At 46.2% G+C, this 120808-nt stretch overlaps 3 protein-coding genes across 4 annotated transcripts; all 3 read right to left on the bottom strand.

Annotated features, from left to right (window-relative positions):
* Nucleotides 1–1467: 1467 nt before the first annotated feature.
* Nucleotides 1468–15920, bottom strand: TBKBP1 (TBK1 binding protein 1). The gene is made up of 11 exons (XM_086864443.1): nt 15836–15920; nt 14457–14748; nt 12912–13136; nt 12712–12834; nt 12517–12621; nt 12008–12149; nt 11766–11926; nt 10839–10888; nt 6237–6355; nt 2461–3203; nt 1468–2251 (listed from the first exon to the last, which is right to left on the bottom strand). Exons 3-11 carry the CDS (start codon nt 13131–13133, stop codon nt 2123–2125), a joined length of 1794 nt encoding a protein of 597 aa, XP_086720569.1. The 5' UTR covers nt 13134–13136; nt 14457–14748; nt 15836–15920; the 3' UTR covers nt 1468–2122.
* Nucleotides 15921–24278: 8358 nt separating this feature from the next.
* KPNB1 (karyopherin subunit beta 1) lies at nt 24279–62487 on the bottom strand. Of its 2 annotated transcripts, XM_086864434.1 has the most exons (22): nt 62057–62487; nt 61744–61802; nt 58319–58501; nt 53624–53824; nt 48039–48191; nt 46291–46350; nt 46099–46188; nt 44347–44457; nt 42654–42755; nt 39318–39542; nt 38036–38227; nt 36134–36264; nt 34465–34612; nt 34123–34194; nt 31902–32046; nt 31207–31289; nt 30274–30381; nt 29443–29586; nt 28882–28987; nt 27890–28004; nt 26948–27109; nt 24279–25977 (listed from the first exon to the last, which is right to left on the bottom strand). In XM_086864434.1, coding segments are annotated over exons 1-22 (2631 nt in total). In that variant the 5' UTR covers nt 62097–62487; the 3' UTR covers nt 24279–25976. The 2 variants fall into 2 exon arrangements, with proteins under 2 accessions (XP_086720560.1, XP_086720559.1); XM_086864433.1 differs by lacking the exon at nt 24279–25977 and having other exon boundaries at nt 26944–27109; nt 62057–62417.
* A 4310-nt stretch (nt 62488–66797) lies between these two features.
* NPEPPS (aminopeptidase puromycin sensitive) lies at nt 66798–118978 on the bottom strand. The gene is made up of 23 exons (XM_086864435.1): nt 118399–118978; nt 105548–105632; nt 92753–92830; nt 90580–90701; nt 89196–89303; nt 87395–87595; nt 85275–85371; nt 85103–85136; nt 83770–83884; nt 82342–82506; nt 81064–81168; nt 80690–80750; nt 79858–79967; nt 78819–78882; nt 77842–77981; nt 76113–76247; nt 74516–74735; nt 73041–73183; nt 72680–72736; nt 71962–72069; nt 70705–70860; nt 70562–70609; nt 66798–67954 (listed from the first exon to the last, which is right to left on the bottom strand). The coding sequence occupies exons 1-23, from the start codon at nt 118519–118521 to the stop codon at nt 67811–67813; spliced, it is 2619 nt and encodes an 872-aa protein (XP_086720561.1). The 5' UTR covers nt 118522–118978; the 3' UTR covers nt 66798–67810.
* Nucleotides 118979–120808: the final 1830 nt, after the last annotated feature.

Here is a 120808-nt window from a genome sequence, read left to right as displayed (position 1 = left end):
GCCCGAAATTGGAGGGGTTTTTGCTGGGAAAAAAAAAAAGATATCCCCGGAGTTGGGAGGGGACAGTTCCCCCCGGGGATCCTCCCGCTGCTCTGGGGACAGGCGGGAGGTGACAGACCCCACCCCTGTCACCGCTGCCCACCCCTCTTGTGTCCCTCGTCACTTTGTCACCCTCCCAAGAGCCACCAAACGCCACCGTGGGGACAGCGGGGCCACCACCGCCACCCCCCAGGAGCAGGGACAGCCCCCAGGCAGAGGATTTGGGGTGCTGGGACCCCCCGAGCCCCCGCGAGCAAGGTGGGGACACGGCTGGGCCAGGTGACACATCCTCCGGCCCGAAGGGGACAGTGGTTTTGGGGGGCCCTGGGGGGGTCCCGGGGGGAGGTGCTGAGTCAGCTGCAGCCGCCCCCGGGGGGAAGCTGTACCGGGAGGGTACCGGGATGAGTAACGGCGGCCGCCGGTTGGCATTTACCAGGTGATTTCACCAAAAAAAATAAAGAGAATAAAAAACGGGGGGGAAAGGTGGGGGAAGGTGGGGGCCGGGCACCCCCTGACTGCAGCCAGACCCTGCTGCCTTCATCCGAGGAGGAGGAGGAGGAGGAGGAGGAGGAGGAGGAGGGGGAGGAGGAGGAGGAGGAGGAGGAGGAGGAGGAGGAGGAGGAGGAGGAGGAGGAGGAGGAGGAGGAGGAGGGGGAGGAGGAGGAGGAGGAGGAGGAGGAGGAGGAGGAGGAGGAGGAGGAGGAGGAGGAGGAGGAGGAGGAGGAGGAGGGGGAGGAGGAGGGGGAGGAGGAGGAGGAGCAGCGGCTCCCAGTCGGTGCCGCCCCACCCTGGGCTCGGTTCAGGCGGGGGTCCCGTCCCTGCAGCATCACGGGGGGGTCGCTGTGCCCACCGCCGTGCCCGGGCGGGGGGCGGGCGGTGCCCGGGGGTCGCTCTCCCCTCCCCGCGCCCCGGCAGAGGCGGAGATGAAGCTGCGATAAGGCCGCGGCACCGAGCTTTATCTCCCCTTATCTGCCCAGCCCCAAACTCCTTCCCGACCCCAACCCATCCCGGGGGGGCACCCACAGCTGGACCCCCTCTCCCTCCCCAGGACCCCCAAGAGAGGAGACGCCTTTTGGCCTTTGGAGACGCATTTTGGGCGCTGGAAAGGTTTTATTGGAGTCGGTGGCGTCGCAGCGAGGGCGGGTCCCTCCTCGCGGGGGTCCCGGCGTGGGACGGGCGGGGGTCGCGCCCGGCCGAGCCCCCGGCGTTGCGTGGGGGTGTGCGCTGTGACACGGGGGGGGACATGCAGCGCGGAGCGGCTCGGTGAGGGGTGGGCGGTGCTGTGGACCCCCCCCTCTGCCGGCGGCTTTGAGGTAGATCGAACGTGGGGGGACGGGGGGTGACAGGGTGGGGGGCTCAGGGTGAGCAGCCGCCTGCAGCCCCCGGCTGAAGCGGGGTTTTGGGGGGTGGGGGGGCTGGGGATGGGGAGGGGGCTGCTGGGGGGGCTGCGCTGTCCCCACGCCGAGCGGGGGAGGGGGTCAGGGGGAGCCCCAGGGAGCCCAGTGCAATGTTGGGGGGCTTGGGGAGGGGTCCGTGCTGCTCCTCGGGGTTGGTTTCTCTGCAGCATCGTTGTGGGGAGGGGGCAGAGTTCGGGGGGTGCTTTTAATGTAAAAGAGTGGAAAGACGCTTGAACCGGCGGGACAAGGCAAAGGGGACCGAGAACAAGCAGCTGCCGCCCCCCCAGTCCCGACCCCGACCCCAAGTGTGACCCCACGGGCCGGGGGAGGGGCGGCCCCTTCCCCTCACCTGCTCACAGGGGGCCGGATCCGGGACCCGGCCCCTCGGATCCTCCCTGAGATCAAGCGGCGACACTCGAGGGTGCAGGGGACAGCCAGGGACACACGGGGGTCCCCTCCGGCCACCACCCGGTACCGGCTGGAGCGTCCCAACCTGGCCCGGGGGGCGAGGCGGGCGGGCATGAACGCACTCGGGGGGTGAGGCTGGGGGCTCCGGGGGGCTCTGGGGTGAGGAGGGGGCTCAGTCTTTCCGTAGCTACTGAAGACTTGGAGGTATTTTGGGAGGCGGGCGCTCCCGGTGTGTTTCCATGCAGCATCCAGAGGTCGGGAAAGGTGCGGGGCGAGGCTCAGATCTTGCTGTTCTCCAGGTGAGAATCGATGTGTTTGACCAGGGCATCGTCCGGGTAGCCGATGGGGAAGGCCAGCTGGCACAGCGGGCAGCTCCGCACCTCCGAGTCCACCGTCTCCAGCAGCAGCTGCGGGGGGGGGGGCACAGCGCCACGCTGAGACCCCCCCCAAAAAAAACCCCACCCCTCAAAACCCTCCCCTCACCCCCAGCCAGCAGCGACAAACGGGGAAACTGAGGCACGCCGAGAAGCGCCACCTCTCTTGGTGGGGGGGGGTTTCACCTCGATTCTCCCCAACTTAAAACCCCGAGGGGAGATTTTGGGGAGGGGGTCCTTACGTTGATGGAAGGCCAGGACTGGGCGTGCTCGGCCCGGGCGTAGGCGGCCGCCGTCCGCTGCAGGGCGTCGGTGTCGGGCACCGGGAAACCGGCGCAGAAGGAGGCGCAGCGGATGGCCCCGGCCTCGGGGCTGGGCGGGCTGGGCAGCGCCCACTCCTCCTCGTCCGAAGACTGCTTCTCGAAGCGGACGTGCTCCTCGAAGGGCTCGTGGGCGCTCAGCGGGGCCCCCGCGCCCCCCAGGTAAAGCTCGCCGTAGGGCCGGTGCTTGGGCAGCGTGGAGGCTTCGGGCTGCAGCCAGAGCGAGCGGCTCTGCTGGTACAGGGCCACGTTGGTCACCTCCGAGTAGCTGCGGCGGCCCTGGAAGCCGGCCTTGATGTGGCGGCTGGAGGGTTTGGCGTAGGCCAGCTCCATCCTCTCGCCGGGCAGGCGGTGCGGGGATGCCGAGCTTGGAGAAGGGCAGGGCGGAGGCGGCGGGGCTGGCGAGCGGCGCTGCTGGGCTGGCGACTGGCTGGGGGGTGGCACCGGGGAGCGGCGCTGCTGGGCCGGGGACTGGCAAGGGCCGGGGGCTGGCGAGCGGCGCTGCTGGGCCGGAGATTGGCTTGGGGGTCCCGGCGAGCGGCGCTGGAGGGCGGGAGATTGGCACTGGGAGCGTCCCGGAGGAACGGGCGAGGGGCACTGAGGGGCTGGCGAGCGGCGCTGCTGAGCCGGGGAGTGGCACTGGGACAGCGGGGAGTGGCGCTGGCCTGGCGGGGGACAAGGGGGGACACACGGGAAATGCTCCGGGTTAGCTCGGCGGCTTGGGAAATGTGGAAATAAATGTGGAAATAAATGTGGAAATAAATGTGGAAATAAGTGTGGAAATAAATGTGGAAATAAGTGTGGAAATAAGTGTGGAAATAAGTGTGGAAATAAGTGTGGAAAATGTGCCTCGGCATCCAGGAGCAGCCCGGAGCGACTGGGGGATGCAACTGTGGGGACCCCCGGAGGGAGGGGGGATTCTGGATCCTCCCAGGGATAGATTGTCCCAGGGATAGATCGTCCCAGGGATGGAGGAGATTCCCCAGGGATGGATCATCCCAGGGATGGATTCCCCAGGGATGGATTCCCCAGGGATGGAGATTCCCCAGGGATGGATTCCCCAGGGATGGAGATTCCCCAGGGATGGATTCCCCAGGGATGGATTCCCCAGGGATGGAGATTCCCCAGGGATGGATTCCCCAGGGATGGATTCCCCAGGGATGGATTCCCCAGGGATGGATTCCCCAGGGATGGAGGTTCCCCAGGGATGGATTCCCCAGGGATGGATTCCCCAGGGATGGATTCCCCAGGGATGGAGATTCCCCAGGGATGGAGATTCCCCAGGGATGGAGATTCCCCAGGGATGGATTCCCCAGGGATGGAGATTCCCCAGGGATGGAGATTCCCCAGGGATGGATTCCCCAGGGATGGATTCCCCAGGGATGGATTCCCCAGGGATGGAGATTCCCCAGGGATGGATTCCCCAGGGATGGATTCCCCAGGGATGGAGATTCCCCAGGGATGGATTCCCCAGGGATGGATTCCCCAGGGATGGAGATTCCCCAGGGATGGATTCCCCAGGGATGGATTCCCCAGGGATGGAGATTCCCCAGGGATGGATTCCCCAGGGATGGATTCCCCAGGGATGGAGATTCCCCAGGGATGGATTCCCCAGGGATGGATTCCCCAGGGATGGAGATTCCCCAGGGATGGATTCCCCAGGGATGGAGATTCCCCAGGGATGGATTCCCCAGGGATGGATTCCCCAGGGATGGAGATTCCCCAGGGATGGATTCCCCAGGGATGGATTCCCCAGGGATGGAGATTCCCCAGGGATGGATTCCCCAGGGATGGAGATTCCCCAGGGATGGATTCCCCAGGGATGGAGATTCCCCAGGGATGGAGATTCCCCAGGGATGGAGATTCCCCAGGGATGGATTCCCCAGGGATGGAGATTCCCCAGGGATGGATGTTCCCCAGGGATGGATTCCCCAGGGATGGAGATTCCCCAGGGATGGAGATTCCCCAGGGATGGATTCCCCAGGGATGGATTCCCCAGGGATGGATTCCCCAGGGATCGATGCTCTTGGGGTTGGATAGCCCAAGGTATGGAAGCTCTTGGGATGGGATGCTCCCAGATATGGGTGCCCCCAGGTGTGGGATACTCCTAGGGGTGAATATTCTTGGGATGGGCTGTTCCCAGGCATGGATACTCCCAGGGCTGGACATTTTGGGATGGATATTCCCAGGTATGGACATTTTGGGATGGATATTCCCAGGTAGGGACATTTTGGGATGGATATTCCCAGGGCTGGACATTTTGGGATGGATATTCCCAGGTATGGACATTTTGGGATGGATACTCCCAGGGCTGGACATTTTGGGATGGATATTCCCAGGGCTGGACATTTTGGGATGGATATTCCCAGGGCTGGACATTTTGGGATGGATACTCCCAGGTATGGACATTTTGGGATGGATATTCCCAGGTATGGATATTTTGGGATGGATATTCCCAGGGCTGGACATTTTGGGATGGATACTCCCAGGTAGGGATGATCCCACACGTGGATACTCCCAGGGCTGGACACCCTTGGGGACCGACACCCTCAGGAGCGCATCCCCACCCACAGCACGAGGTCCCCCATCCCCAATTCCCGGTGTTTGTACCCCAAATTCCCAGGGTTTTTCCCCCTTTCCCCAGTGCTTTTGCCCCATTTTCCCGGTGTTTTTTTCCCCAATTCCCGGTGTTTTTTGCCCCCTTTTCCCAGTGTTTTCCCCCCCTTTTCCTGGTGTTTTTCCCCCCTTTTCCCAGTGTTTTTCCCCCCTTTTCCCAGTGTTTTTCCCCCCAAATTCCCGGTGTTTTTTCCCCAATTCCCGGTGGTTTTTTCCCCCAATTCCCCGTGTTTGTGCCCCCTTTTCCTGGTGTTTTACCCCCTTTTCCCGATGTTTTTCTCCCCAATTCCCGGTGGTTTTTCCCCAGTTCCCGGTGTTCTTACCTCCTTTTCCTGGTGTTTTTCCCCCTTTCCCCAGTGTTTTTACCCCCTTTTCCCGGTGTTTTTCTCCCCAATTCCCGGTGTTTTTTGCCCCCTTTTCCCGGTGTTTTTTCCTCCTTTTCCCGGTGTTTTTTCCCCCAATTCTCGGTGGTTTTCCCCCCTTTTCCCGGTGTTTTTTCCCCAATTCCCCGTGTTTTTGCCCCAATTCCCGGTGTTTTTTCCCCTTTTCCCGGTGTTTGTGCCCCCTTTTCCCGGTGTTTTTCCCCCAAATTCCCGGTGTTTTCCCCCCCTTTTCCCGGTGTTTTCCCCCCCAATTCCCGGTGTTTTTCCCCCTTTTCCCAGTGTTTTCCCCCCTTTTCCCAGTGTTTTTCCCCCCTTTTCCCGGTGTTTCCCCCCTTTTCCCGGTGTTTCCCCCCTTTTCCCAGTGTTTCCCCCCTTTTCCCGGTGTTTTCCCCCCTTTTCCCGGTGTTTTCCCCCCCTTTTCCCGGTGTTTTTTCCCCCAATTCCTGGTGGTTTTCCCCCCTTTTCCTGGTGTTTTACCCCCTTTTCCCGGTGTTCTTTCCTCAATTCCCAGTGTTTTTTCCCCAATTCCCGGTGTTTGTGCCCCCTTTTCCCGGTGGTTTTCCCCCCAAATTCCCGGTGTTTTTTCCCCTTTTCCCGGTGTTTTTCCCCCCAATTCCCGGTGTTTTTCTCCCCAATTCCCGGTGTTTTTTCCCCAATTCCCGGTGTTTGTGCCCCCATCCCCTCCCGCTGCCTCCTCACCGCCGTTGAGGCTCTTTTCCTGCAGCAGCGCCCGCAGGATTTGGCTCTGCAGGGAGCTGAGGTTCCGCAGCCGGCACAGCTCCTCCGTCAGCTCCGTGTAGGCCAGCGCCAGGTTCACCCTGCCGAGCAAAGGAAAACCGGGATTCAGCCGGGAAAAATCCTTCAGCGGGGATTAAATCCCGCTAAATCCCTCGGCAGGGGTTAAATCCTTCAGCGGGGATTAAATCCTCCAGCGGGGCTTAACCCTGGAATTTTGGTTGTTTTGTTTTGGGTTGTTTTTTTTTTTAATAAATACAAGGAAAAAAGGGTTTGGTGTTATCGCCTGGATGGTGCTTCCAGCATTCCTGCAGGGAATTCCTAAGGAAATTATGAGCCAGGGGAAATAAAAAAGCCACCTCAAGGTGTTTGAATTTCCCTCTCTCCACCCCTGGCGACACCACCAGATCCAGAGGACAATTCCCAAAGGGGCCGCGGTGGCTCTGAGGGTGACACAACCCCGCTGTCACCCCCAGAACCGACTCCAAACCAACCCAAATCCAATTTTCTAACTCAAAAAGGGAAAAGCGGCCGCGGATTCGGCACCGGGAGCAGCCGGGATGGGGCGGGCGCTGCTCCCCTCCTCCCTCCCCGCTCTCGGAATCGCTGCCAAAATCATCAATTGTGCCCCAAGCTGGTGTCGCTTTCCGAGCCGGGATTCTCGGCGGGGATGCGGAGGGAGAAGAGCCCCGCGGGGACCGGAGCTCGGCGCGGTCCCGCTGAGCCGTTGTGACACCGCCGGGACCCGGAGCCGCCGCTCGTAACCGCAGCTGACAGCGGCGGGCCCGGACCGAGACCCCCGGGGCACAGAGACCCACCGAGAGGTGGGAAAGGAGGAGGAGAAAGTGAGGAAAAAAATGAGGGAAAGGAGGGGAAAGAGTGTGGGGGGAAGGAGGAAAAGGATAGAGAGAGAGGGGGGAAAAAAAATGGGAAATGTGAAGGGAGGGAATATGGAGAGGTGAAGGGGAGAAGGAAAAGGAGGGAAAGGGAAAGAGTGAAAGGGAGGGAAGGGAGGAAAAAGAGGAAAAAGGGAAAAGAAAGGAAAGGAAAGAAGGAAAAGAAAGAGAAGGAGGGAAAGGAGGAAAAGGAAAAGAAGGAAAAGAAAAGAAAGAAAAGAAAGAGAAGGAGGGAAAGGAGGAAAAGGAAAAGAAGGAAAAGAAAGAAAGAGGAAAAGAAAGAAAATACAAAGGAGGAAAAGAAGGGAGAATAAAAAAAAGATGGAAAAGGATGAAAAGAAGGAAAAGGAGGGAAAGGGAAAGAGTGAAAGGGAAGAAAGGGAGGAAAAAGAGGAAAAAAGAAAAAGAAGGAAAAGAAAAGAAGGAAAAGAAAGAGAAGGAGGAAAAGAAAGAGAAGGAGGAAAAGGGAAAGAAGGGAGGATAAAAAAGAAAAAACGGAAAAGGAGGAAAAGAAAGAAAGGAAGAAGGAAAAGGAGGAAAAGAAGGAAAGGAAGAAGGAAAAGAAGGAAAAACCAAAAACCCCGGGGGACACACACAGAATGTCACCTTTGTGTCCCCCACACCCCTTTTTGCTGCAGAGCTGGAGGAGCCAGGGCTGGGGACGTGCACCCATGGGTGCAAGAATCATTAAAAGCCCCAGAATCCCCCCAAAAACGCCGGGCGGGGAAGGGGAAGGGCTGGACAGACCCCCCCAAATCCTCACCCTGCTCTTCCCAGCGCTTCCCTCAAGATTTGGCTCCCGGTTTTTCGCGGGAGGGAGAGCAAGAGGGAACAACCGCGAGCTCAGAAAGCCGAAATAAAAATCTAAACCTCAGCAAAGAAAGCAAAAAAAAAAAAAAAGAAAAATAAAGAGAGGAAGATCGGGACGCGGGGGGACCCGCGCCCCACGCAGACCGCGGCAGAAACACCAGAAAATCACCCGGAGATGGAAAATGCCGATAAGGCGCTTTTCACACCCAAAAAAAACGGTGGCAGAGAGAAGCAGGTGACAAAAAAAGAGCTGAATCGACAAGAAAAGAGCGCGGAGGGAAAAGCTGTGCCCGGGGAGGGGGGAAGGCGCCCCCGGGGTGAGGAGACAGCCCTGCCTCAGTTTCCCCATCCCGGCGTGGTGGATTTGGGCTTAAAAAAATAAAGATTTTGGGGGTTCGGGGAAAGTGAGTGGAGATGTTTGGGAGTTTTAATTTCCGTGGGTGTTGTGGGAAAGCGGAGGGACAATCCGGGGGTGAGCTCGGGAGAGGGAAATGTGGAAATAAAGAGAATTAAGGAGGGGAAGGGAGAGATGGGAGCCCCCCAGGGAAGGATCCAGCCCCCCCCGGATCCCCTCGCTCTGATCTGCACCAGGACGACAGGAAACGGCGGCAGCATCCAACACCTCTGGAAAAGGAGGGGATGGATCCAGCCCCCCACAACAACACCCCGGCACCTTCCCGGCCCCGCGTGTCACCTTTTATCTGTCCACAGCTCGGGGCCGCTGTCACCGCCCGGGCTGGGGACAGCGGGGGAACGGGGACAGCGCCGAGTTAAAGCGGGGACATCGCCCCCGCCTCGGTGTCACCGTCAGCCCCCGGGGGTTCCGGGGGTCCGGGGACATCGCCCCCGCCTCGGTGTCACCGTCAGCCCCCGGGGGTTCCGGGGGTCCGGGGACATCGCCCCCGCCTCGGTGTCACCGTCAGCCCCCGGGGGTTCCGGGGGTCCGGGGACATCGCCCCCGCCTCGGTGTCACCGTCAGCCCCCGGGGGTTCCGGGGGTCCGGGGACATCGCCCCCGCCTCGGTGACACCGTCAGCCCCCGGGGGTTCCGGGGGTCCGGGGACATCGCCCCCGCCTCGGTGTCACCGTCAGCCCCCGGGGGTTCCGGGGGTTCCGGGGGTCTGGCCACGGCCCCGTTTTCCCTCGGCTCTCCCCGGATTTGGGGTTGTTTTGACTCAAAGCCCCAAATCTGTGGGTTCAAAGTGTCCGTCCCGGCACCCCACAGTGCTCGGGAGCCCCCAGAACTGGTGGCAATGGGGACACCGGGAGGGGACAATGAGGGACGGAGGAGAAGCCTGGCACCCAAACCCGGCTGCGGTGGGGTTTGGAACAGGGACGGAACAGCGGCTCCGAGGGGCCGGGAAATGCTCCCGGGACTGCCCAGGCGGGAACGTGGCTGGGATTGAACCGAGCCCGGTGCTTGGGACTGAACCGAGCCCGGTGCTTGGGATTGAACCGAGCCCGGTGCTTGGGATGGATCCGAGCCCGGTGCTTGGGACTGAACCGAGCCCGGTGTTTGGGATTGATCCGAGCCCGGTGTTTGGGATTGAACCGAGCCCGGTGTTTGGGATTGAACCGAGCCCGGTGTTTGGGATTGAACCGAGCCCGGTGTTTGGGATGGATCCGAGCCCGGTGTTTGGGATTGATCCGAGCCCGGTGTTTGGGATTGAACCGAGCCCGGTGTTTGGGATTGAACCGAGCCCGGTGTTTGGGATTGAACCGAGCCCGGTGTTTGGGATTGATCCGAGCCCGGTGTTTGGGATTGAACCGAGCCCGGTGTTTGGGATGGATCCGAGCCCGGTGTTTGGGATTGAACCGAGCCCGGTGCTTGGGATGATTTGCTTTGGCACGACTTTGGTGCCACAGGGTTGGCGCGGGTCGGTGCCGCTCGGTGCCGCTCGGTGCCGCCCGGTGCCCCCCGGTGCCGCTCGGTGCCGCCCGGTGCCCCCCGGTGCCGCTCGGTGCCCCCCGGTGCCGCCCGGTGCCGCTCGGTGCCGCCCGGTGCCGCTCGCTCGGTGCCCCCCGGTGCAGCCCGGTACCGCCCGGAGCCGCCCGGTGCAGCCCGGTGCCGCCCGGTGCCCCCCGGTGCCCCCCGGTGCCGCTCGGTGCCGCCCGGTGCCGCTCGGTGCCGCTCGGTGCCGCCCGGTGCCGCTCGCTCGGTGCCGCTCGGTGCCGCCCGGTGCCGCTCGCTCGGTGCCACTCGGTGCAGCCCGATGCCGCCCGGTGCCGCTCGGTGCCGCCCGGTGCCGCTCGGTGCCGCTCGGTGCCGCTCGGTGCCGCTCTCTCGGCAGCCGCGAACCGTCAGTGCCCTCTGGAGGCAGCTCCGAGCCGACACCGGGCACCGGAACAACGCAGGGACACCGGGAACCGGGTCCCGGGACAACGCGGGGACACCGGGAACCGAGCACCGGGACAACGCGGGGACACCGGGAACCGGGACAACGCGGGGACACCGGGAACCGGGCACCGGAACAACGCAGGGACACCGGGAACCGGGACAACGCGGGGACACCGGGAACCGGGCACCGGGACAACGCGGGGACACCGGGAACCGAGCACCGGGACAACGCGGGGACACCGGGAACCGGGACAACGCGGGGACACCGGGAACCGGGCACCGGGACAACGCGGGGACACCGGGAACCGAGCACCGGGACAACGCGGGGACACCGGGAACCGGGACAACACTCGGCACCAGGCACCGCTCAGCCCCAAACCCCCGGGGGGCAGCGGGTGATTTTGGGGTGCGGGATCCCCCCCGCTGCAGCATCTCAATGCGGGAACCCCCCCGGAGCCGTGGGTGCCCCGCAGCCGGTCCCGTGTGTCCCCAGCGCTCGGGCCGGTCCCCTCCCGGCACTTACTGCTCATCGCCCACCTTCTTCACCCAGGCCATGTCCCGCTCCGACTGCTCCTGGGGACAGAGAGCCGCGGTCAGCACCGGGACCCCCCCGGGGCATGGGGGGTCCTGTGGGGTCACACCCTGCCCCAATCCAGCACCGGGACCCCCCCGGGGCATGGGGGGTCCTGTGGGGTCAGACCCTGCCCCATTTCTGCTCTGGGACCCCCGCCCGGGGCATGGGGGGTCCTGTGGGGTCAGACCCTGCCCCAATCCAGCACCGGGACCCACCCGGGGCATGGGGGGTCCTGTGGGGTCACACCCTGCCCCAATCCTGCTCCGGGACCCCCACCCGGGGCATGGGGGGTCCTGTGGGGTCACACCCTGCCCCAATCCAGCACCGGGACCCCCACCCGGGGCATGGGGGGTCCTGTGCGGTCAGACCCTGCCCCATTTCTGCTCTGGGACCCCCACCCGGGGCATGGGGGGTCCTGTGGGGTCAGACTCTGCCCCAATCCAGCACCGGGACCCCCCCGGGGCATGGGGAGTCCTGTGGGGTCAGACCGAGCCCCGTTCCTGCTCTGGGACCCCCGCCCGGGCATGGGGGGTCCTGTGGGGTCACACCCTGCCCCAATCCAGCACCGGGACCCCCCCCCGGGGCATGGGGGGTCCTGTGGGGTCAGACCCTGCCCCATTTCTGCTCTGGGACCCCCGCCCGGGGCATGGGGGGTCCTGTGGGGTCAGACCGAGCCCAAATCCTGCTCTGGGACCCCCGCCCGGGGCATGGGGGGGTCCTGTGGGGTCAGACCGAGCCCCGTTCTTGCTCCCGGACACCCCCCGGCACCAGGACCCCCACCCGGGGAATAGGACCCCCTGCCCCATTCCTGCTCCCAGAGGGGTCAGATCCCGGACCCCCACCCAGCCGTGACCCCAGCTCCGGCCCTGCCCTCACCTGCTCCCGCGTGTCCTGCAGGTGTTTGAGCTCCGCCTGCAGCCTCTCGCACTCCGCCTTGAGATGCTCCTCGCGGTGCTGGGCGCGCTGGTTCTCCTGCCGCGCCGCCTCCAGCTCAGCCTCCAGCCCGCGGCTCTGCCAGCCCCCGGCGCGCTCCAGCACTGCGGGCACCGCTCGGCTCAGCCCCCGGCCCCGCCGCGGGCTCCCGGGGGGCGCGGCGGGGCGGGGAGGGGGCGGCTCACCGTGGCTCAGCCCGGGGTTGGGGTGCAGGGCGATGAAAGGCACGTCCTGGGTGCCCAGCCCGGGGAAGGCGCCGCCGTCGCGCTGCCGCAGCTGCTGCTCCAAGCTCCGGATGCGGCTCAGGTGAGTCTCCACCAGCGCCCGCTGCACGGGGAGGGGACGGGGCTGAGCCCCGGCCGAGCTGCGCTCCCTCCCCGGGGCTCATCCCGCACCCCCAGCCCCGCACAGCCGGATTTTGGGGTCGCTTTTGGGAGTGATGTGGCAGGAGTGGCTCCCTGGCTGGGAAAGGGGAGCCGGGGATGCCCGGCTGGCCCTGGCACACATCCCTGGAGCCGGGATCATCCCCTGGCGGCGCGGGAGAGGGAAGGTGGATAAATCTGAGCATCCCTAAAAGCCCCAGCGTGGCCGAAACGCTTCCCTGCATCCCCAGGGATGCTGCCGTGGAGAGGGGAAGGGAACCCCGCTGTCCCCCGCTGTCCCCCGCTGTCCCCCGCTGGTGGCTGTCACCCACCATCTCTCCCAGCTCGGTCTCCAGATCCGCCTTCTCCACGCACAGCTTCTCGTACGCCTGGATCATCTCCTCCAGCTGCTCCTCCCGCTCTTTGCTCTTCTGGAGCTGCCGGGGGGAAGGCGGAGGGGATTTGGGAATGGGCGGGTGGCTCGGGGACCCCCCCAAAGCCCCCCCAGACCCGGTGTCGGCGCTCACCTCGTGCTGGAACTGGTTGAGCTGCTGCTGCAGCGACGCCTTCTCGCTCTTGAGCAGCGAATTCTCCTTGGCCTCGTAGAGGGAGAAGATGTGCTCCTCTCCGAACTCGCCGATCAGGGGGTACTGCGGCCGCGGGGCAGGCGGTCAGCGGGGTCCCCCCGGCCCCACGCGCCCCCCCGGGGCTCCCCCTGACCCCTCACCTTGACCTCGTACATCTTGAGGCGGCGCTTGAGCGTGGAGTTCTCCCTCTCCAGCCCCGTGAGCCGGTTCTTGATGTCGTCGTAGGCGGTGATGAGGGCGAAGTGCGAGGCCGAGCACATCTCGCCCGACAGGTCGGTGTTGGGGCTGTCCAGCCAGTCCTCGTCGGGCCCCAGCGCCTCCTGGGTCAGGATGCTGATGTCGTCCTCGAACATGGAGTCCATGTCCTGCCTGCGGGGACACTCGGCTGGCACCGCACGGACCCGCCCGGGGCAGCGCTGGGGCCGCGGGGAGGCTGCGCTGGGGCAGGGGGAGCCCGGCTGGGTCACAGCGGGGTCTGCGGGAGCTCAGCCGCTCCCGGGGGCAGCGGGGGACAGTCCCGGGAGCTGCCACCGGCAGCGGGGGACAGTCCCGGGAGCTGCCACCGGCCCCACGCTGTCCCCGGCGGTGACAAGGGGACCCCGGCCATGCGATCCCCGGGGAAAGGGGGGCACGGAGATCCTGACACCCCCCCAGCCTCCATCAGGACGTGGATGCGAGCAGAGAGCACCCCCGGCAGAGCCCCCCGGAGGAGGTGAGGGGGACACGGTGACTTTCCTGGCGTCCCCTCCCGGGAACGAGCACCAGAAATAGCGTCCGGTGCCGCTGCCTCCCGCCCTGCGCCGCACGGGAGCCGCTTCCCGGCCTCCCACGCCTCGCTCAGCCGTGCCCTAAATACCGGCGCTGCCGCTCGTGGCCCCCGGCGCTGTCCCCAACCCCTCCCGGGGGACCCCACCCCGCCCGTCCCGCTCTGCCGCAGCGCTGGCCCCAGCACGGGGCGAGCGAGGCTCCCGAAAACGCCTCCCCCGGTGGCTCCCGGGGTGTTTCCCGCTGGGAAAAGCGTCGGAGAGCGGCGCGGCCCCGCTCCGGAGCTGTCCCCCTGTCCCGGGCGGGGACGCCGTGGGCAGCGGGAGGCGGCCGGGCAGGCGCAGCCTGGGAGACTTGGCAGACATCTGGGAGCCACCGCCGCACGAATAATTCATGGCACAAAGCTGGCGGAGGGAGGAGAGAGCTGCAGGGTGACGGGAGGGGGGACAGCGCGGTCCCCTGGAGCCGCTGGTGGAGCCTGGGGACAGCCCCGGGGCAGCCCCAGGCCGGGGGTCCCGGGGGTCCCGGGGGCAGCCGGGGGGCTCCGCTGGGACACGGAGAATAAATCACGGACAGAGCCCCCTGCGACCCCTCCAGGGGTCTGAAATGCACCCCCGGGGCGGTGACAGAGGGGACGCAGCTCTGCTCGGGCAGGGAGGGCACTGCCATCACCCCCTGGGGAAACTGAGGCACCCCCAAAGCGAGAATGAGACTCCCCAAGCTCCTGTGGCCCCCCCAAAATGAAGATCCCCGGAACCCTGGGGGGTTCCCAGGCCCTGCCAGCGGAGGCACCACGGTGACAGAGCCCTCGTTGTCCCCAACGCTCAGGGCCTGGAGGAGTCCCCACGCCGGCCCAGAGCACCCCGGGCCGTCCCTGCTGCTGCCCAGCTTGCCGTGCCTCAGTTTCCCCGCCCGGACACCTGCCTTGCAGCGGGCCCCAGGCGCGGGGCGAAGCGGCGCGGGCTGGGCAGGGCTGCGGCGCGGGCACGGGCGTGTCACAGGCGTGTCACAGGCGTGTCACAGGCGTGTCACAGGCGCGTCACGGGGGTGGCACGGGGGTGGCACAGGTGAGCCTCAGGTGTGGGAGCTCCGGGCATCGGTCACGGCAGGATCGGCGGGAGCCGGAGCTGCTCTCAGCGGCTTCCAGGCAGGGTCCCCACGGCGCCGCCGCTCCCTCCGCGCTCCCGGCCCCTCCTCGAGGCCTGCAAATGCCTTGGGAAAAAAAACCCAAAATTTGGGGCTGCGGCTCCCCGGGACTGGGAGGGTTCGGCCGGCGGCTGGGAATGGGGACGGGACTGGGAATGGGACTGGGAATGGGGACGGGACCGGGAATGGGACCGGGAATGGGACTGGGAATGGGGATGAGGATGAGGATGGGATGTGCCAGGCTGTGGATGCTGCCGGGCCGCTGGGCTGGGGACAGGATTTGGCCGCCCCAAAAAACCTTTTGGGGGTCGGGAGGACGCACTGGGTAGGACCCGGCCTAGGGCAGCCCCCCCTGTCCCGACCCTCCTCGAGGTCCCCTCCTCATTGCTGGGACCCCCCGGGCTCTGTCCCGCTTCTCAGGGGCTGGGGGCACCGCCACGGCCACGAGCGAGAGCGGCGGGCGTGGAACCGGCGCGGAACCGGGGGAGAACCGGCGCGGAAAGGGGGACGGGTCGGGCTCGCCCCCGACCCCGGGAGCCGGGCCCGGTGCGCGGGTGAGCGAGAACGGGGGTCGCAATAGGGTGAGCGGGGGGGGGTCCGGCCTGCGGCGGCCTCGGAGCCTCCGGGAAACCGTCCCCGAACGCCCCCGGCCCGGCCCGGTACCGCCCGGCCCCCCGCCCCCAGCCCGGGGCCGCACCGCGCCGGGGGTCGCAGGGCGGGGGACGGGGACGGAAACGCAGGAGGGTCCGGGGCGGAGCCGGGACGGGATGAGGATGAGGATGAGGATGAGGAGGCAGCCGGGAATGGGGATGAGGATGGAGCAGGAGATGGGGACGGAAGCGGGATGGAAGCAGGGCTGGAGATGGGCACGGAAGCGGGGATGGGGATGAGGATGAGGATGGGGATGGGGATGAGGATGAGGATGGGGATGCGGATCCAGCCGGGGATGGAGAAGGGGATGAGGATGGGGATGAGGATGGAGCCGCGGATGAGGATGGAGCGGGGATGTTGAAGGCGGCGGGGCGGAGATGGGGCCGGGGCCGGGGCTGGGGTCGCGCTGTGGCGGGAGAGGACAGGCCCGGTGGGGCGGGGGCTGCTCGCTCCGGCCCCCCCGGCCCCTCCCGCTGTCCCCCGGCCCAGGCCCCGCACTCACCGGCGCTGCTGCTGCGCTGCGGCGGCGCCCGCCGGGATGCGGCTCCGTCCCCGCCCCGCCGGCTCCCGCTGCCGCTCCCGTTCCCGGTCCCCGCCGCAGCCCCGGCCCCGCCGCCGTTTCTTCCGCTCCGGAGACACCGACAAACCACGTGGGCACCGGGCGGCCGCCAGCCCCTCCCCCGCCACGCGCCGGGGCCGCCCCCGGGGCTGTGACCCCCCCCCCCCCCCCCGCTCCGGGGCACGGCCGGTCCCGGGGATGCTCCGGTGGGGAGCGGGGGGACACCCCCCGGACCCTGACACCCCCACCGTGACCTGCCCCGGGACGGGCACCACCGACCCCCGGCCCCCTCCCGCGGCCGGCGGAGCCCCCCAAGGGTGGTCGCGGGGTCGGGGGGGGCTTCTCCCTTCATCCCCGGGGGGCACCGGCATCGCGGAGCCGCAGCCCCGCGCGGTGGGGGCTGGGCTCTCCCCTGCCCCCGCCCCCCAACGCCCCCAACCCCCCCCCGCCTCCCTTTTCCACGAACATTTTATTCCCTGAATTGTTCTCGCAGCCGCTTCCATGATGGAATTACATCTTTTCCCTCTGCTGGGTTATTTATAGCTGCTCTCCTTTCGCAGCGGCTGCCGGGGGCTCCGGGGGACAGACCCCCGGGAGGGGACACTGCCAGCCCGGGGACAGGGACAGACCCCCGGGAGGGGGACACTGCCAGCCCGGGGACAGGGACAGACCCCCGGGAGGGGACACTGCCAGCCCGGGGACAGGGACAGACCCCGGACAGGGACAGGCCCCGGACAGGGACAGGGACAGACCCTGGACAGGGGACAGACCCTGGGACAGGAACAGATCCCCGAGGGGTGTCACAGCCAGCCCGGGGACAGGGACAGACCCCCGGACAGGGACAGGGACAGACCCCGGACAGGGACAGAACCCCGGGAGGGGGACACTGCCAGCCCGGGGACAGGGACAGACCCCGGACAGGGACAGGGACAGACCCCGGACAGGGGACAGACCCCGGACAGGGACAGACCCTGGACAGGGGACAGACCCTGGGACAGGAACAGACCCCCGAGGGGTGTCACAGCCAGCCCGGGGACAGGGACAGACCCCGGGAGAGCACGGACGGACCCACAGCCACACGGACAGAGCCCTGCGGCCCCCCGGGGGGGAGGGGTCAGGGCCATCCCGGGGCCCGCTGACCCCCGGGACACACCCTGGAATGACCCACGGCCGGGACAGACACACATCCCCGGCTCTGAGTGACCCCCGCGGCTCAGAATTCCTGCCAGGGCCTCATCCCACCCCAGCGGAGGGGCCGGGATCGGGAAACAGGGATTGGGACTGGGATTGGGATTGGGATTGGGATTGGGATTGGGATTGGGATTGGGGCCAGGGGGGACCCGCGGGACCCCGACATTCCCAACATCCCTGCCAAGGCCTCTGCAGGAGCCGGGAGCAGCCCCAGGGGTGGGAACCGAGCGGGATCCTGAGCTGGGAGGTGTCAGCACGGAGAAATCCCGGTCGTGACCACGGCTCCTGTCACGACAGGGGAGAAGGAATGGCTGGAAAATCCATCTCGGGATTTTGGGTCCCAGCGGGAGACTCAAAGGCAGCAAAGCTTCAAAGTTGGAGCAGCCACGGGATTCCAAACCCGGATTCCCGGAGCCTCGGATATCCTGGAGATCCTGGAGGGGATCCAGACCCCCGGCCTTGGGGGGATGCCGAGATTCCGGGGGGTTCCCGTGGGAGCTGAAAACGCACCCCGAGACCCGGAATATTTTGGGAAGCCAATGCCAGGAGGGCACAGGGGCTGCTCCGACGCTTCCCGTTGGAATTGCCGTGGCCTAGGGAAGGAGAAGAGCTCCTGGAATGTCACCTTTGGGTGGGAAGCAGCGGGGAAGGGCAGGAGGGATCCGCAGGGACGGGATCTGCCGCAAACCCGGCAAAAAATAAAAACCCCCGAGCGGCCGCTCCAGGCTCCTGCGGAGGATTTGCTGGGAAGAGCTTTGAAGTGCAAATGAAGGATTTCCGCCAGGTCGGCAGTTAATTTGGGAGTTAATTTGGGAGCGAAGGGAACATCCCGGGATGGATTGGGACCCCCGAGGGGCGCGGGAGGTCCCCGGGCGCTGGGGACAAAGCTCGGAGCCCCCCCGGGAGCTGGCGGAGGGGTCGGGTGTGGAGAGGAGGAGCAGGACGGATCCAAAATGCGGGAATTGTCTCTCACCTGAGACATTCCCTGGGATTTGGGGTCCCCGCAGCCCCTGTGGAACCCAACCCGGGCATCCCAAGGCTGAGTTTTCCCACGGAGCCCCATCGGGACAAGCAGGGAGGAAAGGGAAACCCCCCCTGTCCCCCGCGGCCTTTTTTTCCCCTCTTCCCAACAGTTTCTGGGAATTCCGAGCCAAGGAAATTCGAGCCAAGGGAATTCAAGGAAATTCGAGCCAAGGGCAGCCTCGGGATCCTTTGGGCACCCTCTGGAATGTTTGGGATTGGTAAATCCCGAGAAGAGCCCCCAGGGACATCGGGGCTGCAGGAGGCCCCCAGGGACAGGAACGCGGCCGGATTCCATGGGAATTGTTGGGAAAAACAGGCGAAATCCTCCTTTTCCAGCAGCGGGAATTCGGGCAGGGGTTCAGGCAGGGATGAAGGCAGGGGTGAGGACAGGGGTGAGGACAGGGATGAATCCGGGGATGAATCTGGGGATGAATCCGGGGATGAATCCAGGGATGAAGGCAGGGGTGAGGACAGGGATGAAACCGGGGATGAGTCCAGGGATGAATCCAGGGATGAATCCAGGGATGAATCCAGGGATGAAGACAGAGATTTGGGAAGGGATTCGGGTAAGGATTCAGGCAGGAATGAAGACAGGGATGAATCCAGGGATGAAGACAGAGATTTGGGAAGGGATTTGGACAGGGATAAATCCAGGGATTCAGGCAGGGATTCAGGCAGGGATTCGGGAAGGGATTCAGGCAGGAATGAAGACAGGGATTTGGACAAGGATTCAGGCAGGAATACAGACAGGGATGAGGACAGGGATGAATCCAGGGATAAATCCAGGGATGAAGACAGGGATTCAGGCAGGGATTCGGGAAGGGATTCGGGAAGGGATTCAGGCAGGAATGAAGACAGGGATTTGGAAAAGGATTCAGGCAGGAATACAGACAGGGATGAGGACAGGGATGAAGACAGGGATGAAGGCAGGGGTGAGGACAGGGATGAAACCGGGGATGAATCCAGGGATGAAGACAGAGATTTGGGAAGGGATTTGGACAGGGACGAATCCAGGGATTCAGGCAGGGATTCGGGAAGGGATTCGGGTAAGGATTCAGGCAGGAATGAAGACAGGGATTTGGACAAGGATTCAGGCAGGGATACAGGCAGGGATGAGGACAGGGATGAAGACAGGGATGAATCTGGGGATGAAGACAGGGATTCAGGCAGGGGTGAGGACAGGGATTTGGACAAGGATTCAGGCAGGGATACAGGCAGGGATGAGGACAGGGATGAATCCAGGGATGAGGACAGGGATTTGGGAAGGGATTTGGACAAGGGTACAGGCAGGGATGAGGACAGGGATGAATCCAGGGATGAGGACAGGGATGAATCCAAGGATTCAGACAGGGATGAATCCAAGGATTCAGGCAGGAATACAGGCAGGGATGAGGACAGGGACGAATCCAAGGATTCAGGCAGGAATGGGGGCAGCAATCCCCTCACCCCTTCCCCTCCCGCAGCAAAGGACACCCAACCCCCTCCCCTGCCCGGGAGCTCCATTTCCTTCACTCCCAAATCCACCCGAATCCACCCAAATCCACCTTTTCCCACCCCGCAGCTCCAAGGACGGTCCCTGTGCTCCCCGCCCGGGGCTGTTCCCGGCGCTCATCCCAGGCTCCTCCCGCATTCCCAGCTCCCGGAGTGAATTATTTAACTCCCATCCATGTCGGGAGAGCGGCCTCGGCTCCTGCTGCGCTCCCAGGGAATGATGGAGAGCCGGGATCTCTTCCCAAATCCAAGCCCGGGTTACTTGGAGAGCCCAAAATGCCCTGGGAACATCAACTGAGCCCCCCTTCATCATCCTCGGTGACAATCCTGGGTTTGTTCGGTCCCCGAGCCCGCTGGATCCCTCAATCCGAGGATTTCCAAGCACAAATTTCCGTCCCCAGCAGCTGCAGAGGGGTCAGAGGGCTCTGAATGGAGAATTCCTCACGTGGGAAATCTGGGATCATTTTCCACTGGGTCCTGCAGTGCTGGGGAACAACCCCGGCCTGGAAGAACATCCTTGGATTGGGAAAAGATCCCTGGGTTGGGAAAAGAATCCTGGAATGGAAAAAGATCTCTGGGTTGGGAAAAGATCTCTGGGTTGGGAAAAACATCCCTGGGTTGGAAAAAGATCTCTGGAATGGGAAAAGATCCCTGGAATGGGAAAAGGTCCCTGGAATGGGAAAAGATCCCTGGGTTGGGAAAAGATCCCTGGAATGGGAAAAGATCCCTGGGTTGGGAAAAGATCTCTGGGTTGGGAAAAGGTCTCTGGAATGGGAAAAGATCTCTGGAATGGGAAAAGATCCCTGGGTTGGGAAAAGATCCCTGGGTTGGGAAAAGATCCCTGGGTTGGGAAAAGGTCCCTGGGTTGGGAAAAGATCCCTGGGTTGGGAAAAGATCTCTGGGTTGGGCAAAGATCCCTGGGTTGGGAAAAGATCCCTGGGTTGGGAAAAGATCCCTGAAATGGGAAAAGATCTCTGGGTTGGGAAAAGATCTCTGGGTTGGGAAAAACATCCCTGGGTTGGGAAAAGATCCCTGAAATGGGAAAAGGTCCCTGGGTTGGGAAAAGATCCCTGGGTTGGGAAAAGATCCCTGGAATGGGAAAAGATCCCTGGGTTGGGAAAAGATCTCTGGAATGGGAAAAGATCTCTGGGTTGGGAAAAGATCTCTGGAATGGGAAAAGATCTCTGGGTTGGGAAAAGATCTCTGGAATGGGAAAAGATCCCTGGAATGGGAAAATCCAGGTAGGGGATCGCTCAGCTCATCAACATCGGGAAGTGCAGATCCCGGGAATAATCACAGGAACATTCCCGGGAATAATCGCGGTGTCCCTGGGCCAGGGTGGTGGCACCGGTGGCTGATGTAACCTCCAGGGTTCCAAAATCCATTCTTGGCTCATTTTCCACCACATTTTCCAAGGAAAATCAGCTTTTTTCCTTCTTCTAAGGCTCAGCACCATGAACATTGGGAAGTGCAGATCCCGGGAATAATCACGGGAATAATCACGGTGTCCCTGGGCCAGGGTGGTGGCACCGATGGCACCGGTGACACAGCGCTGTCACCTCCAGGGTTCCAAAATCCATTTGTGGCTCATTTTTCACCACCTTTTCCAAGGAAAATCAGCTTTTTTTCCTCTTTTAGGGGAACCACTCAGCACATCAACATTGGGAAGTGCAGATCCCGGGAATAATCGTGGGAATAACTCCGGGAATAATCGTGGGAACAATCCTGGGAATAATCCCGGTATCGGTGGCGGTGTCCCCGGCCCGGGGTGGTGGCACAGATGGCACCGGTGACACAGCGCTGTCACCTCCGTCTCCCCCGGAGAGGAAACGGCGGCTCCCGGCGCCTTCCCCTCCCACGGCGTCTCCGAGCGGGGGCAGGAGCCTGGCAGAGGCTCCCGGGAAACGAAACAGCAGGAAAAGAAAAATATATAAAAATCAGGGAAAATAAAAAATAAAATGTTTTTTTAATGGTGGAGCGAGGAGGTGAAGAAACGGATCCCGGCCGGGGTTTTCCCGAGGTTTTTATGGAGCTGGAGGAGCGCAGGGGTGGCTCTTTGATTGATTGATTGATTAATTAATTGATTGATTGATGGATTGATTCATCCCGAGGGAATGGGATCGAGGTCCTCGTGCTGCTGGCGGCGCCGAATCTTCGGGAATTTGGGAATCTCCAGGGGTTTGGGATCTCTGGGGATGTGGGAATTCCCAGGAAATTTGGAATTCCCAGGAATGTGGAATTCCCAGGAAATTTGGAATTCCCAGCGGGGTTTGGAATTTCTGGGAGTGTGGAAGTTCCAGCGCTGTCCACGGTTCCTTGTGATGCTGCTCAAAAAAACCCCAAAACTCTCCCAAAAATCCTAAAAAACCCCCAAAAATCCCAAAACGCCCCCAAAACTCCCCCAAAAATCACCCAAAATCCCAAAACTCTCCCAAAAATCCCCCCCAAAATCCCAAAACTCTCCTAAAATCCCAAAGAAAACCCCCAAAATCCCAAAACTCTCCCAAAAATCCCAAAGAAAACCCCCAAAATGCCCCCAAAAATCCCAAAAAACTCCCCAAAATCCCAAAACTCTCCTAAAAATCCCCCCAAAAAGATGCTGGAAGAGTTTGAGTGGATTTGAGGAATGAATTTCTTGCAATACAGCCCCCCCAAAAAACCCCAAAAGGCCAAAAAAAGGCGCAAAGGCCCCAATCCGCCCCAAAACAAACCCCAAAAAACCTTCCAAAGCCAAAACCCACCCCAAAAAAAGCCCAGAATTCACCAAAAAAACCCCAAGAAAGCAAAAAAAAAACCCCCAAAAAATTCCAACCAAAAAAATTAAAATCCCCCCAGAAGGCCCAAGAAAAACCCAATAAAAAATGAAAAAATTTTGATTATTTAACCCCCCCAAAAGCCCCAAAAACCCTTTAAAAAGCCCCAAAAAAACCCCAAAATAAGAGTGCAGAGCCGGTTTTTGGTTTTTTTTTTTGTTTTTTGCACTACTCTCAGTGTTTATTCTGCGCTGCCTCAGCCGGGAGCGGAACCGGAAACAACCGGAACCGGAAACAACCGGAACCGGAAATACAACCGGAACCGGAACTGCAAACCGGAACCGGAAACACAAACCGGAACCGGAAACAACCAGAACCGGAAATCGGCTCCTCCCGACCGGAAACGACTTTTTTTTTTTAATTATTAATTTTTAGATTTTTAAATTTTTTTGTTTTTCTCAAATTTTCTTTTTTTTTTTTTGTTTTCTTCCACCTTTGGGAATCGCCGCCCCCCGCCCCGAAATCAAAAGAAAAAAGGCAACGCTGGGAACGGGATCCTCGGGGGGGTTTTTTTTGTGTTTTACCTGGGATTTTTGGGTTTTTTTGGGTGGATTTTGGGTTTTTCTGGGCGGATTTTGGGTTGTTTTTGTCGGTTCTGCGCGTTGGGCAGAGCACTGAAGGCACATTCATGTCTGATACCCTGTACGAGCTGGGGCAGCGCTGGGAGGGAGCGAAAAGGGAATTAAAAGGGATGAGGAGGAGGAAAAATGGAATTTTTTAGCAAAAAAAAAAATGTTGGAGGAGAAAAATAAAAATAATTTGGAAGTGGGGGAAATGGGGGGAGAAAAGGGGGAAAAAATAAGGGGTGAAATTAGAAATGGGAAGGGATGGGGGATTGAAATTAACAATTAAAATAAATGGGAAAAAAGAAAAATTGGAAAAAGGGAAAAAATTAAAAGAAATGGAAAAAAGAAGGGAAAAAAAAACAACTGGAAAAATGGAAAATATTAAAAGAAAAATAAAGGGGAAAAAAAGAAACATTGGAAAAAAGGAAATATATTAAAGAAAATGGGATAAAAATTGAAGAAAAATGGATGAATGAAGAAAAATGGGGGAGTTAAAATAAATAAAAATGAGAAAAATTAAAAGAAGTGGTGATAAAATGAAGAAAATGGGAAAAAATAAAGAAAAAAGGTAAATAAAAATAGAAAAGGAAAAATAAATAAGGAAAAATGAAAGGAATAAAGAAAAATGAAAATGGAGAAAAGAAAAATGGGAACAGGAAAAAAATTAAAAGAAAAAGGAAAAAATCAAGAAAAAAATTAAGAGAAAAATCAATGAAAATTTAAGAAAAAAATGAAAAAAAATTAAAAAATGAAAAGAAAAAAGTGGAAAAAATTAAAGAAAAATGGATAAATAAAAGAAAAATAAAGGGAAAAAAAGGGGAAAAATTGAAAAAAAGAGAAAAAATAAAATTAATGAACAAAAAATAAAACCTCCAAGAATTGAGGAGCAAATCCTGCCCAATTTTCCTGCTCCCCCTCCCAGGAGCTTTCCCGACACCTCCACAGAGCTGCGAAGTGAAAATTCCAAATCTCCAAACCCTGAACCTCCTAAAACAAAAAAAAGTTTTGTTGTTGTTGGTTTTTTTCTTTTTTCCCCCCTTTTCTTTTTTTTTTTTTCCTTTTTCCAGAGGAAAAAAAAAAATTTCCGCTCCCAACGCAGCGAGAAATTCGGGAAGCGGAAAAGACAAAAAAAGAAAAAATAAAAATTTTCCTTGTGTGGATTAGTGGGAAAAAAAAAAAAATAAAATACCCTCAAAATCCATAATAATAAAAAAAAAAATCCCAATTTTTTTTTCTGGGTTTCCCTCTGGAAAAGAGCAAAGAATATCCCAAAAAAAAAAAAAAAAAAAGGAAAATATTGGGGAATGTTTGACACCATTTTATTCATCTTCAACTGCAGTGGAAAAATAGAAACCTTTTACAAGCGCCGGCGTTGTCAGCTCAACTCAAGTTATATATTTATATATTTTATATAAATTTCTTTTTTTTTTTTTTTCCTTTTTTTTTTCCTGTTTTTTATTTTTTTCCTCGTGTTTTTTGTTTTTTTTTTTTTTCCAAGTGCAGCAAGAGACCAAAAACCACATCGAGCCTGATCCGAATCGAGCCCCGAAAAAGCAAAATAAAAAATAAAAATAAATCCCAAATAATTCCAAATAAACGGCTTTTAATCCCATTTTTTGTGATTTTTTTTTTTTCACATCCAATTTCCTTCTCCAAACATCATCTGAATTTTTAAATAATTTTTTTTTTCTTCTTTTTGTATGTATTTTTATTTTTTTCTTTTTTTTTTTTTTTTTTATTTCAACGCTTTTTTGAACTCTTTGGCACAATTTTGATTCTGCTACAGTCCGAGTCAGGAGATCTCTTTTCCCAAATTGCAGCACTTTTTTTTTAAAAAAAAAAGAAAAAAAATTCCAATTCTTAATTTTTTTTTCCTGACTTTTTTTTTTTATGGAATTTTTTAAGCCTGAAACTCGCTGGACAAATGGATTTTTCTATTCCCTGCAACCCAAAAATTGTGTTTTTTTCCCCCATTTCTACATTCACAGTTGAATATTTAAGGAAGGAAAGGCGCTTTTGTTGCTGAGCAGGACAAGCCAAGAGCTCCGAACATTCAGCATTCCCTAAAAATAAAATCCCTAAAAAAGCGACTTTCCTTAATTTTTTTTTTAATTTTTTTAATTTTTTTTTTCCTCTTTTCTACTATTTTTTCCCCATCTCTTACTGCCTGAACCTCAGTTATGAAATGCAACAGCTGAACCCTTAAATTTTGTATATTTTAGATATTTTTTTGTCTTTTTTTTTTGAATTTTTTTGTCTTTTTTTTTTTCCCGGATTTTTTTTTTTTTGTGATTTTTGGGAAAAAAAAAAAAATAAGAGAGAAACTGCAATGAATTCTTTTTTTTTTTTCTTTTTTTTTCTTTTTTTTTTTGGGAAGTTGAGAATGTGGATATGACCTCACTCACACACACTCACTCCTCTTGAAATTCCTTCTCTCTCCTTTGGGATTTGCCTCATCCCGGAGATTCCCAAATCCCTGGGACATTCCCAAATCCCTGGGAAATTCCCAAATCCCTGGGACATTCCCAAATCCCTGGGAATTCCCAATTTTCCACCTCTCTCTCTCTCTCTCTCTCCAGCAGCCAAAACCTCACAGAGCACCACTTGAATCCCAATTTTCCCCGTTTTTCCCTCATTTTCACCTCTGAGCCGCTCCTGGGAATTTTCAGGTTTGGTTTTTCTTTCCCCCTGCTATTTTTTTTTTTTGTTGTTGTTTTTGGTGTTTTCCTTGGAATTTTTGGGGCACAGAATTCCCTCCTGGATGCCGGGGTTCTCACCAAACGTTGGGATTTTTGTTCCGAGCCTCACTCACTCATCCTCAGCATCCTCTCATTCCCAAACATTCCGCACACGTCCTCACTCCCGGGGTTTTTTTTGGGGGGTTTTGTAGGAGATTGGAGATTTTTTCCTTTTTTTTTTTTTTTCTTTCTCTTGGTGGTGTTGGTGGTGGTGTTGTTTTTTCCAGTGGGGGTCCTCAGGTGTCGTCCCAATGGTAACAGATCTGGAAAAGGAGAGGGGGAAAGAAAAATGGGATTTAAGGGGAAAAATGGGATTTAGGGGGGAAAAAGGGATTTGGGGAATTGAGGGGAAAAAAAAGGGATTTAAGGGGAAAAATGGGATTTAGGGGGGAAAAAGGGATTTGGGGAATTGAGGGGAAAAAAAAGGGATTTAAGGGGAAAAATGGGATTTAGGGGGGAAAAAGGGATTCAGGGAATCGAGGGGAAAAAAAAAGGGATTTAAGGGGAAAAATGGGATTTAGGGGGGAAAAAGGGATTTGGGGAATTGAGGGGAAAAAAAAGGGATTTAAGGGGAAAAATGGGATTTAGGGGGGAAAAAGGGATTCAGGGAATCAAGGGGAAAAAAGGAAATTTAGAGGGAAAAAGGGAATTAAAAAGGGGGATTCAAGGGAAAAGGGGATTAAGGGAATTCAGGGACAAAAAGGGGATTCAGGGATAAAATGGGAATTCAGAGAATTTAAAGGAAGAAAGGGAATTCAGGGATTAAGATGAAAAAAGGGAATTCAGAGGAAAAAATGGGAATTCAGGGGGGTAAAAAGGGTATTCAGGTGATTAAGGGGAAAAAAAAACGGAATTTGGGGGGAAAAAAAGGGAATTCAGGGGGAAAAAGGGACTTAAAAGCCCTAAAAGTGGTTAAAAATGTGAGGATGTGGCTCTTGGGTTGGGCTCCATCCTAGAGATTTTTCCAACCTTAATAATTCCAAGATTACACAAAAAAAAAAAAAAGACCTCAACACCCCAAATCCCAGAAGAAAAAAATGGGGGGGAAAAAAAATCGACTTTGTAGGATTAAAAGAGAAATAAAAACCTCCAAATGGGGCTTTTTTTTCCACCAAAAACAAGGAAAGCAACCCTGTGAAAAACAGAATTTTGGGATTGGGATTCTTCCCAGGCTCTGCTGAGCCAATTCCCTGATTTTTTTGGGTGGGAAAAAAATCCGGGATGAGCCCTCACCAAGCTTGGTTCTTGAGTTTTCTCAGCTCTTTTGTGGCCCAGGTGGCGAGGGTTTTCGTTTTGTTCGTCTTGGATCTCCTCCCTTCCGTTAGCAGTTCATGGATCATGGGTCTGGCTTCTACTAATTTCAGGACATCCTTCCCAAAAGCTGTACACAAATCCCTGGAAGCAGAAAAATGAGGGGAAAAAAATGAGGTGAGTGGTAAAAAATGCTGGTCTGGGGCGTTGATTTTGGGGAAATTGTGATTAATGAATTGATTTCTTGCCCAAAGGTTGATTTCTCTATAATTTTCTTTAAATTCATCAGGAAAAATTGCTTTCTCTGTTCCCTAAGGATGAGGGTTTTGTGGTTTTTTTTTGGTTCTAAACTCATGGAAAAATCCTAAATCTGGGGTTTTTGTGGTGATTTTCTCAGCTGTGGAATCGTTTCACACCTGGAGCCCAACACCAAACTCCAACCCCAAAACTGACACTAAAAACTTCAGGAAAAAAGGGCAGATTCCAGGATTTCAACCTGGATTTCTCTGTTCCCTAAGGATGAGGAGGTTTTTTTTTGCTTCTAAACTCCTGGAAAAATCCTAAACCTGTGATTTTTGCGATAACTTTTTCACCTCATCCCTTACCTGCAGAATCGCTTCCAAACACCAAACTCCAACCCCAAAACTGACACTAAAAACTGCAGACAGGCAGGAAAAAAGGGCAGATTCCAGGATTTCAACCTGGATTTCTCTGTTCCCTAAGGATGAGAGGCTTTTTTTTGGTTTTGAACTCCTGGAAAAATCCTAAATCTGGGGTTTTTGTGGTGATTTTCTCAGCTGTGGAATCGCTTCACACCTGAAGCCCAACACCAAACTCCAACCCCAAAACTGACACTAAAAACTTCAGGAAAAAAGGGCAGATTCCAGGATTTTTCCTAGGAAAAGGGGGAAGGGGAGGCCTCACCCTATGAGTCCTGCGGCGCAGGCCACCACCCCGTCCGTGTGATCCTCGTCCCCTGCGATGTGGTCGATGTAGGAGAGGATAAATTCCACCCTGGGCTGCACCAGCATCACGTCAGCTGCAGGGGAAAGGCTTGGTCAGAGCTGGGAATTTTTGGGATGGATGTTTTGTGTTCCCAAAACAACCTGGATCCCACCTGGAACGGCTCCTCTGGGAGGGAAGGGGAATTGGGTCCTGGATTATTTGGGATTTTTGCTGTTCCTTGCTCTCAGGGTTTGTTGTCACAATCCCAAAAGGAGGCTCAGGGGGAAATCCTGGATCCCTGGAAATGTTCCAGGAATGTGGGGATGTGGCACTGGGAGTTAAGGGGGTGAAAGGGGATTAAGGGGGAAAAAAGGGAATTCAGATTAAAAAATGGGGAAAAAAAAAGGGAATTCAGGGGGAAAAATGAATTCAGGGAAATAAAGGGAAAAAGGAGATGCAGTTTGGACGTGCCACTGGATGATTTTAAAGGAAGGGAAGGAGCAGGTGACAAGGATGTGCCAACCTCAAAAGGAGGCTTAGGGAGGTTTGTATTTATTAATTTTAGGGATATTTGGGAATATTTCTCCACTAGATGGGTTTTAATGCCCCAAAAAAAACAGTGGATGTTGAACTGAGGGATGTGGCTGATCTTAAGGGAAGGAGCAGGGATGTGCCCAAGGACGTGCCAACCCCACAAGGAGCTTTGTATGGGATATTTGGGAATAATTCTCCGCTAGAAAGGTTCTAAATGCCCCAAAAAACCCAAGTGGATGTGGCACTGGGGGAGGTGGCACCGACTGGCTGATTTGAAGGGAAGGGACAGAGCCAAAAGGAGGCTTAGGGAGGTTTGTATGGGATATTTGGGAATATTTCTCCGCTAGAAAGGTTCTAAATGCCCCCAAAAAAAACCAGGTGGATGTGGCACTGGGGTCTGATTTTTCAGGATCTTTCCCAAGCTGGATGGCACTCACGGTGCACGTTCTCCTGGTCTCCCTTCAGCCCCTGGATGATCCCGGTGTAGGCCTCCAGGCAGCCCTCCCGCAGCTCGTTCAGGTAATCCACCATGTCGTAGTCGGACTGGGGACAGGGACAAAATGATGCCTCAAGTTTGAATTTTGATGTTTTTCCAGGTTCTCTGCTGCATTCATTACGTGGGACTCTGAATGTCAGCAAGTTCTCCTCACAGTTCACACACAACAATCCAGCCCCAGGAACAAGGGCACAGTTAGACCCAAAAAGTGCAAAAAGCAGAGGATTGATGGAGCAATCTGGGATTTCAAAACCTGGAGCTGCACTTGGACAATTAATCCCAACATGGAAATGGAGCAAAACTTTTAATGGAAGTGTGAAAACTCGTGACCAGTTGGGTGTTGGCTCTTGTGCTGCTCAAGGTGTATCCCTTAATAAATCCCATAATAAATTTTAATAAATCCTAAAGGAATAAAGTTATTCCTTTAACTCTGCTCCTGGCAGCCTCTTGAGGCATCAGGGTGAGACCCTGGGAATGTCCCCAGGGATTGGGGACAGCTCACCTTGTCCACCTGGGCCTGGGATGCCTGCTGGAGGGTGTTGAGCACCACGTCCAGGTACTTCTTGAACTCGCCCCCGATGGCCAGGGCGATGTCCCCGAACACCGAGAGGATCTGAGGCTTCACCGACCTGTGCACGTTCTCGTTCTGCAAGGAAAACACCCCCAGAGGGTCCTGGATCAGCGTGGGAATGGGGAAAGGAAAAGAGGGAACGGCCTCCAGCTGTGCCAGTTTTGGGGTTTTGTGCGGGATGCTTCGGAATGCTTCTCCAGTGGAAGGGTTGTGAAGTGTTGGAGCAAAGCACAGCCAGGGGTTGGAAAATGCCTGGAAATGTCCCAGGAATGTGGGAGAGGGAGGGGGGGAAAGGCAGGGAAAGGCAGGAAGAAAGGATTTTGGGAGGGAAGAAGAAAGGATTTTGGAAGGGAGGAATTCAGAATCTGGAAGAAATTCAAGACGAAGAAAGGACGGAAGGGAGGGAGTAATTAGGAAGGAAGGAAGGAAATCAGGAAGGAAGGAATCCAGGAATCCACAAAATTAGGAAGGAATTCAGGAAGGAAGGGAGGCAGAGGGAGTGGGAGAGATGAAGAGGGGGAGAGAGGAAGGAATTTAGGAGGAATTCAGGAAGGAATTTATTCAGGAATTCAGGAAGCTGCTAAAGGAGACGTTCCCTCAGAACCCAAATCCCTTGCCCCCAACACCCCCTGGCCGCTGTTCAAACGGCGTTGCCAAACACGAGACATTCCCGGAGGATTCCTCCCACTTCTCCCACCTCCCACTCCCCGGGGAAGAGTGTGCATCCAACTGTTACTCGGGAGCCGGGAATCTCCCACTCACCCCCAGGTTCTCCAGGAGCAGCTGCATCACCTCGTCGCAGAAGGGGAGGATGTTGGACTGCAGGGCTCGGCACAGGTCCCCCACCAACCCCACTGCCGACAGGCAGACCTGCAACGGAGCAGGGATCAGCCCTGGGGATTTGGGATCAGCCCCGGGGATTTGGGATCAGCCCCGGGGATTTGGGATCAGCCCCGGGGATTTGGGATCTGGAGACACGGGAGGGTGATTTGATCCTGGGAATAACGAGCTGGCTGACAGCACGGAGGGGTGGCACAAGGGCAGCACATGCAGGAGTGGCAGGGGTTTGGGTTGGAAAAACACATCCAAATTCCACAGTTTTCCAAGGGGAAGTCCCAGACAGGATTTGGGCTGGAAAAACAGCTCCAAAATCCCCATGGAGGCCACCAGGATTTGATATTCCAAGGGGAAACCCCAGCCATGATCTGATATTCCAAGGTAAAATCCCAGCCAGGATTTGGGCTGGAAAAAAAACAACTCCCAATTCCATAGATTTGCTCCAAGGGCAAATCCCAGCCAGGATTTGGGGAAAAACACCTCCAAATTCCAGTTTCACCCCATGGAGGCCACCAGGATTTGATATTTCAAAGGGAAATCCCAGCCAGGATTTGGTCTGGGAAAAAACCCTCCAGATTCCCCTGGAGGGCATCAGGATTTGAGACATTCCAAGGGGAATTTGCTGCCTTATCCACACTTTTCCTTGGAAGTAACTAAGAAAACGTAAGAAACCAAAATTCCACGCTCCAAGGTGGTTTGAATTTTAGAATCCCAGGATTGTTTGGGTTGGAAGTGACCCCACTGGATGGGCAGGGAACACCTTTCACTATCCCAACACTCATCCAACCTGGCCCTGGAAAATTCCAGGGATGGGGCAGCCACAATTTCCCTGGATAAAGGGAGAGATTGGATCCATACCTGGTACTCAGCATAGTTTTTCAGCCCAATCCCAAGGAAAGGTTTGAAGGCATCCATGTATTTCAGGAATTCTCCACCCAGGACTGTGCAGGGAAAACAATCCAGTGAGAAGGAAAATCCCAGTTTGTGGCGTTAGCCATAAAAAACAGATCAGATATCCCTGAAATTCCACGCGAAACAGTGAAAACCAACTCTCCACATGACAATTGAGTAACTGAAATGGACTGGAAAAATTCCCAAATTCTTACTGTAAGTAAGAAGAAAATATGCCAGACCACAATTCCATGCTCCAAGGTGGTCTAGATTTTAGAATCCCAGGACTTCTTGGGATGAAAGGGACTTTTAAGTGACACCATCCACTATACCAAGTTGCTCCAAGCCCTGTCCAACCTGGCCTTGGATATTTCAGGCATGTCAACACCCCCAGCTCTTGTTCACTGCCTTATCCACATTTTCCCTTGGAAATAATAAGAAAGTACAAGAAATCAAAATTCCACGCTCTAAGGTGGATTTGATTTCAGAATCCCAGGATTTCTTGATTTCAAGAGGAGCTTGAAGTGCCACCTTGGACACTTCCAGGGATGGAGCACCCCCACCTTCCCTGCACCACCCAGCCACAAATGACATTTTTCACCACGTTGCCCAAAATTACTGGATCTAACCCCATCCCAGGCTGTTCCCAGCCCATTCCTGACCTTCCACCAGGGTGCTGACGGCCATCAGGGCGTCCTCCTGCACCCCCCCGGAGCCGGCTGTGCTCTGGAACATTCTGAGCAGTGACGCCATCACCACGTCCGAGATCTGCAGCGCGTCCTGGTGCTGCACCTTCCGCAGCACGTTCTGAGGGAAAAATCATGGAAAATGGGCAAAAATCACTGCTCATTTCATTGGTAAGGCATTCCCGCACCCCTGGGTGTTGCAACTTCTGAGGGAAAAATCATGGAAAATGGACAAAAATCATTGCTCATCCCACTGCTAAGGCATTCCCGCACCCCTGGGTGCTGCACCTTCCGCAGCATGTTCTGAGGGAAAAATCATGGAAAACAGGCAAAAATCACTGCTCATCACACAGGTAAAGCATTCCCACACCCCTGGGAGTTGAAATTTCTGAGGGAAAAATCATGGAAAACAGGCAAAAATCACTGCTCATCACACAGGTAAAGCATTCCCACACCCCTGGGAGTTGAAATTTCTGAGGGAAAAATCATGGAAAATGGGAAAAAATCACTGCTCATCCCACAGGTAAAGCATTCCCACACCCCTAGGAGCTGCATTTTCTGAGGGAAAAATCATGGAAAACAGGCAAAAATCACTGCTCATCACACAGGTAAAGCATTCCCACACCCCTAGGAGCTGCATTTTCTGAGGGAAAAATCATGGAAAATAGGCAAAACCCACTGCTCATCCCAGCATTCCCACACCCCTGGGAGCTGTGATAAGGATGAAAGAGCTGCTGTTTGAACCCTTTTGCTGCCAAAAAAATCTGCTTTTGTGGCTGCAAAGTCCCGTTCATTTGGCTGCATTCAGATTTTCCAGCTGAATTTCCCTTTCCTGCTGCATGGGCTGTTCTCAAAGCTTTGCTACTTGTAAGCTGGAATTAAATATGACCAGCCCAAATTTAGCCTATTAAAAAAAGAAAAAAAAAAGAAAATACTTTTTTTTTTCACTGTTGCAGCTGAGCTTGTAGGGGTTGAACCCGAGTTTGGTTTCTGAATTAGTTTAGAAATGCTTGAAGTGGTTACAATTCAACAATTCCCAGGAAAACAAAAAAAATCCTTAACTTCCAGAGGAAAGTAATTATTTGAAGTTTAACTTTTCACTCCACAGAGACAGACTTTGGCTGTTTATGTAATTAAGACTTGATTTATGGAATTACAGGATGGTTTATATGGGAAGGAAGTTTAAAAATCCCCAAATTCCACAGACAAGAACATATTCCACTGAACCAAGTTGTTCCTTCCCATCCTTCCAGGGATGGGATTTTCTCACTTAACTTTAAATATTAACAAATGTTTTTCCTCTGCTGGATGTTCACAATTGTATCTCCAGCAAAACAACAAAAAAATTAGGTAAAAGACCAATAGATTTGATTTTTTTTTAATATGCTGAATTTTACTCAGTTGTTTTTAAGTATTTGCTGCAACTGAGTAAAAAATTCAGGTTCAGGTTTTGGGATAATAAAACCCCCAAGTTTAGAAATTAAAACTGGCAGCTTAATTCCACCTGGACTACACTCCCCTGACATAGATTAGTGCCCATCCTGTGAGTGAAAATTCCCCATTAGAACTCTTTCTAAGAACAGATTATTCCCATTTCCCATTATTTTCAAAAATTGGAGAGTGAAAACAACCACAAAGCTACTGAAGACGAAATTAAGGATTTCTTAAATCAACCTCGAGACCACCTGGGTTGCTCTGAGCTGATTTTTGAGGGAAAACGCCCTTTTTGGAGTGGCGTTTGCAGCAGCAAGCACTGCACTGGTGGCTCCTGCTCATTAGCAGATGTTTAATTGGGAATTCTGAGGACACTCAGAACATTTTAATTGGTGCCATTTGGATCAGGAGCACCAAGCACGAGAGGCAGATGAAGGAATCAAAGCCATGAGGGAATTTTTTTGTTGTTGACTGTGGGATTGTTGAGGCTGTAGCCAACCCAAGAACCAATCTGACAGCACAGACAATTCTTTTATAAAATCCCCAACAGCGTTGAGTCATATTGCCCTGGATTTTGTCACTAGAGCACAACTTAGAGACTTCTGAACCTTGCAGCACCTCCCACGTGTCAGCTGGGACCCAAATTCCACTTTTTTCATTCAATTCTCAGCACCAGGAGCTGAGGTTGGATCTTCAGGGGGCACAGAAACGCCTCAAAAATCACTTTATTCCCACAAAAAATAAACAGGAGAGAGGAATTTACCTGGAGAGTAGCACAGAGAAGGGACTGGAGATCGTTGAACTGAATTCTGTCAGAGGTGCTCTGGATGTGAGACTGAAACAAGAACAAAACCCCGCGTGTGAAGAGGCTGCCTGGGATCCTGGCAGCTCCAGAGAGAGCCAGGTTGTACTTTAAATATTTGTTCTTTTCAGATTTCAGAGCAGAGGGGCTGTGAAGAAGCTGAATATAGAATCCCTGAGTGGTTTGGGACCTTAAATCCCATCCATTCCCATGGGCAGGGACACCTCCCACCATCCCTGCATTTGGAGACTCCCAGGGACAGAGCAGCCACAATTTCCCTGTTTTAAATCAGGATTTACCCACCTCCATCTGCAGCACTTGCTGGAGCCTCTCCATGATGACCAGGGTGGTTTTTTGGACAGCAGGATAACAGTCCTTGGCACTGTTTTTCACTATTTCCATCAGGGATTCATAGGCAGAACTCCTCAAGTTATTCTGGTGTCCATCAGGTCTGCAACAGAAGGAGGAAGATTTGCAGCTCCCAGTGCTTGGAAACAGATTTTTTTTTAATTTTAGTAAACCAGCAACAGCTCCATTTGAGTGCTGTGACAAGCAGGAGCCACTTGAAAAGCCTTGAAATAAAAGGAATTTGTGAAGCCACTTCTGGCACATTTCATTTTAATGATTTTCAGTTTTTAAAATGATTTTCAGTAGCTCTCACAACAAGGAGAGGGACAGAAGGAGCCTCGGAGCTGGTGTCAGGTAAGCAGCACTTCAAAGCCCCTCCCCAGACACCTCTGAGAGTGTGAAATTTGAAATTAAGGCACCTGAGATGATTGATGGGCTCCAGAGCCTTGAGCCAGACACTCCAGTCCCAGCTGGATGCAAATGAAGACAGGGAAAGAGTTTAAATTTTCAACTGGGACAAGGTTTTTAAGAAGAATCAGCAGCAAAAAGGCTCAGTCAGTCTATGGAGCTGATATAGGGATTGAACCTCGAGCTGTCAAGATTTATGTGACCTCCAAGCCACCATAAAATTTGAGTTTTAGCCTTTTTTCCCCCTGCACCTCGTAGCGAAATATTTTGCCTTATCTATTTTCTGTTTCAGCTGGGATGGGAATGGGAGATTAAGTAGGTCCCTGACTCTTCTGGGAGCACCTGGAGCTGATGGGAAAAACAATCAGGAAAAGGAACAAACACAAATCCCTGTTACATCCTGCTGCAATTCCTGATTATCCTGGGGTCCTGCAGGCAACTGGGTTGCACAAAAAGGGCAGAGTCTTAAAACTGTGGCGTTAAACTTGGAGATTTAAGGGGAAATAAGGGAGATGTGAGGAGAAACAGGAGACATGTGAGGGGAAAATGGGGGAGATGTGAGGGGAAAATGGGGGGGAGATGTGAGGGGAAAATGGGGGGGAGATGTGAGGGGAAAATGGGGGGGAGATGTGAGGGGAAAATGGGGGGGAGATGTGAGGGGAAAATGGGGGGGAGATGTGAGGGGAAAATGAGGGGGAAGTGTGAGGGGAAAATAGGAGAGAGGTGAGGGGAAAATAGGAGAGACGTGAGGGGAAAATGAGGGGGAAGTGTGAGGGGAAAATGAGGGGGAAATGTGAGGGGAAAATGAGGGAGAGATGTGAGGGGAAAATAGGAGAGATGTGAGGGGAAAATAGGAGAGAGGTAAGGGGAAAACAGGGGGGAGATGTGAGGGAAAATGACGAGAGATGTGAGGGGAAATGGGGGAGATATGAGGGGAAATGAAAGGGAGATGTGAGGGGAAAACGGGGCAGATTCAAAGGAAAATGGGAAAGGGACACTCCTAGACTTCCTAAAACCAGATATGAACAAAATTATGAGAAATTATTCAGCGTGAAGAGCTGTTTCCCTGGGATTTGCATCCTCTATTCCTCTAGGTTTTTTATACCAAATAAAGCCACATTTTTAATCCAACACCAGATCTCAGCTGCCAAGAAGAGCCCGAGAGCATGGAGTGGGAAATAATTGAAAAAAAGGCTTTTTGGAGAGGTTGTTTTACCTGTCTGCAGTCTCCAGCAGTTTCTGCACTATCAGCTCAAAGGAGGAGGATAAGCAGTAGGTTGCTGGCTCTTCCTGATCATCAGCCACATCTGCAGCTTCATAGGCAGCTTCAGCAAGGCTGGAGAAGGCCTGGAACACAAAATATCCTTTGGTTTTCCACCCTCACAGCTCCAGAAATTCAGATTCCATAGGTTTTGATTCCAAAATACAACAAAAAAAGGTAACAAACCCAAACTAAAATGTGTGCAGGATGAACAATTCCAGAGCAGTTTAACTGTGATATAAGTGGGTGAGAGGAGCTAAAAGCTTCCTGGTTTTTTATTTTACTCTACAAACACTCAGGAATCATCATCAGGAGACAAAAGCCACCTGGATTTTTGCCAGGATAACAGAGCAGGGAAAACCCCTTTGTGCTGATGAATCTTGGAACCTCTGGAATTCTAAAAAGAAGAGATTCTGTCACTTCTAGAAGTTGTTTTGACAGGAAAATCCTCCTCCCCAGCTCAGTCTGAAGGAGCAGCTCCTGGGTGGCAGTGGGGACATGAGAGACCACAAAGCATCAGCAAAAAAAAATTCCTGCTTCCCAAATTATTTCTGGGATCGCTCCAGGAACAGGTTTGGGTTTGGGCCTTGAGGCAATCCAATAAAAAGTTTAATCCAAAAATCCCTTTTCCCAACCCCATGACAGCAGGGACAGTTCTAGCATTCCCAGACTAGAGGCAACTTCTACACTCAGTTGAGTATCAACATTTTTTTCCCTAAAATTCAACCTTTTTCCTTTATTTTTTCCTGCCAGAGCCACAAAATAGAGTTGGGATAATGAAAGTGTCAACCAGTGTTTGCTGAGGGAGCAAACCATGGATTAACTGTGAAATTCACTAAAGTGTGTGCAGATAAATATATAAATCAACATTAAAAATTATATAAATATGTTCAATTATAGAAATATATAAACCCATATAAATATATATAAAGTATAAACCCACATAAATATATTTATGTATAAATATATAAAATAATATATATAAAATAATATAAATATATAAAATATATAAAATAATATAAAAATATATAAAATTACATAAACATAGGAAACAATATAAAGATACAAATGTGTCTATTTTTATATATTAATTTGCATTTATAGATTTTAATTTATATTTAATAAAGCCCTTGACAGAAGCGTGAAGCCGGATGGGAACCAGGCTCTGCCTGAGGGAAAATGGGAGAGATGTGAGGGAAAAAGGGAGATTTGGGGGAAAATAGGGGAGATTTGAGGGAAAACGGGAAGAGACATGAGGGAAAGTGGGAAGAGACTCGAGGGAAAGCGGGAAGAGACGTGAGGGAAGGCGGGAAGAGACGTGAGGGAAGGCGGGAAGAGACGTGAGGGAAGGCGGGAAGAGACGTGAGGGAAGGCGGGAAGAGACGTGAGGGAAGAGACATGAGGGAAAAAGGGAGATTTGAGGGAAAAGGGGAAGAGACGTGAGGGAAGGTGGGAAAAGATGCGAGGGAAGGCGGGAAGAGACGCAAGGGAACAAGGGAGATTTGAGGGAAAACGGGAGATTTGAGGGAAAGGGGGTAGAGACGTGAGGGAAAGCGGGAAGAGACATGAGGGAAAGTGGGGGAGATTTGGTCAGACAAGACCAAACAACCTCAAGGGACACCCAGGCTGGATATTAAGGAAATTTCCTTCATGGAAAAAATCCCAGGCATCTGAACAAGCTGCCTGGAGCAGGGCTGAGCTCCCAATCCCTTCAAATTCACCAATGAGCACAGAAGAGCCAACACAATTTAGCGGCGGTACTGGGGAAACACTCGGACAAAAACCCTTCCAGATCCCACCAGGAGCTGTTTTTCCCAGTGGATCCGGATTCATGGCGGAGTTTGGGGGGTTCCTCACCCAGCAGACGTTGGTGGCCACCCTGGGCTCGGCACTCAGCCCCTCCATCAGGCACTGCAGCAGTGGGGCCAGGTAGATGTCGTTGATGGCGGCCTCGGGCAGCATCTCGCAGATCCTGCCCACAGTCCAGGCCGTCGTGTCCCTGACCACCACACTGGGATCCTTCATCAGCTCTATCAACGTTGGCATGGCCTGGGAAAGAACAGTGAGAAACCAGGTAAGGGGGGAAAAAAATAATCCTGCATTTATCCCAATCCTCTAGTTTATTTAGGAGGTATTTAATTTTGTATTAATGTGATCACTTTTCCAAACACCTTCACCAAGGTTGGTTTTACTCAGCATGTCCAAAGAAGTTTATACATTCAGTAAATATTATCGTTTTCACTTCTTCAAATGCATTTCTTCCCATATTTCTACCTACCAGAGTCCCAAAGCAGATCTGAGATAACTTAATGTGAGTGCTGGGTTATGGATCAAATGCAGGATTTGGATTTGAGATGCTCTCCTCCAATTAACCTACAAATTTTGGGCTTTAAAAGCCTCCAAAACAGGTGATGTTCTTCTGATTTTCCTTAAATTAAGGGCATGTGCAAATCAGACATTCTCCTTCAATTAACCCAGAGATTTTGGGCTCTAAAAGCTTCCACAAAGGGGTTATAACCTTCTCATTTTCCTTAAATTAAGAGCACAAGCAAATCAAACATTCTCCTCCAATTAACCCAGTGATTTTTAGCTCCAAAAATCTCTAAAACCAGATAATATCCTTTTGATTTTCTTTAAATTAAGAGCACATGCAGATCAGGCATTCTCCCCCAGATAACCCAGGGATTTTGAGCTCTAAAAGCCTCCAAAAACTCAGAAAACTCAGGCTCTCCAAAACAGGTTGTGTTTCCTCTGAAACAAATGATAATGAAACAAATGATGAAAATTATATGCTCTCATTTTCCTTAAATTAAGAGGATATGCAAATCAGACATTCTTCCTCAATTAACCCAGCGATTTTGGGCTCTAAAACTCTCCAAAACCCCACAAAACTCAGGCTGCACAAGCCCCCAAAACAGCTGATATCCTTCTGATTTTCCTTAAAATAAGAGCAAAACAGACATTCTCCTCCACAGAACCATGCAATTTTTAGCTCTGAAAGCCTCTAAATATGAGACTTTTACCTCCAAAAAACAGATTATATCCCTCTTGATCCTCCTTACGCGAAAACCTCACGCAAACCCGACGCCCTCCTCTGAAAAACCACAACATTTTAACCTCTTTTTCCTAAAAACCTCACCTGTATTACTAAAGGTTTGAGTTGGTTGGGCTCGGGCCCTTCCAGGATGCACCCGAAGGCCATGACGGCCGCATCCCGGTACCTCCAGTCGGGGTTTTTGATGTGCTCCTTGATGAAGGGCAGCACGTGGGGGACGATGTCGTCCTCGCAGCACGTGGCCAGCAGCATCAGGCACACCCCTGCCGCCTTGCAGGGGTTCCAGTCGTCATCGTCGTCGTTCTCATCCTGGAAAAAAATGTCCCCTGAGGTGTTACACGGTGATAAAACCTCAGCAAAAATAAAATAGCTTTTAAAAAATGTAATTCAGGGTTTATTATTCTGGTTGTAGACTAATAAATTCCTGATAAAGGGATTTTATATTAATTATAAATATATATTATATACATAAATATATATTACATATATATAAACATATAATATAAACAGCCTAATAAATTCCTGATAAAGGAATTTTTATTAATTCTAATATATATAATATAAATATATTATATATAAAAAAATAATATAAATAGCCTAATAAATTCCTGATAAAGGAATTTTATATTAAAAATATATACTATATATATTATATATAAATAGCCTAATAAATTCCTAATAAAGGGATTTCATATTAATTATGTATAATATATATATTATATATATAAATAGCCTAATAAATTCCTAATAAAGGGATCTTATATTAATTATAAGATATATAATACAAATATATTACATATATAAAAATATATAATATAAATAGCCCAATAAATTCCTGATAAAGGATTTTAATATAAATTTTAATATATATAAATATATTATATATATAAATATATAATATAAATAGCCTAATAAGTTCCTGGTAAAGGAATTTTATATTAATTATATACAATATAAACATATTTTATATATATAAAAATATATTATATAAATAGCCTAATAAATTCCTGGTAAAGGAATTTTATATTAATTATAATATATATAATATAAATAAATATTATATAGATAAATATATCATATAAATAGCCTAATAAATTCCTAATAAATTCATGAGAATAGAATCCTGTAACGGGGAAAATTTGGTTGTTCTTGTAAGAAGGAATTTGGAGATTGTGACAATTAACTGACACCTGCAACAGCTATCCTAAATCATTAAAAGAAAAAAATGCATGGCCAGCACATAACCACCTCTGGTAAATGAAGTAATTAAGGTAACAACTGGTTACCAAGCAATTATAGTTTATTGTTTTATAATTACCAACAATATTATTAATATTATAAACTATAATATATGCTATATATTACATTAGATACTGTAATATAACTATTACTTAGAATTATGTTATAGTTCAGCACAACATTTCTAGGAAAATTATATATTTAGGAAAACTTTCTATTTATTATATATATATTAAATTATATATTCAGAGCTGCAGTTAATAAAAGATATCTTCCCCAAGTGGACCCAGCACCATTTAAAACCTCCTTTCCCAACCAAACTCAGTCTATTAAACTTTCAATTCCTTTCTGACTTTGAATGGCCTCATCCACCTCCCCAAAAAGAGCTTTTCCAGGTGGAATTTTGTCCCTTTGATCCCTCCCAGGTCCCTGCACCATTAAAAATCTCCTTTCCCAACTCCCAAAGCCTCCAGAGCTGCCCCTTTTTCATCCCCTGGGATCCTCCTGCAATTCCACTCTGCTCATCCAAGACCAAAAAGAAACCAGGAAAACAATTCCCTGGATTCACTCGGAGCACTTTCCCAGCCAAATGAAGCCTGTTCTGTTAATTAACAGTTTTATTTTATAATTAGGCAAGTGATTCCATTAATTTTGATTAGCCTGATTGCCCCAACAAATCCCTGGAAATGTTTTAAAGGGCCTAAACAAACCTAGGCCTCAAAAATCCCAGGGATTTGAGCCCACATGAGACAGAGGCTGTGGAATATTTGGTTTAATATCCCAAATATTCCCAGTAGGAATACAGGGAATCACCAAACCTCTCCAGAAATCACAAATCCTGGGAAAGAACAGCTCCAACAAATCCCTGGAAGTGTTTTACAGGGCCTAAAAAAAACCTAGGCCTCAAAAATCCCAGGGATTTGATCCCACATGAGGCAGGGGCTGTGGAATATTTGGTTTATTATCCCAAATATTCCCAGTAGGAATACAGGGAATCACCAAACCTCACCAGAAATCACAAATCCTGGGAAAGAACAACTCCAACAAATCCCTGGAAGTGTTTTACAGGGCCTAAACAAAACCTAGGCCTCAAAAATCACAGAGATTGGATCCCACATGAGGCAGGGGCTGTGGAATATTTGGTTTAATATCCCAAATATTCCCAGCAGGAATACAGGGAATCACCAAACCTCTCCAGAAATCACAAATCCTGGGAAAGAACAGCTCCAATAAATCCCTGGAAGTGTTTAACAGGGCCTAAACAAAACCAGGCCTCAAAAATCACAGGGATTTGAGCTCACATGAGGCAGAGGCTGTGGAATATTTGGTTTAATATCCCAAATATTCTCAGTAGGAATACAGGGAATCACCAAACCTCTCCAGAAATCACAAATCCTGGGAAAGAACAGCTCCAACAAATCCCTGGAAGTGTTTTACAGGGCCTAAAAAAAACCCTAGGCCTCAAAAATCCCAGGGATTTGATCCCACATGAGGCAGGGGCTGTGGAATATTTGGTTTATTATCCCAAATATTCCCAGTAGGAATACAGGGAATCACCAAACCTCTCTGGAAACCTCCTCTCCCAAATCCTGGGAAGCACAGCTCAAATAAATCCCTGGAGAGTTTAACAGGGCCTAAACAAAACCTAGGCCTCAAAAATCACAGAGATTGGATCCCACATGAGGCAGAAGCTGTGGAGTATTTGGTTTAATATCCCAAATATTCTCAGTAGGAATACAGGGTATCACCAAACCTCTCCAGAAATCACAAATCCTGGGAAAGAACAGCTCCAACAAATCCCTGGAAGTGTTTTAAAGGGCCTAAAAAAACCCTAGGCCTCAAAAATCCCAGGGATTTGATCCCACATGAGGCAGGGGCTGTGGAATATTTGGTTTAATATCCCAAATATTCCCAGTAGGAATACAGGGAATCACCAAACCTCTCCAGAAATCACAAATCCAGGGATGTGATCAGGGAAAAAGGAGGAAAGTCCCAGTCTCAGCCCAAAAATTGCTGCATCACTGGCTCAGAGTGGTGCATGAAACCTCATCACAGACCAGGGACCGCCACCTCCTGAGGCATTTTTGGGATCAGAGGAATCCAAAACCCAATTCCCAAAGGAGCCAGGGGGGACAGGAAGAGCTCCTGGGCTGCAATTCCCACTGGGAATGTGGCCCTCACCTGTTTTGTTAAGGTCTGGGTTAGAATAGGGACCAAATATTGCAGTGCCCCCTTGGCATAGAACTTGCTGGTGTGCTCTGGGGGCCGTCCTTGTTCTGCTGCCTGGAGGGAAGAAAAAGAGGTGAAAAGTTTATTTTCATCGATATATTTATCTGTTTTTATATAATTTTATTTTTTCTCAGCGTTACGAGGCTGAATGAGCAACTCCAAGAGGCACAAAATTCCCTTTTTTTAACCACCTTCCTTTCCAACAGGAATTCTGAGTTGCCTCAAGGGCACTTTGCAACGAGTTAAATATTTCAAAATCCACTTTAAATATTCCAAAATCCACTTTCATTCCTCATTCCTCCTCACAGGGCACAATTATCCCCATTTTCACTTGGCTGTCAGGTGTAATTACCAAGTGACCCCGAGGTGAAGGAGCAAAAGGTTTGGAGCAAATAAATCCCACCCCACTCTGCTGCCTGTCCTTTTATCCTTGATTTTTTTTTATTTTTTGGGAATCCAAGCACAGAGATTTAGCTGCTTTTAAAAAAATAGATGTGATTCATGCACAGCCCTTCAAATTTTCAGCTGTTATTGATCTCCACAGATAATTTCTGCAAACAGCATCTGCAAATTCCCCAAATTCCTTTCCAGCCTCAGCCATTCCACAGGATAATTATTTTTATTTCATCCAGAACCTCAGATTTGACTCATAAATCATGGATTTTTAGGGAATGTGAGACATCTTTTGGCACAAAGTTCTTCATGGTTGTGACAGCCCCCAAAATTTTGGATATTATTTCATTAATGCCATGGATTATTTCCAGGAAAAAGAAGGGAGAGCCCTGTGATAGGAGCTGCACGTGGATTTAGGTGGAAATAGGGAATAAGAATGGTAAAATTGAGTTATTTGAACAAAAACCACCAGGTTGGAGAGGGATGGGAGCAAGATGGGATGGTGGGAGGTGTCCCTGCCCATGGGAATGGGATTTAAGGTCCTTCCAACCCAAACTATTCCAGGATTTTGGGATTAACAGGAATTCCAAATGCAAAGTCAGCTAAAAATCCCCAATTTACCTGGGGGAGCAGAACCTGGGCCAGCACCAAGGAAGGAGCTAAAAACACCCAAAGGAGGAGCCAAAAGTATCCCAAATGAGGAGTTAAAAAATCCCAGATAAGGAGCTGAAAACCCTCAAATGAGGAGCTAAAAAATCCCAAATAAGAAGCTGAAAACCCCCAAAGGAGGAGGGAAAAACTCAACTCCCAAATGAGCTAGAAACTCCCAAAGGAGGAGCTAAAAATTCCAAAAGGAAGAATTAACAACTCCAAAATGAAGAATTAAAAAGTCCCAAAGAAGGAACCGAAAAGTTCCAAATAAAGAATTAAAAATTCCAAAGGGAAGAACTAAAAATTTCAAAATGAAGAATTAAAAACTCCAAAAGGATGAATTAAAAACTCCCAAAAGAGGAACCAAAAACTCTCAAGAAAGAAACCAAAAACTCCCAAAAAAAGGAACCAAAACCCCTCCAAAAGAAGAACCAAAATCTCTTTGGGGAATTTTTATTTGCTGGTTTTTTTTAAATTTATGACCCCAAAACCAACTGGGGGATTTTCCCCATCCCCACCCTGGCACAGCAGGAGGAACTCCCAGGATTTCAGCATTCCCAAAGGGATTATCCAGGGAATTCCAGCTTTTCCCAAGCCCCACCTCTGAGGCCTCGATGGCCAGGTCCATCTCCTCGTCGCAGACGTTGGACCAGAACTCGATGCCCTGCAGAGCCACCTCGTCTATGTCGCTTTTCATCGCCTCGATTGTGATCTGCAGGGTCAAAAAATGGGGGAAAAAAATGAGTTTTTAGGGGTTTATCCCTCCTGGAATTCATCCCAGTGTGTGGAAGTCAGGAAGAGTTGCTGGGTTGTGGGGAATTTGAGTTATGGAGTTTTAAAATTCAAAATAATCTGATTTTTTTCTGTTTTATCAACTCAAAGCTTCAGGGGGTTTGAGGTTTTTTTGTCCCATCTGGAATCTCAAAGCTGATGGGGTTTTTAGGGATTTTGCTGGGATTGAGATTTATTACTATTACTATTATTATTATTATTATCATCATCATCATCATTATTATTATCATCATCATCATCATTATCATCATCATCATCATCATCATTATCATCATCATCATCATTATCATCATTATCATTATTTCCCAGGGAAATTAAGGAAAATCAGGAATGGAGGTTTTTAAAAGAGATGGACAGATAAATAAAAATGGAAAATAGAGATAGAAATTGAAAGAGATTAGAGAAATAAATATCAGAAATATCAATATAAATATGGGGAAATCAGAGAGATAAATATGAGAGATATAAATACAAATGTGGGAAATCAGAAAAATAAATATCAATATAAGCACAAGGAGATCAGCCAAAAATATGAGAAATATAAATACAAATGGGGGGAAATCAGAAATAAACCTGAGAAACAGGAAAACAAATGGGGAGAAATAAATGTGAGAGCTATAAATACAAACAGAGGAAAATCAGATAAATAAATATCAATGTAAACAGAGGGAGATCAGAGAAATACATTTCAATAAAAACACAGGGAGATAAACCAAAAATATGAGAAATATAAATATAAATGGGGGGAAATCAGAGAAATAAATGTGAGAAATATAAATACAAATAAATATGAGAAATACAAACAAAAATGGGAAGAAATCAGAGAAATAAACCTGAGAAATAGGAATAAAAAATAGAAATAAAAAGAGATGGAACTCAGAAAAAATTAATATTAATAAAAAGATAAAAGATAATAAAATATTTATATCATATTTATATATTCTACTTATATTTGTATTATATATAATATTAATATTATATTATATTACATTATACTATATTATACTATATATTACATAATACCATATTATACCATATTATTATATTATATTACATTATATTACATTATATTACATTATATTACATTACATTATATTACATTATATTACATTATATTACATTATATTATATTACATTATATTACATTATATTACATTATATTATATTACATTATATTACATTAATTATATTATAGTATATTATATATTATATTATATTATATTATATTATATTATATTATATTATATTATATTATATTACATTATATTACATTACATTATATTATATTATATTACATTATATTACATTATATTATATTACATTATATTATGTTACATTATATTACATTACATTATATTATGTTACATTATATACTTACATTTATATTATATTCATATAATATATATTTATTATATCTAAAAACATAAAATTTAAAAAAATAATAGAAAGATAAAAAATATTAATAAAAAGAATAAAAATATGAGAAATATAAACCCAAATGGGAGGAAATCATCGAAATAGAAGTGAGAATGAATAGAAGAATGAAATAAAAAGCACTCACAGCAAAGAGGGCAGGCCCCATGTACGTCTCCATGTATTGGTAATAAAGGGACATTATCTTCACCAGGTTCTGTAAGGCAGCCACTCGTACCTGGGACAGAGAAAAATGCCAAATTTCACCCCATTTCCTCATTTTTCATGGCTTTTTTGGGAGGAAGAGATTCCCCAGGAAGGGAATTTTGAATTTACTCACCCTCGTGTCTGGACACTGTGTGGCTTCACAGACTACTTGCATAATAAAGTGCCTTTCAGACTGAAAAAAAAGAGAAATAAACATTGAAAGGGGTTTAAAAAAGAATTGAAGCTTTTGAAGTCTTCCCAGGGAGGGGGAATTTAGGGATATAAAAGTTAAAATGTAAATAAAAATATAAATAAACAGATAAAATATAAATTAAAACATAAAGTTAAATAAAAATATAAATAAACAGATAAAATATAAATAAAAATTAGGGTTAAATAAAAATTAGGGATTAAATAAAAATTTAGGGTAAAAACCCTAAAAATTTAATTTGAAAATTAAAAAACATGAAACATAAATATAAAATAAGTTTAAATTAAAAATATATAATATAAATTAAATTAATTTTAAAAATAAAAGGAAAATACATAAATATTGAAATTAGAATGCAATTTAAAAATAATAAAATAAAATAGAAAAAAATAGAATGGAATAAAATAGAATAAAATAGAATAGAATAAAATAGAATAAAAAATAAAATAGAATAAAAAATTAAAATAAAAAAATTTAGAAATTAAAATAAAATAAAGTAAAATGAAGGAAAAATGAAGTAAAAATGAAGTAAAAATAAAATAAAGTAAAAATAAAGTAAAAATAAAATAAATAAAATAAAATAAAATAAAATAAAATAAAATAAAATAAAATAAAATAAAATAAAATAAAATAAAATAAAATAAAATTCCATGAATTTGGCTGTTGCCTCACCCAGGGGCCTCCTGTTGGGAAGATTTTTGCTCCCCCAGGGATTTTCAGAGGCAAAGTTTGAATTTGGGTTGGGGCCAGGGTGGCTGAATGGGAAGTGCTGATCCCAGCTGAGATCCTGTCCCTGTCCCAGGAGCATCCAATGGGATCAGGGGTCACTTACAGGGAAAAGGGGGAGGAAAAAAAGGGGAGAGGAAAAAAAAAGGAGAGGAAAAAAAAAGGAGAGGAAAAAAAAAGGAGAGGAAAAAAAAAGGAGAGGAAAAAAAAGGAGAGGAAAAAAAAACGAGGGAATTAAAAAAGGGGGAGGGAAAAAAAGGGGAGAGGAAATAAAAGGAGAGGAAAAAAAAGGGGGAAGAAAAAAAGGGGAGAGGAAATAAAAGGGAGAGGAAATAAAAGGAGAGGAAAAAAAGAGAGGAAAAAAAAGGAGAGGAAAAAAAAGTGAGAGAAAAAGGAGAGAAAGAAAAGGGAGAGGAAAAAAAAGGGGAGAGGAAAAAAAAGGGGGAGAAAAAAAAAGGGGGAGAAGCAGAGGGAAAAAGAGGAAAAAAGAAGAAAATGGGGAGAAAAGGGAGGAAAAAAGAAGAAAAAATGTGGGGGAAAAGGGGGAGGGAAAAAAAAAATCAGGAAAGGAGGGAAAAGAAGGGGAAAAGAGGAAAAAAGAGGTGGAGAAAAAGGGGGGGAAAATTTGGGTGCTGAGAAAGCCCCCCCAAGATCATAAAAATCTTCTGGAAATCAGGGAATTTTCAAGGTCAGGAAAGGCCTTGGAGACAATAAAAAGGAAATAAAAAGGGAAAAAAAAAAAAAAGTCACTGCTCCCCCCCTGCCCTGAAGATCCCAAAATGCTGAATCCCAGTCTCAGTTTCCACAGGATTTATCCATCAAAACTCAGCGTGGTGCATGAATCCTCATCACTGACCGTGGATTCAGCAGAAATCCCATTTTTTGGGGGGATTTTGGGAATTTTTTCCCCCCAGTTTTCTCCCCCCCCCCGTCCCCTCTCTCACCTCTTTGTCAAAGTTTGCTTTGGTGAATTCCAAAGAATTCAGGAGTGCGTTGGTAGCTGCAAGCTTCACATTGTTGCTGGGCTCCTCCTTTCTCATTCCCTGGATTATGGCAGTCAGGATTTCATTGGATTTGTCCTGGAGCTGCTCTGGATCCTGGGAATAATAAAAAAAAATATATATATATTAAAAAAAAATAAAATTTGGATAAAGTTATTTATGATTTCAACAGATTTTTCCGTGTTTTCAAGCAGCAGTTACAGATAAAAGGGATTTATTTTTATTTTTTTTTTGGTCAGAATCTAGAAATAAAAGTTTTAGGATAAAGCAGGAAATCCAAGGAATTCCTGCAGCTCCTGGGATGGGAAGGAGAAGCCTGAATTGAGCACAAATCCCCTCAGAAATTCAAGTGAAATAAATCCCACTGGATCAAACATGAACCAACAAATGCCAGGGTTTGAATTTATTCATAAAAAGTTAAAAAAAAAATGCTGATTTCCAAATAATTCATGGATTGGGCAGAGAATGTGAAATATTCCCTCAAAGAGCAAAATATCCCCTCAAAGAGCAAAATATTCCCTTAAAAAGTGAAACATCCCCTTAAAAATGAAATATTTTACTCAAAAAGTGAAATGTTCCCACAAAAAGTAAAAAATTTTACTCAAAAAGTGAAATATTCCCTCAAAAAGTGAAATATTTTACTCAAAAAGTGAAATATTCCCACAAGAAGTGAAACATTCCCATAAAAAGGGGAATATTCCTTCAAAAAGTGAAATATTCCCTCAAAAAGCGAAATATTCCCACAAAAAGTGAATTTTTATTCCCTTAAAAAGGGGAATATCCCCTCAAAAAATGAAATATTCCCTCAAAAAGCGAAATATTCCCACAAGAAGTGAAACATTCCCATAAAAAGTGAAATATTTTACTCAAAAAGTGAAATATTCCCTCAAAAAGCTAAATATTCCCACAAAAAGTGAAACATTTTACTCAAAAAGTGAAATATTTTACTCAAAAAGTGAAACATTTTAAACAAAATGTGAAATATTCCCACAAAAAGTGAAATATTCCCTCAAAAAGTGAAATACTCCCTCAAAAAGTGAAACATTTTACTCAAAATGTGAAATATTCCCTCAAAAAATGAAATATTCCCTCAAAAAGTGAAATATTTCCACAAAAAGTGAAATATTCCCTCAAAAAGTGAAATATTCCAACAAAAAGTGAAATATCCCCTCAAAAAGTGAAATATTCCCTCAAAAAGTGAAACATTTTAATGAAAAAGTGAAATATTCCCTCAAAAAGTGAAATATTCCCTCAAAAAGTGAAATATTCCCGCATCCCAAATTCCCGATCCAGGCACGGAAGGGCTCCCCCGGCCAGGGAGGGACCCCAGGCCGATTCCAGCTTTATCTGGGATGTGGAATCCGAGCTGAGCTTTTCCTTTTCCTCCAAATTCCCTTTGGAATGGTGACCTGGATTTGTGGTGGGAAAGGAGGTCAGGACTTCCAGGAACCGGCCTGGAGCCGCAGGCAGGATGGAAAAGCGGGAAACACCGGGAGGGATCCAACAGGAGTGAGGTCAGGAATCCCCTCCAGAAATCCTGGGAATCGGGGAATTCCCTCCAGAAATCCTGGGAATCAGGGAATTCCCTCCAGAAATCCTGGGAATCAGGGAATTCCCTCCAGAAATCCTGGGAATCAATCAGGGAATCCCCTCCAGAAATCCTGGGAATCTGGGAATTCCCTCCAGAAATCCTGGGAATCAGGGAATTCCCTCCAGAAATCCTGGGAATCAGGGAATCCCCTCCAGAAATCCAGAAAATCTGGGAATCCCCTCCAGAAATCCAGAAAATCTGGGAATCCCCTCCAGAAATCCTGGGAATCCCCTCCAGAAATCCTGGGAATCAGGAAATCCCCTCCAGAAAATCTGGGAATTGGGGAATTCCCTCCAGAAATCCTGGGAATCAGGGAATCCCCTCCAGAAATCCTGGGAATTCCTTCCAGAAATCCTGGGAATCAGGGAATCCCCTCCAGAAATCCTGGGAATCAGGGAATCCCCTCCAGAAATCCTGGAAATCAGGGAATTCCCTCCAGGGGCACAGAAATCCTGGAAATCAGAGATTCCTTAAGGTCAGGAAAGCCCTCCAGGATCATTAAAGTCTCCTGGAAATCAGGGAATTCCCTCCAGGAGCACAGAAATCCTGGAAATCAGGAATTCCTTAAGGTCAGGAATTCCCTCCAGAAATCCTGGAAATCAGGGAATTCCCTCCAGGAGCATAAAAGACTCCTGGAAATCTGGGAATCCTCTCCAGGATCAAAAAGTCTCCTGGAAATCAGGGAATTCCCTCCAGGATAATAAAAGACTCCTGGAAATCAGGAATTAAGGTCAGGAAAGCCCTCCAGGATCATTAAAAGTCTCCTGGAAATGAGGGAATCTCCTCCAGGATCATAAAAGCCTCAGTGAAATCAGGGAATCCTCAAGGTCACGAAAACCCTCCAGGATCATCAAAGTTTCCAGGGAATCCTTCAGGTCAGGAAAAGCCTTCCAGGATCATAAAAGTCTCTCAGAAATCAAGGAATTCCCTCCAGGATCGTAAAAAACCATTTCCTTATGGAAATCAGGGAAAAACCCCAAATCCAACCCCAAAATCCAGCCTCAAAATCCAACCCCAAAAAACTCAACGCAAAGAATCCATGATAAAAATCCAACCCTGAAGATGCAACCCCAAAAATCCAACCAAAACCCCGACCCAATAAACCCAACCCCAAAAAAATCAACTTAAAATCCCCAATCCAAAATCCAACCCAAAGAACTCAACTCAAAACCCAACTCAACAAGCCAAATCCAACCCTAAACCAAACAAATCCAAAAAAACTCCAACCTACAACCCCCAACCCAAAATCCAACCCAAAATCCAACCAACAGACCCAAAATCCAATGCCAAGAAGTTCAGCTGAAAGAAATCAACTCTAAACCCAGCCCAACAAATCCAAAAATTTCAACCCAAAAAACCTTGACTCAAGGAATCCAAGCCAAAACCCAACCCTAAAAACCCTACCCAACAAATCTAAAACCCAAAAACCTCAAAAGAACCCAAAAAGGACCCGAAGAACCCAAACCCAACCCAACAAACCCAAAATTGACCCAAAAGTCCAACCCAAAGAATTCAACCCTAAACCCAACCCAACAATTCCAAAAAACTTCAGCTCAAAAACCTCAAAAGAACCCAAAAAGGACCAAAAAAGGACCCAAAGAATCCAAGCCAAAACTCAACCCTAAAAACCCAACAAACCCAAAATTGAACCAGAAGTCCAACCCAAAGAACTCAACCCTAAACCCAACCCAACAAATCCAGAAGATTTCAACCCTAAAAAGGACCCAAAGAATCCAAGCCAAAACCCAACAAACCTAAAAACCCAGCCCAACAAATCTAAAAAACTTCAACCCAAAAACCTCAAAAGAACCCAAAAAGGACCCCAAGAACTCAAACCCAACCCAACAAACCCAAAATTGAACCAAAGTCAAACCCAAAGAACTCAACCCTAAACCAAACCAAACAATTCCAAAAAACTTCAACCCAAAAACCTCAAAAGAACCCAAAAAGGACACAAAGAATCCAAACCCAACCCAACAAACCCAAAGTCGAACCAAAACTCCAACCCAAAGAATTCAATGCTAAACCCAAGCCAACAAACCAAAAAACTTCAACTCAAAAACCTCAAAAGAACCCAAAGAATCCAAGGCAAAACCCAACCCTAAAAACCCTAAAAATCCAACCCAACAGATCCAAAGAAGTTCAACCCACAAACCTCAAAAGAACCCAAAAAGGACCCAAAAAAGACCCAAAGAATCCAAGCCAAAACCCAACCCTAAAAACTCAGCCCAACAAATCTAAAAAACTTTAACCCAAAAACCTTAAAAGAAGCCAAAAAGGACCCCAAGAACCCAAACCCAACCCAACAAACCCAAAATTGACCCAAAAGTCCACCCCAAAGAATTCAATGCTAAACCCAACCTAATGAATCCAAAGAACCCAAGCCAAAACCCAACAAACCCAAAGTCGAACCAAAACTCCAACCCAAAGAATTCAATGCTAAACCCAAGCCAACAAACCAAAAAACTTCAACCCAAAAACCTCAAAAGAACCCAAAGAATCCAAGGCAAAACCCAACCCAATAGATCCAAAGAAGTTCAACTCAGAAACCTCAAAAGAACCCAAAAAGGACCCAAAAAAGACCCAAAGAATCCAAGCCAAAACCCAACCCTAAAAACTCAGCCCAACAAATCTAAAAAACTTTAACCCCAAAGCCTCAAAAGAAGCCAAAAAGGACCCCAAGAACCCAAACCCAACCCAACAAACCCAAAATTGACCCAAAAGTCCACCCCAAAGAATTCAATGCTAAACCCAACCTAATGAATCCAAAAAACTTCAGCTCAAAAACCTCAAAAGAACCCAAAAAGGACCTAAAGAACCCAAGCCAAAACCCAACAAACCCAAAGTCGAACCAAGACTCCAACCCAAAGAATTCAATGCTAAACCCAAGCCAACAAACCAAAAAACTTCAACCCAAAAACCTCAAAAGAACCCAAAGAATCCAAGGCAAAACCCAACCCAATAGATTCAAAGAAGTTCAACCCAGAAACCTCAAAAGAACCCAAAAAGGACCCAAAAAAGACCCAAAGAATCCAAGCCAAAACCCAACCCTAAAAACTCAGCCCAACAAATCTAAAAAACTTTAACCCCAAAACCTCAAAAGAAGCCAAAAAGGACCCCAAGAACCTAAACCCAACCCAACAAACCCAAAATTGACCCAAAAGTCCACCCCAAAGAATTCAATGCTAAACCCAACCTAATGAATCCAAAGAACCCAAGCCAAAACCCAACAAACCCAAAATCAAACCAAAACTCCAACCCAAAGAATTCAATGCTAAACCCAAGCCAACAAACCAAAAAACTTCAACTCAAAAACCTCAAAAGAACCCAAAGAATCCAAGGCAAAACCCAACCCAATAGATCCAAAGAAGTTCAACCCAGAAACCTCAAAAGAACCCAAAAAGGACCCAAAAAAGACCCAAAGAATCCAAGGCAAAACCCAACCCTAAAAACTCAGCCCAACAAATCTAAAAAACTTTAACCCAAAAACCTCAAAAGAAGCCAAAAAGGACCCCAAGAACCCAAACCCAACCCAACAAACCCAAAATTGAACCAAAACTCCAACCCAAAGAATTCAATGCTAAACCCAACCTAATGAATCCAAAGAACCCAAGCCAAAACCCAACAAACCCAAAATCAAACCAAAACTCCAACCCAAATAATTCAATGCTAAACCCAAACCAACAAGCCAAAAAACTTCAACTCAAAAACCTCAAAAGAACCCAAAGAATGCAAGGCAAAACCCAACCCTAAAAACTCAGCCCAACAAATTAAAAAAACTTTAACCCAAAAACCTCAAAAGAAGCCAAAAAGGACCCCAAGAACCCAAACCCAACCCAACCCTCCCCAGCACAGCCCCCAGCCCATCCCAAGCCGTTCCACCCTACGGGAAGCCCGGGAACCCTCCCCGAGCGGCCCCAGAGCCCGAAGCACTCACGATGTCCTGGCAGATGTAACCGATGGCCTCGAGCGTGGACTCCTTCATGTGCTCGGTGCTGTGCTGGTTGGTGACGTTGGCCACCAGCTGCGGGATCAGCTCCGGCCACTGGTTCATGGGGATCTCGGCGCAGGCGATGCCGGCCACGCACTGCGACGCCGAGCTGGGCCGGTACGTCTCCGTGCCCAGGGTCTGCAGCACCTGTGGTTCCACCAGGGAATGGGGTCAGGGAGTGCAGGAATGCCCCTCAAACCCAAAATCCCTCATTTTTTCCCTGAAATCTCTCGGTTTGTTCTGGAGAAATGGTGGTGGGGATGGGCGGAGTCCGGATTGGTTGAGATTGAATCTAAAGTCTGACTCAAAGGACTCGACCCTAAACCAAACAAATCCAAAAAACTCCAAAAGCTTCCACCCAAAGAATCCAAACCAAAAGCCAACAAACCCAAAATTTAACCAAAATTCCAACTCCAAGAACTCAACCCTAAACCAAACAAATCCAACAGATCCTCAACCCAAAGAATCCAAACCAAAAGCCAACAAACCCAAAAATGGAACCAAAATTTGAACTCAAAAAAGTCAACTCTAAACCAAACAAATCCAAAAAACTTCAAAATCCTCAACCCAAAGAATCCAAACCAAAACCAAACAAACCCAAAATTTAACCAAAATTCCAACTCCAAGAACTCGACCCTAAACCAAACAAATCCAAAAAATCTTCAACCCAAAGAATCCAAACCAAAACCCAAAAAATCCAAAATTTAACCAAAATTCCAACTCAAAGAACTTGACCCTAAACCAAACAAATCCAAGAAATCTTCAAGCCAAAAAATCCAAGCCAAAACCCAAAAAATCCAAAATTTAACCAAAATTCCAACTCAAAGAACTTGACCCTAAACCAAACAAATCCAAGAAATTTTCAAGCCAAAAAATCCAAGCCAAAACCCAAAAAATCCAAAATTTAATCAAAATTTCAACTCAAAGAACTCGACCCTAAACCAAACAAATCCAAAAATTTCAACCCAAAAAAATCCAAGCCAAAACCCAACCCTAAAACCCCAAAAATTAACCAAAATTCCAACTCCAAAAACTCGACCCTAAACCAAACAAATCCAAAAAACTCCAAAATCTTCCACCCAAAGAATCCAAACCAAAACCAAACAAACCCAAAAATGGAACCAAAATTCGAACTCAAAGAACTCGACCCTAAACCAAACAAATCCAAAAAATCCTCAACCCAAAGAATCCAAACAAAAACCCAACAAACCCAATATTTAACCAAAATTCCAACTCAAAGAACTTGACCCTAAACCAAACAAATCCAAAAAACTCCAAAAGCTTCCACCCAAAGAATCCAAACCAAAAGCCAACAAACCCAAAATTTAACCAAAATTCCAACTCCAAGAACTCAACCCTAAACCAAACAAATCCAACAGTTCCTCAACCCAAAGAATCCAAACCAAAAGCCAACAAACCCAAAAATGGAACCAAAATTTGAACTCAAAAAATCAACTCTAAACCAAACAAATCCAAAAAACTTCAAAATCCTCAACCCAAAGAATCCAAACCAAAACCAAACAAACCCAAAATGGAACCAAAATTCCAACTCCAAGAACTCGACCCTAAACCAAACAAATCCAAAAAATCTTCAACCCAAAGAATCCAAACCAAAACCCAAACAATCCAAAATTTAACCAAAATTCCAACTCAAAGAACTTGACCCTAAACCAAACAAATCCAAAAAATCTTCAAGCCAAAAAATCCAAGCCAAAACCCAAAAAATCCAAAATTTAACCAAAATTCCAACTCAAAGAACTTGACCCTAAACCAAACAAATCCAAAAAATCTTCAAGCCAAAAAATCCAAGCCAAAACCCAAAAAATCCAAAATTTAATCAAAATTTCAACTCAAAGAACTTGACCCTAAACCAAACAAATCCAAAAAACTCCAAAATCTTCCACCCAAAGAATCCAAACCAAAACCAAAAAAACCCAAAATGGAACCAAAATTCCAACTCCAAGAACTCGACCCTAAACCAAACAAATCCAAAAAATCTTCAACCCAAAGAATCCAAACCAAAACCCAAACAATCCAAAATTTAACCAAAATTCCAACTCAAAGAACTTGACCCTAAACCAAACAAATCCAAGAAATCTTCAAGCCAAAAAATCCAAGCCAAAACCCAAAAAATCCAAAATTTAACCAAAATTCCAACTCAAAGAACTTGACCCTAAACCAAACAAATCCAAAAAATCTTCAAGCCAAAAAATCCAAGCCAAAACCCAAAAAATCCAAAATTTAATCAAAATTTCAACTCAAAGAACTCGACCCTAAACCAAACAAATCCAAAAATTTCAACCCAAAAAAATCCAAGCCAAAACCCAACCCTAAAACCCCAAAAATTAACCAAAATTCCAACTCCAAAAACTCGACCCTAAACCAAATAAATCCAAAAAACTTCAAAATCCTCAACCCAAAGAATCCAAACCAAAACCCAGCCCTAAAATCCTGAAATCGCTCGGTTTGTTCAGGAAAAACAGTGGTGGGGTAAAGGGAAATGGCAAAAGTTGAATAAATTTGGGTTAAATTCACCCCAAAAAGTGGATTTTTTATGCCAAAATCATCTGGGTAATTTTGTTGTGAGTTAGGGATGGATCAGGAGGAATTTTGCTGGTGGATTTTGGGAATTTTCCCTTAAAAAATAGAGGGAGGAGGGACGGATTTTTCAGCTTTTCCTGTTATGCACCAATAAAATTTCCTTTTAAAAATAAAGTGATTTCCATTTTTCCATCATTTTTAGTTATGCACCAATAACTCTAAAAAATGGAGGTGCATGGGATGATTTTTTTTCAGCATTCCCAATTAAACACCAATAATTTCTTTTAAAAAAATAAAGTGAGGTTTTTTTTTTGATCATTTCCACTTGAACAAAAATATTTTCTGTAAAAAATACAGGCAGGGATTCGCATTTTTCCAGAATTTTTGATTATACAATAAAACTTTCTTTAAAAAACTAAATATTTTTCATTTTTGCAGCATTTCCAGTTACACACCTTCATTTTCTATTTTTTTTCCACCTAAATGTTGTATTTTTGATGTTGAAAACAGCAAAAAATTGTTCAATTTCAGTACAAAAAGTGCCTGAAATGTCCAAATCCTGCTTGGATTGAACTTGGAGCACCCAGAAAAGGTGGGAAAAAATGGAATTTAAGGTTCTCCCAACCCAAATAATTCTGGGATTATAAAGAGAGATTCTATTAACACCCAAAAAATAAATATAAAGCTCTCAGCCCGGCTGAATCGGGCACTGAATCGCTGCACAAATCCCAGCATCATTTTTTTGCTCCCATCAGCCAAAAAACAACAACAACAAAAAAAAAGCAACAAAAAAACCACTGAGCTACCACTTCTGTCCCTGCAGGATCTGAACTCCAACAGGCACAGGGCATAAAAACCCAATTTTTTCCTGATTTTCTATCTGGGATTTGCAATTTTTACCCCCCATTTCCCACTCTTAAAATTTCCTGGGCCTCGTGTGAACGTTGTTCGGACTCAGAGCGTCTCAAAGGTGTTGATGAGGGTTGGAGAGCACTTGGGGAAGCTCTTCTGAAGAAAGGGAAGAGAAATCTTCCTAAAAAAGCATTTCCCGCAGAAAAATCAACGCCCAGCCCGGCTGCAGGGGAAGCCAGGGAATCCTGGAGTGCTTTGGGTGGGAATTCACCCCAAATCCCATCCAGTGCCACGGGCAGGAACATTTCCCTCCATCCCAGGCTGGCCTTGGACACTTCCAGGGATCCTGGGACTTCCCTGGGAAATCCCTGCAGCGTTTTTAGAACCTCCTGCTGAAAACTTCTTCCTTTTAGCTCATCTAAATCAATTCTCTCCCGCTTTGAAACCACCCTCCCCTGTGCTGCCGCAACCTTCCGGCAATCCCGGAATATCCTGAGCTGGAAGGGACCCTCAGGGATCATCCGGCCCTGCAGGACACCCCAAACCCCACCCTGGCCATCCCTGGCCAAACATTCCTTCAGCTCTGGAAAGGTTGGGATCACCACCCTTCCATGGGGAGCTGTCCCAGAGCTCCACCACCCTCTGAGGAAAAACCCCCAAATCCAACTCAAAACCCAACCCAACCCATAACATCAACAAACCCAACCCAAAACCCCTGGAGTTCCAAGAGTTTTGGGATCACCACCATTCCATGGGGAATCAGCTCCAGTGCCTGATCACCCTCTGGGGAAAAAACCCAAAATCAACCCAAAATCAACCCAAAATCCACCCAAAATCAACCCAAAATCCACCCAAAATCCACCCAAAATCCACCCAAAGTCAACCCAAAATCTCCATCCCAAAACTCCTGGAGCTCTGAGAGCTCTGGGACCATGAGTCCTCCACAGGGAGCTGCTCCAGCGCCCAAAAACCCAACCCAACAAACCCAACCCGAAACTCCCGGAGCTCCAAGAGTTTGGGGATCACCACCATCGCACAGGGAGCTCTCCCAGCACTCAACCAACCCCTGGGGGAAGATCTTTGTCCGAATTCCACCTCAAAACCCCTCCAGATGGAACCAACTCCCAGAACCCAGCCCCCAGAGCCCGGGAACAGCCACGGGAAAACTTTTTAGGTGGAAAACCACGGACGACGTTCTTCAGCAGAGGCGGAAACGAGGGGAAAACGAGGCAAAACCCGAGGACTTACGAAGTTCTTGACCTCCCTGCGGGCGTTGGCGTCGATGGCGAGCCATCTCTGCTGGTACTGGGCCTTGATGTCGGGATCCTTGGAGGTCAGCGAGTTCTTGATCTGCAGCCCAGCGGCCACGCGCGCGACCTGGCTGTTGCCGGGGTTTGCCAGCACTTTGGACAGTTCCACCAGGAAGGTCGGCTGGGGAGACAGCGGGGTCAGCCCCCAGACACCCCACAAACCTCCCCCAGCCCCCCTGAAGCCACCCCCAGCCCGGATCTATCCCCAGATTACGGGTTAAGCTCCTCACGGGAAGTGCCGGAAGCTCCGGTGGCTCTGCCGGGCTGGGATTTTTTTAGAGCTGACACTGGAGCCCAGTTCCTGCTCCTGCCTGGCCTGAGAATTCCTTTAAATAAATGGATTTATGGGGCAAAAAAGATAAAAAAATGGATTTTCTGGCTGGGAATTCAGCCTGGAAATGAGGAACTCCCTGTTTGTTGTTTTGGTGATTCCACAGCTGAATTGGGATCGGTAAAATGTGGAATCTCTGATCTGTGACATTCCAAACTCTCTGCTGATCAAAATGATGATTAACCCCCCCCCAAAATGATAATTAACCCCCCAAAATTATGATTAACCCCCCAAAATTATGATTAACCCCCCAAAATGATAATTAACCCCCCCAAAATGATAATTAACCCCCCCAAAATGATAATTAACCCCCCCAAAATGATGGTTGACTCCCCCCAAAAAAACCATCTGAGTGCACACACAACCCCCTGATGTTGCTGCCACTTCCTTGTGAAAATCTTTTGTTTTTAAGTCTTTTCTTCTTTGAAATATTTTCTTAATTTCTTTACATTTCAGAGGCTCCCCTGAAGTCTCAGCAGAGAGGTTTTATTTTTTTCCTGAATATTTTTCCTCAAAAGCTTTTTGCCTTTCTAGGGAGTTGTGGGAGCAGATGCCTCGCTTTCCAAACCTTTTTACACCAACTAAAAATGTGATTTTTCAAAAAATCTTCAACCTTTTTACAATAAACCCATTCCTAGATTCTCCTGAGAAATCTTAAAATACATTGAAAAAAAAAACAAACTTAATCTTAAATTACAAAGATTTTTTTGGGCACTGAACATCCATTTTTAAAACTAACCCAACATTAAAAAGTTCAACAAACAATTCCAGTGCTTTGATCTCCATGTTTTCAATGCCCAAACCCAACTCTTGAGATAAAATTCATTTTAGTTGTTCCATCCCCAGCTCTTCAAGGTTTAAACTGCAAAATTTGAGGTCAAAAAATGGGGGAAAAGCTGAAGGGATGGGTGTAAGGCATTAAAAATATTCTAAATGTAATGGAATAGAATAAACCCTACAAACAGACTCCACTAAACCACTTCAACCCAAATTTTAAACTCTGATTTTACTACGAGTGAGGAACAGAATTAGTTCACAGGAGATCCCAGAAGTGCTGCTGCCACCTTGGACAAGAAAATTCACAGGTGGAGGAGCATCCTTGGGTTCCTCACCCATAAATTAGCAGGAAAAATTCTCTTTTCGTGAGGTTTTCGGGCTAAATTCAGTTAAAATAAAATGAGCAGCATCACTTGAAACCTCGCAGGCTTGAGAAAGCGAAGGCAGATGTGCCTGACCTGGCTCCCACCTGCAGAGGTGTCAGTGAACAGCTCAGGAAAAAAGAGATAAACCAGGTTAAAGGGGATAAATTAGCTAAAAGGGGCAAATTGAGGAGTGGAAAGGAGGAGGAAGGGGGATGAGGAAGATCAGGAGGCTCCATCAGGGAACTGGGAGATGCTCCCAGCCCCTCTGGGGCTCTCCTGTCCCTTCCCTCTCCTGTGAAAGGCTCTTCCCACATCCTGTGGTGGGGACAGGCCTGGATTCCACATCCTCATCCTCCTGCTTCATCCTCCTGGTTCTCCTGCTTCATCCTCCTCACCCTCACCCTACAGGACTCAGCTCCCTCCCAGCCTGGACCATTCCATGTCCCCATCCCACACAAATCCTTGGTGCCAGCCCAAGCTCTGATCTCACCCAGTCCTGCCTCTCACAAAGCAAAGTAAAAACGAAAGCTTGGAGTAAATCCCACAAGGCAGAGAGGAGAAATGAAACCTTGGAAAATCCACATCTCCCCCAGCTCTTCCCAACACCTGGAAATCAGGACCATGAGCAGCTCCTGCCCATCACCCCAAAATCCTTCAAGCCACACAGCCCTGGAGCTCCAGGCTCAACTGGGGGGTCCTGACACTCCACCAGCACCAATCCAGGGGATTTTCCCTCAAAACTGAGGTGCAGCACAAAGGCTGCATCAATCCTGCTTCGGAGGGGGCCTCACGCTCCTTCCAACAGCACCAGAATCCCAGAACCTCTGTGCCTTTCCCACTTCACAGCAGGCCAGGGGAGGGAATGGCTGCTGGGGTGACAGGTGACAGTTCTGGGGGTGATAACGGGGTTGTGATGAGGACAGCACCGAGACAGCGGGACCCAGCACCCCCCAGCGCTCCCCATCCCTGCAAGGACCAGCCAGAGCTGCAGCCCCACACCTTGACTAAGCAAAAACCCTTCCCAACCACCACCAGCCTCAAACCCCCCGCTCCAGCACAGCCGTTACACCCGGCAGTTTGGGGTTTTTTTTTAATCCCTTTCTTTTCTTTTTTTCAGATTTCTTTCCCTCCTCAAATTTAAGGTCACCGGGGGTGCAACTGCCCCTGCCCAGCCGAGCCTCCCTCCCCCACCAGCCGCCCCTGAGCTCCTCCCCAGAGTCCCGGAGCTCCGATCCCGCCCGGGCGGGGGTCTCGGGGGGATGCGGCGGTCCCGGTGGCCCGAGCAGAAGGACCGGACAGGGGTCCCGAGGGCACCAGAACTGGGCAGCAGGACTGGGCGGAGGTCCCGCGGGCAGTAGGACCGGACACCAGAACCGGGCAGCGGGACTGGGCAGGGATCCCGCGGACAGCGGGGCTGCGAGAGGATCCCGTAGGACCGGACGCTAGAACCGGCCGGGGGTCCCGCGGCCACTAGGAGCGGGCGGAGGGACTGGGCGGGGGTGCGGCGGGCACTAGGACGGAACAGGGGTCCCGCGGGCGCTGGAAGCGGCCGGTGGGGCCGCTCGGGGTCCCCACGGGCGGCCGGGCTTTAGGACCGGGCGGCGCCCGGGGCCGCGATGGCCGCGGTGGCCGCACATGGCCCGCGGCCGCTCCCGCACCGGCCCCGCCCCCCGGCCCGGCGCCGCGCGCTGATTGGCTGCCGGGCCCGCAGGGCGCGCTCTGATTGGCCCGCGCGGCCGCCGGGCGCGGGCAGGGGCGGCAGCGGCCATGGCGGCCGGGCCGGGCCGGGCCGAGCCGGGCGGGGCGGGGGGGCCGCGGAGCGCTCGGGGCAGCGCCGGCCCCGCCACCGCCGCCGGCCCCGCCACCCCCGGGGCCGCCCCGAGCGCTCACCAGGTTCTCGATGGCCGCCTGCTCCAGGAACTTCTGCGCCGCCTCGAGCTCCGAGCAGTCTGCGGAGGGGAAACCGGCGTCAGCCGCGGCCCAACCGCCGGGGCCCTCAGGCTCCGCGCGCGCTCCTCACCGTGCCCGGGAGGCTCACCGCCGCCTCGGTTCCCGCCCGCCCCACGGCCTCCCCCGCCGCCCACGCCCTCCCCGGGGCTGCGGGAGCCGCCTCGGCCGCCCCGCGGGTTGCGCGGCCCCCGCCCCGCCCGGCCCCGCCGGGCCTGCCCGCCCCGGCGCCCTCAGCCCTCAGCCCGCTCCCTACCCGGCGAGACCGTCTTCTCTAGGATGGTGATGAGCTCCATGGCGGCGGCGTGGCGGCTCCGGCGCCGGCGGGAGGAGGAGGAGGAGGGGAAGGGGAGGGGGGGGAAGCGGGGCGGGCCGGAGGAGGGGAGGGAGGGGAAGGGCGGAAAGCCGGGGCCTGCCCCGCGGAGGCGGCGGGCGGGGGCGGTGTGGCGGATCCCGGTGCGGCTGTGGGGCGGTGGCGGGAGACTATTTAAAAAAAAAAAAAAAAAAAAAAAAAAAAAAAAAAAAGGAAAAAAAAACCGAAAAAAAAAAAAAGGAAAAAAAAGAAAAAAAAAGAAGGGGCCGCGCGAGCGGGGAGGCGGCGGCGCGCGCGCGCACCGGGCGGCGGAGGGATACGCCAGGAGGCCCCGCGCGCGCGCCCCGCGCCCGCCGCGCTGATTGGTTCGCGAGGCCCCCCCGGTGCGACGCGCGCCCCTTCCTATTGGCTGGGCGGGCGGCGCGAGGCCATTGGCGGGGGGGGGGGGGGGAAAGGGGGGAACGGGGGAGGAAAGAAGGGGCGGGGCCTCCGGCGGCGCGCGCGCGGGGATTGGGCGGGGCCGGGACGGGACCATTGCCGGAGGGGGGGGGGGGGGCGGTGAGGCGTGACCACGTGGGGCCGCGGGTGGGGGCGGCACCGGGACCACCGGAGCGGGCAGCGGGATCACCGGCACCGCTGGTGGGTCCCGGCCGTGCCTGGAGCGGCTCCGTCCGCGGCGGGCGCGGGAAGCGGCGGCAGCGGCTCCCAGCACCGGCACCGGAACCGGCTTGGGAGGAGCCACGTGCTGGGCGCGCAGCGGGAAGCGGAGCCGGCGCGCGTTTCCCGGGGCTGTGACCCGGTGTGTCCGTGTGTCCCTCCGGGACCGGCATCCCGCAGGAAGCGGCACCGTATCCCGCCAGCCGGTGCCGGTGACCGGGCGGCGCCCCGGGGGGAGGATTGAAGCGCTCCCCGAGCAGACAGCCCCGCCAGAAGCCGCCCTGCACCGGCTCCGGTGTCCCCCAGCGGCTCGGGACGGGCAGCGGGGTCCCGGGGCGACACCGGGCACAGCCGAGGGATGCGGGAATGGGAAGGGAAAGGGGGAGAACGGCAGGAACGAGTGTCCAATTAACGGGCCGTAACGGGGAGCGGTAATTAGTGACACATCCCGGAAACACCGCGGGGACAAGAAGCGACAATTACCGGGCCACAGCCCCGGCTGGGAGGCACCGAGAAGGGCCGCGATGAGCACCGGGAGAGGCGAGCGGCGCCCCGGGCGGGGGAGCGCCGCGCTCGGCCCTGTCATCATCGCAAAGCTCCCGAAGGATTCCTGGGAAAGGGACGCGCTCCGGACACGGGATCCGCTGGAATGCGGGGAGAAGGGGGAGCGCGGCTGGGTCAGGCGGGGATTGGGGAAGGAATTCCTGCTGGGAACAGGCTGGGACAGCTTCCCCAAACTCCTGGAGCTCCGGGAGTTTCGGGTTGGGTTTCTTGGGTTGGGTTTTTGGGTGCTGGAGCAGCTCCCTGTGGAGGACTCGTGGTCCCAGAGCTCTCAGAGAGCTCCAGGAGTTTTGGGATGGAGATTTTGGGTGGATTTTGGGTTGATTTTGGGTTGACTTTGGGTGGATTTTGGGTTGACTTTGGGTTGATTTTGGGTTGACTTTGGGTGGATTTTGGGTTGATTTTGGGTTGATTTTGGGTTGACTTTGGGTGGATTTTGGGTTGACTTTGGGTGGATTTTGGGTTGATTTTTGGGTGGATTTTGGGTGGATTTTGGGTTGATTTTGGGTTTTTTCCCCAGAGGGTGATCAGGCACTGGAGCTGATTCCCCATGGAATGGTGGTGATCCCAAAACTCTTGGAACTGCAGGGGTTTTGGGTTGGGTTTGTTGATGTTATGGGTTGGGTTGGGTTTTGAGTTGGATTTGGGGGTTTTTCCTCAGAGGGTGGTGGAGCTCTGGGACAGCTCCCCATGGAAGGGTGGTGATCCCAGCCTTTCCAGAGCTGAAGGAATGTTTGGCCAGGGATGGCCAGGGTGGGGTTTGGGGTGTCCTGCAGGGCCGGATGATCCCTGAGGGTCCCTTCCAGCTCAGGATATTCCGGGATTGCCGGAAGGTTGCGGCAGCACAGGGGAAGGTGGTTTCAAAGTGGAAGAGAATTGATTTAGATGAGCTAAAAGGAAGAAGTTTTCAGCAGGAGATTCTAAAAACGCTGCAGGGATTTCCCAGGGAAGCTGTGGCTGTCCCAGGATCCGTCATTCCCTAAAAGATCCGGGTTTTGGGGAATATCCCATCACCCCAGGACAGTGGGAAGGAGATTAAAGCTCATCCAGGGACACTTCCAGGGATGTGGCAGCCACAATTCCCTGGTTAATCACCACAATTCCTTTATTAATCGCCAAATTTCCTCATTAATTACCACAATTCCCTCATTAATTACCACAATTCCCTCATTAATTGCCCTCTCCTCACCCTAAAATCTCCTTGTCCCGCCCTTTTCCCTGGAATCACTTTGCCTCTAAAGATTCCCCATGGAACAGAACAATCCCAAATTTAATTGGGAATTTAATTCCTCTCGGGAATTTCCTCATCCCAAAATCTCCTCCATCCTCATCCAGCACCACTTGGCCTCCAAGCAATAAAAATCAAGATTTCCTGTGGGAAGGAGGAATCCTGGAATTCCTGGATTGGGGAATTCAGGCGCTCTCGGGCCGGTTTTGTTCCCGTCCCTCGGGATCCCCGCTCCCTCCGGGGTTATTTTGATTTTTGTCCGTGTGCAGGGAGCAGAAGGGAAAGGTTTAGTCTGGGGAAAAAGCTGCTGCTGACTCCAGGGAAATGCAAAATTCCCAAACCAACCCCGGGAATGCGGCTCAGAACCTCAAAATTCCCATTTTTGGGGTGATTCCCCACCCTGGAAGTGTTTCCATAATGTGATTCTGCCAAACTTTGCGCTGTTTAATAGATATTTTTTTATTTATGATTAATTTTTTTCTGTTGTTTCTGTGTTGAATCCGGTCCTGGGCGGTTCTGGAGTGCCTGAGGGTGGATTTTATTCCGATTCCACGGGCTCTGCTCGGGCTCTGTGAGCCAAAACTGCCCTGGTGACACGGGAGGGTCCTGGCAGTGACACCTTGGCCTCTGCTGTCCCCTCACCTCTGCCTTTGGGTCCTTTCAGCTTCCAAATAAACCCAGCTTTGGGTCCTTTCAGGCTCAAATAAACCCAGATTTGGGTCCTTTCAGGCTCTAAGTTAAACCAAATTTTGGGTCCTTTCAGGCTGAAATAAACCCAGCTTTGGGTCCTTTCAGGCTCTAAGTTAAACCCAGATTTGGGTCCTTTCAGCTTCCAAATAAACTCAGATTTGGGTCCTTTCAGGCCCTAAGTTAAACCCAGCTTTGGGTCCTTTCAGGCTCTAAGTTAAACCCAATTTTGGGTCCTTTCAGCTTCCAAATAAACCCAGTTTTGGGTCCTTTCAGGCTCAAAATAAACCCAGCTTTGGGTCCTTTCAGCTTCCAAATAAACCCAGTTTTGGGTCCTTTCAGGCTCAAAGAAACCCAGCTTTGGGTCCTTTCAGCTTCCAAATAAACCCAGTTTTGGGTCCTTTCAGGCCCTAAGTTAAACCCAGATTTGGGTCCTTTCAGACTCAAATAAACCCAGCTTTGGGTCCTTTCAGGCCCTAAGTTAAACCCAGCTTTGGGTCCTTTCAGGCTCAAATAAACCCAGTTTTGGGTCCTTTCAGCCTTCAAACAGAACACAAAGTGAGGACATGAATTTCACATTGACATTTTTATTAACGCCAACTGTTTTAAATCTTTTTTTTGTTTGTTTGTTTATTTTGTACTCTTTTTTTTGTTGTTGTAGGTTTTTTTTTTTAGGATATTTTTGTGATTTTTTTTTTTTTCTGTAACCCTTTTCATTTTTTTTTTTTTAAACAATAGCACAAAAATGTCTGGAGGGGAAGCAATCTGACAAGTTAAATCTGATGACCTTCCGAAAAAAAAAAATTTTAACAGTTAAAGCCACACCAAATACGAATTCCTGTTAAAGAAAATAAAGAAAAAAAGAGGGAAAAAACGACAAAAAATAATAAAAATAAAAGCTGGAACTCCAACCTTTGTGTATTAGAGGGTGGCTGGTTAGTAGGACCACGCTGCTTTGGGAGGGGATGATGGCACAGCTTCATCATCATCATCATCATCATTTTAAGGCTTCAGAATCCAATTTTCCAGCGAAATCACGGCGAGGAAAAGGGGGAAGTTGGATCCTCTGGAGAAGGAGGGCAGGGCAGCCCCCACATCCCCCTGCTCGGGGAGGAAATGGGAAATGAAATCAAACTGCACCAACCTTTCTGGTTTTAATGTGGCTGTCGGAGGGTTTCCTTTACAATCTGAGCTCTGCACGGAGGACATCAGCGAGAGGGGAGGGGGGAACCCAACAGAAACAGAACAGGGGGGTTGGGGTTGTTTTGGGGGTTTTTGGGGTTTTTTTTGGGTTTTTGGGGTTTTTTTTGTTGTTGCTGAGACAAAAGGGAAAGGGGGAGCCCTACAATCCTCGGGGTGATCTCCCCAAAACCTTGCACGGGTTCTGTCGAAGCACGGCCAGCCCAGGGATCCCCACTCCTGCCTCAGACTGACCTAAAAACCCCTGGTTTTGTCTTTTTTCAGGGTGTAAAAAACAGAACATCTGTCAATAAGAGGAAAGGGGAGGAGAGGGGTGTTAAATATTTTAACCACTGACAAGGCTTGAGGAAGTTTCACAGTTTTGTTATGCTCTATTTTATTACTATCATATTTACAGATTTTCTTTTTTCTCTCTCTCTCTTATTTTTTTTTTTTGTGTTTTTGTATTTTTTTTTTCTCTCTTTCTCTCTCTCTCTTTCTGCAGAATCGCTGATAAGATTTTTTTTGTTGTTGTTTTGTTTTTTTCCAAACAGAATTTTTCCCAAATTCTTGGAGTGTGTGAGCAGGAACCGGTTAAACTCTACATTCACGGTCCAATCCCCATGGGCTTGAGGAGGAGGAGGAGGAGAGGGAGGAAGAGGAGGAAATAAACATAAAAAAAAAAAAAGGAAAAAAAAACCACCCCAAGAAACCAAAATTAAAAGAAAAAAAGAAAGAAAAAGTAAAGAAAAAATAAAGAAAAATAAACAAAAATAAATTAAAATAAAGAAAAAGTAAAGAAAAAATAAACAAAAAATAAACCAAAAATTAAACAAAATTTAAATTAAAATAAGCAAAAAATTAAAAATAAACAAAAAAATAAACAAAAAACAAGCAGAAAATAAACAAAAAATAAAAATAAATCAAAAATAAACAAAAAATAAACCAAAAATAAACAAAAAACAAGCAGAAAATAAACAAAAAATAAATTAAAAATAAACCAAAAAATCAGCAAGAAGTTAACAAAAATTAAATTAAAAATAAACCAAAAATAAACCAAAAATAAGCAAAAATAAACAAAAAAATTTTAAAAATAAACCAAAAATAAGCAAAAAATAAACAAAAATTAAATTAAAAATAAACCAAAAATAAGCAAAAAAATAAACAAAAATAAATTAAAATAAACAAAAAAAATAAATTAAAAATAAACCAAAAAATAAGAAAAAAATAAGCAAAAAATAAACAAAAATCCCCAAAAAAACAGGAAAAAAATGAAAAAAAAAACCCCAAACAAATCTCCGGAATTCTTGGCTGGGGGGGTCAGGGGTGGGGGGCTCCTCCCTGGTCCCCTGGGCTGCGCTGGGGCCGCTGCTGGCGCCGGGGGCTCACACGGGGGCTCGGCGCTGCTGCAGGAAGTGCTGGATGCTGTCGGCGTCGCGCCGCAGCCACGCCGCGTTGAGCAGGATGTTCTCGCAGCACTGCTGCACCGTGCGCTCCGCTGACGGCGCGGGGTGGCTCTCGAAGAACGCCTGGGGGGAGAAGGAAACGGCTGGGAGAAGGTTCTGGATGGCAGCAGGAGGGGGGAATGGTGGGGTGGGGTGGAGGAGGGGGAAAATCAGGAGTGACGGGGACAGAGCCACAGCCCTGGGAACCTGCAGGGATGGGGAAATGTTCCCAGGGATGGGGAAATGTTCCCAGGGATGGGGAAATGCTTCCAGGAATGGGGAATGTTCCCAAGGGATGGGGAAATGTTCCCAAGGGATGGGGAAATGCTTCCAGGGATGGGGAAATGCTTCCAGGGATGGGGAAATGCTTCCAGAGCTGGGGAAATGCTTCCAGGGATGGGAAATGTTCCCAGGGATGGGAAATGTTCCCAGGGATGGGATGGGAAATGTTCCCAGGGATGGGGAAATGCTTCCAGGGATGGGAAATGCTTCCAGGGATGGGGAAATGTTCCCAGGGATGGGGAAATGTTCCCAGGGATGGGGAAATGCTTCCAGGGATGGGGAAATGCTTCCAGGGATGGGGAAATGCTTCCAGAGCTGGGGAAATGCTTCCAGGGATGGGAAATGTTCCCAGGGATGGGGAAATGCTTCCAGGGATGGGGAAATGCTTCCAGTTTGGCTGGACACTGACTTTAGGGGATGGACACTGACCCCAGGGATGGATGGACAGTGACCCCAGGGATGGACAGTGACTCCAGGGATGGACAGTGACCCCAGGGATGGACAGTGACTCCAGGGATGGATGGACAGTGACCCCAGGGATGGACAGTGACCCCAGGGATGGATGGACAGTGACCCCAGGGATGGACAGTGACTCCAGGGATGGACAGTGACCCCAGGGATGGATGGACAGTGACCCCAGGGATGGATGGACAGTGACTCCAGGGATGGACAGTGACCCCAGGGATGGATGGACAGTGACTCCAGGGATGGACAGTGACCCCAGGGATGGACAGTGACCCCAGGGATGGACAGTGACCCCAGGGATGGATGGACAGTGACTCCAGGGATGGATGGACAGTGACCCCAGGGATGGATGGACAGTGACCCCAGGGATGGACAGTGACCCCAGGGATGGATGGACAGTGACCCCAGGGATGGATGGACAGTGACCCCAGGGATGGATGGACAGTGACCCCAGGGATGGATGGACAGTGACTCCAGGGATGGATGGACAGTGACCCCAGGGATGGATGGACAGTGACCCCAGGGATGGATGGACAGTGACTCCAGGGATGGACAGTGACTCCAGGGATGGACAGTGACCCCAGGGATGGATGGACAGTGACTCCAGGGATGGATGGACAGTGACCCCAGGGATGGATGGACAGTGACCCCAGGGATGGATGGACAGTGACTCCAGGGATGGATGGACAGTGACCCCAGGGATGGATGGACAGTGACCCCAGGGATGGATGGACAGTGACTCCAGGGATGGATGGACAGTGACCCCAGGGATGGACAGTGACCCCAGGGATGGATGGACAGTGACTCCAGGGATGGATGGACAGTGACCCCAGGGATGGATGGACAGTGACCCCAGGGATGGATGGACAGTGACCCCAGGGATGGACAGTGACCCCAGGGATGGATGGACAGTGACCCCAGGGATGGATGGACAGTGACCCCAGGGATGGACAGTGACCCCAGGGATGGATGGACAGTGACCCCAGGGATGGATGGACAGTGACCCCAGGGATGGATGGACAGTGACCCCAGGGATGGATGGACAGTGACTCCAGGGATGGATGGACAGTGCCCCCAGGGATGGATGGACAGTGACCCCAGGCCAGGCTGGCTGGGCACTCTCACATTTCCTCCTGGAGCCCTTCCCATTTTCCTGGGACAGGGAGAGTTATCCCAGCCTCCCTCCAAGCATTTCCATTTTCCTGGGAAAATCCTTTTCCCAGGATTTGTCAGATCACCTCACACTCTGCAAGGTGAGGAGGCTCAGACACAGGGAATTCTCCACTAAAAGCTTGGGAATTCTTTTGGAAAAGAGCTGGGATTTAATTAGGGGTGGTTTTTCTGCTCAGTGTTTTGCAACAAAAAAATTTTAAAAAAATAATTCTAATGCAAAATTCTCTGTAAAATTATTTTTGCTATTAAATCTTAGCTAAGAAAAGTCACAAAATGATAAAAAGGACAGAGCCAGCTCAGGGCTCAGCTGACCCTCGGAATAAAAATTCCTTCTGGGTGTTTTCCTAACAGGAAACACTAATTAACAAATTAACAGCCCTAATTTAAAGTTTCTTCTTCCAGGATGTTCTTGGAAAAATGTGGGGAACAAATCAAAAATGAATCCCACACCCACCCTCAGAGCTCGACCAGTGATGGAAATGGGAATAAATCTGAATATTTAAAAGTTTTCTTTTTCTGGGGAGGCTCAAAGCTGCTGCCAAACTCTGCTGGATTTTATCAAAGTCGAAAAGAGTGAAGCAGAAATCAGTGGAAATTCCAGATTCCTCCCAAAATGCTGATTTAAGGCATTTCTGTGATATTTTATCCAACCTAAAAAGGGTCACTTTGGGGACAGAACAACAAAATCCACCAGGATTTGACTCTTCCAGCCAGAGCACCCCAAGTTTATCAGTGACTAATTAAATAAATTCTTTAATTAAAGCTTCTCACCTTCACTTCTGCAGCCATTTTATCGTTTGCAAATCCATCCACTGTCAGCTGAAGGAGGGGAAAAAAACCCCAAAATTAGGGTGAAATTCAACATTTCCAGTTCCAGGTGTGAGGGAAGGGCTTTTCCTCAGGGCCCCACGTACCTTTATTAATCTGGATATTAAGAATCCACCTTGGTATCGATTATAAAGCTCCTCCCAGTTGTCCCTTACGAATTTCCAAGCAGCTTTCCTGCCCTGCTTGCTGCCTCCAGCCACTCCTCCAATCACTGACACCGTGTCCTGGGGACGTACCTCTTCCTGGGGAGGGAAATGTTGTCAATATTCCACGTTTTCCCAATAATTTTGACATTTTGGGTTAAGGTTTTAGGTGTTTCCACACTCAATCAGTCAGTTAAAGCGCTTTTCTTTACCCCAAAATTTAATGTACAACTCAAAGCTTGAAGGAAAAGCAAATCTCTGAGTTAGTCTCATGTTATATCCACAAAAAAATTGATTTTTACTTAAAACTGGAGAGATTTAGAGAGATCATTTTGGCTCTTTGGTAAATTGAGAGGTAAAAGTGCATTTTGGCTCCCTGGGAATTGGTGCTGGAAGCACTGCCAGGAAAATTGGGATGAACTTCCACAGGGAATCAGAAAATCCCCACATCTGAAATCAGGAAATCTGAAAATCAGAAAATCTGCTTGGAGCAGGAGCCTCCAACCAGACCCAGCAGAGTTTTCTTTACTCCAAACCAGCTCATTCAGATTTTTTCTTAATTTAGAACCAACTCACTCAAATTTTTGTTCATTTAGAACCATCTCAGTTAAATTTTTGTTAATTTGGAACCATTTGAGTTAAATTTTTATTAATTTGGAATCATCTCAGTTAAATTTTTGTTAATTTGGAACCATCTCAGTTAAATTTTTGTTAATTTGGAACCGTCTCAGTTAATTTTTTGTTCATTTAGAACCACCTCAGTTAAATTTTTGTTCATTTAGAACTATCTCAGTTAAATTTTTGTTCATTTAGAACCACCTCAGTTAAATTTTTGTTAATTTGGAAACATCTCAGTTAAATTTTTGTTAATTTGGAACCATCTCAGTTAAATTTTTGTTAATTTGGAACCATTTGAGTTAAATTTTTGTTAATCTGGAATCATCTCAGTTAAATTTTTGTTAATTTGGAACCATCTCAGTTAAATTTTTGTTAATTTGAACCCACCTCACTCAAGACTTCTCTTAACTTTGAACCAACCCCCTCAAGATTTTTCCTAATTTGGAATTTCCCCTCCAAAAACACAACTCAGAGCTTGACCCGTGAGGAGAATTCCTGCAGTTCTGAGCCCACCCCGCTCTCTCCACCAGGAATTCCCTTGGGAATATCCCCAAGGAAAAGGGATTTTTCCCGGGAACTCACCGAAAGTGCAAAGGTGAGAACTTTTTGGATCAGCTCTGGCTGGGAGATGGCTCCGAGGACGCGCTCGATCCGGTTCTTCTCCTCCTGCATGTCGGCCTGCTTGTGCAGCTGCAGGGGGAAACATGCCCCAAATATTAATTAGTAATTAATTCCACGCCTAATGAACCCTCTGTGGGCGCCAGGGCTGCTAATTACTCATCAAACCCAAACTGGCCGTGCCGGTGGCTCCGTTAATCCCAAGGAATGAACGGATTTTCAGCAGGACAGGGAGAAATTCCCAAGGGAATTTCACAGCAGGACCCAGGATCGGGGCTGGCTCTGGATAAATCCCAGCCCAGAGGGATTTTTAAGGGAGAAATTCCCAAGGGAATTTCACAGCAGGACCCAGGATTGGACTGGCTCTGGATAAATCCCAGCCCAGAGGGATTTTTGAGGGAGAAATTCCCACTGGAATTTCACAGCAGGACCCGGGATTGGTCTGGCTGTGGATAAATCCCAGCCCAGAGGGATTTTTGAGGGAGAAATTCCCACTGGAATTTCACAGCAGGACTCGGGATTGGGCTGGCTCTGGATAAATCCCAGCCCAGAGGGATTTTTGAGGGAGAAATTCCCACTGGAATTTCACAGCAGGACCCGGGATTGGTCTGGCTCTGGATAAATCCCAGCCCAGAGGGATTTTTGAGGGAGAAACGAGGGATTTTGGAGAGTGAGCACCCACCTTCAGCATGGTGTCCAGAGTGGAGCTGTCGCCGTGCTTCAGCACCGTCACGTAGACCTGGGAGAAAACCAGGAATGATTTCCAAAAAAAAAACCACAAAACTTTGGGAAATGCAGCAATTTTATATGGAATTGGGTCGGAATTCCCAAATCTGGAAGCGCCAGCACTGCTCCCTCCCGTGTTTTAACTCTGCCTTAGAAAGACGCTTCAACTCTTTGATGTTTTTCCTCCATTTCAGGAAAATCTGGGTAATTCCAGAAGATGACCAAAAAAATAGGGATTTGCACCCTTCCCTTTGGAATACACCTGCCAGGGGGGTGGGGAGAGGTTTTGGGGACCCCCAAAGCCCCCCAGGACCTACAGGACTCCTCAGGTCAGCGGAGAGGATGTGCTTCCCTTCCACATGCTCCTTGAACCGGCGCCGGGCCTCTTCCAGCGTCGCCTTGTGCCCGGCTTTTCCCAGTTTTCCCAAGACCAGACCCCTCAGGAGGGCATCTAGGTGGCCTAGGAGTGAGGAAAGATGGAATAAATTTAATTAATTGGGAGTTTTCCCAAGTTTTCCCTAGACCAGATCCCTCAGGAGGGCATCTAGGTGGCCTAGGAGTGAGGAAAGATGGAATAAATTGAATTATTTGGGAGTTTTCCCAAGTTTTCCCAAGACCAGATCCCTCAGGAGGGCATCTAGGTGGCCTAGGAGTGAGGAAAGATGGAATAAATTGAATTATTTGGGAGTTTTCCCAAGTTTTCCCAAGACCAGACCCCTCAGGAGGGCATCTAGGTGGCCTAGGAGTGAGGAAAGATGGAATAAATTGAATTATTTGGGAGTTTTCCCAAGTTTTCCCTAGACCAGATCCCTCAGGAGGGCATCTAGGTGGCCTAGGAGTGAGGAAAAATGGAAAGAAAGGATTTCCATCCTTGTAATCCAAGAATTTTCCTGCCATGCAGCAGATGGAAAATGAAGCAGGGAATTTTTATCAAGGCAGGAGAAGTTTTACTATTTTAACTCCGTTGTTTTAAGGATTGTTTGTCTGTTTTTAAGTATAAAAACACCCCTGAATGCCTCTTTAGGCCTCATTTTCCTCCCTTCTCTCCCCACTTTCCCCCAAATCCCTGATGAATTATTGACACTCAAGATTCCCAAAATTTCCCAGCAGATTATCCCCAAATCCCTGAAAATTTATTGATACACAATGTATTTCCCAGTAGAAATTATCCCCAAATCCCATCATTTATTTTTAAATAAATACATTTAAAATAAAATTTTAATTTTAATTTATAAATTAATATATTTATAATTTATTGACCCTCCAGATTCCCAAACTGATAAACTGAATTTCCCAGCAGCTTTCCCCCAGATCCCTGCTGATTTATCAACACCCCCAGATTCCCAACCCCATAATTAAATTTCCCAGTTTTCCCCCAAATCCCTGATAATTTTTGGACACTCAAGATTCCCAAACCCCAAATCCAATCCCAAATCCTGCTGATTTATCAACCCTCCAGATTCCCAACCCCATAATTAAATTTCCCAGTTTTCCCCCAAATCCCTGATAATTTTTGGACACTCAAGATTCCCAAACCCCAAATCCAACCCCAAATCCTGCTGATTTATCAACACTCCAGATTCCCAACCCCATAATTAAACTTCCCAGTTTTCCCCCAAATCCCTGATAATTTTTGGACACTCAAGATTCCCAAACCCCAAATCCAACCCCAAATCCTGCTTGCTTTACCCCGATTCCCAACCCCACAGCCGCATCTCCCAGCACAAAATCCCTGCAGATTTACCCACCCCAGGAGACCCAGCCCCAGAATTCCCCAGCAGAACTTTCCTACCCTCTCCAGGTTTGGGGTCCCAGCCCAGCCTCTCCCCGATGGGGGAGAAGACGTCTCTGATGAACACCTGGATGTCCTCGTGGAAATCCGTGTGGGACAGGAGCGTGGCCAGGATGCCCAGGTTGCAGCTCAGGTCGCTCCACACGGTGTAGTTGGGCTCGTTCACAAAAGCTTCCATCACTTTCAGCACCTCCACGGTGCTGATGATTCCAGCTCGGGCCTGGGGGGAAAAAGAAAACAAACAAACAAAAGAGATTAATCCTGTTTTTTTTAATAGCTCATCAATTTTGTACCAATCCCAAAGGATTTTGCACCAGTCCCTGGTGCTGAGAGTCCCCAGAGGAGCTCTGGGGTTTGTGCTCTGCCCCAGTCCTGAAGGATTTTTCTCAGTCCCAAAGGATTTTCTCAATCCCAAGTGATTTTGGCCCAATCCAAAAGGAGTTTGCCCCAAACCCAGAGGATTCTGCCCCCTTCCCAGTAGATTCTGCCTCAATCCCAAGGGATTTCACCCCAATACCAAGGGATTCTGCCCCATTCCCAGAGGATTCTGCCCCATTCCCAGAGGATTCTGCCCCATTCCCAAGGGATTCTCCCCCATTCCCAAGGGATTCTGCCCCACATTCCCAGAGGATTCTCCCCCATTCCCAAGGGACTCTGCCCCATTCCCAGTGGATTCTGCCCCATTCCCAGAGGATTCTGCCCCAATCCCAGAGGATTCTGCCCCATTCCCAGAGGATTCTGCCCCATTCCCAGTGGATTCTGCCCCATTCCCAAGGGATTCTCCCCCATTCCCAGAGGATTCTGCCCCATTCCCAGAGGATTCTGTCCCATTCCTGAAGGGATTCTCCCCCATTCCCAAGGGATTCTGCCCCATTCCCAGAGGATTCTGCCCCATTCCCAGAGGATTCTCCCCCATTCCCAGAGGATTCTGCCCCATTCCCAGTGGATTCTGCCCCATTCCCAAGGGATTCTCCCCCATTCCCAGAGGATTCTGCCCCATTCCCAGAGGATTCTGCCCCATTCCCAGAGGATTCTCCCCCATTCCCAGAGGATTTTGCCCTTTCCCAGAGGATTCTGCCCCATTCCCAGAGGATTCTGCCCCATTCCCAGAGGATTCTGCCCTTTCCCAGAGGATTCTGTCCCATTCCCAGAGGATTTTGCCCTTTCCCAGTGGATTCTCCCCCATTCCCAGAGGATTCTGCCCCAATCCCAGAGGATTCTCCCCCATTCCCAGAGGATTCTGCCCCATTCCCAGAGGATTCTGCCCCAATCCCAGAGGATTCTCCCCCATTCCCAGTGGATTCTCCCCCATTCCCAGAGGATTCTCCCCCATTCCCAGAGGATTCTGCCCCCATTCCCAGAGGATTCTCCCCCATTCCCAGAGGATTCTCCCCCATTCCCAGTGGATTCTCCCCCATTCCCAGAGGATTCTCCCCCATTCCCAGAGGATTCTCCCCCATTCCCAAGGGATTCTCCCCCATTCCCAAGGGATTCTGCCCCATTCCCAGAGGATTCTGCCCCATTCCCAGAGGATTCTGCCCCATTCCCAGAGGATTCTCTCCCATTCCCAGAGGACTCTGCCCATCCCGGGGCTCACCAGGGAGAAGAGGTCGTTCTGCAGCCCCAGCCTGTCCACGGGGGGCAGGGACAGGTCCTTGATGGCCGGGATGAGGCTCTCGAGCATGGCTGGGCTGTACTGGGTGCGGTAAAACCCCACCGTGCCCAGGTTCAGCTGCCAGCACAAAAACAACACAAAAAACACAGATTTTAGGGTTTTTATCTAAAATATATTATGGGTTTTTATCTAAAATATATTCCATGTTCATGCAGGTTGAAATGAAATTTATTTTGTATTTGTGTGTTTAAATAAAATGCCATTTATTGTTGTATGTGTGTGTTTTTGTCTGAAATATATTTGATATTTATCTATATTGAAATGAAATTTATTTAATGTTTATATATTTAAATAAAATTAATTTATTATTCATTATTCTATTATTTATATTGCTTATTGTTTATATCATTTATAGAATATTATAGTATATTATAGTATTTTTATATTATAGTATTTATATTATTTATAATTTTTATTTATTCATTATATATTATTTATTATACATTATATATTATTTATTATATATATTGTTTATTATTCATCATAAACCCTTTATTAATATAAATACAATATATACCATTAAAATATAAAAATATAAATGATAATATATTATAAATATAAAATGTAATTTGTTGTTATATGTTAAATAATTATAATTTTATAATTATGTAAAATGTAATTTATATTTATATATAGTTGTATAAAATATGAGTCTAAAATAAGTCTTTGTATTTATATGTATTTAAAATACACCTCTGTATTTGAACTTATTTATCTAAAATTTATCTTTATAAATACTTATCTAAACTATATCTTTTTTATTTATACTTATTTATTTAAAGTTTATCTTTGCATGTATACACATTTACCTAAAATATCCTTGCATCTATATATATTTATCTAAGATATCTTTGTATTGTTATATATTTAAAATATACCTTTATATTTATGTATCTTTATCTCAAATACATTATATTTATCTAAAATATACCTTTATATTTATGTATATTTATCTCAAATACATCATATTTATCTAAAAGATACCTTTATATTTATATGTTTATCTAAAATATGTCAGTATACTAATTTATCTAAAGTATTTTTGTATACAAATTTACCTAAAATATTTTTGTAAACATATTTATCTAAAATCTATCTCTATATGTATTTTATACATAAAAAGCATATGTAGAAAGAGCATATATAGAAAAATAATATATTAAATTATAGATTAATATAGTAAATATACAAATTAAAATTTTAGTATATATAACTATATAGTATAGTATATATTTATATTATATAAAAGTAATATAATGTATAGACATATACAGATAGGAATTTAAATATAAATAAAGTAAGAGAATATATTTGATACATGGTATAAAGTATATCATAATTGTAATAATTATAATTATTATAATGGAAATGAGGTAATAAAATAATAACAATAACAATAATAAAATAATAACAATAACCATGATAACAATGACTAAAAAAGCCACCACATCTCAACTCAAATCCTGCCTTTAATTTCAGTTTTTCCCAGGCTTGAATTCCCAAAAAAATTCCAGTTGACATTGCAGGAAAATGGGAAAGGGAGGAATGGGAGCCAAAACTCCACAGGGAGGCCCCTCCAGAGGAAACCCAAAATTCCAAAGGGAAATGGAAATAAAAGAGGGAAAAAGAAAATGGAATTTTCAGGACTCACCTTGACCCACTGCTCTGGTTTGGTGTCCTTCAACACCACGGTGAGCTCCGGTTTGTCCATCAAAATCTGCATTTTGGCACTGCTGGGGTCCTCGCTCGTGCAAATACTGATGGGCACCATCCACATGGGGAAATCCTCCCCTGGAAAAGAGGGAAAACAAGGAATCAGGGGGAAAAAAAAAAAATGGGTGGAAAACACTGAAAAACGAAGCTGAAATGGGTCCCAGGTGTGGGTTCAGCGCTGAAAATGAAATTGGGGGAAAAAAAAGGCTCAAATCTGAAGGTAGAAATCTGAAATGTCAGTTTTTAGAGGTAAAAATCCGAGGGAAAATGTCAGTTTTAGAGGTAAAAAACTGAGGGGAAATGACAGTTTTGGTCTGAAGTAAAATGTCAGTTTTGGAGTTGAAAATTGGAAGGAAAATGTCTGTCTTAGAGGTAAAAAATCTGAGGGAAAATGTCTGGTTTTGAGGTAAAAATCTGAGGGAAAATGTCTGTTTTTGAGGGAAAAATCCGAGGGAAAATGAGAGTTTTAGAGTTAAAACCCCCAAAAATCTTTAAACCAACTTTCAAGCCAAACGTTTAAACTTAGATCAGCACGGAAGGCAAGTGGAATCACTGCTGGAATCAGCAGTGGCTCCCACCTGAGGCGTTTTTATTTCATTTATTTCAGCACCACCACAAAGCAGCTGCTCCCCAGCCTTTCAGAGGGCCCTAAAATTGACATTTTTGAAGGAATTCTGAGCCAAGGAATGCTGATTTCCATGCCAAGATATGGAAACCATGAGTGGGAGAGGCCCAGCCTTGGATTTCCTCAGGTTTTCCCACCTGGATCCAGGCAGAGCACAGGCCTGAGGCTGTTTCAGCTCCCAAAAATTGCTGCTTTTGGATGAAAAGCAACAAAAACCAACAAATATCCCTTCAAAATTTGGATATTTTGTTGTTCTGTGCCCACCCCGTTCCTGCTCCCAGCTCTCTTACCAGTATATGGTCCACTGGCACAGAATTTCTTCTGGACCAACTTCAACACTTTGTCATCTTCTTGCTGAGGGAAAAAAAAATTTAAAAAAAGAAAAAAAGGCAAGAAAATGAGAAAAAGAGATGATCAGCACGTTTAATACCAGTCTCTGCCCTCAGTTTCATGGAATAATTTGGGTTTTTCCCCTCAGAAAAAGGCTCTGCCTCAGGAATTATTGCAGAGCACAAATCCCTGTCCCTGTTTTAACAGCCCCGGCCTGGATTTGCCGCCTGACTCCAGGCCCTGATCCTCCCTCATCCTGCAATCTTGTGGAATAAGCATAATTGGAGTGGAATTATTCCCTCCCCCCTGCTACAAACATTTCCCACACAGAGCAAAGTCAGCAAACTCCAGGGATCCAGGGAGTTTTGGGATGAATCCACAGGGATTTGGCACCTCCCTCCCGTCACAGCCAGAGCTGTGCCCACACGGAGCCTCCCCTGATCCAAGGGAACTCTCAAAATCAGGGAATGTTGTTAAATTTGATCCAAAATTAAGGCACAAATCTGTTTTTACCATCCCTTATCCAAGGGAATGCTCAAAACCAGGGAATGTTGTTAAATTTGATCCAAAATTAAGGCACAAATCTGTTTTTACCATCCCTTATCCAAGGGAATGCTCAAAACCAGGGAATGTTGTTAAATTTGATCCAAAAATAAGGCACAATTCCATTTATATCACCCCTGATCCAAGGGAATGCTCAAAATCAGGGAATATTGTTACATTTGATCTGAAATTAAGGTACAATTCCGTTTTTACCATCCCTAATACAAAGGAATGCTGAAAATCAGGGAATAATTTTGGATCAAATTTAACAATAAGGCACAATTCCATTTTTACCACCCCTGATCCAAGGGAACGCTCAAAATCAAGGGATATTGTTAAATTTGATCCAAAATTAAGGCACAATTCCATTTTTACCATCCCTGATAAAAAGGAACACTCCAAATCAGGGAATATTGTTAAATTTAATCTGAAATTAAGGCGCAATTCCATTTTTACCTGCTCAGCCTCCACATAAATAAGTGGAAATCCCATTTGTTTGGTCCACGTGTTCATCACAGCAGCAATGGGTTTGCCACTGGCTTTTTCCAGGCTTTCCCAGAGATCCTCTGCAGGAGAAAAGGATCTGAATCAGGACTGCCAGAGTCTTGAGGTTTTATTAAGGACAGGACAGTGAAAGTTGGGTTCTTACTCCACACATTTTACACTTTTGTGTTTTATTGAAATTTAACAGATGACAGGCAAAAAAAATGTAAATAGTTTAAATCTCCTCAGGGAGGAGAGAGGGGAGAAGCAGCTTCTTTACTACTAAAAAACCCCAAACAATACATACCGTGATACAAAAATTAACATGAAATATTCAAAGAGAACAACATTTCCCTTTAGGTGGTTTTTTTTTATGTATTTTGTCAAAAATCCCTGATCAAACACCACGGATTGAATTTGGCTGATTGAGCTTTGACATCCCCATTTCCACATTTGTGCCTGATCCACAAAAATTAAAAGGTTTAAAAGCAAAAATATCAGACTTTGACCTGTTTAATCACAGGATCAATAATGCAAAAGGCTCTCTTGGCAAACCAAAGAATATTTATAAATTATAAATTAAATATAAATATAAATATAATTGTAAATTATAGCAGTGGTGACTCAGCCCTTGGAGATCACCTTAGCCACACACTCCAAGGATAGAAAATCCCCAGGGATGCTGAATCCTGCCTGTGGCAGGGAATGAAACTGGGAACAAGCCAGGAATTTCTTGGAATTTCAATTATTTCAGGACTTTTGAGTCCAGAAATGACTTCTGTGCCCATCCCAGTGAGCCAGTTACCTGTGGCAGCATTCCTCTGCTGGAACTTGGTCAGGTACAGGTTCATTCCTTTCCGAAAATCCTGGGAATAAACAAGTGGAGATGTCAGAGGGATTTCCTGTCCTCCCTCTGCTCTGCATTTATCCCCAGGAATCAGTCAAAGAATCTTTAAAATCATTAATTCTTTCTGTATTTCCCATTATCTCATTTTTCCCAGACAAGCTCAAGCAGAGCTTGAAGCGGTGAAATTCTCAAAACACAGAAAAAGATTTTTTTTTCTCTTAAATTTTAATTTTAGTAAATTTCAGTTATAAAAAACGCCCTGAAAATCTCCACCTGAGTAATTTTATCTGTAAAAAAATGCCCTGAAAATGCCCATTTCCCATCTTTTTTACCTCATCCCCAATGTAGTCGTGCAGCATCCGGATCACAGAGGCTCCCTTGCTGTAGGAAATGGCATCAAATATTTCATCCACCTCTGAGGGATGGCCCACACTGACCTGTGGGAAGCAGGACAACACCCAGTGAGGATTTGGGCTACCAAAAAATGCCATTTGGCTCGTGGCAGCGTTGCAGGGTTGAAAATCTGAGGGGAAATGTCAGTTTTAGAGGTGAAAATCGGAGGGAAAATCAGTTTTAGAGGTGAAAATCTGAGGGAAAATCAGTTTTAGAGGTGCAAATCTTAGGGGAAATGTCAGTTTTAGAGGTGAAAATCTGGGGGAAAATCAGTTTTAGAGGTGAAAATCTGAGGGAAAATCAGTTTTAGAGGTGAAAATCTGAGGGAAAATGTCAGTTTTAGAGATGAAAATCGGAGGGAAAATCAGTTTTCGAGGTGAAAATCTGAGGGAAATGTCAGTTTTAGAGGTGAAAATCTGAGGGGAAATGTCAGTTTTAGAGGTGAAAATCTGGGGGAAAATCAGTTTTAGAGGTGAAAATCTGAGGGAAATGTCAGTTTTAGAGGTGCAAATCTGAGGGAAAATCAGTTTTAGAGATGAAAATCTGAGGGAAAAGTCAGTTTTAGAGGTGAAAATCTGGGGGAAAATCAGTTTTAGAGGTGAAAATCTTAGGGGAAATGTCAGTTTTAGAGATGAAAATCTGAGGGAAAATCAGTTTTAGAGGTGAAAATCTGAGGGAAAATGTCAGTTTCAGAGGTGAAAATCAGATTCTTTCTCCCCAAGAATCCACTGCTGGATAGTCTGAGAGGAATCTCTACCCCCAGACAACGAGAATTCCAGATATGGTTTAACTTTGGAAGTTAAACATGATTTAAGTTATGTTCTGGTGCTGGACCAGATAAATTTGGGGATCTTCCTTCCATCCTTTGCTTCCCAAAAGCAGCAAAACCCAGTGGGAATTATTTAATTCAGGGACAGTGAACAAGACAATGCTCAGGGAGTAAAATTCCCCGCTGGATAAAAATTTCCCAAAATTTATTTCACCAAGTATTTCTTAGAAACATTAGGATCCTGAGGAATTAAGAATCCTGAGGAATTAAGAATCCTGAGGAATTTAGAATCCTGAGGAATTAGAAAGGAGATTTTTGGAGAGGCACAGCCAATCAAGGAAAGCAGAACCCACAGAGCGCAGCCGCTTCGCTCACCGCAAAATTCACTTTTTAATCACAGAAAAAGGAGGAAAAAAATTTTAAAAAAGTGTGGAAAAGCAGGATTCACCTCGATGGGGTGGCTGTTGTCTAAGGCATCGAGCTCCTGGGCTCGTGTGTAGTCAGCAGACACAAACTGGGTCCAGATGTCGTACTCGGGGAAGCAGTGATCCACGCACAGGTACTCGATCCACGAGGCAAAGCCCTCGTTCAGCCACAGGTGAGTCCACCATTCCTGCAGGGACACAAAAAATGGGGATAAAGGACAAAATTCCCTGGGATTTGTCCAGTCAGGGTGAGTTTGAAGCTTGGTTTGGTGTAGATCAGAGTATTTATTGTAATTAAATGGTATATATTACGTTAATAATACAATATAATATAATATAATATAATATAATATAATATAATATAATATAATATAATATAATATAATATAATATAATATAATATAATATAATATAATATAATATAATATAATATAATATAATATAATATAATATATAACATAATATAATATATAACATAATATAATATAATATAACATAATATAATATAACGTAACATAACATAATATAATTTAATATAACATAATATAATATAATATATAACATAATATATAATAGAATAGAATATTTAGTAAATGTAATGTAATATAATATAATATAATGTAATGTAATATAAATTGTGTTATATGTTATATACAATATATTTTACATTATATATTATATTTTATATTATATACATAACATAATATACTATAATTTGTTATAATTAAATACATTAGTATATATTATATTAAATATTTAATTATATTAAATTATATTAAATATTTAATTATGTATTATATTAAATAATTAATATATCCTATATTATACACAGTCTATAATAACATATATTATATATATAATATTTTATATACTATATCGAAATATAGATATAGAATTATATCAATGTAATTTTTCAGGTTAAAATGAATATTTTATTTTATTTTTCTCCAGCCACTCTTAATTTTAATGGCTCAAAAGTCAGACCAAGGAAGTTTTGGGGCTCCAAAACCTGACTTTAAACCAGCATTTAAACATTAATTATTTTAACACAGTGTGCTGCTCTTTAGGGGTACCCAAACACAGATTTTGGGTAGGAGAGGAGGCAGATTTCAATAAGAAATGGGATTTTGGAGGGTTTAGATACCATAAACCACCATTTAAATATTAAAATAATTATATTTTAATTATTTTAATAAACAATTATTATTTATAATAATAAATTATTATTGCTGCTGTTTAGGGGCACCCAAATACAGATTTTGGGTAGGAGAGGAAGGAGATTTGAATAGAAAATGGGATTTTGGAGGGTTTAGGTACCATAAACCACCATTTAAATATTAAAATAATTACGTTATCACAGCGTGCTGCTGTTTAGGGGTACCCAAACACAGATTTTGGGTAGGAGAGGAAGGAGATTTGAATAAAAAATGGGATTTTGGAGGGTTTAGTACCATGGTGACGAGGTTTCCAAACCACTGGTGAGCCAGTTCGTGTCCCACCACCAGAGCCACCCACTGGCGGGACGAGGAGCAGGAATTTTTGGGGTCGATGAGCAACGCAGTCTCCCTGTTTTGGAGAGAAAAACACAACTCAGCAGGGTGGGGAACAACCCCAGGGGGATAAAAAAAATACACCACAACCCAAACGAGGTGAAATTACACCTAAGCAAGCTAAAAAGTGAGGAATAAAAACCCTAAAACCCCCATAAAAAACCCCAACCCAAAATCTGTTTCGATGTAGCCATGAAATTCTCAGGGCTGCTGGAATGCTTTGGAGCAGGAATTATTTTATGGCATGTGAGAAGTGGGAATAAAAAAACCCAAGCAGAAGGAGGAAAATTTATTTTTTTATTTATAAAAAATGCTCCCCTAGGTAATTTTTGGAAGCTCAGCTCCCCTCTGTGCTCTGGGTACCAAACTCCCTCAGCGTTCCCAAAGGAATTCTGGCTCTTCCAAGAGGTGTCAACACCGATTTTTCCACTTTGGCACCTCCCAGCCCTGCTCAGGAACCTCTGGAATGCTGCAATTCCAGGGAAAAAACCTCCCTAAGGATGGTGCCTGCAGGTGCCCAAAAGGGGCAGAGCAAATTCAGCACAAAGAGGCAAAAATTCACAGCTCCATCCCAAAAATTCTCCTCATCCAGGATAAAAATATTCATTTTTTTTTTTTCCTCAGGAGGAATAAAATATCAGGTTTCAACAGAATTTCAATAAGCAGGGAAAAAGTTGAAACTTGTTTTGGTTTTTTTAAGGCTCAGTTCAAAGCTGAGCAGAAGAAAATCCCAAATTATTTCAGGATTTAAAACCCAAAGCTGTTCAAAATTCAGGGAAATCCTCCTGACCACCAGCACAGAAAATGAATTAATATCAAGCAAAAATCCAAAACTTGATCAGAAGAAGGAGGAAAAACAACAAAAAAAAAAATCAAACTGCAAAGGAAGGTGAGTTAATATTTTTGATTTTCCCATCTCCACACCTTTACTGTGCCAAATTTACCTGTGAGGTAAAATAAAACTCTCCCAGCTGTGTCAGGAAATTTTATGGGGATGAGGAAAAAAGGGGCCAAGAAGGTTTTGTCAACTTAAAACCCCTCAGCCAGTGGCTGATTTATTGAATTCCTGAAAATCACCACCAAAATCATCCAAAAAAACCAAAATAAAAATAGAAAATATTGGCTCTGTCTGGTTTGGGATGACACCCAGCAATTAGAGCTGCCTCAAATGAATCCAATTAACTCCAAGAATTAGTGAACAAAGAAGGGGAAAGACAGTATTTTAACATCATACCTATAAGTAACAAGGCCCCAGTTCTCCATGGCACCTTTATAAAATAAATACAAAGGTTTAATTGATATTGATCCACACTTCTTCCCAAAGGTTTTTGTTTTTTTTTTTAATTTTATTATATTTTTTTTTAATAAAAAAAATACAATTTCAGCAATAAAATGAGTTACTTTACCAGCAGCAAAGTCTGCAATAGCTATGAGATCAATTTTAGGAAGAGGGTAAGGAACATTGAAGTAATCCTTATAAAAAGGCAGAGTTTTAGCAGCAACCTGAAACGAGAGGAGAAATGTTCTGTTAACCTGGAAAAGGGCAAGGCTCGGGAAACTGTGACTGAAATTAAGAAATCAGGATTGAAACTAAGGAATTCTGATTGAAACAAATAAAATTACGATTGAAATTGGGAAATGGAAATAGGAAATTATGATCAAATGTAAGAATTGATGGCTGAAATTGGGAAGTTATGGCTGAAACTGGGAAATTAGGGCTGAAATTGAGAAATTTGGGCTGAAATTTAGAAATTAGGGCTGAAATTAAGAAATTAGGGCTGAAATTTAGAAATTATGGCTGAAACTGGGAAATTAGGGCTGAAATTAAGAAATTAGGGCTGAAATTGAGAAATTAGGGCTGAAATTTAGAAATTAGGGCTGAAATTTAGAAATTAGGGCTGAAATTAAGAAATTAGGGCTGAAATTTAGAAATTAGGGCTGAAATAAATAAATCATGACTGAGACTAAGGAATTATGGCTGAAATTGGAAAATTAGGACTGGAACTAGGAATTAGGAATGAAACTAAGAATTTAGGATTGAAATTAAGAAATAAGGATTGAAACAAGGAAATTAGGACTGAGACTAAGGAATTATGACAGAGACTAAGGAATTATAACTGAACTTAAGAAATTTTGATTAAAATTAACAATTCAGAACTGAAACTAGAAAATTAGGATTGAAACAAAGAAATTTGGACAATCTGCCCTGCTCAGCCTTGCCCATGGGGGTGCAGACCCGCACCAGGACCCCATACACATCTACAATCCATCAAAAACCCCAAAAAAACCCAAAAAAACCCCCAAAAACCCCAAAAAAACCCCAAAAAAACCCAAAAAATCTCAAAGCTGATCCAGATTTACCTCCAGGGCGAACCTGCCCTGCTCAGCCTTGGCCACGGGGGTGTAGACCCGCACCAAGACCATCTACAACCCACCAAAAACCCACCAAAAAAACTCAAAAAAATCCCCCAAAAATTCCAAAAAATCCAAAAAAAATCCCAAAAAAACCCCAAAGATCCCAGAACTGATCCAGATTTACCTCCAGGGCGAACCTGCCCTGCTCAGCCTTGGCCACGGGGGTGTAGACCCACACCAAGACCATCTACAACCCACCAAAAACCCACCAAAAAACCCCAAAAAACCCAAAAAATCCCCCAAAAATTCCAAAAAAAATCCCAAAAAAACCCCCAAAAGTCCCCGAGCTGATCCACATTTACCTCCAGGGCGAACCTGCCCTGCTCAGCCTTGCCCACAGGGGTGTAGACCCGCACCAAGACCATCTACAACCCACCAAAAACCCACCAAAAAAACCCCAAAAAATCCCAAGAAATCAAAAAAAATCCCCAAAAAATTCCAAAAAATCCCCAAAAAATCAAAAAAAACCCCAAAGATCCCAGAACTGATCCAGATTTACCTCCAGGGCAAACCTGCCCTGCTCAGCCTTGCCCACGGGGGTGTAGACCCGCACCAGGACACCGTGTGCATCTACAACCCACCAAAAAACCCTCAAAAAAACCCCCAAAAATTCCAAAAAATCCCCAAAAAATCCCAAAAAAACCCCAAAGATCCCAGAACTGATCCACATTTACCTCCAGGGCGAACCTGCCCTGCTCAGCCTTGCCCATGGGTGTGTAGACCCGCACCAAGACCATCTACAACCCACCAAAAACCCACCAAAAAAACCCCAAAAAATCCCCAAAAATCCCAAAAAAATCCCCAAAAAATTAAAAAAAAAACCAAAAAATTCCAAAAATCCCCAAAAAATCCCAAAAAAACCCCAAAGATCCGAGAACTGATCCACATTTACCTCCAGGGCGAACCTGCCCTGCTCAGCCTTGCCCACGGGGGTGTAGACCCGCACCAAGACCATCTACAACCTACCAAAAACCCACCAAAAAAACCCCAAAAAATCCCCAAAAAATCCCAAAAAATTTAAAAAAAAACCCCAAAAATCCCAAAAAACCCCAAAAATTCCAAAAAAATCCCAAAAAAACCCCAAAAGTCCCCAGAACTGATCCACACTTACCTCCAGGGCAAACCTGCCCTGCTCAGCCTTGCCCACGGGGGTGTAGACCCGCACCAGGACGCCGTCCTGCGACCGCGCCTCCACGAAGTCGTACTCGCCCACCACGAAGGCCACCAGGTACGTGGACATGACCGGCGACCGCGCGAACTTCACCTCCACCAGGCTCTCGTCGTCGGGGTACGGCCGCCGCTCCACCACGTTCTGGGGACACAGGATGCAAAATTTAGGGGTCTAAAATTGGGGGGTTTTCACCCCCAATTTTGGGTCTTTTTCATCCCAAATCGGGGGGTTTTTCACCAAAAATTGGGGGTTGTTTTCACCCAAAATTGAGGTTTTTTTCACACAAAATTGGGGGTTTTTCCACACAAAATTAAGGGTTTTTTTCACCCAAAATAAGGGGATTTTTCATCCAAAATTGGGATTTTTTTCACCCCATATTGGGTTTTTTGTCACCCAAAATTGTTTTTTTCCACCCCAAATTGGGGGTTTTTTCACCCCAAATTGGGGCTTTTTTCATCCAAAATTGGGTTTTTTTTCACTCCAAATTGGATTTTTTCCACCCCAAACTGGGGGTTTTTTCACCCAAAATTGGGGTTTTTCACCCAAAATTGGGGTTTTTTTCATCCAAAATTCGGGGTTTTTTCACCCAAAATTAGGGTTTTTTTCACCCAAAATTAGGGGTTTTTTCACCCAAAATTGAATTTTTTTCACCCCAAATTGGGGATTTTTTTCATCCAAAATTCGGGGGTTTTTTCACCCAAAATTGAATTTTTTTCACCCCAAATTGGGTTTTTTTTCACCCAAAATTGAATTTTTTTCACCCAAAATTGAATTTTTTTCACCCCAAATTGGGTTTTTTTCACCCCAAATTGGGGGTTTTTCATCCAAAATTCGGGGTTTTTTCATCCAAAATTAGGGGTTTTTCATCCAAAATTGGGGGTTTTTTCATCCAAAATTGGATTTTTTTCACCCCAAATTGGGTTTTATTCACCCCAAATTGGGGTTTTTTCACCCAAAATTGAGGGTTTTTCACCCCAAATTGGGGATTTTTTTCATCCAAAATTCGGGGTTTTTTCACCCAAAATTGGGGGTTTTTCATCCAAAATTGGGGGGGGTTTTTTTCACCCAGAAGTGGGATTTTTTTCACTCCAAATTGGGTTTTTTTCAACCCAAATTGGGTTTTTTCACCCAAAATTGAGGGTTTTTTCACCGAAACTTGGGTTTTTTTCATCCAAAATTGGATTTTTTCACCCCAAATTGGGATTTTTTTACCCCAAACTGGGTTTTTTTTCACCCAAAATTAGGGGTTTTTTCACCCAAAATTAGGGGTTTTTCATACAAAATTGGGGTTTTTTTCATACAAAATTGGGGGTTTTTTCATACAAAATTGGGGGTTTTTCATCCAAATTTGGATTTTTTTCACCCTAAATTGGATTTTATTCACCCCAAATTGGATTTTTTTCACCCAAAATTGAGGGTTTTTTCACCCAAAACTGTTTTTTTTTCACCCAAGATTGTTCTTTTTTTCACCCAAAATTGTTGGGTTTTTTTGTGGAATTTCTTTATGGATCTCGCTCCTCCCGCCCCACGGAATTTCAAATCAAAACTTTTAAATCACAACCGCAAATCTCAATTTTGTATCAGAACCTCCAATCAGCCAAAATGGGAGCGAAAATCTGATTTAAACAGCCCCAAAGCTTTCTCCTTCCATTTATTGCATTTATCATCAAGGCAAATTATTAATTACCAACGGCAGAATCGCAACTTTAATTAAAATATTGATTGGCACATGAAAACTTACCATATTTGACAAAGCTACTCTGTCTTTGGGAACCACCAAAGAAATATCAAATGTTGCTTTAATCGCAGGCTCGTCCCAGCAAGGGAAAGCTCTGCGAGCATCAGTAGCCTGGAATAAAGAGAATTCAATAAATAAATCACAGAAATTCAATTTATTTCCAGTAAAAAATAGGGAAGAATGGTGGTTTGGTCACTTCACTGCATTCCTGAGCTTGGAATTTGGGTTTTATTCTCATTTTGTTCTTGGTTTTAAATGAAAAGAGGTCTCAGAGCTCTGTTGGGATTGTCTGGATTTGGCAGGTGTAGGGCAGGTGAGCACAAATCACCCCAAATTTGTCAAAGAGAACCCCAAAAATGCTGGGGGAGCACCCTGGGGTTTATGGAAACCATGGAAAGCAAAATTCCCTGGTTTTGTCCAGGGATGGTGTTAAATACCCAGATAAAGGCACAGTGTCCTATTAAAAATGTACAGTTTTTTAATTAAACATTTTTTAATTACACATTTCTTTTAAAAATAAAAATTTAAATTAAAAAGTTAAATTAAAAATTTAAATTAAAACTTTAAATTAAAACTTTTTAAATTAAATTTTTTAATTAAAATTTTAAATTTAAACTTTAAATTAAAACTTTAAATTTAAAAAAAAATTATTTTTTTTTTAAAAAATAAAATTAATGTACTTTTTCAAGGGGAGTTTTATTTAAATAAGGAGATGTTTTTGAATGTTGCAGCTGCTGGAGGAATTTCCCAGATCCAGGATTTTACTGATCTTGGGGTGGTGAGGGAAAGGGCGGTAAGGAAAAGTGTTAAAAAATTAAAAATAATATTAAAATTAAAAATAAAATAAGATTTAAAATAAAAATTAATATAAAAATTAATATAAAAAATAAGCAAATATAAAATAAAATTAAAATAAAAATAAAGATAAAAATAAAATAAAAATAAAAATAAATATAAAATAAAAATAAATATAAAATAAAAGTAAAGATAAAAATAAAAATAAAAATAAAATAAAAATAAATATAAAATAAAAAAATAAAAATTAAAATAAAATAAAAAATAAAAGTAAAGATAAAAATAAAATAAAAATAAAAGTAAAAATAAAAATAAAATAAAAATAAAATAAAAATAAAATAAAAATTAAATTTAAATGAAAATTAAATGGAAATTAAATGGAAACTAAATGAAAATTAAATGAAAAGTAAATGAAAATTAAATTTAAATTAAATTTAAATTACAATTAAATGAAAATTAAATAAAAATTTTAATTAAAATAAAATAAATAAATTAAAATAAAATCCAATTAAATTAAAATCAAATTAAAATTAAATTAAAATCAAATTAAAATCAAATTAAAATCAAGATGAGACTGGAATCAGAGCCAAACCTCGAACTGGGTGACCGCAGCGTAGCGCGTGTCTCCGCTGGGCGTGCTGTATTTACTCCGGTAAAATCCTTTCATTTTGTCGTTCAGCTCCCCTACAAAGTCTATCTTTAGTGTCCCTGTCCCTGCAAAACAAACACAAAAACCCCTGGCATTGGCAGGTGACCAAAAAAAACGGATTTTTTGTGGATTTTATTCCCTAAACAAAATAAATCCTGGAATATCGGCAAGGTCCCCACAGGATTTTAGGTTCCTTTATAAAAACAGGTGGGACCGACATAAAAAGTTCCTTCTTTTAATCCTCACCTTGGAGCAAAGTTTGGAAAAGTCTGGGATTTAAGGAATTGTGGCATCCTGTGGAATCCTGAGAGCCAGGCTGGAGCTCTGGCCCTGTTCAAAGCCTTCATCATTAATTCTGCCCTCGGTGTCTCAGGGCAAAAAAAGGGAAACCTGAGCTTGATGAGATCACACAGGATCAAACATTCCAGCTTCATCATCATCATCGTCATCATCATCATCATCATCGTCATCATCATCATCACCACCATCATCATCACCACCACCATCAGCAGCAGCAGCATCATCATCACCATCTTCATCATCATCATCGCCATCGTCATCACCATCATCACCACCATCATCACCATCATCATCACCATCGTCATCATCACCGTCACCTTGACCATCACTATCACCATCATCATCACCACCATCACCATCATCATCTTCATCATCAACACCATCATAAGCAGCAACAGCAGCAGCATCATCACCATCTCCACCATCATCACCACCATCACCACCAACATCATCATCATCACCATTATCATCATTACCATCATCACCATCATCATCTTCATCAACACCATCATAAGCATCAACAGCAGCAGCAGCATCATCACCATCTTCATCATCATCATCGCCATCGTCATCACCATCATCACCACCATCATCACCATCATCATCACCATCGTCATCACCGTCACCTTGACCATCACTATCACCATCATCATCACCACCATCACCATCATCATCACCATCATCATCATCATCATCTTCGTCATCAACACCATCATCACCACCATCATCACCATCATCATCACCATCGTCATCACCGTCACCTTGACCATCACTATCACCATCATCATCACCATCATCACCATCATCATCACCATCATCACCATCATCACCATCATCTTCTTCATCATCAACACCATCATCACCACCATCACCATCATCATCACCATCATCATCATCATCATCTTCGTCATCAACACCATCATCACCACCATCATCACCATCATCATCACCATCGTCATCACCGTCACCTTGACCATCACTATCACCATCATCATCACCACCATCACCATCATCATCACCATCATCATCATCTTCGTCATCAACACCATCATCACCACCATCACCACCATCATCATCATCATCATCATCACCGTCACCTTGACCATCACTATCACCATCATCATCACCATCATCACCATCATCACCATCATCATCACCACCATCACCATCATCATCACCACCATCACCATCATCATCACCATCATCACCATCATCATCTTCATCATCAACACCATCATAAGCATCAACAGCAGCAGCAGCAGCATCATCACCATCATCATCACCACCATCACCATCATCATCACCACCATCACCATCATCACCATCATCATCTTCATCATCAACACCATCACCATCTCCATCATCACCATCCCCACCCCCATCCCGATCCCGCACGGCGGTGTTTATCCAGGTGCAATCATTCCAACAAACCCCATTTCCCGATGGAATGAAGCTCTATCCGAACCGAGGTGTTTGGGGAACCAAAGGGGCTCCTCGGAAAATTCCCAACAGGAATTTCCTCCCCTGGACAGGGAGGAAAATCCCGCAGGAATTCCCAACTTTCCTCTGCCCGGAGGAGCGACAGGAATTGCTGCTGCCTCCCACCACCAGCAGGGAAATCACTGCTCAGGAGTTTTGAGGCAAATTTCACCGCGGATCCGACAAAATCTGCAATTCCAGAGGCTCCTGGAGTGGATGGAATCCCACAATTCCCACAATTCCTCTGCGGTGAGCAATTCCAGGGATGGAATTCCATCCAAAATGCTTTTCCAAGGGTAAATCCCTCAAGGCCAGGTGGCAGGGGAGTGGTTCTCACCTTTCTGCAGGGTACTGGGGAAGGACAGGGTGACCTTTTCATCCTCGTTTTGATAGTTGAACCCCGTGGCGTGAACCTCTGGAATGGGAAAAAAACAGCACCGGGATCAGGGAAAAACCATCCTGGAAAGGGGTTTGTGCTCAAAATTCTGCAAATTCACCCAAATCTGAGCTCAACAGAATCAATTCTGAGGGGTTCAGCGGGAGGAGATCCCTCGTGGTGGGAATTCCATGGAAGGAAAAGCTCCAGGAGCTGTGCAGAAAAACCCTAAACCTGCAGGAGAAACGGGATCTGAGCCCCAGGAATGTTCTGGTGGGAATTCCATGGAAGGAAAAGCTCCTGGAGTGGGAGCTGTGATGAAAACCCCAATCCTGCAGGAAAAAAACAGGATCTGTCCTGGGAATGTCATGATGGGAATTCCAAGGCAGGAAAAGCTCCAGGAGCTGTGCAGAAAAAGCCCAAACCTGCAGGAAAAATGGGATCTGAGCCCCAGGAATGTCCTGGTGGGAATTCTGAAACAGGGAAAGCTCCAGGAGTGAGAGCTGTGCAGAAAAACCCCAAACCTGCAGGAAAAATGGGATCTGAGCCCCAGAAATGTCCTGATGGGAATTCCAAGGCAGGAAAAGCTCCTGGAGTGGGAGCTGTGATGAAAAACCCCAAACCTGCAGGAGAAACGGGATCTGTGTCCTGGGAATGTCCTGATGGGAATTCCAAAACAGGAAAAGCTCCAGGAGCTGTGCAGAAAAAACCCAAACCTGCAGGAAAAACGGGATCTGAGCCCCAGGAATGTCCTGGTGGGAATTCCACAGCAGGGAAAACTCCAGGAGCTGTGCAGAAAAACCCTAAACCTGCAGGAGAAACGGGATCTGAGCCCCAGGAATGTCCTGGTGGGAATTCCAAGGCAGGAAAAGCTCCTGGAGTGGGAGCTGTGCAGAAAAACCCCAAACCTCCAGGAAAAACGGGATCTGAGCCCCAGGAATGTCCTGGTGGGAATTCCATGGAAGGAAAAGCACCTGGATTGGGAGCTGTGCAGAAAAACCCCAATCCTGCAGGAAAAGAAGGATGAGCCCAAGGAATGTCCTGGTGGGAATTCCATGGAAGGAAAAGCTCCTGGAGCTGTGCAGAAAAACCCCAAACCTGCAGGAAAAACGGGATCTGAGCCCCAGGAATGTCCTGGTGGGAATTCCATGGAAGGAAAAGCTCCTGGAGCTGTGCAGAAAAACCCCAAACCTCCAGGAAAAAACAGGATCTGAGCTCCAGGAATGTCCTGGTGGGAATTCTGAAACAGGGAAAGCTCCAGGAGTGGGAGCTGTGCTGAAAAACCCCAAACCTGCAGGAAAAACGGGATCTGAGCCCCAGGAATGTCCTGGTGGGAATTCCATGGAAGGAAAAGCTCCTGGAGCTGTACAGAAAAACCCCAAACCTGCAGGAAAAACGGGATCTGAGCTCCAGGAATGTCCTGGTGGGAATTCTGAAACAGGGAAAGCTCCAGGAGTGAGAGCTGTGCTGAAAAACCCCAAACCTGCAGGAAAAATGGGATCTGAGCCCCAGGAATGGTGAAATACAACCCCAAACTTCACCTCCTTGCTGTCAAACGCTCCCATCCCTGCAGCAGGATTTGTATTAATTATCCCAAACAGGATGATTAGGATTTATTTACCTAATTTGTGGCTCTCGCTTTGAAAATCTCATTAATCTCCACAGCAAGGGCTGGGGTTTGCTTTGGATTTAAGCACAAAATAAATGGTTTGATTTCAGAAATATCTTCAGGGCTTTACTTTGGGGTTCCTGCCCTGCTCAGGAAGATCCCAAAGCCACCCAAAAACACATTCTGGTGTATACACAGCACAGGAATTATTTGTGGATGTAAAAAATCCAAACTATGTGTCCAGGCTGGGAATCTGCATGGGATTAAATTGTCCTGGAGACCCCAGGAGGGAGCACCTGCTGCTGTTTCTCCTTTCCTAATTCACCAAATCCTCTTTGGGGATGGGGATCTGTTCTCTTGCAGCCAAAATAAAAAATCTGAATAATCCCAGAGAACTTTGCAAGTTCTCCACGCTCAACCATTGCTGCAACCTGGAAGAAAATTATCATTTAAAAACTTTAAATCTGCTCCAAAACAAGTGCCAAACTCGGCAAGCCCGGACACAACAAAGCTCTTTTCATCCCAAAACACAAACTTGGCTCAGCCAAGGCCTTGGAATGACAAAAAGCAGGTCTGAAATTACGATTTTAGTCACAAAAGGACTCGTTTTCCACGCTCAGGTATCGCTCTGAGTGTTGGGTTTCAGCCCCAGCACACTCCAGGATGCTCCAGGGGTGACAAAGGGGAATGGAAATGTGGTTTTATTGCAGTGTGATTTCAGCCTGGAGCCTGAGTTAATTCCAACCTCTGCTCAAGCAGGAGCTGCAGGAATGAATTAGGTTTAAATGTGGGTTTAATCTGAATTAACCACCCTGCTGGGGTACAGAAATAATAATAATAATTGTGAAAGGCTCCAATAACGCAGCAAAAAACACAATGCAGGAATAAATTACAAAAAATAAAAAAATTAGAAATAAATGAAAAATCTCTGCAGGATCAATTTTAGGCTCTCCTGATCTGTGCTGAGGAGTCCCAGGATTTTCAGAATTGACTGGAGCAGGAAGGAGTCAATTTGAAGGATCCATGCCAAGGGCAGCCAGAAAACAACAAAAAATAAAAGTTTGAGTTTTCTTCTTTTAACTGGGGATACTGAGACAGAAAATAAAGACAGGAGAGGAGGAAACGAGACAGGAGAGGAAGATTTTTAAGGAGAAGAATCCTGCTGGATGGGAATTGGGCTCCAGCAGAGAGGAGAGGAGTGCTGACTCCGTGGGATCCATGGATTTTGATCCTGGCTATTTCCAGAGTCCCACGGAGATTTGAGGATGATTCTGGTCAGAGAGGGGCTGGAAACCTGTTGGGAATGGATTTATCCAGGAGGAATTCTGCTGCTGGACATGCCCAGCCCGGGGGTCACTGAGCACCTGAGGGAGGCTGGATAAGGATCAGCCCTTAGATCAGTTCCCAAAAAAAAAATTAAAATAAAATAAATTAAATTGAGTTTTTTCACAAAAGAAAAGTTCCCAAGTGGCTGAAACAATGAATGCAGCATCCACCTGGATTTTCAAATGGCAAAGCCACAAAACATTTTTTATATTTTTATTTTTTTACAGTTTCTAATGGCAAGGATCAGATCCTGGAGAGAAACAAACCTGCAGGAGCTGAGGATCAGAGCTCCTGAAGCTCAGGAATGAGCAGGAATGTGCCTCATGTGGAGCTTCTGCCAAAGGTTGACAATGGATATTGAGTTTCCCCCTCCTCCTCCTCCTCCTCTCTGGCTTGGGAGGTTCTCTAAATGTTTCCATTTCTGCATTTGCTGCTTTGGAAATTTGCACTTTTTGTCCCAAAAATCACAGAGGTGAACACCACCGAGGCTGGAAGATGAAACCCTGAAACCTTCAGGGTTTTGTAAATCTCAGAGCAAACCCCAAAACAACAAAACACAAACCAAAGATTCCAACTCGCATTTCCTTTCTTTTTTTTTCTTGTTTAAACTTCTTCCTCAGTGCCAACAATTTAATCCAGAGCAACAGAACCATGGAAAAGCATCAACAATGCTTTTTGTTGAATTGAAGGGAAAACTGCTTCTAACAAAGATGTGATTGCAGCAAAAGGCTGTCTGAATTCCCAAGGCCGGAATACAAAAGCTCCTGAAGAGAACAGCCCAGTTCTGGCAGCCCACAAACTTCTGGAGAGTTTGGCACTGCAAGGTTGGGAGTTAATCACTTGCACATTAGAGCTGGGCTGAGCTGCAGCAGGGAAGAAAAAGCTGCTGCTGGATCTGTGGATTTGGGAGGGGAAAAAAAAGGGATTTTAATTTTTTAATTTATTTTATTTTTTTAATTTAATTTTTTAATTTATTTTAATTATTTATTTATTTTATTTTTTATTTTATTTATTTTATTTTTGATTTATTTTATTTTTGATTTTATTTATTTTATTTATTTTTATTTTATTTTTTATTTTATTTTTATCTTATTTTTATTTTAATTTTTTATTTTATTTTATTATTTTATTTTTTCTTTTATTTATTTTATTTTTTATTTGATTATTTTATTTTAATTTTTTATTTTATTTAATTTTTTATTTTATTTTTTTATTTTTATTTTATTTTTTATTTTATTTTTATTTTTTTATTATTTTATTTATTTTATTTTTTATTTTATTTTATTATTTTTTATTTTTTTTATTTATTCTTTTTTATTTTATTTTTTTATTTTATTTTTATTTTATTTTATATTTTATTTTTTAATTTTATTTTAATTTTATTATTTTAATTTAATTTTTTATTTTAATTATTTTATTATTTTATTTCATTTTATTATTTTATTTTTATTTATTCTTTTTTATTATTTTTAAATTTTATTTTTATTTTATTTTATATTTTATTTTTTATTTTATTTTTTAATTTTATTTTTATTTTATTATTTTAATTATTTTAATTTTTTAAAATTTTTTAATTTTTTATTTTTTTGTCACAAACAAAAATAAAATAACCAAGAAAATGAAAATAAAGGGAAGAAGCACCTAGGAGTAAGAACTGTTACCACTCAAACCAGAAAAACTACACAAAACAGAGGGGCTGCTGCAACTTCGAGGTGTTGAAGGAGGAGAAGTGGGAGCACCTCAAATCCAAACCAGCATTTGGAATAAATCACATTCCCTGCAAACGACCAGAGGGATCCAGCCACCAAAAATCCCAAATTCTGCTGCACCCTCAGAGGTGGATCCCAAACCCAGACAGAGCCAAGAGCAAAACATGGAATTTTTTCTGAGAGGGAATTGTTTTCAAGATGGAATTTTTTCAAAATAGAATTTTTTTCAAGGTGGAATTTTCTCAAAATAGAATTTTTTTCAAGATGGAAATTTTTCAAAATAGAATTTTTTCCAACATGGAATTTTTCCCAGGAGCCCTCATTCTGTAATAGAGAAAATTTATTTATGAATTTTGGCCTTAAAAAACTCTTCAGGATTGAAGCCCAAAAATTCCCTCCACCCCTCCTGCAAAAAAAAAACTGAACCAACTTGGGCTGAGCCAAGATATCCATGTGCTAAAATTCCACTGGAAATGTTCTTTTTTTATTTAATTTAAAAAAAAAATAAAAATCTCTGGGGGGGAAAAATTAAAATAATTTTTAATTAAAATTTAAAATAATAAAATTAAAATAAAAATAAAATAAAATTAAAATTAAATTAAAATTAAAATAAAATTAAATTTTTAATTTTTAATTGAAAATTTTAATTAAAATTAAAAATAATAAAATTAAAATAAAAATAAAATTAAATTAAAATAAAATTAAACTAAAATTAATTTTTTAATTTTTAATTGAAAATTTTAATTAAAATTAAAAATAATAAAATTAAAATTAAAATAAAAATAAAATTAAAATAAAATTCAAATAAAAATTTTAAATTTTTAATTAAAAAATTTTAATTAAAATTAAAAATAAAATAAAACAATAATAGAATTATTTAATAATAATATTAAATAATTAAATAAAAATTAAAAATACCCCAATGACTCATTGTGATGGGTGGGAGGAGCCAGTTTTTAAATTCAACCATGGAAAAATCTGGTGTTTTTGGAGCAGCTTTGTTCCATTACAACATTCCTGGCACGGAACAATTCCCTGCACCGTTTTTTTGGGATGAAACTGAGCAATTTCTGCTCCTCAACGAGCCATTTCTGCTGGTTCTGTTCCTCATTTCTCCCTTGTGGATTACACAGCAAAAAATTCTTCACTTTGACTTTAAAAGCTTTGGGGATCCTCCCTCCACTTCCTGTCAAATATTGGGCAATAATCTGATTTCCCAGCAAATCTGCATTAAAATTCCAAAGTCCATTTTATTTCCATTTTTCCAGGACAAACCATGGAATTCCTGTTTCTCCCTTTATTTTTATTTTCTCCAGGACAAACCATGGAATTCCTGGCTGCTTTTCCCTTTTATTTCCATTTCTCCAGGACAAACCATGGAATTCCTGGCTGCTTTTCCCTTTTATTTCCATTTTTCCAGGACAAACCATGGAATTCCTGGGTGTTTCTCCCCTTTATTTTCATTTTTCCAGGACAAACCATGGAATTCCTGGGTGCTTTTCCCCTTCATTTTCTCCAGGACAAACCATGGAGTTCCTGTTTCTCCCTTTATTTTTATTTTCTCCAGGATAAACCACAGAATTCCTGGCTGCTTTTTCCTTTTATTTCCATTTTTCCAGGACAAACCATGGAATTCCTGTTTCTCCCTTTATTTTTATTTTCTCCAGGATAAACCATGGAATTCCTGGGTGTTTCTCCCCTTTATTTTCATTTTCTCCAGGACAAACCATGGAATTCCTGGGTGTTTCTCCCCTTTATTTTCATTTTTCCAAGACAAACCATGGAATTCCTGGGTGCTTTTCCCCTTTATTTTCATTTTCTCCAGGACAAACTGTGGAATTCCTGGGTGCTTTTCCATTTATTTTCTCCAGGATAAACCATGGAATTCCTGGGTTCTTTTCCCTTTATTTTAATTTTTTCCAGGACAAACCATGGAATTCCTGGGTGTTCTTTCCCTTTATTTTCTCCAGGACAAACCACAGAATTCCTGGTTACTTTTCCCTTTATTTTCTCCAGAATAAACCATGGATTTCTTGGTTCCTTTTCCTTTTATTTCCATTTTTCCAGGACAAACCATGGAATTCCTGGCTGCTTTTCCCTTTTATTTTCATTTTTCCAGGACAAACCATGGAATTCCTGGCTGCTTTTCCCTTTTATTTTCATTTTTCCAAGACAAACCATGGAATTCCTGGGTGCTTTTCCCCTTTATTTTCATTTTTCCAGGATAAACCATGGAATTCCTGGGTGCTTTTCTCCTTTATTTTCTCCAGAACAAACTGTGGAATTCCTGGGTGTTCTTTCCCTTTATTTTCTCCAGGACAAACCATGGAGTTCCTGTTTCTCCCTTTATTTTTATTTTCTCCAGGATAAACCATGGATTTCTTGGTTCCTTTTCCTTTTATTTTCATTTTTCCAGAACAAACCACAGAATTCCTGTGTGTTTCTCCCTTTATTTTAAATTTCTCCAGGACAAACCATGGAATTCCTGGATGTTTCTCCCCTTTATTTTCATTTTTCCAGGACAAACCATGGAATTCCTGGCTGCTTTTCCCTTTTATTTTCATTTTTCCAGGACAAACCATGGAATTCCTGGCTGCTTTTCCCCTTTATTTTCATTTTTCCAGGACAAACCATGGAATTCCTGGCTGCTTTTCCCTTTTATTTTCATTTTTCCAGGACAAACCATGGAATTCCTGGGTGCTCTTTCCCTTTATTTTCTCCAGGACAAACCATGGAGTTCCTGTTTCTCCGTTTATTTTTATTTTCTCCAGGACAAACCATGGAATTCCTGTTTCTCCCTTTATTTTAAATTTCTCCAGGACAAACCATGGAATTCCTGTTTCTCTCTTTATTTTAAATTTCTCCAGGACAAACCATGGAATTCCTGGCTGCTTTTCCCTTTTATTTCCATTTTTCCAGGACAAACCATGGAATTCCTGTGTGCTTTCCCCCTTTATTTTCACTTTCTCCAGTCCAAAGGCAATAAACAATAATTTTCTCTTTAGTCGAGGCAGATCCAACCGAGGTGTGACAATTCCATCCAAACCACCCGTTTTTCCTCCCTGTTTTTCCTGGAATTCCCATGAAATCCCAGCGCTCTGGGATGTTCCCATGGGCTGTGTTTCACTTTTGGGAGAGCAGTTACACGATTACCATCCCACAATGGAAGTGTCAGCAGAGCCTGACTCCATCTGGATCAACAGGTGCCAATTCCATGGCATTTTCCTTCCAAAGCCATTCCCCTCCTTGGCACCTTCCCAAAAATCCAGGGAGATGTTTTTAACCCTGTGGAGGCTGCCTGTGATTATGGGGATTTGTTATTTTTGGGGTTTTTTTAATAGATTTTAATATTTTGTTTTTTAAAAAAAAAAAATATTCGAATTGTTTTTCATTTTTTTACAAGTATTTTAATGGTGATTTTAATTATTATAATTTTCTCCAGGATAAACTGTGGAATTCCTGGCTGCTTTTCCCTTTATTTTCTCCAGGATAAACCATGGAATTCCTGTTTCTCCCTTTATTTTAAATTTCTCCAGGACAAACCATGGAATTCCTGGGTGCTTTTCCCCTTTATTTTCATTTTCTCCAGTACAAACCATGGAATTCCTGGGTGTTTCTCCCCTTTATTTTCATTTTTCCAGGATAAACCATGGAATTCCTGGGTGCTTTTCCCCTTTATTTTCATTTTCTCCAGTACAAACCATAGAATTCCTGGGTACTTTTCCCTTTATTTTACTTTTTCCAGGACAAACCATGGAATTCCTGTTTCTCCCCTTTATTTTCATTTTCTCCAGAACGAACTGTGGAATTCCTGGGTGCTTTTCCCTTTATTTTATCCAGGACAAACCATGGAATTCCTGTTTCTCCCTTTATTTTAAATTTCTCCAGGACAAACCATGGAATTCCTGGGTGCTTTTCCCCTTTATTTTCATTTTCTCCAGGACAAACCATGGAATTCCTGGGTGTTTCTCCCTTTTATTTTCATTTTTCCAAGACAAACCATGGAATTCCTGGGTACTTTTCCCCTTTATTTTCATTTTCTCCAGGACAAACCATGGAGTTCCTGGGTGGCCATGGGTGGGACAGACCCTCTGCTCTTCCCACCCCTCATTACGCAGGGGAAGAAACAACTTCCAATAAGTCATTATTCAAGTTATTATTATTATTATTATTATTTCAATAAGTTATTATCAGTTATCCCTCCTGACACCTCCTGAGCTGAGCTCTGCCTTTCCACACACGCCCTCCTCCCAAAACCAGCTGCACTCCCCCCCAAAAAAAATCCTCTGGGTGCTTAAATATCGAAAAAATCAAATCAAACCTCTTTAAATGCAAAGACTGGGTGGAGATGTTCCGCTTGGAATTGTGGAATTCCAGAGTGGAAAAGCTCCAAGCCCATCCAGACACTTCTCCCTGTCCCAGGCTGCTCCCAGCACTGCCAGGGCCTCCCCAGCCTCACTGGGAGGATTTTTTACCCCAAAATCCTTTCCCAAATCCATTTTTCCATCTGTAAAAGCAGAGCAGTGGATGGGAAATGGCATCATGGAATGGTTTGGGTGGGAAGGGACCCCAAAACCACCTCCTGCTGTCCCCCAGATGCTTCCCTGGACAAATCCTGCACAAAAAGAACTGGAATTATCCCCACAAAACCCACTCTGGAAATTCACATCCCTTTATTTTTCTCTTCACAAATACCAAAAGTTGAAACCTTCCCAAAGAACACCTTCCTCCCATCCACCACCAAGATCATCCCTTCCCAAATCCCTTCCTCCATCTGTAAAAGAGGAGCAATGGATGGGAAATGGCATCATGGAATGGTTTGGGTGGGAAGGGACCCCAAAACCACCTCCTGCTGTCCCCCAGATGCTTCCCTGGACAAATCCTGTAGGAACAGAATTATCTGTTCTGGAATTATCCCCACAAAACCCACTCTGGAAATTCACATCCCTTTATTTTCTCTTCACAAATACCAAAAATTGAAACCTTCCCAAAGAACACCTTCCTCCCATCCACCACCAAGATCATCCCTTCCCAAATCCTTTCCTCCATCTGTAAAAGAGGAGCAATGGATGGGAAATGGCATCATGGAATGGTTTGGGTGGGAAGGGACCCCAAGATCTTCCCTGGACAAATCCTGTAGGAACAGAACTGGAATTATCCCCACAAAACCCACTCTGGAAATTCACATCCCTTTTTTTTCTCTTCACAAATACCAAAAATTGAAACCTTCCCAAAGAACACCTTCCTCCCATCCACCACCAAGATCATCCCTTCCCAAATCCTTTCCTCCATCTGTAAAAGAGGAGCAATGGATGGGAAATGGCATCATGGAATGGTTTGGGTGGGAAGGGACCCCAAAACCACCTCCTGCTGTCCCCCAGATGCTTCCCTGGACAAATCCTGCACAAAAAGAACTGGAATTATCCCCACAAAACCCACTCTGGAAATTCAAATTCCTTTTTTTTTTCCCTTCACAAATACCAAAAATTGAAACCTTCCCAAAGAACACCTTCCTCCCATCCACCACCAAGATCATCCCTTCCCAAATCCATTTTTCCATCTGTAAAAGAGGAGCAGTGGATGGGAAATGGCATCGTGGAATGGTTTGGGTGGGAAGGGACCCCAAGATCTTCCCTGGACAAATCCTGTATGAACAGAACTGGAATTATCCCCACAAAACCCACTCTGGAAATTCACATCCCTTTATTTTTCTCTTCCCAAATACCAAAAATTGAAACCTTCCCAAAGAACACCTTCCTCCCATCCACCACCAAGACCATCCCTTTAATCCCCAACGGACTGAACAAAGAATTCTGTGGCATTTTCCTTAAGGAAAAGGAACATTTTCCCTATGGAAAGGGAGGCCCAGCACATTTTTAATTCTCTGAAGGGTTCCAGGAGCAGAGGCTCCCTGAGAACCCCAGGAAGGGTCTCCCCGCTGTGAGACCTCGGGGATTGTTTTCCACACCTCCTTCACTTCACACTCCACCTGCTAAAGCCCTTCTCGTGTTTGCTAATCCCCTCCAGACATAATTGGGGAAGTCAGCGACTGCAGCCGAGTGTTACAAATTTCTCCAGGAACTCCCATTCCTCCAGCAACTTCCAGCTTTTCCTGGATCCTGCCCTGGTGTCCTCCACACAATCCCACTTTTCCATGCTGTCAGAAAATCCTGCTAAGTTCCAATCCAGTGTTTTCTGTGCTCTCCCAATCCTTCCCTGACAGTATTTCCTGCTGTGGGTGCATTTCCTGCCGGGAATTTTGTCAATATTCCCAAATCCACAGGTACAGATGATGTTATTAGAAGTTTATGTGATATCCAGATATAAAAATGGTATCAAAGGAGCTCAGCATCCTCTGCCTGCATCCCTCAGGAGAGGAGGAGGAGGAGACTGAAGGAATTTTTTACCATAAAACAACTGAAGGAATTTCTTTACCATAACACAACTGAAAGAACTTTTCCCCCATAACAAAACTGAAGGAATTTTTTACCATAAAAAACTGAAGGAGGTTTTTTTTCCCCATAAAACAACTGAAGGAGTTTTCCCCTATAACAAAACTGAAGGAATTTTTTACCATAAAACAACTGAAGGAATTTTTTCCCCCATAACAAAACTGGAAGCATTTTTCCCCATAAAACAACTGAAGAAATTTCTTTATCATAACACAACTGAAGGAATTTTTTACCTTAACAAAACTGGAAGAATTTTCCCCCATAAAACAACTGAAGGAACTTTTCCCCCCACAACACAACTGAAGAAATTCTTCCCCCATAACACAACTGAAGGAGTTTTTCCCAATAAAACAACTGAAGGAATTTCTTTACCATAACAAAACTGAAGGAATTTTTTACCATAACAAAACTGGAAGCATTTTTCCCCATAACAAAACTGAAGGAATTATTCCCCATAAAACAACTGAAGGAATTTTTTACCATAACACAATTGAGGGAGTTTTTCCCCATAAAACAACTGAAATAATTTTCCCCCCTATAACACAACTCAAAGAATTTTTTACCATAACACAACTGAAGGAATTTCTTCACCATAAAACAACTGAAGGAGGTTTTCCCAATAAAACAACTGAAGGAATTTTTTACCATAAAACAACTAAAGGAATTTTTCTCCCCATAACAAAACTGAAAGAATTTTACCCCATAAAACAACTGAAGGAATTTTACCCCATAACAAAACTGAAGGAATTTTACCCCATAAAACAACTGAAGGAATTTCTTCCCTGTAACAAAACTGAAGGAATTTTTCCCCCATAACAAAACTGGAAGAATTTTCCCCCATAACACAACTGAAGGAATCTTTCCCCCACAACAAAACTGAAGGAATATTTCACCATAACAAAACTGGAAGATTTTTCCCCATAACACAACTGAAGGAATTATTCCCCATAAAACAACTGAAGGAATTTTTCCCCCCATAACACAACTGAAGGAATTTTCCCCCATAACAAAACTGAAGGAATTTCTTCCCTGTAACAAAACTGAAGGAATTTTTCCCCCATAACAAAACTGGAAGAATTTTCCCCCATAAAACAACTGAAGGAATTATTCCCCATAACAAAACTGAAGGAATTTTCCCCCATAACACAACTGAAGGAATTTTTCCCCATAACAAAACTGAAGGAATTTCTTCCCTGTAACAAAACTGAAGGAATTTCTTCCCTATAACACAACTGAAGGAATTTTTCCCCATAACACAACTGAAGGAATTTTCCCCCATAACACAACTGAAGGAATTTTTCCCCATAACACAACTGAAGGAATTTTCCCCCATAACACAACTGAAGGAATTATTCCCCATAACACAACTGAAGGAATTTTCCCCCATAAAACAACTGAAGGAATTTCTCCCCTATAACACAACTGAAGGAATTTTTCCCCATAACAAAACTGAAGGAATTTCTTCCCTGTAACAAAACTGAAGGAATCTTTCCCCCACAACTGCCATCGACGAGAGCCAGCCAGGAATTGAGATAAGGAATTCTGTGCTTCCAGAGGTAGGGCTGAGCTTATCAAACCATGACATCATTTTGTTATCAGAGCTGTTGGGCTGCTGGCAGCAGCTCCCAGAGGCAGAAACGAAACCAAGCAGGGCTCCTACCTTCGTCTCCTTCCGGGGCGTAGGACGCGGTGATGATGTCGATGTCGGCGCAGTTCATCACGATTTGGTTGGTTGCATTTTTTACCTGGAAGAGAAACTCCGTCAGCATCAGGAAGAAATGGGAATTCCAACATCTCATCCATCTAAAAACCACCTCCAGCAGCAGCTGTTTGAGGGAGAATCGGGGTGCTTGGGATGGTGAAGGAGAACGAGGCATTCCGCTCCCATGGAATAAACACTGAATAAATAATTCCACTGGGAATTATTTCATGCTGGGTAAAAAAAACCAGAGCTGAAAACTTCCCAATTCCTCCTGCAGGCCTGGGAATGCAAACCCAATAAAAACCCATGGGGATGGCCTAAAGGGACACCAGAGTGAAAATCTCTTTTGGAGACCATCACCAACTCAACCTCTGGGTGTGCTCCACGCTGTCAGCTTAAAAAAAACATCTGCCAGGAGATTTTCCTTCCCCTTTTCCTGGGAGTTTCCCTTCTGCCAGCTCTTGGCTCCACACATTTTGCTTTATTTACCAAGTGCCAGCTCCCAGCGTAGGAATAAACCGTGGGGCTGTGCCAGTTCTCTGTTTGAATGCGAGAGCCTGAATACAGAGGAATTCAAATTAAATATAAATTAATTACGAAGAGGGTAAAATATTTGGGAGTTAAATCGGAAATTTGTGGCTGGAAGCACCAGAATGATCAGGCTGGATCAAGCTGGGAATCCTGCTTGTCCAGGATAGGATTTCTAGCAGGAAAAAACAAGTTTCTTAAATAAAGGAGTAAAAATTTCTGTGACAGGCGATCAGATTCAACACAGGCACGAAGAAACTGATTCCTACCCCAGAATCAGCTCATTAAAACCTAAAAAACTTCTTTTTTTTCCCTTTTCCCCATTATTATAACCTTAAAATTCCCTGTCAACACCTGGAGCCAGCATTCCAGGTATCCCCACTGGATCCTCCGGGATCTCGGAGCAGGGAGGACAAGGAGAGAGCCCAGAGGGGATCAGAGGGATGGAGCAGCTCTGCTGGGAGGAAAAGCTGGGAAAAGCAGGATTGTTCAGCCTGGAGATGAAAAGGTTTAGGGATCAGCTGGGTTTTGGTCTCTCAGCACCCAAAAGGAGGCAGGAAGGAAAATGGAATGAATTTCCAAGGGCATGGAATGGCAGGAAAAGGGGGAATTAAACTGGCAGAGGATGGGGTTGAGTGGGAGATGAAGGAGGAATCCTGGGAGGGTGGGGATGGATTTTCCTTTCCTAGGGATGGATTTCCCATTCCCAGGGATGGATTTCGTATTCCCAGGGATGGAATTCCCATTCCCAGGGATGGATTTCGTATTCCCAGGGATGGATTTCCCAATTCCCAGGGATGGATTTCCCAATTCCCAGGGATGGAATTCCCAATTCCCAGGGATGGAATTCCCATTCCCTGGGATGGAATTCCCAATTCCCAGAGACGGATTTCCCATTCCCTGGGATGGATTTTCCTTTCCCAGGGATGGATTTCCCATTCCCAGGGATGGATTTCCCATTCCAAGGGATGGATTTCCCATTCCCTGGGATGGATTTCCCATTCCAAGGGATGGATTTCCCATTCCCAGGGATGGAATTCCCATTCCCTGGGATGGATTTTCCTTTCCTAGGGATGGATTTCCCATTCCCTGGGATAGAATTCTCATTCTCAGGGATGGATTTCCCATTCCAAGGGATGGATTTCCCATTCCCTGTGATGGATTTTCCTTTCCTAGGGATGGAATTCCCATTCCCTGGGATGGATTTCCCATTCCCAGGGATGGAATTCCCATTCCCAGGGATGGATTTCCCATTCCCTGGGATGGATTTCCCATTCCCAGGGATGGATTTCTCATTCCAAGGGATGGAATTCCCATTCCCAGGGATGGATTTCGTATTCCCAGGGATGGATTTCCCAATTCCCAGGGATGGAATTCCCAATTCCCAGGGACGGATTTCCCATTCCCAGGGATGGATTTCCCATTCCCAGGGATGGATTTCCCATTCCCTGGGATGGATTTCCCATTCTCAGGGATGGATTTCCCATTCCCAGGGATGGATTTCCCATTCCAAGGGATGGAATTCCCATTCCCTGGGATGGATTTCCCATTCCCAGGGATGGATTTCCCATTCCCAGGGATGGATTTTCCTTTCCTAGGGATGGAATTCTCATTCCCTGGGACGGGTTTCCCATTCCCTGGGATGGATTTCCCATTCCCAGGGATGGATTTTCCTTTTCTAGGGATGGATTTCCCATTCCCAGGGATGGAATTCCCATTCCCAGGGATGGATTTTCCTTTTCTAGGGATGGATTTCCCATTCCAAGGGATGGAATTCCCATTCCCTGGGATGGATTTTCCTTTCCTAGGGATGGATTTCCCATTCCCTGGGATAGAATTCTCATTCTCAGGGATGGATTTCCCATTCCAAGGGATGGATTTCCCATTCCCTGTGATGGATTTTCCTTTCCTAGGGATGGAATTCCCATTCCCTGGGATGGATTTCCCATTCCCAGGGATGGAATTCCCATTCCCAGGGATGGATTTCCCATTCCCTGGGATGGATTTCCCATTCCAAGGGATGGATTTCCCATTCCCTGGGATGGATTTCCCATTCCCTGGGATGGATTTCCCATTCCCAGGGATGGATTTCTCATTCCAAGGGATGGAATTCCCATTCCCAGGGATGGATTTCGTATTCCCAGGGATGGATTTCCCAATTCCCAGGGATGGAATTCCCAATTCCCAGGGATGGAATTCCCAATTCCCAGGGACGGATTTCCCATTCCCAGGGATGGATTTCCCATTCCCAGGGACGGATTTCCCATTCCCTGGGATGGATTTCCCATTCCCTGGGATGGATTTCCCATTCTCAGGGATGGATTTCCCATTCCCAGGGATGGATTTCCCATTCCCAGGGATGGATTTCCCATTCCAAGGGATGGAATTCCCATTCCCAGGGATGGATTTTCCTTTCCTAGGGATGGATTTCCCAATTCCCAGGGATGGATTTCCCATTCCCAGGGATGGATTTCCCATTCCCAGGGATGGAATTCCAATTCCCAGGGATGGAATTCCCATTCCCAGGGATGGATTTCCCATTCCCAGGGATGGATTTCCCATTCTCAGGGATGGATTTCCCATTCCCTGGGATGGATTTCCCATTCCCAGGGATGGATTTCCCAATTCCCAGGGATGGAATTCCCATTCTCAGGGATGGATTTCCCATTCCCAGGGATGGAATTCCAATTCCCAGGGATGGAATTCCCATTCCCAGGGATGGATTTCCCATTCCAAGGGATGGATTTCCCTTTCCCTGGGATGGAATTCCCATTCCCAGGGATGGATTTCCCATTCCCAGGGATGGATTTTCCATTCCCAGGGATGGATTTCCCATTCCAAGGGATGGATTTCCCTTTCCCTGGGATGGAATTCCCATTCCCAGGGATGGATTTTCCTTTCCTAGGGATGGATTTCCCTTTCCCTGGGATGGAATTCCCATTCCCTGGGATGGATTTCCCATTCCCAGGGATGGAATTCCCAATTCCCAGGGACGGATTTCCCATTCCAAGGGATGGAATTCCCATTCCCTGGGATGGATTTCTCATTCCCAGGGATGGATTTCCCATTCCAAGGGATGGAATTCCCATTCCCTGGGATGGAATTCCCATTCCCTGGGATGGATTTCCCATTCCCTGGGATGGATTTCCCATTCCCAGGGATGGATTTTCCTTTTCTAGGGATGGATTTCCCATTCCAAGGGATGGAATTCCCATTCCCTGGGATGGATTTTCCTTTCCTAGGGATGGATTTCCCATTCCCAGGGATGGAATTCCCATTCCCAGGGATGGAATTCCCATTCCCAGGGAAGCTGTGGATGCCCCTGGATCCCTGGAATTGTCCATGGAAGAACCCTGGGCCAGCAGGAGATGGCAGGGTGGGACTGGATGGGATCTGAGATCCCAAATCCCATGGAAATCCCAAATAATTCCACAATTCCTCTGTGCCACCTCACCTCCCAGGCAAATCGTTATCTAATGATCCAGCTAATCATCGATATCATCAATTAGATAATCAATGATATCATTAGCTAATCACAAATCATTTTATTTGGTTTCTAAAGCCACAAGAAAAGGCTCAGGTCACTTCCCCCTGCACCATCAGAGAATAAATAAGAGATTAAATAATGTGCCAGGAATAAATAAGAGAATAAAAATATCCCAGGAATAATCAAGAATAAATAAGAGAATAAATAATATACCAGAAATAAATAAGAATATATAAAATAATAAAAAATATACCAAGAATAAATAAGAGATTAAATAATATGCCAGGAATAAACAAGAATAAATAAGGGAATAAACAATATACCAGGAATAAATAAGAGAATAAAAAATATGCCAGGAATAAACAAGAATAAATAAGGGAATAAACAATATACCAGGAATTAATAAGAGAATAAAAAATATGCCAGGAATAATCAAGAATAAATAAGAGATTAAATAACATACCAGGAATAAACAAGAATAAATAAGGGAATAAACAATATACCAGGAATAAATAAGAGAATAAAAAATATGCCAGGAATAATCAAGAATAAATAAGAGATTAAATAATATACCAGGAATAAATAAGAATATAAAAAATATGCCAGGAATAATCGAGAATAAATAATATGCCAGGAATAAATAAGAATAAATAAGCCAGGAATGGTTCCTTGGTCACCTGGGACAGAAAAACCAAAGTTTTTTCATGGATAAAGGAGTTTTTTAAAGTTTTTTTCCACCTGGGACAGAAAATCCAAAGTTTTTTCATGGAAAAGGGAGGATGAAGGAATTGCAATTTGTGATTTAATGGGTGTTCCCACATTCCCAAGGATTCATGCAGGAATTTCTTCTTGACCTCTCCGACCTAACAAATATCCCTGGCTCATCCCCAGTGATGGAATTGTTTCATTAATAAATATTAATTGTATTAATCTAATTAATAAATATAAATATTATGGGATACGTTACTATAAAATATTATCTTTTATAAATATATTTATATATTATAATATTTATAATATAAAAATTTATATAATATTTATATTAAATTATATTTATATTAATATTTATAATATAATAATTATATATTATAATATATTATTAATGTATTTATATATTATAAATATATATATTGAAAAATTATATAAAATAAATATAATATATATTATAATATATAATATATATAAAATAATAAAAATTATAAAAATATACAATATTTTTCTGAGCACAAGAAACTGAAAAATCAACCCCCAAACCCAAAAAATCAAAGCTCAATTTTTTTCTCATAATTTGTGTTTTTTTTCAAGGTTTTTCTAAAACACAGAAAAAAAAAAAAAAATCAGGATGAGAAAAGTTTTTTTATAAATGTCTGGAGACCTTTATTCAATCTATAAATCCAAATCTCTCTGGATTTGGAGCTGTCCAAATTGCAGACAATGTGAATTTAACAATGGGCTTGATCTTTAAAAAAAACCAACTTTTTCCAGGACAAAACTTTCAGTGGAGCACTGAGCCTGAAAAATAAGAAATTTAGGTTTAAGCAGAGAAAAATCCTGCTCCTTAAACAGAATTACCTATTCTGTTACCAATTATTCAATTGGTATTGTTATTTTATATATTATAAATTGTTTATAAACAATAATTTATTACTGTTATTCATATTATTATATGAATTGTTATTTAATTACCTATTTTTAGATATTTTTTATTTATTTCCTACCAATATCAAGCCAGTTTTATGAGGGAAGAGTTGGAGAAAATATCTAGAATGAGCAAAGATGGTAAAAAAGTTTATTTTCTAAGTGTCCTAAAAAAAAAGGGTGAAATTCAGTGTACAGGCAGGAATTCCACCTGGAGAATTCCCCAAAAAAAGGGGTGAAATTCACTGTACAGGCAGAAATTTTACCTGTAGATCTCCCCAAAATAAGGGTGAAATTCAGTGTACAAGCAGGAATTCCACCTAGAGAATTCCCCCAAAATAAGGGTGAAATTCAGTGTACAAGCAGGAATTCCACCTAGAGAATTCCCCCAAAATAAGGGTGAAATTCAGTGTACAAGCAGGAATTCCACCTAAAGAATTCCCCCAAAATAAGGGTGAAATTCACTGTACAGGCAGAAATTTTACCTGTAGATCTCCCCAAAATAAGGGTGAAATTCAGTGTACAGGGAGGAATTCCACCTAGAGAATTCCCCCCAAAAAAGGAATGAAATTCACTGTACAGGCAGGAATTCCACCTAGAGAATTCCCCTAAAATAAGGGTGAAATTCAGTGTACAAGCAGGAATTTCACCTGGAGAATTCCCCCAAAATAAGGGTGAAATTCAGTGTACAAGCAGGAATTCCACCTGGAGATCTCCCCAAAAAAGGGTAAAATTCACTGTACAGGCAGGAATTCCACCTGGAGAATTCCCCCAAAATAAGGGTGAAATTCAGTGTACAGGCAGGAATTCCACCTAGAGAATTCCCCCAAAAAATGGGTGAAATTCACTGTACAGGCAGAAATTTTACCTGTAGATCTCCCCAAAATAAGGGTGAAATTCAGTGTACAAGCAGGAATTCCACCTAGAGAATTCCCCCAAAATAAGGGTGAAATTCAGTGTACAGGCAGGAATTCCACCTACAGAATTCCCCCAAAATAAGGGTGAAATTCAGTGTACAAGCAGGAATTCTGCCTGCAGAGCTCAGCACCTTCTGAGACCCCAAGTTTTTAATTCAGAGGGGAAAATAAACTTTTCCTGTTGGCAGCCAGGCTCCAGCAGGAGCCTCCTCGCTGGGATCCACCGAGGTGCAGCCACACCTGGGAGAACAAAACCAAAACCAGAGCAGAATTTGCCCCAGAGTCACTTCTGAGCAGGAAAAAGCTCAAAAATTAATTTATGTCTTCTATCCCTCTGAAATGCCATGTTCTGAAAGGCAGATATTCTGTTAAAAAGGGATTTTTGTCTAGGAAAGGGCAAAAAAAAATCAGATTTCTGCATGAGGTATAAGCAGAGAGCAAGGGGGGAGTGTGGGGTTGTCACCTTTCTTCACTTTGGAATATAATAAATATAATAAAAAATAATAAAAGAATGAGTATAATAAAATAATGAATATAAGGAATATAATAAAATAATAAGAATAATAAAAGAACTAATAATAAAATAATAAATATAATAAAAATAATTAAAGAATGAATATAATAAAATAATTATAATAAAATAGTTAATGTAATAAAATAACTAATAAAAACAAAGCTAATAATAATATAGATAATTAAATAATAAAAGAAATAATAAAAAATAAAAGAAATAAAAGAAATAATAAAAAAATAAAAGAAAAAATAAAAGAAAAAATAAAAGAAAAAATAAAAGAAAAAATAAAAGAAAAAATAAAAGAAAAAATAAAAGAAAAAATAAAAGAAATAATAAAAGAAATAATAAAAGAAATAATAAAAGAAATAATAAAAGAAAAATAAAAGAAAAAATAAAAGAAAAAATAAAAGAAAAAATAAAAGAAAAAATAAAAGAAATAACAAAAGAAATAAAATCATTAACAATAATAAAAATAATAAACCGAATAAAAATACTAAAAACAATAAAGAAAATTAAAATACCAAAAAAATAATAAAATAATAAAAATAATAAAGATAAATTGACTTTTCAGCAAGGAAATGCTAATTGTCTTATTAACAAGAAATGTTAATATTCCAGAAATCAAGGAATATCTGGAGGGAAGGAATGGTTCAGGATTGTAAACTCCTGGCTTTTGATGAATTAAATTCTGAATTAAGCAGAATTCAAACACCTGTTTTGAGGTCAGACTCAGGAACGACGAGCAGGGAAGGGAAAACTCCTCCAACAGGAGAAAACAGCCAAAATCACCCTCAAAAGTTTAACATTTGACGGAAGAAGAGCTAAAAATGTCAATTATTCAGCTCTGCCAAGGTGCTGTAAAACTCTCGGTGGTCAAAGCAGGAGAGGATTCGATGGAAAACATTTTTCCAGTTTTTTTAGGATATTAGGAACTTGGATTTGAAGCTGAAATAAAGGATGAGGTGCATCCAAAGGGATCTCCTGGAGCCAAAATTAATTCTCCAGAGCCCAGATAATTCCAATCTCGTCACGTGGCTCCTTTTCTAAAAGCAGCACTACAACCCCGTGTGTTTTTAGCAGTTTTCTCTCTAAAAATATCCACCTAAATTTACTCCAGGTTTTGTGTTCCAGGGCGTGTCTTTTGTAAGAATTCAAACCTTCAATGAGCAGAGCAATGAAGAGATTTATCAAGCTGCATCTCCAGCGAATTCCGCTGGCCAAAGAGTAAAATTAACAATGCCAGGATTAATAGGAAAATTCCCTTATTTCCTAACAACATCCAGCTCCAGAGGTTTCACAGGGATGAGTAAATCCCTTTTGTGATGGCTCCAAATCCATCCCAGTCTTAGGAATTATGGAGCTGAAGGAGCCTTTTTTTGGGGGGAAAAGGGTTAAAAAAAAATCCCTATTTTTTGAGCTGGTGACAGGAGAGCCCTGAGGTGTTGCCAGACCCTTTAACCCCTCGCTCCAGGTTTAATTTCACGCGCTGGAAATGCAAATTCCAAGGCTGGATTTATCCTGGATGAGTTTCCCCAGGAGTACAAATACTACACCCAGAGAGCTCCATTTCCCCAGGATTCCTCCCCAGAGTGTCACAATTAATCTTTAACCAAGCAAGATCACTCTATACATTCCTTAGGCCAGCAGATATTGCATAATTAACCTATAAAAAAAAAAGCAGCAGAATATTGCTAAATAAGCCAGGGATGCATTCAAGGTGCTGCAGAAGGGATTTGAAAGAGCTCAGGTTGTAAATTCTTGCCTAGATAAGTTGTTCTACAAGCCAGGAACACCTCGGTAGAGTTTCCAGGCAGGGGAACGTGAATCATCTCCAAGGAAGGGAATTTATGGGCAGGGAAACACCAGGAAGTTGGGAGAGAATCCCTGCCCCCCTCACAGGTGATCCTCTGGAGCATTAAAAACTTGGATTTGGAATTAAAAAAAAAGAAACAAAACTCAGATTTGGAAAAAAAAAAACCCAAACGTAATTTGGATTTGTTTAAAGCTGGAGGCAGCTTTGTTTCTGCTGCTGGACAACACCAGGGCCACACATCCCCTCTTTGTTCCAGCATTCCCAGGAGCCAAAAAAAAGTGGAAAAAAACCAAAATAATTTGACCCAGACACTGAGTAATGCGAGTGCCCTGCGCTGATAACCAAGCCCTGAGAGCCAGGGCTGGCATAATTAAAGCTCCAACTAACAGAGGAATAATGAAAATGAACCATTTCCACCCCACAATCTTAATTGTGCCTCGTGGAGAGGCATCCCCACGCCCTCAACAAATCAAGTTTAAATGCTGGGAGATGACATAAGTGGCAGAACAATCACAGGAGTGTGAGCAGGAGACTCTGTTCCAGCTCTGGCTCTCCCACAACCACACTTTGTCCCAGCTGGGACCAGGGTTCCTTGTGAAACAGTTCATTTAAGGATTTTTTTTTTTATTATTTATATTTTTTTTATTATTTTTTGGGGGTTTTCAGCTGTGATAAATGGGAATTATGTACTGCCAGTTTATGTAATTGTTACACAACTGCACGGACTTCAAAAGTATTCGTGTGGCCGCGAATTATATTATTGAAAAATCTGGAATAACCGGTCAAAATTTTAATGGAAGGGTTACCGGAGATTTCAGGAGCGCAGCTCCTGAAAGGGCTGTGAAATTAAAACTTGTCAAGATTTCAGGATCATTCCTTTACCCAGGGGAGGGGACAATTCCCCCAGGGAACAAACCACAAACAGGTCCCACAAACTCCTTTCTTTTTTTCTTCCCAGGCTTTGAAATCTGCTGCCACCTCTTTATCTTTTGCATCACCAGAGGTTTTATCCCCTGAAGATTATCTGGAGTTGCCCTGCAAGTGGGAACATTTATTATTGTGGCACCAAGAGTTTCAGGTTATTTATAGGTCCTAAAGCCAACACAAGTGTCCTGCCCCAAAGGCAAGGCTGGGATATTTTCATTTTTTAGGGCTTGAAAGCCCCAAATTCTCCATGGAGGGCTGCAAATCCTCTTATTGGAGTAAGAATGAGCAAGTGTTTGTTTGTGGTACCTTGACCAAACACCATGACCTGCACTAATTCCACTCTGTTCTTAAAGATGCCAAATAACAAAGCAACAAAGCACTTTGGAGAGTCTGGAAACTTTTTCCTGGTTTTTTTTTGGGTTGTTTTTCATTATTTTTTTTTATGTCAAAGCCTCAGCACTGTGGGTCAGAAAGTTTTGGTGTGGATTATTATCATTATCCAGCTGGGATGGAGCAGAGGAGCTGGTAATTATTATGGATTGATAATTAAAAAATAAACAACTGGATCTTCAAGAGGAGGCAGCACAGGTATTTTCCCCACCCAAAAAAATCAAAAATGTTGTGTTTTAACCTAAACTCGATGAGTTTACAAAGCTCTCAGGTGGTGCTGGAAACAGAAAATCCCTGGTGAGCTCAGCTTCAGGCAGAAAGGGCCAACAGATCCTTAACTGAAGTAATTCAACCCCAAAACCACACAAATGTTTTATTTTCTACATCAGCTCCATAAAAATATGCTGATAATTATTATTTTTTTGTTCATCAAGCCTTGGATAGAAAGCATCCTGCGGGTGAGCCTGGTTGTTCCTTTCCCCATCAAGGTGCAGAAGCAGCTCCCTTGAAATTTTCTGGGATTTTCCTGTGCTTTGGGCACTTGGAAGCTCCAGGAAAACTCTCCAGGCTCCCAGCCCTGCTCAGGCAGGTGAATTCACCCCCATCCACTTCCAGGCAGCTGGGAGGTGGCTCCTCCTGGATTCACGGTGTTAAAAGTTATCCAAAATAAAGATACATTCTTTAGATCTGTTTTAAAAAACCTCGCCCTCTCCTGTGGGAACACCAGAGCTGCTCTCCAGGATGTGAATAAGGGGGTTTTTTTTGTTGTTTTTCACAGCCTGGAACCTGTGGGGTCACTGCATTTCCTCAGTGCTGGTGGGGGCAGCTCAGGATTCCGCATCTCCAGGTGGAATCCGCTGCTCCAGGAATCCACCCGGATATTCCAAATACCTCGCCAGGATTAAAACCTGCAAACCAACCAGCGAAGGAGGAACCTCTGGGTATTCCCAAGCCAAGTTCCCAAGGCTGCTGCTCACCGCTCCTCTCCTCAGCCGTGGCTTAAAAAGCCTCTGCTCCCCTCCCCCCGAGTGTTATTTTTAACCTGGATGATTTCAGTGATCCCATTTACAGCCCCACAGCTGGAACAGGGCTGGGGAGCGGCGGCTGCGAGGACAGCAAGAGGTGGGGAATGAAGGCAGAATAAAACGGGAATTTCTCAAACTGGATTTTATGGAACCCAAACACCCCCCCCCCCAAAAAAAAAAAAAGGCAGCAGCGACCCTCGAGGCTGGGAAGCAAACCCCTGAGGCAGGATCAAATCCAACAGGAGATTTAGGATTTCGATATTTCTGTCACATGACATAAAGTTACTCGTGTCTGGTTGGGTTCCTGCAGGTCCCCAAAGTCACAAGATTCCCCATCATCCCCAGCCTCTTCTTCTCTCCAGGGAAGAACTCGCCCTCCTCTCTACCTGTTCTTCACATCCTGCAGGTTTTTGGTGCCTCCGAGTATTTATTACCTCGCTTTAAAACAAGGTTTCACCACCTCATCATCACAGCAAGCCTTGGATCTGCTCGCATCTCAAGACTTAAAATCTCTCTCAAATATCTTTTTGTTAAGCTCTCTGTGTGACCATCTAATTTCTTCAGGAGGGGGGCAAATAAACCCAAAAAAAAAACCCCAAGTTATCCCTTTATAATTCTGCACCTATCTCAATTCGCAAGGAAAAAAAAAATAAAAAAAAAAAGGACGTGAAAGCAAATTCGGGAAATCTTGGCAGAGCAGCCAATGAGAATGACTGGGAGAGACTTGAAGGATTTCACAGAACTGGTTCCGGCTCCGAAGCACGAGCACGAAGAGGAGGATTTTTCTCGCTTTACAGAAAAAACGCAGCGTTTCGGGTCCGCAAACCTTTTCCCCGGCGCTTATCCCCAGCCTGCCTCCTCCTCCTCCTCCCAGCTCTCCATGACACCGAGGCCTACCCTCAGCGAGCCGCACACCGGGGGGGAATTCTCCTTTCATCGCTTATTTGGCTTTTCCAGCAAAATCCCGATCCGTGCCCAGGCCCGCACGGAGCGCCCGGCAGCGCAGCACGGGTGGGGGGCGCTCCCCGAGGGGCCGGGGGGAAGCGGGGATCCCCGGGCGGGCTCAGCACGGCCGCTCCGGGGTTATCCCGCATCCCGGCCCGGGCCAGCCCTGCCCCCGGAGGAGCCGCCCGGGGGGACCGCAGAGGGGCTGGGCGGGGCCCCCCCGGAGCCAGGCCGGGTTTAGGGGGTCCCGGCAGGGGTTTTGGGGTGTTTGGAAGGGGGTTTGTGTAGCCATCCTGAATGGAAAGACGGGGAGGAGAGGCGGGGGCAGCCCCGAGGGGCCTCCCTGCACCTGCCCGGCCGGGCCCTGGCGCGGAGCGCAGGGGGAATGGGGGGAGCGGAGCGAGGGGCGCCCCTCAGGGCACGGCTGGGGAGGGGGGCGAGGGGTCCCCTGAGGGGATAAAGGGGTGAAAACACCCCCGGGGGGCGGGGAGGGCAGTGAGGGGTCCCCGGGGGAGAGCGAGGGGTCCCCGCGGGGGGACGCGGGCTGGCGGGACCCCTCGGGGGCGGGGCGGGAGGAGGAGGATGAGGGAGGGGAGGATGAGGAGGAAGAAGGGGGAGCCCCTACCTGCACGGCGGCCTCCAGCTTGCCCTCGAAGGTGAAGTCGATGAGGTCCGGCTTGAGGCAGAGCCCGTAGTTGAGGGGGGACACGTCGGCGGGCAGCCGCTCGAACGGCCGCTTCTCCGGCATGGCGGGAGCGCGGGGGGTGCGGGGCTGCGCCCCCCCCGGCGGGGCGGCGGCGGCGGCGGGGGGGGAGGGGGGGAAAGGGGCGGGGGGCGGCGGGGGGGGCGCGGGAAGGGCGACGCGGCGGCTCCGCACGGACACAACCGAGAGGGAGCAGCGGCGGGAGCGGAGGATGAGGAGGAGGAGGATGAGGAAGATGAGGAGGAGGAGGAGGAGGGAGGGGCGGGGGCGCGCGCGCGCTCCCGACTCGAGGCGGCCCCGCTGGGGGAGTGCGGGGAGAGGAGAGCGGAGAGGGAGGGAGGGAAGGGGGGGGGGAGGGAGGGAGAGAGGGAGGGAGGCACGCGGACGGCGCGTGCGCGTGCGCGCGGCGGCGGCGCCACGCGGCCGCGCACGTAGCGCGCGCGGGGGGCGGGAAGGGAGAGGCGGGGGGAAAAAGGCGGCGGGAGGAGTTGCGTAAGCGGCGGAGGGGAGTGCGCAGGCGCGAGGACACGCCCCGCGAGGACACGCCCCTCCCTCCCCTGGGCCACGCCCCCTCCTCCCGGCGCGCGGCTGGACACGCCCCTCCGGCGGTGCTGCGGGACCGGGCAACCCCGGGAACGGGGACCCCGGTGTGACCGGAACGGGGACCCCGGTGTGACCGTAACGGGGATCCCGGTGTGACCATAACGGGGGATCCCGGTGTGACCGGAACGGGGACCCCGGTGTGACCGGAACGGGGACCCCGGTGTGACCATAACGGGGATCCCGGTGTGACTGTAACGGGGATCCCGGTGTGACCGTAACGGGGATCCCGGTGTGACCATAACGGGGATCCCGGTGTGACCGGAACGGGGATCCCGGTGTGACTGTAACGGGGATCCCGGTGTGACCGTAACGGGGATCCCGGTGTGACCATAACGGGGGATCCCGGTGTGACCGGAACGGGGACCCCGGTGTGACCGGAACGGGGATCCTGGTGTGACTGTAACGGGGATCCCGGTGTGACCGGAACGGGGATCCCGGTGTGACCATAACGGGGATCCCGGTGTGACCGGAACGGGGACCCCGGTGTGACCGGAACGGGGACCCCGGTGTGACCGGAACGGGGATCCTGGTGTGACTGTAACGGGGATCCCGGTGTGACTGTAATGGGGATCCCGGTGTGACCGGAACGGGGATCCTGGTGTGACTGTAACGGGGATCCCGGTGTGACCGGAACGGGGACCCCGGTGTGACCGGAACGGGGATCCCGGTGTGACCATAACGGGGACTCCGGTGTGACCGGAACGGGGATCCCAGTGTGACCGGAACGGGGATCCCGGTGAGCCCCGGTAATGGGGGATCCCGGTGAGCCCCGGTAATGGGGATCCTGGTAAGCCCCGGTAATGGGGATCCCGGTGAGCCCCGGTAACGGGGATCCCGGTGTGTCCGTTATGGGAATCCCAGGGATCCCGGTGTGTCCGTTATGGGGATCCCGGTGTGTCCGTTATGGGAATCCCAGGGATCCCGGTGTGTCCGTTATGGGGATCCCGGTGTGTCCGTTATGGGAATCCCAGGGATCCCGGTGTTTCCGTTATGGGGATCCCGGTGTGTCCGTTATGGGAATCCCAGGGATCCCGGTGTGACTGTAACGGGGATCCCGGTGTGTCCGTTATGGGGATCCCGGTGTGTCCGTTATGGGGATCCCGGTGTGTCCGTTATGGGAATCCCGGTGTTTCCGTTATGGGGATCCCGGTGTGTCCGTTATGGGAATCCCGGTGTGACTGTAACGGGGATCCCGGTGTGTCCGTTATGGGAATCCCGGTGTGTCCGTTATGGGAATCCCAGGGATCCCGGTGTGTCCGTTATGGGAATCCCGGTGTGTCCGTTATGGGGATCCCGGGGATCCCGGTGTGTGCACACTGGCACAATGCACCCCGTTTACCGAGGCTCCCGGTGCTCCCGGTTCTGACGGGTGACAGCACCCCGTTAACTGCGGTGTCACCTGGCCTGGGTGGGGATTGCCCGGTTCGTGAGTAACCCTGGTTTTGGGGTTGCCCTGGTTTTGGGGTTACCCAGGTTTCGGGGTTGCCCTGGTTTCGGGGTTTCCCTGGTTTTGGGGTTACCCTGGTTTTGGGGTAACCCTGGTTTCGGGGTTACCCTGGTTTTGGGGTAACCCTGGTTTTGGGGTAACCCTGGTTTTGGGGTTACCCTGGTTTTGGGGTAACCCTGGTTTTGGGGTTGCCCAGGTTTTGGGGTTACCCTGGTTTTGGGGTTGCCCTGGTTTTGGGGTTACCCTGGTTTTGGGGTAACCCAGTTTTGGGGTTACCCTGGT

This window comes from Cyanistes caeruleus, chromosome 27 (genome assembly GCF_971803275.1).
Source record: "Cyanistes caeruleus chromosome 27, bCyaCae1.hap1.1, whole genome shotgun sequence".
NCBI lineage: Eukaryota > Metazoa > Chordata > Aves > Passeriformes > Paridae > Cyanistes > Cyanistes caeruleus.
Note: the sequence above shows the minus strand (reverse complement) of the source record. Positions and strands in the feature narration are given on the sequence as shown.

Coding starts and splice junctions, on each gene's coding strand:
- TBKBP1 (XM_086864443.1), bottom strand. CDS start 13,133: ATGGACTCCATGTTCGAGGACGACATCAGCATCCTGACCCAGGAGGCG. Junction 12,835..12,911: donor TCAAGATGTACGAGGTCAAG/GTGAGGGGTCAG, acceptor CCGCGGCCGCAG/TACCCCCTGATCGGCGAGTT. Junction 12,622..12,711: donor TCAACCAGTTCCAGCACGAG/GTGAGCGCCGAC, acceptor TCCCCCCGGCAG/CTCCAGAAGAGCAAAGAGCG.
- KPNB1 (XM_086864433.1), bottom strand. CDS start 62,096: ATGGAGCTCATCACCATCCTAGAGAAGACGGTCTCGCCGG. Junction 46,351..48,038: donor AAGCAAACTTTGACAAAGAG/GTGAGAGAGGGG, acceptor CTTTTTTTTCAG/TCTGAAAGGCACTTTATTAT. Junction 39,543..42,653: donor CCCAGACCTTAACAAAACAG/GTGAGGGCCACA, acceptor ATTTTTTTCCAG/GATGAGAACGACGACGATGA.
- NPEPPS (XM_086864435.1), bottom strand. CDS start 118,521: ATGCCGGAGAAGCGGCCGTTCGAGCGGCTGCCCGCCGACGTGTCCCCC. Junction 78,883..79,857: donor TTTATGTGGAGGCTGAGCAG/GTAAAAATGGAA, acceptor TTTTTCCCTCAG/CAAGAAGATGACAAAGTGTT. Junction 72,070..72,679: donor CTCTGGACACCATGCTGAAG/GTGGGTGCTCAC, acceptor TTCCCCCTGCAG/CTGCACAAGCAGGCCGACAT.